At 38.2% G+C, this 144,179-nt stretch overlaps 1 protein-coding gene across 4 annotated transcripts; it reads left to right on the top strand.

Annotated features, from left to right (window-relative positions):
* Nucleotides 1-50,580: 50,580 nt before the first annotated feature.
* Cep120 (centrosomal protein 120) lies at nucleotides 50,581-120,937 on the top strand. Of its 4 annotated transcripts, none has more exons than XM_090340082.1 (21): nucleotides 50,581-50,722; nucleotides 50,957-51,032; nucleotides 53,516-53,672; nucleotides 56,050-56,164; nucleotides 59,073-59,214; nucleotides 67,008-67,156; nucleotides 69,141-69,338; nucleotides 72,785-73,012; nucleotides 74,084-74,300; nucleotides 75,602-75,779; nucleotides 79,066-79,215; nucleotides 80,263-80,445; nucleotides 83,771-83,870; nucleotides 83,951-84,103; nucleotides 84,580-84,669; nucleotides 90,558-90,650; nucleotides 91,576-91,737; nucleotides 95,087-95,209; nucleotides 105,076-105,174; nucleotides 107,863-107,927; nucleotides 116,588-116,660. In XM_090340082.1, exons 2-20 carry the CDS (start codon nucleotides 50,984-50,986, stop codon nucleotides 107,884-107,886), a joined length of 2,610 nt encoding a protein of 869 aa, XP_090196208.1. In that variant the 5' UTR covers nucleotides 50,581-50,722; nucleotides 50,957-50,983; the 3' UTR covers nucleotides 107,887-107,927; nucleotides 116,588-116,660. The 4 variants fall into 4 exon arrangements, with proteins under 4 accessions (XP_090196208.1, XP_090196207.1, XP_090196206.1 ...); XM_090340081.1 differs by lacking the exon at nucleotides 107,863-107,927 and adding an exon at nucleotides 119,201-120,937 and having other exon boundaries at nucleotides 50,583-50,722; nucleotides 83,972-84,103; nucleotides 116,588-116,733; XM_090340080.1 differs by lacking the exon at nucleotides 107,863-107,927 and adding an exon at nucleotides 119,201-120,937 and having other exon boundaries at nucleotides 50,583-50,722; nucleotides 116,588-116,733.
* Nucleotides 120,938-144,179: the final 23,242 nt, after the last annotated feature.

Below are 144,179 nucleotides of genomic sequence, written 5' to 3'. Positions count from 1 at the left end.
CAATCTCTAGCAGTAAACCAGAGAGGGATACGTCAATTATGATGGGAAGGTACTGCCAAAAAATCAAAGAAAAGCTTAGGAATCCTGCCAGGTGCTGGGAGACAGGAAAGAACACAATAGTAGAAGGGTCAGGGGAAAAGCTTTTAGCATAGAGTTCACAGAAGATAGCACAGTTATGTGACCAGTCCAGCAAATGGAAAGAGGTGGTCACATCAGACCAAGTCTATAAGGTGCAAGCCTATTGATTTCAGCCCAGGAAGCAGCTACCAGAAATCTGAATTATTAGAGTCATGCAGGCTGGGGCCCATATCTGCAGGACAGCAGAGTAGCTGAGACCCTGACCTCAGCACTGAGGAATACCCTGCATCGCCCTTTCTAGGTCCCTGGGCAACTTTGCTACATGAAGAAAAGTGATCTACTCTGCTTCATCAAGTTACCTGAGTATTCTCTATAATTTTATTTTTGCCATTGCTAGGTTTGAACTGAGGGCCTGAGCACAGTCCTATGTTTTTCTCAAGGCTAGCACTCTACCCCTTGAGCCACAGCACCACCTCTGTGTTTTGTTTTGTTTTCCCCCTGCGTATGGGGTACCAAGGAATTGAACTGGAGGCTTCATGCATGCTAGGCAAGCACTCTACCACTAAGCTAGATCTCCCCACACCCCCATCTCCCCTGTACTTACACATTAAGCAATTTATTTGCCTCTTACATGTTTGGGAAGTTAGAAAATGTGGTATGACTCAGGCTAGAGCTACTGTTGTTGGTTTGCATGGTTGAAAAAGGCTTTCTGGCTTTACAAAGTTCTCAAGGAAAAGATCAATATTCCTATGAGTAATGCAGTTTACATCATTGCAAAATTTCATTAAATAACAAGAAAAGAGAAAGAGAACCATTTTGTTAGGAACAAATGAGTGCTAGTTTTTAAATGTTTGTAAACAAAATATTCCAAACAGAATGCAGTAATGCCTTTGCACACATACTGTCATACCTAAAACCAATTTATTTTCTATAACATTTAGAACATATAACATTTCCATAACATTTAGAACTTATACATTCTAAAACAATTGACACTTTTCTAGCTCTCAGTTCATAAGAATGTTCACTTTCAAAACATTTAGATTTGTTTTTTATATTTTTATTTTTTTATTGTCTGGATAATATATAGAGGGGTTACAGTTACATTTGTCAGGTAGTAGGTACATTACTTCTCACACATTGATACTCCTCATGATTTTGTCCCCATTTCCCTCCCCCCCACCCTCCCAATCATCTTGTTTTCCTCCCTTCCCTTCCTTATTTCAAATAAACAAATAAATGTGTATACAATATACCAGGTAACATAGTCAGATACAGTAACAATATGTGAATAACCAAAGGACAAAAAAGAGAAGAGAAATAACATAGTACATTAAGAATAACAATCACACATTATATGGCTCTTGTTTCCATATCCTGGAGGTCCTTTCATTTAGCCTCATCCTATATGGCCTTATGTATCTAGGTTTTGAGCTATTATAATCCTCTGCTAGCAGAGTCCAAGTTTTGTACTAATTATTACAAATGAGGGAAACCATTGAGCCTATGCTCTTTTGTGTCTGGCTTACTCCATTTAATATTTTTTCCAAGTCTTTCCATTTCCCTAGGAATGGGGCCATGTCATTCTTTCTGATGGCAGCATAGAACACCATTGTGTATACATTTATACTCTTAAAAATTATCTTAGCTGTGAGCTGGTAGCTCACACGTGTAATCCTAGCTACTCAGGATGCTGAGATCTGAGGATTGCGATACAAAGCCACCTGGAGTACAAAAGTCCTTGACTCTTATCTCTAATTAAGCACCAGAAAACTAGAAGTGGCCCTGTAGCTCAAAGTGGTAGAACAATAGCCTTGAGCTGAAGAGCTCAGGGATAACACACAGGTCCAGAATTCAAGCCTCATGACCACCACCACCAACAAAAAAGTGTGTGTGTGTGTGTGTGTGTGTGTGTGTGTGTGCATGTGTGTGCGCGTGTTGTGTTTGTGTGTGTGTGTTTAAGTAATTGCACAAAGTGGTCTTAATTTATCATGTCAGTTTGTGAATACAATCCATCTTGATTAAAGTCATTCTTTTCATCATTTTCTGTCCCCATCCCACTGGCCCCGTCCCACTTTGACATAAGTACATTGAGTATTATGACTGTCCACCTCTCCTCTCTCCTTCCATTTATTCTACTCCCCTTGGCCTCACCCTTCCCCCAACACGCATTCCAGCTTTCTAGTAGTCAGTTTGTTAGAACATAAGTTCGTTGTCCAAAGTAGTTATACCATTGCTACTTCCCAAACATTTAATTGTTGGCAGACTGCAAATAATTAGGTTGTTTTTTTTGTTTTGTTTTGTTTTTCCAGTCCTGGGACTTGACCTCAGGGCCTGAGCACTGTCCTTAGACTTTCTCAAGGCAAGAGCTCTTCCGCTTAAGCCACAGCACCATTTCTGGCTTTATCTATGTATGTGGTACTGAGGAGTCAAATCCGGATCTTTGTGCATGCTAGGCAAGCTCTCGACTCCTAGTCCAAACTCCTGGCCCCCTTAGGCTTTCTTAAATAATTCTTTTAAATACATGTTCTCATTAAGTTTATCTAATGGTTAGCTAAAAGTAACATATATACCAAAAAAAAGGATTTAAAAAATTGTTTTATTGGATTCCATGCCATGTAAAGGACTTATTTCTGAATTCATGCAAATAACAAAAGATAATGATTCTTTTTTCATAATCGTAAGACTAACATTTTGCTCAGTCAGTTAATACTACTAGCAGTGAACCACTAGCATTCACGGATCTGCTTGAATCCGTGATTGGCTGACTACTGACTTTATTTACATTTTCATTAGGGCCTTTAATATTTATTTCCATAGAACTCAAGCATAATGAGAAGTGCTTCCTATCACCTGTCCATCCTGCTTTCCTTCTCTGAGAGACAATTACTCTTACTTGTTTGGATTCTAGACAGATATTCAATACATATGTGTTTATACTGCACACAAATGGTAACATGCTACACACTCTATTCTATATTTTGTTATTTGGGGAATTTTTCCATACCAGCACATATTAGCCTAATGCATTTTAATTCAAGCTTGATTAATGAATGTTTATAAACCCACCATTTGCTTAAATAATGCACTATTGTATTCATCCAAATAGGCGAGGTGGTTTTGCAAAAGCAAATCACTCACAGATCTCAGTGATTTAATTTCTTCCTTTCAAAATGTCTGTGGAGGCTCTGGGCAACAGTCCAGGGCAAATGCCGGCCATGTGTCTCTTCTGTGGTTGTGAGTAGGGCCATCATGCCCTAGCTGTGCCACCTGGAGCAAGCAAGCAGTATCCTGAGAGACACTGAGACACTGGGCCGCTGAGGGAGAGCTTTACCACACATGAAGACCACGTTGATGCCGTCCAAATGACGCAGGCGCACATGCCCGCGCCCATGCGCTTCCACATCCCCGCTTCCCTGCCTCCCCACCACCCATCCCTCATTTCTTACAGCTCATTCAAGAGAATGAGTATTACTTTTTTCTTTAAGTTGTGCTTGACATAAAACAACACTGCTGTAGTCAGAGATTAAAGTTCAGTGCGGGAGTTTACATGTGACACATGACCTCTGCAACTGAGAACCCCTGTTTTATTTAGGCCAGAGACCAGATATGGAGAACAAGCAGTTTGTTGCAAGTAAGTGATATTAAACATCTGAGATTAGGCTATGAAGACACGTAAATCCCAGTGCTAAGACAAGCTGAGTGCCTTGAGAATTATTAATTTTCACAAGCTTCTTTTCTATAACTCTGTGATTTGTAGTAGTATCTTCACATAGGATTACTGTGAAATTAGAGAAAGAATTTTTTAAGCATTTAATACAATGTCTACAATTGCTGGGATTTCTCTGAGAAATTTAAGAAGCAATAAAAGGTCAAACAGTAATGCACCAGCCTTCAGTAAAAAAGAAAGCAAAAGCACAAGGCCCTAGGTTCAAGCTCCAGTACTGACAGGGTAAAAAAAAAAAAAAAAAAAAAAAAAAAAAAAAAAAAAGGAGAAAAGGGAGGAAGAGGAGGAGGAGGAGGAGGAGGAAGAGGAGGAAGAGGAAGAGGAGCAAGAGGAGGAGGAGGAAGAGAAGAAAGAGCAGGAGAGAAAGGGACTAAAATGGGATGGAAAGGGGGAAGTAATTGGAGAGGAGAGGAGGAGGAAAAGGGGGAGAAAGAAGAAGAAAAAATAAGGTGAAGAAATAGACCTGAGAGAAATGAAGTATCAAACTAGAAAGTGGGAAGGGTATAGAAAGAATGATTTGCAGAGTGAGACCATCTCAGGTGGTAACAAGGTCTAGGGGATTGTCATGGAGCAAGAGACTGAGGTTGATGGAAGGAAAAGCTAACTGAGGCAAAAACAGTGTGAATGAACATGTGGTCGCCCATGTGGATAGGAATAAAGAGTAAGACTGTGGGGTAAAAAGGGCCAAATTTCAATACATTAAATAGGCTTGTCATGCTAATCAGCATTCCTGGACTATATTTAGCTTCTAGATACCTAACATTTACCATCACAGCTTATAAGAGTTGGTTTGTATAAATGAAATAACAGCTAACTAACTCAGAAAAGAAATGTTGCAATCCCATGGACTGTTCAAGTCTGCAAAAGCAGCGCATTCCTTCCCTTTAGGAAATGTGCGTGGGAAAGCACATTACAATCAGAAGCTATTTTGTGAGCGTGGAATGAGAGAAAGGGTAGTGATGGCTAAGGGGAAGAGGGAATATTGTAAAGTTTAAATGTCTGTGACATCATCCTGAAGTAATTTGATTTATCAGCCTCTGAAATGAAGTCTGGGGCCTCAAGATTAGCCTTAGGGTTCAAACATCGCCTCCCCTCAGCTCATACTCCTTTAAACTACATTTAAGCTACATTTCCCCTTAAACTCGTCTCTCTTTTCCTTTCCTTTCTTTTCTTTTCCTTTCCCTTTTTTTTCTTACTGGTCCTTTCTTTTGTGCCAGTACAGGAGCTTGAAATCAGTGATCTCTCTTAGCTTTTTTTTTTTTTTTACTTGTCAGTTGTGGAGCTTGAACTCTGGACCTCAATGCTGTCCCTGAGCTTTTCAGCTCAAGGCTAGCACTCTACCACTTGAGCCGCAGCTCTACTTCTGGTTTTCTGGGCATTAACTGGAGATAAGAGTCTCATGAACTTTCATGACCTGGCTGGCTTTGAACAGCAATCTTCAGATCTCAGCCTCCTGAGTAGCTAGGATTACACATGTGAGCCACTGGCACCTGGCTCCTTTAGCTTTTTTACTCAAGGTTAGGGCTCTACTCTTTTCTGCCCAGGCTGGCTTTGAACCAATGTGCTCAGAGCTTAGGTTCCTAAGTAGCTAGGATTGTATTTGTAAACCACCAGGGCCTGGCTCTCCCTTTTTTCTAGATATTTACTCTCACTACTCAACTTTAATTGATGCGTTTTTAAATGGAAAATAGTAAAAGAGCTTAATAAACATTTAGTTACAATACAGCCAAGAAACTATCCTAATTTGGTGAGGTATTTGCCATGGACTAAACATTTGAATTCCTTCTCACCCCCCAAATTCTTACATTGAAGCCCCAAATCCCAATGTAATGACATTGGAGGTAAGGCTTGGGACATTCATCTAGGTGTGTCATGATGGGGAAGCCTTTGTAAAAGAGAGAGGGAGAGAGGGAGAGAAACTATGTGAGGACAGTCAGCTGGATGACCACAGGAGGACATTACTAAAAAGAGACCCTCCAACAAGAGCCTAACCATTCTGATCTCAGACTTTCCATCTCAGAAACGAGTTTGTTTGTTAAGCCATGCAACTGTGGCATTTTTATGACAGTCCAAACTAAGCATTTTCCCAGCATTATTCTTTGCTGTCAGTTAGAGTAGTTTGTAGAGCTCAGTGTTTGCCAATTATGTTAGTAACTATTGTTTTACTTTTATAATTGCTATTATTGTTGCCATTACTATAAACATCACATTTGGAATGTCTCTGGAAATGTCTTGTGAATCACTGTTCACTCACTGTGACAAAAATACCTGAGGAAAATAACTTAAAGGAAGAGAGGCTCATTTTGACTCATAGGCTCAGAAGATGCAGCCGGACGTCCCGTGGCTGCACTGCCAACTGGATTCAAATGAGGCAGATCTTCCCGGGAGAAGGACGTGAAAGGAACTGGGAATCATTGATATCCTTCCAGAGCATGCCCCTGTGACATCTTCCTTCCAGCCTGGCCCTTCCTTCCTGAAGTTTCAACTACTTCCTCGTTATGTCTCCAGCTTCATCCATTGGTGATGTCAGCACTCTTGTGATCCGATCACCTTCTGAAAGCTTTAACTCTGAATACTGTTGCCCTGGGTACCAAGCCACAGCTAAACTAGAACAATGTTTTAAACTCAGGCCTCCCTGTTAACCATATAGTTACTCACTCTTTAACTTATTCTTCACCGTTCATTTCAGGTAATCTTCCAAGCAATGACATTTCCAAGGGCTTGTTACATTCTGAGGTCCCAAGAATCCGCATCTAAGGTAAGACTAACTTAGATTTAAGTCCTGAAAAATCTTTCTGCCTTGGGCCAAGATCCATTCTAAAGAAAACTTGTCCTAATTCTTAACTTTGTGAGGAAGCTGCACTAAGTTTTATTTGGATATCTATTCAAATTTCAAGATTTGTTTTAACATGCTGTGTCGTACTATGAATAACTTATGCAGATGGAAGTTAATATCGATCTATATTATCACAAATCATTTAGCTTTGGGTTCTTCAACTTAAAAGTAACTATTACCTTAAAAGAACAGCATGTATCAATGACCAATAAGTAGAAAATGCAAAGAAAATTAAAAACAAGCAAAAATAAGCTGCCCTTGTTCCCATGTTTGATCATTTGACACTTGATTATATATCCTTGTTCCCATGTTTAATCATTTGACATTTGATTACATATTCTTGTTCCCATGTTTAATCATTTGACACTTGATTACATATCCTTGCAATATTTTTGACTCTAGGTGCATTCCTTCAGACTTTTATTATGTGTGAATAAATGCTTTTTTACATATGCAATCATACATGTCATAAATATTATTTGATTGTGTGTGTGTGTGTGTGTGTGTACCAGTCTTGGGGTTTGAAGTCAGGGCCTAGGAACTGCCCCTAAGCTTTTTGGTCCAAGCTAGCACTCCACTTCTGGCATGTTGGTGGCTAAATGGAGATAAGAGACTCCTACACTTTCTTGCCCAAGCTGGCTTAAAACCACTATCCTTAGACTTCTGTCTCCTGAGTAGTTAGGAATACAAATGGGAATGACTCACTGAGACTGGACTGACAGTTTGTTAAACCTGTATTGTGGATGTCATTCTAAAGGGAGATAATAGATAGACACTTCCATTTTTTAGATCTCTGTGTAATTTCTTGTGTACTTCAGCATACTTTATTTAAGACTCAAATAATGGACATGTAGATTCCTTTCAGGGTAAAGTAACTTTACCCTGAAATCATCATGCCTGTTCTTTTTCTTTTTTTCCATATATTTTTATTGTAATTAATAGAAGGGTTACATTATATTCACCAGATAGAAAGTGCATTACTTCACAAACATTGATACCCTATCTCAGGTCATGGTCCCCATATCACTCCCCTCCTTCCTCGCCCTGCTCATCTTGATTTCCCCCCTTCCTATCCAATTTCAAATAACCAATTAAGCATATATAAAATATATCAGATAACAAGGTGAAATACTGTAACAATATGAGATAACCAAGGGACAGCAAAAGAGATGAGAGATAACATAGTACATTAAGGACAACAATCACTCCTTATATGGCTTTTGTTTCTATATCCTGGGGGTCCTTTCATTTAGCGTCATACTATATGGCCTTATGTATCTAGGTGTTGCTCTACTGTAAATCTCTGCTAGGAGAACCCAAAGTTTCTACTGATTAATGAGGGAAACCATTGAGCCTGTGTTCCTTTGAGTCTGGCTTACTTCACTTAATATGATTTTTTCTAAGTCCTTCCATTTCCTTACAAATGGGGCGATGTAGTTCTTTCTGACAGTAGCATAGAATTTCATGGTGTATAAATACCACATCTTGTTGATCCACTCATCAACTGCAGGGCATCTGGGTTGGTTCCATATCTTTGCTATGGTAAATAGTGCTGCAATGAACATTGTTGTGCTAGTGGATTTAGTATGTCCTTGTTTCTGGATGGTTGGGTAAATGCCAAGGAGTGGAATTGCTGGGTCATAGGGGAGCTCTATGTTTAGTCCTTTGAAGAACTGCCATACTGCTTTCCATAGTGGTTGAGTATATGTGTTGCCAAAGCGAGCACTGCCTGTTCTTTTTCTATGATTCATTCTTTGAGACAAAGTCCTAAAGATATGATATACATCAAGGAAATACTTAGTAGCAGGTCCTCAGAAGTTTTCAAATTCACTCAGATTGATAGTACTGATTTTCCCATCTTCATCAACACTGAATATCATTTGTCTCTTCTTACTGCTAAGAGACAAATGCAAGTAAGTTTGGACTTGATCTTGAATGCGCATGCCTTGTGTTTCTGGAAACCCTTGAGAAAAAAAATAAGCCATACTAATGGAGATAACTTGGTACCATGTGGCTCTTTCTCAGTTCTTCCACTTTGTTCATTTCTCTATGGCTCCTGATCCTTGTTCCCTCAATGGCGGGGGAGGGAGGTGATACCATCTCTGAGCCAAACCAGAGTGCTAGTATTTATTTCGAAATTTAACAGCACTTACTCTCACCCAGCTAGGTTTCAAAACTTAGCCTGATTGCCTATCACAAAATAAAATAGACTCTTAACCTTGAAGTGTCTCTTGTATCTGGGTCTCCTCTATCAGTATAGCTTGAGGATGGCTTTATTTTTCTCAGCTTCAGGGCTTAGTTTATACACTGCCTTTTCCTTAGTTCTCTACTAGGCCTCTCCTGCTGTCATTTATTCTATCTGTCCTATTCCCTCTTGCTACTGGAAGGGATCATTTTTAGGTATGCATATATGTTACCACAGTGTATACTTCAATCATCACTTTCTCTGCATCTTTCTTTCCTCCACTCTTGACCTCTCTACAGTATTAAAACTCAGTATGTCCCAAGAAAGATCAGTCTCCACGACCTCATCCTCTAATCATTTAATCATCTCTTTTTATTATGCACAAAATTCCTCATTAGTTTCTGTAATCAATCATGTAGATAAGACTTATATTCAGTTCAGTGTGACACCCCTATTAAAATGGGGGGAAATTGTTTAACATTTCTAGACCTATATGGTTGTTAAGTTCTCCACAGTGCTAACTCAACACAGCAAACTAAGATACTTTTCCAAAGTTGGCAGCACAATATCTTTTCTTCTCTTCTTTATAGCTAAATTGAAAGCATTAGCATACTGTCCTTAGGATCTATTTCCTTTCTCACATTAACTCCAAACAGTTTCTGCTCCATCATTTCTGCCTGCATCCCCCCCAATCTTTTTTTTTTTGCCAGTCCAGGGGCTTGAACTCAGGGTCTAAGCACTCTCCTTGGGCTTTCTCAAGACTAGTGCTCTACCATTTGAGCCATAGCACCACTTCTGGCCTTTTCTATGTACGAGGTACTGAGGAATCAAACCCGGGTCTTCATGCATGTTAAGCAAGCACTCTTCCACTAGGCCAAACTCCCAGCCCCAAGTTTTGATTTTTTTTTTTAAAAAACCAATCATTACCTCACTATGCAGGAGGCTGAAGTATGTGGATTGTAGTTTGAAGTCAACCCAAGCAGGAAAGTTCATGAGACTCTTATCTACAACTAACCACTGAAAAGCTGGAAGTAGAGCTGTGGCTCAAGTGGTAGAACCCTAGCTTTGAGCAAAAAAAAACCTTAGTGCCCAGGCCCTAAGTTTTAAACCCCAAATGGGCACCAAAACCAATCATTATTTCATTACAAAATATCTGTGTTTAGACACCCAAATCCTCACAATTAATTCAACTATTTAACTGTTCTCCTGACTCACAACCCAATTCTCCTTCCTATAGTTGTGACTTGCTCCTATCTGTGTTCCTACACATGCATGTCTTTCCTTGAACAACTCCTGTTTGTTTTATTTATAATAGACTTACTTTAAAAATTAGGTCAGTGACTTCTGTCAAATAATTTTATTTTATCTCATTTTCATCATCGCACTCATCACAAAATAATTACTATAGTTTATTTGAGGGATGTGTTCTCCACCAACTGTATGAAGAATGTAAGGCTAAGGCCAGGAGGCAGGATTCCTGGCCCTGGCCTTGAATCCAGAAGAGAGACTTACCTTTCAGTAGAAAAACTAAAGACTGAGAATGTGGCTCCACAGTAGAGCTCTTACCTAGTATCCATGGGCCTTGGGCTTGATTTCCAGCACCAATAAGCAAAAATACAGTTGAGCTCCCCCAGTGGCTCACGTGTGTAATCCTAGCTACTAAGGAAGCTGAGATTTGAGGAATTCTTGATCAAATCCAATCTGGGCATAAAAATAAATGACACTCTTACCACCAATTAACCAGGAAAAGGCAGTAGAGGAAGTAGAGGTCTGGCTTAAGTGGTCGAATGCCATCCTTTAGCAGCCAAGTGAAAGAGAATCTGAGACCCTGAAATCAAGCCCCAGTGCAGAGAGAGAGAGAGAGAGAGAGAGAGAGAGAGAGAGAGAGAGAGAGAGAGAGAGAGAGAGAGAGAGAGAGAGAGAGAGAGAGAGGAAATAGGCATGAGTATCTACATCCTTACCCACATTCCTGCCCATTGTTCATCTTTTGTGCTTTGAGCAAGGCAGAAACAGATTGAGAATTTCTCTTTCCAGTTTTTATCCAAATTCTAAATTAATTCCTTTACCCATTTCCTCTTAATGTGGGTTAGTTCGTGGACCCAGAGCCAAAATGGCTGGAAGTTTCAGTATTTCCTTTGTATTCCTAGCAACAGGCACACTGCCTGGCAGAGAGCAGGCAGGCCCTCAGTAACTGTTAAGAGTATTCGAGTAAGATGAAAGAAGGAAAGATTGGATGCTGATATAAATGTGTAGGATTTAAGATAACAAAATGAGAAAACATTCTTTCTGGTTACTTTCTTTTCAATAAGGGAGGCAATGAGAAAGTCTCCTGGGATGGACTATACCTTTGAAGGAGGAAGAAGAGAGGATGGTGGATAATCTTGGTTGCCAACTTGACTAGATGGCGAGATGCCTAAAAAACTGGTAAAGCACGCTCTGTTGGTGTGTCTGTGTGGGCATTTCCAGAGAAGATTGGTTTGTGTGTCCGCAAATTAATGAAGCAAGACTCATTCAGAATGTGGGTAGCACCATCCAGTAAGCTATCACACAGATGGAAAGAAAAAGCCAAATGAAGGAAACCTCACTGTGGGCATGCTCAGTCTTTCCTGGCACATTCCTTGCCACTGTTGTCACCTGTGGGCTTCAGACTCCAGATTCTTCAGCCTTTGAATGGGGCCTTGAAACCAGCACCTTTCAGAGGGTTTCAGGAGTCCAGCCTCAGACTAGAGTTGTGTCACTGGCCTCTGCTGTATTACAACTTCGAGCCTTGTGGACTAAGCAGCTTCTTTCTCCCAGTTCTTCAGGTTACAGGTTATCGTTGTGCAGTTTACATGTGACCATTTAAGCCAACCTAATAACTACATGTGCTTGTACCTACATAAATATAGTTACATAATATAACTATATATATTCTGTTCCTCTGGAGAATTATGAGTAATTCTGATTTTGGAAATAATGAGTAATATTTTGGAATAGCCATGGTCAAGAATTGGAGAATAGGCTAAGTAACATAAATACCTCTGTAGGTCAGATGAAGTTTAAGTTTGACACTCATAAGTGTATGGTAACATGAATCTGTATAATAGAGGCATTCAGGGTGAGTAATAAATATTCCAGGAGGTAGGACAGAAGAGCCCTTGAACAAAAGGAATTTCGAGTTTTAGGAAGATGATATGTAAGTTCTATATTATAGTAACTAATCTATATAACTTTTCCATTGATTTATATAGCATATGTCAGTTATGTTCACCTCTTTAAGTCCCCTTTTAGCTTTTATAATCTCTTTCTTTTCTTTTTCTTCTCCTTATCTTCCACAGATGAGAGAAAACATGTAACACTTGTTGTGGTAGTTCTGGCAATAATTGTGTGTGTGTGTGTGTGTGTGTGTGTGTGTGTGTGTGTGTGTGTGTGTGTGTAACAGTCATGGGATCTGAACTCAGGGTTTGTGCACTATCCCTGAACTTTTGTGCTCAAGGCTAGCCCTATACTACAGCTCCACCTGTGGCTTTTTTAGGTAGTTAAAGAGTCTCATGGACATTCTTGCTTAGGTTGGCATAGAGCCATGATCCTCAGATCTCTGTCTCCTGAGTTGCAAGGATTATAGGCTTGAGCCACTGGCGTCTGGTTAGCAATAAAATTTTTATTAGCATTTTTCCCACATTAAAACGTGCCTATTACAATGATGCATTAGATTTAAATTTTCTTCAGAAACTCCCTTTCCTCTGAGTAGGCTAACTAATTTGTTTTGCTCTAATTCTCACCATCATTCAAAAGAAAATTAGAAGCCAGGTGCTGGTGGCTGTTTCTGTAATTCTTCTTACCCAGGAAAGATAGAGTTTTTGAGGAGCATTCAGGAAGAAAAGTATTCTAGGTTCCATAGACAATGAACTACCTAAAATTTTCCATATAAGTTAAATGTTTTCTGCCATATATCCACACTTTTCTCTATTGATTATGTTTTGGTTTGCAACATGCACTGTGTTGTGAATATCTTTTCTTGATGATTTATTAAGTACAGTCTTTGAAGCAGAAATGGAATAAAATTTCAATAATAGTCTCACCAGAGAGACGCTTTTAGATTAGGCAGGAAATGGATTATTATTTGAAATGCATGCTGCATATACTCTGTAGTACTGTTTGGGGAAGCAAAACTCTATGTAAAATGTGTAATATATATATATATATATATAGATAGATAGATAGATAGATATACCCCAAAACCCCATAAATGCATAAAAAATAGCCATCTGTCCATGGTGAATATTTACTGACTGCTTACTAGGAGCCAGCCACTGCTGGAGGCACTGTGGCTATGACTCTACATGAAGCAAAGAGATTCCACTTCTTAAGCAATGCACCCTCCAGGAAGAAAGCAGGCACTAAAGGAATATTTGAGGCATGATTACTATTCAAGGGAAATAGCTTGTGCTGTGGGGATGTTACACAGGTGATTTATAAATGCTGCTGTCCAAACTGTTAATAGAGGTTATTTCTGGAAAACCAGAAAGATTGTGATTTTTTTTGTCAGTTCTGGACAATGAACTCAGGGCCTGAGCACTGTCCTTGGACTTTCTCAAGGCTAGAAGTCTACCACTTGTGCCACAGCACCACTTCTGGCTTTTTCTATGTATGTGGACTGAGGAATTGAACCCGAGTGTTCATGTATGCTAGGCAAGCTCTCTGAGCCCCTACAAATGATATATTTTTTTTTACTGCTTTTCCCCCTCTATTCTTTATGTTTTCCATATTTTCTGTTAGGAGTAAAATGTGTGTGTGTGTGTGTGTGTGTGTGTGTGTGTGTGTGAGAGAGAGAGAGAGAGAGAGAGAGAGAGAGAGAGAGAGAGAGAGAGAGAGAGAGAGAGAGAGAGAAAGGGGGAGTGAAATCTTGCTTTACCGGCTATCTAGGTATCCTTTACCCAACAAGCTGATAATGTATTTTAACAACATTCCTATTGCTATACGCACCCAATTTTCTTTGAGTGGGAAAGAAACCCCACAAAATATTATGGTTCTGCTTCATCTCTAGCAATTTTAACAAACAAATTTAGGATTTGAAAGTTTATTTGAAAACAAAATTTAAACTAAGAACAATCATGCGGGGCTGGACAAAGATCTCAGTTCGGTGCTAAAATGCATGCTGAGCATGTGTGAGTCTCTGAGTTCAATCCCTTGGACAAAAAAATAGAAAAAATGCAAAATGAAGTTATATCATTTCTTAGATTACTGAGGAAAGTTAGTATCTCAAAGAGATACCTACATCTTATGTTCACTGTCATATTATTCATTATAACCAACATATAGAAATAACCTCAGTTCTTATCAGTAGATGAAAGTATATTTATACGCATATAAATATACATTCACATATCCACACAAATAGAATAGTATTCAGCCATTAAAAGGAGTAAATTTAGCTATTGTCAAAAACACGGGATGAACTTACTAAATGAAATAAGCTATGCACAGAGAGACAAATATTCTATGATCTAATTTTTTTTAAATAAGGACAATTTTTTTTTGTCAGTCACGGGGCTTGAACTCTGGGCCTGGCCGGTATCCCTGAGCTCTTCAGCTCAAGGCTAATGCTCTACCTCTTGAGCCACAGCACCACTACCTCTACCATCTCATTTATCTACAGAATCTAAAATAGTTAATTCATCAGGTGCCAGTGGCCTACACCTGTAGGCTTAAAAGGCTGGAATTTACAGTAGAAGGCTGAGATCCATGAACTTTGAATCAAACATAGTTTGGGAAGGAAAATCCATGAGAGTCTTACCTCCAAATAACTACCCAGAAGCTACAAGTAGGCTTGTGACTCAAGTGGTAGAATACAAGCAAGCCTTGCATGACAAAGGCACTCAGGCCCTGAATTCAAGTCCTACTACTAGCATGTAGATACACACACAACACACACAAGGCCACCGCTTAGAAGCAGAAAATAGAATGGTGCAATGCACACGGGGATGAAGAATCATAATTAATTACATTTATAACAAAACAAAAGTACTCAACATTCAAATGTGAACTATGACGTAGGACTGTGTAGACTCTTTGTTTAAAATACATTTGCCACACAGCCAGACACGAAGAGTATGAATTCTGAATAGAATTGCTCTAATGATAGCAATAGTAATATGCTAAATACAAGGTACAAACTACAAATCATGGTGATTCCACATTTTCCAAATGAAAGTGAATTATCTCTTGCTTCTGCCCAGTAACTGGTACATTATGTCAACTAGTTGAATTTTTTTTTTGCCAGTCCTGGGGCATGAACTCAGGGACGGAGCACTGTCCTTGAGTTTTCTCAAGGCTAGAGCTCTACAACTGAAGCCACAGCACCACTTCTAGCTTTTTCCATATATGTGGTACCCTGGAATCGAAGCCAGATCTTTGCGCATGTTAGGCAAGCACTAACACTAGGTCAAACTCCCACCCCAAACATTTTAACTTTAAAAGAAATACTTAGTTGGGTGTGGTGGCTCACACCTATAATCCTAGCTAATCAGGAGGCTGAGATCGAGGTGAGATCTGAGGATGAGATTCAAAGCCAGCCCAGGCACTAAAGGCTATGAGACTCTTATATCCAATTAACCACTAGAGAGACCAGAAGTGGTGCTGTGGCTCCAGGGCTAGGGTGGTAGCCTTGAGCTGAAGAGCTCAGGCCCAAGCCTAGAGTCCAAGCCCCACGACCAACTAACTAACTAAATAAAATATATATATAAAGAAGGAAATACTTAGAAAGAAATGCATGCCATTATACAACCCATTTGAGCTTCCTTACAGCCAAATGTCAGACTTAAGTACACTGAATCAAAGCACTACTATCCTCAGACAGTAGTAGACAGCTTCTAGAAGTATGGCCTCTCGAAAGAGATCCATAATGAATGAGGATAAGGCAGGACAGCAAGTGTTAATGTTGAAAATCGTATGACAGAGACTATGGCAGGGTTATGGTCCTGGCAATTAGCTAATGTCAGTGATCGTCTTAAGAAACACTCTGCAGGACAGCTAATAAATCATAGCCAGACATCATTAATAATCCATGACAGACAAAAAAACGGAGTGAAAGGGAAAGGCAAGAACACTCAGTAACAAGATACACAGCAAAGCATGAAATGTCTTATAATTAGAATTTTTCTAACGCCAAAAGGCTTTGTAGTGAATAGTTCAACAGATAACTATAGGTTTCGTAAGTATATTGTTGAGATGTAAGTTTTTCATTTGCTCCATTTCATTTAAACTCTGTGGGTACATGTTAAACTCTGTGGGTACATTTGGACAGTTATTTAAAGATAATTTTAAAAATAACATCTGAATAAGACATGGAAAAAAAAAAGAAAGAAAAGAAACCAAAATAAATGGATGAGCCTGGAGCTAGTAGCTCACACCTACAATCCTAGCTATTCAGGAGGCTGATATCTGAGGATCAAAGTTAGAAGCCAGCATGAACAGGAAAGTTTGTGAGACTCATATTTTTAATTAACCACCAAAGAGCTGGAATAGAGCTGTGCTTCAAGCAGTAGAGTGCTAGACTTGAACAACAACAACAAAAAAGCTCAAGAAGAGGCTAGGCCCTGAGTGTAGGCCTCAGGACTGGCACAAAAAAAAAGGAAGGAAGGAAGGAAGGAAGGGGGAAAAGAGAGAAAGAAACAAAGTTAAGGAAGGAAAGAAGGAAGGAAGGAAAGAAGGAAGAAAAGAAGAAAGAGGAAGAAGGGAAAACAAGAACTAGTGCTTTTAAAGGCATATGTGCCTTTGGGAAGATATAATTCAGTTAAATTTTTACTGTCTACCTACCTCTAAGGCTACTACAATTTTTTTCAAAGAAAGGTAGCTACTATATTTTCACTGCGCCCTGTTGAAAATTCGGAACCAGACAAATTTCTCTGGTAACAGTAATTTTAGGTTATCCATATATAAAGCATTGTACACTCTTCCAATATCCATTTACTATTTCCAGACAATGTTATAATCCTTGTGTTATCAGTGGTGCCAAAGTTCATAGTGAGAAGTATATCATGCTAATTTGTAGCTATGAAACTGACTATTACAATATGAAGTGGCAAGTGGAATGCTAAGGAAAAGGGGAGATGGTTTGTCATGGTGATAACCTAGGTGTTCAGGAAATTCTTCCTGTAGGAAGTGACATGTAATAAGATGGGAAATGTTTGTAGGAGTGATCCAGGCAAAAATGGAGGGTAGAGACCATTATTCAAGCAGAGTGATATCAGGTGGAAAATAAAAGAACAGCTCATCTGGCGAATATAACTGCAACCCCTCTATACACTACAATAAAAAAATAAAATAAAAAAACAGCTCATCTCCAATGACTGTAGATTTTGAGTGAGGATAAATAAATCTGAGTGGAGACCTAGTTAACCACAAAGGAAGGGCAAGGGAGAGGCAGGTGACTTAGGAAGGGATGAGTATGTACTGTTTTAGGGCAATTATGGTGATGGAGGGAAGATCAGATGGACATGTTGAACACTAGTTAGCAGTATTAAATAATGGTTACAGGGTTGGAGGCATGACTCTACAAGCCAATAAGGAAAAGTATCAGGTACACTTGAGTCCCTCTATTGGACCTAAAAAAAGGATGGTTTTGTATAGCTTTTGAAGGGGCCAAAAAGAAGTTGAATGGAGAATTGATAATATTTTGTGTTGACACGTCATGTAAAGATTCAAGAAGTATTTGTTGGAAAACATACAGAACAAATTCAACTAAGTTTGCTTCCCTTTGCAGGCTGATTTGGGAGGGGAAATTTCACCTCTATTTTACTGCATGAATTTCTGTGTGTGTGTGTGTGTGTGTGTGTGTGTGTGTGTGTGTGTGTGTGTGTGTGTGTGTGTGTGTGTGTGTGTCCGGGCCTGGGTGATGTCCTTAAGTTCTTTATGCTGAAGACTACTCTACCATTTTGAGCCACAGCCTCACTTTCAGTTCTTTGTGGTTGACTGGAGATAAGAGTCTCACAGAATTTTCCTGCCTGGTCTGGCTTTGAACTGCAATCCTCAGTTCTCAGCCTTCTGAGTAGTTAGGCTTACAGGCCTGCACCACCAGTGCCTGGCTGCACAGAATTTTTAATATTGATGTGGTACAGATTGTTCTCATCAAGCCACCCTAATACAGGAAAGAGAAATTATTTTTGTGAATTTTTATTATTAAAAATATAAAAAACAGAAAAGCTTAAATTGTCTAATAACCAGCGAAAACTGTTCAATGAATCTACCACATTGTCAGTAACTTGTGAGTGTCACCATTTGAAAGTTACAGCTGCTAAAATTATACATCTGTAATCCTAGAACTCAAGAAGCTGTGCGACAGGAAGATCATCAGTTCTAAGCCACCCTGGATTACAGAACAGGTTCGAAGCTGCCTGAAACACGTAAAGATTTTGTTAAAAACAAAAAATTAAAAGTTCCAGTTATCACAATTTCCCCTAAGCATTTTATCAGCAATTTTAACAATAAGAGTGATAGTATATAAAATAAGAGTAAGAATATTTACATATAAACCATAATAATATTATTGTTCCTATGAAATATAGCAATATTTCATCTAACATAATCAGCTCTTTGAATTTCTCCAATGATCTCCAAAACACCATTTGTAATTTTCTTTCAAACAAGAATACAATTAAAGCTCAGGGATTTTCTTAAGTCTCTAGAAATGAGAGTTTTTTGTGTAAAGAATAAGAGTGATCACTGGATCGGTGGAAGAGACGTACTGAGCTCCTGCCAAGATTCATGTACTGGCAGTGCAGGAGACAGTCCTCTATCAGAAATTGATCCTAAGTAAGCTTTAGGACAACAGAGAACTCAGGCAGAGGGGAAAAACAGGCAGAATACCTGTGCGAGAAGAGAGCGTGCAGCTCCGCCGAGGAGTGGCCGGGAGACAAAGGCTCTTCTGAATCAGAGCAGAGACAGCGCTGCCTCTACAGCACAGACCCGCCGGCTGCAGACAGAGCCACACAGAGCTTGCGCGAGCCCAGAGCCACACCCGGCCATGCATGGACCTGCCAGCTTCACGGAATCGGAGGACCCAGCAATTAGTGAGGTAGCTCTGAGAAGTTTCCACTTCTGCTCTGAGAACAGCATTGGGAGGGAGCCCCTCCCCCACCAGCTGAGAGCAGCACCTTTTTTTTTTTTTTTTTTTTTTTTTTGCCAGTCCTGGGCTTGAGCTCAGGGTCTGAGCACTGTCCTTGCTCTGCCACTGGAGCCTCAGCACCACTTCCGGCTTTTTTCTATGTATGTGGTACCGAGGAATCGAACCCGGGTCTTCATGCGTGCTAGGCAAGCACTTTAACCACTAGGCCAAACTCCCGGCCCGAGCAGCACCTTCTTGACTGCTGGCAATGACCTAGGCCAAAGCAATTGGAGCCTGAGAGGTGTTGCTGACAGCGCCATCTAACTGGCAAAAGATTTCCCAGAGATCCCTTAGCCAGAAATCTGGCCCCAGCTCTGCTGAAGTCCATCCCCCCTGCGCCACCCGCAGACCTGGTAAACAAAGCCGCCCGCGGATCTTTCAGCTTTGTTTAACCAAACAAGCAATCTCATCCGAAAAACCGCAAAGCCAAATCACAAGAGAGAAAGACTTTGTGAAGTGTTTAGATCCCGAATTTAGTGGAGACACAACTTTGCTAGCCTCTCCCCCCACCAAAAAAAAAAAAAAAAATGAAGAATACCCTTTTTTAATCTTTTTTTTTACCCCATTTCATTTGCATTTTTAAATGTTCTTATTTTTCTCTTTGCCATTTAACCTGTACCTTTTTTTCTAATGAGATGATTCATTCATTTTTTTTCTTTTTTTCTTTTTTTCTCCTCTCTTTTCCCGCAATCCTGCTGTCACTGTGGTCGTTCCTAGAAAGACAGTGACAGCTCTGGGTACAGTTTGAACAAATACGATATCCATATTGGTACAGTAACCTGCGTTTTAAACTCCGGGTTCTCAACCCTAGTATCTCTTGGGTAAGAACTCAGGACAGTGAGGAATCTCCCCCCAACTTTTTTCTTTTCTTTTTGTTTTTGTTTTCGTTTTGTGTGTGTATGTGTGTGCGTATATGTGTATGTGTGTGTTCTGTTTTCTTTTATTTTGTTGCTGTTTTGTTTCTTTTTTATTTTTTTTCTTTTCTTTCTTAAATTGGTATCATTGAAATCGCCTATATCAACCTCTCTCTTTTCTCTATATATTCTTCTTATTACTCTTCTTATTTTGATAAGTTTTATCTAAGTTCATCTAAACTTTCTACACAAATACTCTACCTGTCTATCACCTTAGGTCAGTTATCCTTCCACGATACCCTTTCTTCATTACTACAATATTCTTTTTTTTGTTTGTTTTTTTGTTTTTGTTTTTGCCAGTCCTGGGCTTGAGCTCAGGGCCTGAGCACTGTCCTTGGACTTTCTCAAGGCTAGAGCTCTACCACTTGAGCCTCAGCACCACTTCCAGCTTTTTTCTATGTATGTGGTACCGAGGAATCGAACCCGGGTCTTCATGCATGCTAGGCAAGCACTTTAACCACTAGGCCAAACTCCCGGCCCTACTATAATATTCTTATACTCCTGTATTATTCTTTTCCTACCTCCCTTGTCATCTTTCATATTATTTTTCTATCTCTGGTACTCTGTTCATCCTTCAGCTCTTTTAATGCATGGATCTACATTTGATGGTTGTTGAGCAATGCTGTGTATCTAGGTGTTCAATTATACTCTAGATCCAGAGGGACTTAAATACAATAGAGATTTGATTGAGGGGCTTATTGTTTTGGTCATAAACTGGTCATCTGTGATTGTATTAGATTCGTATGTAAGTGTACAAAAAGAGAGAGTGTTATTAACAATCTAAAAGAGCTAATATCTATTGTCAGCCAACTAAAAAGGTCTAGGTTGGTTATATCTGAAAAATTATAATCTTGTTTAGTATTAATCTTGCTCCCATCCTCAAATGGGCAGAACAAGACACTCAAGAAAAATGTCAAATCAAGGAATACTATCTCCCACCCAACATAAACAGGCAATGGAGCAGTCAGTGGCAAATCTAGAGGAGAGCCTTCCAAGTGCTATACAAATGCAATTGATAAACATCATTAATAAAAAATGTGAAAACATAAAGAAAGAGATAAGGGAGGAAGCCACAGCTAAACAAGAGGAAACCACAAACAAAGTGATATGTGAAAAAGGGTAAGTCATAAAGGAGGCCATAATAAAGGTTTTTGAAAGAAAAATGGACGAATTCATAGAATCCACAAACAAAAAGGTGACTGAACTCCAACAAATGTCCAAAGAGAATAAAGCTGCTGAGCTGACCACTCAAATGGAAATCAAGGAGGTAAAGAAATCCATATATGATCTAAAAGAAGAGATGCAAGGCATCAAAAATGAGCAATTAGAAGCAAGGGAGATGAAGAATAAAATAGATAGCTTTGATAGCAGGTTAGACAATGCAGAAGAGAGAATTTCCGGGGTTGAAGATAATTTAGTTGTTATAGAAAAAAGAACAGAATATGAGTCAATTCAAATCTAGGAAATATGAGAAAATGCTACAGGAGGCCCAAGATACAATTAGGAAGCCTAATTTAAGGCTAACTGGTAATGAGGAGGGTCTAGAAAAAAAGGTCAATGGTATTGGAAATATACTTCAGGGAATCATCTCAGAGAACTTCCCAAATATCCAGAAGGGCAGGCCCATCCAGATACAAGAAGCTTTTAGAACCCCAAACAGACCTGACAAGAAAAGGACATCCCACCACCACATTATAATCCGAACTGAATCAATAGAGGACAAAGATAGGATCCTAAAAGCAGTCAGGGAGAAGAGAACAATCACCTATAAAGGCAAACCAATCAGAATAACCCCAGGTTTCTCAGCAGAGACCATGCAAGCAAGAAGAGATTGGAACGATATATACCATGCCCTGAAGTCAAATAACTACCAGCCAAGAATACTGTACTCAGCTAGGCTCTCATTCATAACTGAAGGAACAATAAAAACATTCCATTCCAAGGAAAAGCTTCAACATTATGTAGCAACAAAACCAACACTATAGAAAATTCTCAAAGATGTTCTACACATGGAAAACCAACACAAATGTAATACAGAGAAAGACATGGCACCTAAAACTCATAACACAAAACTATCAAGACACAGGCCCTAATGAAAGCTTGTAAAAATGGCAGGAACTAATAAATATTTCTCAATCCTGATTCTCAATATCAGTGGACTTAACTCTCCAATTAAATGGCATAGTCTGTCTAGTTGGATCAAAAAGCAAGATCCATCGTTCTGCTGTCTTCAAGAGACACATCTTACACAAAAAAACAAATACCTTTTGAAAATGAGAGATTGGAATAAACTCAAGCTAACGGCCCCCATAAACAGGCTGGGGTTGCCATCCTCATATCAGATAAAATAGATTTCAAACTAAACTTAGTGAGAAAAGACACAGAAGGTTACTACATACTACTAAAGGGATATTTCCTCCAGGAAGACATAATCATCCTAAATATCTACACACCAAATCCCGGAGCTCCGAACTTCATCAAGCAAATTTTACTTTCACTGAAACCATACATAGATTGAAAAACAGTGATTGCTGGTGACTTTAACACACCACTCTCACCTTTGGACAGATCAACAAGGAAAAAACTCAACAGAGAAACCTTAGAATTGAACAACTATATAGACCAACTAGATCTAACAGACATCTGCAGATTATTCCACCCAGCAACAACACAATATACGTTTTTCTCAGCAGCACATGGAACATTTTCCAAAATAGACCACATTTAAGCCATAAAACATACCTGGACAGATTCAGAAACACTGAAATTATTCCCTGCACTCTCTCAGACCACAAGGGCATCAAATTGGAAATGAACACACAACTCCACCAACGAAAACCCTGTAACTCATGGAGATTGAACAACACATTGTTGAATCACCAATGGGTCATCGAAGAGATCAGAACAGAAATCCAACAGTTTATGAAATTTAACAAAAAGGAGCACACAAAATACCAGCTCCTTTGGGACACAGCAAAGGCAGTACTCAGAGGAAAATTTATAGCTCTGAGTGCCTACAATAACAAATTGGAAAAATTGCAAACTAAAATTTAATGTGTCACCTTAACCTCCTGGAAAAAGAGCAACAAACCAAGCCTAATCCCACTAGAAGGAAGCAAATTATTAAAATCAAAGCAGAATTAAATGAATTGGAATCCAAAAAATCTATAGGAAGAATCAACAAAACAAGGAGTTGGTTCTTTGAAAGAATTAACAAAATTCACAAACCCTTAGCAAATGTTACCAAAAAAAGAAGGGAGCATACCGAAATAAACAAAATCACAGACGAAAATGGTAATATCACGACAGAAATGACCAAGATCCAGAGTGTCATGAGGGAATACTTCTCAAACCTTTATGCCAACAAATTTGAGAATCTAGAAGAAATGGACGAATTCCTAGCCAATATTAACATACCCACACTGAACCAAGAAGAACTAAGCCAACTCAACAGGCCTATTTCAAGCTCTGAAATAGAAGTGGCAATAAGAGACCTTCCACCTAAGAAAAGCCCAGGGCCAGATGGATTCACAGCTGAATTCTATAAGGTCTTCAAAGCAGAGCTCACACCAATACTCCTCAAGAACTTCAACGAAATTGAAAGTGAAGGTTCTTTACCAAACTCATTCTATGACGCCAGTATAACCTTCATCCCTAAACTAGACAGAGATTCATCAAAGAAAGAGAACTATAGACCTATTTCTTTGATGAACATCGATGCAAAACTTCTCAACAAAATACTGGCTAACTGTCTACAACAACTCATCAAAAAAAATTATACACTATGATCAAACAGGATTCATCACAGGGAGGCAAAGCTGGTTCAACATACGCAAATCAATTAATATAATTCAACACATCAACAGGAGCAAGGACAAAAATCACATGATTGTCTCAATAGACGCGGAAAAGGCATTTGACAAGATCCAACACCCCTTTATGTTAAAAGCTCTGGAGAAATTAGGAATCCATGGAACATTCCTTAATATAATAAAGGCTGTGTATGACAAACCCACAGCTAGTATTATACTTAATGGTGAAAAGCTAAAGCCATTCCCTCTAAAATCAGGAACGAGGCAAGGATGCCCTCTCTCCACTCCTCTTTAACATAGTATTAGAATTCCTAGCCATAAAGGGGATCCAAATAGGGAAAGAGGAAGTAAAACTTTCCCTCTTTGCAGAGGACATGATCCTGTATTTAAAGAATCCTATAGACTCTACTCGAAAGCTCCTTGAGCTGATTCAAAACTTTGGAAGGGTAGCAGGGTATAACATTAACCTCAAAGATCAACTGCCTTCCTCTATGCCAACAGTGAGAGGAATGAGGCAACAATCAGGAAAGCAACTCCTTTCGCCATAGCCTCAAAGAAAATAAAGTACCTAGGAATTACCTTAACTAAGAATGTAAAGGACCTTCTTGATGAAAACTTTAAAACACTTCAAAAGGGAAATTAAAGCAGAACTGAGGAAGTAAAAAAAACTCCATGCTCCTGGATTTGAAGAATCAATATCGTGAAAATGACAATCTTGCCAAGGGCTATCTACAAATTCAACGCAATACCCATCAATATCCCAATGGCATTCTTTAAAGAAATAGAAGAGGCAATCCAAACTTTCATATGGAATAATAAAAGACCCCATATAGCAAAAACACTTCGTAGCAGAAAGAACAGCACAGGAGGAATTTCAATACCAAACTTTAAACTCTATTACAGAGCAATAATTATCAAAACAGCTTGGTACTGGCACAAGAACAGGCCTGAAGACCAATGGAATAGAACTGAGGACCCAGATATTAACCCACAGACCTATGACCACCTAATCTTTGACAAGGGAGCCAAAAAAATAGAATGGAAGAAAGACAGCCTCTTCAACAAGTGGTGCTGGCAGAACTGGTTAAGCACATGCAGAAAACTAAAGCTGGATCCTTCTTTGTCACCTTGCACTAGAATTAACTCCAAATGGATCAAAGACCTGGAGGTAAAAGCTGACACACTGAAAACTTTACAAGAAGGAATAGGAGATACACTAGGCCTCCTTGGCACAGGTTGAAACTTTCTTAATAAGGACCAAGAATCACAACAAATCAGAGAAAGGCTGGATAAGTGGGACTGCATTAAACTGCAGAGCTTTTGTTTGGCAAAGGACATAGCTAGTAAATTAATTAGGAAGCCTACAGAGTGGGAGAAGATCTTCACCAACCATACAACAGACAAAGGCCTCATATCTAAAATAGATCATGTAACCCTTCTATTAATTACAAGAAAAAAATATATGAAAAAAAAAGAATGAGTGATCAACCATACCACAAAGGCCTCATGTCTAAAATATATCACCAGCTCAAAAAATTGAATCACTCCAAAACTATTCTCCAAAGAAACAACCATCCCATTAAAAGATGGGCCAGAGACTTAGAGTCTTCTCTGAAAAAGAAATAAGAATGGCCTATAGACACATGAAGAAATGCTCAACATCTCTGGCCATAAAAGAAATGCAAATCAAAACAAATCTAAGATTCCACCTCACTCCAGTTAGAATGGCCATGATCAAGAAATCTAGTAACAGATGCTGGAGGGGTTAAGGCCAGGAGGGATCACTACTACACTGTTGGTGGCAGTGCAAACTCATTTAACCACTATGGAAAGCAGTATGGCAGTTCCTCAAAAGGCTAAACATAGACCTCCCCTATGACCCAACAATTCCACTACTAGGCATTTGTCCAATTGTCCAGAAACAAGGACATTCTAAATCCACTAGCACAGCAACGTTCATTGCAGCACTATTTACCATAGTAAAGATATGGAACTAACCCAGATACCCCTCAGTTGATGAGTGGATCAACAAGATGTGGTATTTGTACACAATGGAATTCTATGCTGCCATCAGAAAGAATGACATCACCCCATCTGTAAGGAAATGGAAAGACTTGGAAAAGATCATATTAAGTGAAGTAAGCCAGACTCAGAGGAACATAGGCTCAATGGTTTCCCTCATTTGTCATAGTCAGTAGAAACCTTGGGCTCTCCTAGAAGAGATTTGCAATAGAACAAAACCTAGATACATAAGACCATACAGTATGATGCTAAATGAAAGGACCCGCAGCATATAGAAACAAAAGCTATATAGTGAGTGATTGTTATCCTTAATGTACTATGTTATCTCTCATCTCTTTTGCTGTCTCTTGGTTATCCTATATTGTTACAGTATTTCACCTTGTTATCTGATATATTGGATATATGTGTTTTTGGTTATTTGAAATCGGATAGGGAAGGAGGGAAAACAAGATGAGGGGTCGGGGGGAGGAGAGGGAAATGGGGACCAAGACATGAGAAAGGGTAACAATGTTTGTGAAGTAATGCACCTTCTATCTGGTGAATATAATGTAACCCTTCTATCAATTACAATTACAATAAAAATATATGAAAAAAGAATAAGAGTATTCAGCCTTAAAATATGAAGGATCAGTTAATATTTAGCAAGCAAGTTTGAAGAAGTAAGATGATTTTCTGATTAAAAATGCTTTCTCTTGAGCCAATTCATAAACATACAAGTATGTTGTATTTCTTCTTTTATTTATTATTTTTATTATTTTATTTTTTATTGTCAAGGTGAGGTACACAGGGGTTACAGTTAAGTAGGTAATGATTATATTTATTTGTTTTGTTTGTTTGTTTGTTTTTGTCAGTCCTGGGACTTGAACTTGGGGCCTGGGAGCTGTCCCTGAGCTCTTCAGCTCAAGGCTACCACCCTACCACTTTAGCCACAGCACTACTTCTTGATTACATTTATTTTTGAACAGTGTTACTCCACTCACTCATTTTCTCCTTCTCCCCCTCCAACACCCCTTCTCTCCTGCTTTGTCAAGTTCATTTCCAACATAGTGTCTAGTAAGTATTACTGTTGCATTGCTTCATCCTTTGTCCTACTGTTTCTGTGATTACATTTCCCTTTCACTATCAGATCAACTTGTATACAAGACAAATGGTGCAGAAATCAATACTGCTGAGTCCTAGGTCGAAGGTTTACTCTCCACATGGCTTTCCACAGTATACTCCATGCTGTAACTTATTATTTGATAAAGGATTGACCTTTATCACGACAGGAACTAGGTAGGTGTATATAAATGGTGAGGTGAGTGGTCTGGAGTTTGGCCTAGTGGAAGAGTGCTTGCCTAGTTTACAGGAAGCCTTGGGTTGGATTTCTTGATACCACATACACAGAAAAGAAAAAAAAAATGAGAAGTAGTGCTGTGGCTCAAGTGGCAGAACACTGGCCTTGAGCAAAATTGTGCTCAAGAACAGTGCCTAGGCCCTAAGTTAAATTTGATATACCTTGAGATACTCTTCTGTTGGTACATTTTTGTGAGCAAGTGGCCTTTAGCATACATAGGCTTACACCAGGGAGTGCTCTGCATGGCACTTTTGTTAGCATCTGTGGCTGGAGAGGGGTAAGCTGAGATAAATGTCAAATGAAACTGGAAGTCTGGTTCTTCCATTCTATCTGCCAACCACCCAAGTGCAGAAGCTGTTAAATATAATATCTGAGCTAAGCATTGATGGCTAATAGTTTGTCCTTTCACTTTCCTTTCTCTCTCCCTGTCCTACATCTTTAATGGCCATGCAGAAAGAATTTGACAGTGATGGATAGCCTCATAACATCATGGTGAAGTGGGTGGGTCTGTTTCTAGATGCACAAGACTGAAAACTGATAACCTTTCACCCCTTTGCATATATTCAAATGTCATGTGGTATCTTACTGGGTAATGATCAAATTTGCTCAGTTCTGTCATTTTCAGGAGGTTCAGTGAATATTGGTTTATTTACTCTTCTTCCTAGCATAGGAATTAGATTATGAAACTTGCGTTTCAGATGCCTTTCTTCTATATACCCATAGATTTTTGCTTCTAATGAGAAAGAAAAGATCAAACATGCCATTCACTTTCTCTAAATAACTGATGTATCTTTTTGAGGGTTTTAGGGGGTTGTTCCTAAAATTAAATGCTTGAGTTTATATACTTTGTATAAAATTTCAATTTAATTTTATTGTAAAGGTGTTATACAGAGGGGTTACAGTGACATAAATAAGGTAATGAGTTACATTTCTTCTGAACATTGTTACTCCCCTCCCTCATTTTCTCACACTTTCCCTCCAACCTAATTTGCCTTTCCTTTAGGTTGTAAAGTTCATGTCCAACATAGTGTCTTGTGAGTATTGCCGCTGCAGTGGTTCACTTTTTGTCCTTTGTCTTACCATTTTGTTATTCCCCTTCTCTTCCCCAGATCAGCTAAACATATATACAACACAGAGACACAGAGTACCAAAAAAAAAAAAAAAAGAGTGATAACAGGAGATAAACCAAAGGAAAAAAATGAAAGCGAAAATAAATATCTTCACATAGTATTTTTTCCTTTATATATATATATATATATTTTTTTTTTTTGCCAGTCCTGGGCTTCAGCTCAGGGCCTGAGCACTGCCCTTGGACTTTCTCAAGGTTAGAGCTCTACCACTTGAGCCTCAGCACCACTTCTGGCTTTTTTCTATGTATGTGGCACCGAGGAATCGAACCCGGGTCTTCGTGCATGCTAGGCAAGCACTTTAACCACTAGGCCAAACTCCCGGCCCCCCTTTTTTATATATTTTTATTGTAATTAATAAAGGGGTTACATGATATTTGCCATATAGAAGGTGCATTAATTCACACATTGATACCCTTTCACATGTCTTGGTACCCTTTACCCTCCCCCCACAACCCCCCCGTCTTGGTTTTCCCCCCTTCCCTATCAAATTTCAAATAACCAAATACAAATAAATTCAATATATCAGATAACAAAGTGAGGTACTGTAACAATATGAGATACTCAAGGGACAGCAAAGGAGATGAGAGATAACATAGTACATTAAGGACAACAATCATTTGTTATATGGCTTTTGTTTCAATATCCTGGAGGTCCTTTCAATTAGCTTCATACTATATGGCCTTATCACATAATATTTTTAAAAGTTTCCATATCTTGGAGTTCATTTTGTTTAGCATCATTTTATATAGTCATATGTATGTAGTTATTCAGCTATCTCAATTCTCTGCTAGGAAAATCCTAGACGTATACTAACGTAGCACTTAAAGAAGGAGAGATCTGAGTGAGGCAAGAAGCTTCAGCAAAGGGGAGATGGCAATATTGTGATCTCCCACAAAGCACTGCTTAAAAGCTCTCCCACTTCTTATATTACCACAGTAGGATATCAAGCTCCCAATGAATCCTTTAAAAATGAAACACACCTGCTGGGTACCAGTGGCTCTGGTCTATAATCCTAGCTACTTAGGAAGATGAGATCTGAAGATGTAGGTTTGAACCAGCTCAAGTAGGATGTGACATTGTTTTCTCCAATGAACTTCCACAAAGTTGGAAGTAGGGCTGTGGCTCAAGGGTAGAGTATTAGCCTTGAGCAAATAAACAAATCTCAAAAACCTCAGCATCTGTGCCCAGGCCGTGAGTTCAAGCCCCATGTTCCAAAAACTAAAATGTGGGGATAATAAAACACACCCAAACCATACCAACTGAATTCTTTTTTTTTTTTTTTGGTCATAGGACATGAACTCTGAGCCTGGACATTATCCCTGAGCTCTTCAGCTCAAGACAACTGGCCTACCCTTTGGGCCACAACGCCACCTCTGGTTTTCTGGTGGTTAATTGAAGATAAGAGTCTCATGGACTTTTTAGTGTCCTGACTGCCTTTGAACTGCAATCCTTAGATCTCAGCCTCCTGAATAGCTAGACATGCAGGCGTGAGCCACAGCATCCAGTTTGAACTAATTTTTATGAGCATTTTTTTCTTTTAAACTTATTAATAGGAACCGAGAGTTTGGTCTAGTGGCAGAGTGCTTGCCTAGCATGTGTGAACACCTGGATTTGATTCCTTGGTACCACAGTCATAGAAAAAGCTGAAAGTGCTACTGTGGCTCCAGTAGTAGAGCTCTGGCCTTGAGAAAGCCCAAGGACAGTGATCAGGCCCTAAGTTCAGGCCCCAGGATTGGCAAAAAAAAAAAAAAAAAAAGAATAAAAAGAATAGCATTGGGAGAGGGGAGAAGAATTTTTTAAAAATGTATTAACAGCATATTCTATGTATTTATACATAAGTGTACACAGTTGATGTGCTGAGTAGCTTCAGGACCAAGTTATTATTAATGCTTGAGAAAACATTGTCATTTTTGATTACAATTTGTAGGAACCTGTTGGGATTAGCTGTCTAATTCTGTTTTGGGTGTTTCTGTTGTAAAAAATACTTAAACTGGCTAGGAGTTTGGCCTAGTGGTAGAGTGCTTGCCTAGCATGCACGAAGACCTGGGTTCAACTCCTCGGTACCACATACATAGAAAAAAGAAGTGGAAGTGGTGCTGAGGCTCAAGTGGTAGAGCTCTAGCCTTGAGAAAGTCCAAGGACAGTCCTGAGCTCTAGCCCAGGACTGGCAAAAAAAAAAATACTTAAACTCCTTGACCGCCTGTGTGTGGTGTTTTCCTGGTGAACAGAACCACCTGTGTGTGCTGCTCTCCTTTAAAGCTCAGCCCTACAGAAGGTTGGGGCTGCTCTCTACCAGCCTGAAGGTTGAGCATAGCCTCTGCGCTGCTATTGAACTGACTTCTAGCTCTGTTAACAGAGTACTGGTGACTCTCTTGTTGGGGGGAGTGGGGGTTTCCAGGATCCTAAAATGGCTGGGGATATTACACAGTTGGTTCAGAGATTAAACTCACCAAGTGGAAATACTATGAGATGAGCTATCACCAGAATTTTCTATCCTTTAGGATATTTTAGCCAACTGAAATCACAAATAACTCAGCAGTATGGTCACTGTCAAAAGGTTCTGTGTAGGGAACTCTGAATCTGAGCTGGCAAAAGTTTGAGGGGTTGGAACACTGCCTTTGACAGTACTCAGAATGCTGAGACTTGGCCATGGAAAAGAGACAGGAGAGAGTTAGGAAGCTGAAATGCTGCCCCCTTCCCTTGAGTTTGAAGGGCTGAGAGCTGGATCTTGAACGCTAGAGAAAATAGAATACAGGTTTCAGTTATGCCTGGGGGGCTGTCTCCCCCAGGCAGTTATTCACACAAAGTTGGTTTTGTCTCTATGATTCTAATAAGAGCACAGATGCCTTGTTTTCTGGTAACCATCCCTGTAGTAAACCTAATAAATAAACTTGCTTCTGGGAACTCAGGGTTCAGATGTCAGTGAACACTGAAGCCCCTGGTCTCCACTGACTCTGTCTTTTCTCATTTCTTTGGTTCCAGAATCCCTTCATGCTATTCCAGGAGGTGTGTAGCTGCACTTCTCAGTGCAACAGGAATTTCCAGCCACCAGTATGCGGTACATTGACGGGAAAGTTTAGAGAGAGTTTTAGAGCTGTTCTTCAGATAATTGTGTACAACCTTCTACCAACTGTACTTCTTTGGAAACTGCAGTAATCACAGATGTAAATATTTGTGCATACAAACATTATCCGTCCAGAATACCCCGCAGAAAAATTAGTTGGCATTCTTCACTGTTAGTGGAGCATCATTTTCTCCCAGCTTTCCAACCCTAAAGCTTTCTGCATATTCATTTCCCTTCTAAGCTGGGCACTGGAATCTCCATGACTATAATCCTAGCCACTCAGCAAACTGAGACCTTGAGGATTGCGGGTTCAAAGCCATCCCAGGCACAAAAGTCCAGCATATTTTTATCTTCAGTTAACTACCAAAAAGTCAGAAGTCAAGCTGTAGTTCAAATGCCAGGGTTCCAGCCTTAAGCAAAAAAACCCAAACAACAACAACAACAACAAAAAAACCCTAAGGGACTGTGCTCAAGCCCTGAGTTCAAATCCTAGTACCAGCACCAATACAACAAAACAAAAATTGAAACTAACCCAAACCCTTCTTGTTATTCTGAATCTCAAAGAAAAAAAAATCTTTCTAGGTAATATTAACTTAATTGGTCACCTCAATTGATAGAGCATTGAAATAAGAAGTTTGCTCATAATTGCTGTCATGAAAATCTGCCACTTTTTTTTTTGCCAGTCCTGGGGCTTGAATTCAGGGCTTGGGTACTGTCCTTGGACACCTTTTGCTCAAGGCTAGCACTCTGCCACTTGAGCCACAGCACCACTTCCGGCTTTTTCTGGGTGTGCGGTACCAAGGAATTTAACCCAGGGCTTCATGGATGCTAGGCGATTACTCTGACACTAGGCCCCACTCCTGGCCCAAGATCTGCCCTTTTGATGGTACGGTGTTTGAGGCAGTTTGTTCCCTTGTGATGGTTTAACAATGCTGTGCATATTCTAGGCTTTTCCTATGCTTAGTCACATAAGCTCTGCTTTGCTTAGAGGATCCATATTCTGATAACACTATAGGAATGTATCATCACAAACTTTAAGAGGACACTCTCACCATTATTGCTCAAAATGGAATATCTGTAGCCTTGTTCAGTCCTCGACCGAGATGGGGGTAAGAATTGAGTACTTTCATGAGTCCGTTTGCAAAAGGCTTTCTCAGGCTGAGTGTCTATGGCTCATGCCTGTAATTCCTAGCTACCCAGGAAGCTGAGACCTGAGGAGCACTGTTCAAAGCTAGCCTAGGCAGAAAAATCCAGAAGACTCTTATCTTTAATTAACCTCTCATCCTTCCACAGAGCCTGGGATGACAGATGTGCACGTCTGTACCCAAATGTGGTTTGAAAAGGGATCATACATATGTGAATTGTGATTCTCTTCATTTCAGCCTCCCAAGAAACTGGAATCACGAGCATGTGGCACTAGCACTTGGATATTCTTTCCTAAATTTTGAATGACTCTCCAGAAGCAAGTATTGGCTTTGTGTTTGTTCTGTTCTTTTTTTTTTTTTTTTTTTTTTTTTCAGTCATGGGGCTTGAACGCTGGGCCTGGTTGCTGTCTGTGAGCTCTTCAGCTCAAGGCTAGTGTGCTACCACTTCCAATTTTCTGGTGATTAATCGAATATAAGACTCTCACAGACTTTTGTGCCCAGGCTGGCTTGGAACGATGATCCTCAGATCTCATCTTCCTGAGTAGCTAGGATTATAATCATGAGATACAGGCACCCAGATTGTCTTTGTTCTACTACTTTTTTTTTTTGCCAGTCCTGGAGCTTGAACTCAAGGCCTGAGCACTGTCCTTGGACTTTCTCAAGGCTAAAGCGCTACCACTTGAGCCATAGCACCACTTTTGGCTTCTTCTATGTATGTGATACAGAGAATCAAACCTGGGTCTTCATGCACGCTAGGAAAGCGCTCTACCACTAGGCCAACCTCCTGGCCCTGTCTTTGTTCTTATGCTCTGTTACTCCATTAAAAAGTATGTGATGGGCCGGGAGTTTGGCCTAGTGGTAGAGTGCTTGCCTAGCATGCACAAAGACCCAGGTTCGATTCCTCGGTACCACATAAATAGAAAAAAGCCAGAAGTGGTGCTGAGGCTCAAGTGGTAGAGCTCTAGCCTTGAGAAAATCCAAGGACAGTGCTCAGGCCCTAAGCTGAAGCCCAGGACTGGCACCAAAAAAAAAAAAAAACAAAAAAAAAAAAAAACAACAACAACAACAAAAAAACAAAAAGTATGTGATAAATAAAAAGCAACCAATCAGTGCTACAGTATAATTACCAAGGTAAATATGGGGATAAAATGGATAGAATTTTCACCAAGTAAAAAATGTCAGTTCTGAAATAATCCTAAACAGAAAGAAAAATTGGATTTTTAGCTTAATTACTGTATCCAATCTTGTCAGTTCTGGTTTAATGTGCTTAGGCATACATAAATTCACTTAGGGTACTAGAGCCCCTTTTAGTTAAAATAGGATTGTTTGGCCATATATATACCCTCAAGCATTAATGAAAACTGTTTAGTTCATGCCTGCAGCTAAGTTGTTTACCAAAGGAGTTCGGTCCAGAATTCAGATATGTGATTTAAGTCACTTCAGGACAGTGAAATCTCTGTTCAGTGCCATAGGGTAATGAAGAATAAGTCTGAGCAGTGGGATGGTGGGATGGGGCGGGGCGGGGCGGGGGAGAACCATATTCTGTGGCCAACTAACTGAGTCATCTCTGCTAATCAAGGCAGACACCATGCTAGGGGTGGGATCACATTTATAATCCTAGCTAATCAGCCAGTGAGATCTTAGGATTGCTGTTCAAAGTCAGCCTCGGCAGAAAAGTCCATAAGACTCTTCTCTCTAATCACCAAAAAGCTAGAAGTGACGCTGTGGCTCAAATGGTAGGAGACTAGTTTTGAGCAGAAAGAGCTAAGGGACAGCTTCTAGACCCTGGGTTCATGCGCCAATCTGGACAACAACAAAAAAGAAAAGAAGAAAAGAAAAGAAAGGAAGGAAGGAAGGAAGGAAGGAAGGAAGGAAGGAAGGAAGGAAGGAAGGAAGGAAGAAAAAGAAAAGAAAAAAAGAAGGAAAGCCAAAATGATGGGGAAAAAGCTGAAACTAAAGGTGGACCCCAAACACTGCTTGTTTATCCCTAGCATAAAGCAACATCAGGGTCTTTGAACAAATTCTAAGATAGCATCACAAGGGAAGCAAATGCAAAACATTTTGCATTCAGATTTTCTTTTTGGCTGCTATTGTTGCGTTGTTTTTCCTATCTGGCAGGAACCAAGAGCTACCAGTGGAACAGGCAACCCTTAATACATCTTCATTCAATGATACCTAAAACATCTCTGAGTTAGGAGCCAGTGACTCACACGTATAGTCATAGATATTCAAGAGGCTAAAATTTGAAGGTCGAGGTTCTAAGCTATCATAGGGAAGAAAGGTCATAAGACTCTCAACCTCAATTAGCCAGCAAAAGCTGGAAGAGGAGCTGAGGTCCACGTGGTAGAATGCAAGCCTTGAGCAAAAAAGCTCACGGACAGTGACCAGGCCCTGAGTTCAAATCCTAGGACTTACGTACAAAAAATTAAAATCTCCACTCTAAGGTTCTGGAAAGCTCCCACTCAAATACTGAATGTTCCTGTGAAAGGAGACAAAGCTGGCCCCAAGCCAGAATTTGTTCTCATGATCACACCAAACTCTGCCCTCAAAATAATGAGCTTCTGAAGAAGCTAAAATGAATTTTATTCTAGCCTTAGAGTAAGCAGCCTGCTTATAATAAAGGGGTTACAAGTTGACGTTAAGAGTGTTCCATTCTTTGCAAATCTAATATCCACATACAGTGAATCTGCCATGAACAATTACAGTCGCAAAAATTAGAAATGATTGTGATAATTTTCCTTTAGAGTTTAGCCAGATGAGACATGGAATTTTTTTCAAGGTTACCTGCTGTATTTTATAAAGACAATCCCATTTTCAGTCTCTGTAAAATTCCAGATCCTTTTAAAAAAATTAAACAAGATAAAGTTATTATTTCTTTATCTCATTGAAAAAGATGGAGCAACATAATGTTCTAATTAGCATAAACAGACAATGGAAATTTTTCTCTCCTATTACAGTCGCAGATCTCTGATAGAAGACATTGTCTGATACAAGTTATCAAGTAAGGAGCATTTTGCAGTACAGAATAAACAAAGGCATAGAAAGCAGAAGGGAAAAGAAAATCACACCTACCACAGCAATAATGAAATCATATAGCATTTTACTAACTTTTAAAAATTTCCAAGACTTAGGAGTAAGTCTGGAGAAGTTGGTTGATTTGCTGAGATAAAATTAGAATCAACACTCCAAATATTCAGAAATAAAACAGAAACCAAACAATCATTATGAAATGTTGCCATAATAGAAACAACAGAATTATCAAGGGAAAGAATTAGTATTTGAAAGAGCATTCATTGAAATCCTACCCAGCCTTAATTTTGTTTATTTCTTAAAATTCAATTCCCAGCCAGGCTTTAGAAGCTCATGCCTATAATCCTAGCCATTCACAAGGCTGAGATATGAGGATTCTGGTTTGAAGCCAGCCCGGGCAGAAAAGTAAGCTTCAATCCAAGTAAGCAGAAGTTTCTGGGAAGAACTTAATATTTATGGCTATTTCCTCTGTACATTCAGCTATTCATTAGTGTCTTTTCAGCAAGTGTACATTGACTGAGTCAAAGCATATATTCCCCAGACTATGAAAAACTGTTGGCAGGTTCTAAATATATCTACTGAAAATAACACCAGAGGTAATTCTGGATGCAAGGAAAGGTATTAATTTTCTTCTTCTACCTTTTTAGTCAGTGAGGATAGATTTTAATCCTTTTCCATCCTCTTTAAAACCATCTCCATGCAGAGAAACAGATGGTCAACCAGACCTTACACACCTGCTTAACTGGTTACTCTCAGAGCTGAAAACACAAAGACTCCCAGAGATTTACTAAAAATACTATACAATTGTAACACATATGCTCCCCTTCAGACTGGGAAGAACTGAAGTGTTTTCCAGTTTTTAAAGGTTTTATTTTTGTCATTAATAAAAGTTATTTTACTTCTTATTAAGGCAGATCAACTTTTTTGTCTTAATAGTAAAAGCAAAACATGCTCATTTAAAAAACTACCCCAAATTTCACCCCAAATTGACAATCACTATAAAGATTTTGGGCACCATACTTCCAGACATCTTTCAACATATAGATTCATAGAATTAAGGCAATACTATCTACATTTTATTGCACTCTCAAATGGATGTCACGCTCTCTCTCTCTCTCTCTATTACCTGGTTACACACACACACACACACACACACACACACACACACACGTTTATTACATATAATTTGGGGCTTTAGTTTTGATTTTGTTTTTTTGCTAGTGTTGGGGCTTAAACTCAGGGCCAATGCACTGTCCTTGGGCTTTTTCCTCAAGGCTAACACTCTGCCACTTGAGCTACAGTACAACTTCCGGCTTTTCTACGTATGCGGTACTGAGGAATTGAACCTGGATATTTGTGCATGCTTGGCAAGCACTCTACCACTAGACCAAACTCCGGCCTACTCTGTGAGATTCTTATCTCTGATTAACCATGAAAAAGCCAGATGTGGAGCTGTGATTCAAGTGGTAGAGCACTAGACCCGCAAAAAAATAAAGCTCAGGGGCAGTGCTCAGGCTCTGAGCTTAAATCCCAGTACCAGCATAAACTACACACACACACACACACACACACACACACACACACACACACACTACAACATTTATAACAGCTTGATTCCTATTTGATTTTAATAATGTGATCATTATTAAAAATCAAGAGGGATCATATTAATAATCTATATTTTTAATAAAATGGAAAGAGAAGTAATAAGAGAACCAATGGCATATAATCTGCTTTTGACTCAACAGCCTACTTGCTGTAAATCAAACAGATTTGGTTTTCTATTTATCTTAGAGCCAGTTACAGTTACAAGGACCTTAAACTTAACTATGTTAGCTTCTTGAATCTGTATACTTAGAAGTAGTCACTATTAAATACATTTTATAGAGGGGAAAACTGAGGCTTAAGAAGGTAAGTACCTTCCCATGGTCACAGGGCTAGCGAGTGGAAGGCTTGAGCTGAGATTTTGTTGTAGTTTCATTTTAGTTTCTCTACATTATTAAAGAAAATTGGGGCAGGGGTGGTACTAGAGTTTGACTTTAAGGCCTCATATTCTTGCTTGGTTTTTTTGCTCAAGGCTGGTGTTCTACCACTTGACTTATATGCCCAATTCTGGATTTTTTTAATGGTTAATTAGAGATAAGAGTTTCACAAACTGTTCTACTTAGCCTGCCTTTGAACTGAGATACTGAGACCTCAGCCTTCCAAGTAGCTAGGATTGCAGGTATGAGCTGTCATTAACTGCCTAGCTGTTTATACATGTAAGAACTTGAACTGCCTGGCTGTCATACCATTTCTAGTAGGAACCTTAAAAACCTTTATTACACCTAAGAACCCAACAGCAATGGTTGCTACATAACCTCTGGATCCCAGGACTTCCATAATATTTCAGGAAACAGGAAACAAACTGAGCAATTATACAAAATCTGTTTCTTTTAAATTTTGTTCCAATCAGGAGCTACATTCATTTGCTAGAGATGCCATAACAAAGAAGAACCACAGCCTGTATGGCTGAAATGACAGGAACTCATTTCCTCATAGTTTTAGGAGGCTACACATCCATGCTTCCAGCATCAGCAAGACAGGTTTCTGCTGAGACCTCTTATCTTGGTTTTCAGAATGTGTCAAATCCCAGCATCTTCAAATACCACTCTTTCCATATGTATCTGTGTCTTCGTTTCTTTTTAAACACTGGTCATACTGAATTTGTAATTAGTATATTGATTTCATTCTCTTCAAAGTCCCTTTTTCCAGGTAGTTAGAATCTGTAGTACTGACAGTAAAGTCTTCAACACAAGAATTTTGGAGTTGCAATCTAGCACACCACAAGAGAGTTCGTAAAATGTAAGCACCTAGCCTGACCTACAGTTCAACTGTAGTGCAGACGCAATTCCCCCAAACCTGAGTCATTCTTAAGGTTTGTCTAGAGCAACACTGGAGGCTACACCCTCTGTTTCCACACAAGGCAGCTCCTTTTCATCCAGCGTTTGCTGTAAGAGATGTGTACCACTAGACAGGATATTAGGTGATATAAATAACACTGAATCACATAGTGAAAGTGATTTAATTTCCTTGCAGCTCTTAGGAGGAAGTCCTTGAACAGATGGGCTTGGTTTGTCACTAATGCTTTTAACATTTGATAATTCTTCCTTAGCCACTCTATTAATTTTTTTCTTATTTTAAATAGGCCTCAGGTTCAAGAGTCTTTGGCAAGCAATATCCATTAGCCTTAATTAATTCTTTTTTGTTATTCCATATATTTTCATGACTTCCTAAAGTGATGTTTTACTCCTGTATGTGCTAAGTGATGCTGTTTGCCAAATGAAATAATAGTATGCTCTGCAATTCAACATAAAGTATTTATGTTACAAAAATTGAATCAGTAATAAAGGACCGTATTAATGGTAGCACAGGTGATAGGCACATAGGGGGGTTTATGGGGAATCTGAATGTTAGAAACATCACTGGTAGTTCCCATGTGTAATTTCAGCTACTCAGAAGGCTGAGATTCAGGGTGATTATAGTTCAAAGCCAGCTCAGGGGGAAAGTCTGTAAGACTCTTTATCTCCAACTAACCACCAAGAAGCGGGATTGGAGGTGTTTATCCTGCCATAGAGTGCTAGCCCTAAGGGGGAAAAGGTAAGGGACAGGGCCCAGGTCTTAAGTTCAAGACCCAGTGCCAGTACAAATGAAAATCATTGTTCTACCCTTTAGACAAACTGCTTTATTGCCAAGCTGTCTGCTTCTAAGAGAAATATTCTTCTAGCTACTCCCCAAGCCACCACTCTCAATGTTTTATGATCATTTGTTTTATGATCATCTTCTCAGGGTAAGCTGACTTCTACATGGAGGCCTATGAAGAAACACAACAGGGCAGAACTGCCTTTGACTTTAATTCTCCTGAAAGTTGTCCCATCACATATCTAAACATTGTTTACCCATGATGAGGTAGGGGTTCACTCTATGGATCCTTCCCCTTTTATGTCAGTGTCATTCCTAGTATTAATTGAGCTCTCAATAGTAACAGAGCAGTTAACAAAGTTTAGTGAAGATACATGTAGAGAGTAATGCTTTTTACTTAGGAAATGCCATATCTGACTCATAATTCTTTCCCATTTTTGTTCCATCATCACATGTTTGTTTTACTATTGGCGTTTCTTTTCTTCCTTCCTTATAGGACTTAATGCAGTGCCAATTTCAGGACTTGGGTAGCACCATTAGAAAACTATTATTCTGTTTGTGTTGGATAGTTTTATAAAATGATTTATCTGAAAGACTGACCTGTTTCTCAAGTTTGCTTAAATAAACTATTTGTATACTTGCATAAGGGCCTTAGAAGATAGGGAAATGCTCATGGTAATTTTAGTTAAGAAAGCAATTTATGAAACAGCATTTCTGGTAAAAGCACTAATTTTTAGAGGCATTATGTACATATGTGTTGACTCATAAAAAATTAGAAAACTGTGCCCCATAATATCCTTTAGGTAGAGACTAGGTAGGGTTTGTAGATTTTATTCTTTGTTTTCTTTTGTTATTTTTTAAGTGATTGTACAAAGGCGTTTCAGTTCGATATGTCAGTTTGTGAATATAGTGAACCTTGATTAATGTAGCCCTTGTAGGTTTCAATTTTTCTTTTTAGGCTTCTCTATGCATTCTTACATTTCAACATGTAATTTGTACTTTAAATTTGAAAAACGTAATTAAATTATATATTAGTTATTAATTATATTATATAGCATATATTAATATAACAATATTATATAATATATTGTCATATATTGATAAATTAAGGTTAGTATAATTACATTACATATAATTATATATAATTCTACCATCAAGAATGGTGGGGAATGTTTTTGAGAAGTTTCTATTCTTTTCTGCTGAGAAAAACAAAGCAGTGCTTCAGCCCTGAACCATTCTCTACTAAGGGAAATCATCTGAGGTGTGGCCTAGGGCCAGCAAAACACTTTTGGCTTGTTGTTCCCCTTACTTAGGGTTAGGATAGTTAGTGTGGTGGTAAAGTGATTACAAAACAATAACTTTTATCATGGGATTTGTGCAAAGCTAATCATTATAAAGAGGCTGATGTCGGATGAAATTTCAGTCACCAGTTACATCATTGTATTCCTTTGTAGCCACTCATTTAGGTCCTTCACAGAGAATGTATTGGGTCCTTCACAGAGAATTGTTCTATGACAATGATTCTCAGTGTGTGTGTGTGTGTGTGTGTGTGTGTGTGTGCACACGCGTACGCGTGCGTGCCTGGACACTGTAGTTTAGCTGTTTCACTTGAGGCTACTGTTCTCCACTCAGTGTTCTACAGATCAACTTTTGGCTTTTGGGTGGGTTATTGGACATAAAAGTCTAAGGGAGTGGCAGGGGTGGCTCACATCTGTAATCCTCAGGAGGCTGAGATCTAAGGATCCAGGTTCAAAGCCAGCCCCAGCACATCTCCAATTAATCACTAGAAAATGTGAAGTGAGGCTGAGGTTCAAGGGGTAGTGTGGTAGCCCTGAGCTGAAGAGCTCAGGGATAGCACCCAGGCCCAGAGATCAAGCCCCATGACTAAAAAATAGTCTAAGGGGTTTTGCTACGTGGGCTGGCTTTGAACCAGTATCCTGTCAGATCTTGAGCCTCTGGAGTAGCTAGATTACTGGTATGAGCCACTCGTGCCTGACTGTCAACCCTTTCAATCCCAAACCATCTAAGAATCACTGATTTCCATGGGACAAGATACTAAGCCTCACATAAGTATTAATCCAAACAAGGTGCAGAAATCCAATTGAGTAAAAATAACCTCAAAGATTTCTGACACTCCTATTCTTTTATAACTTTGTCATTTGCTGAATATTTAGGTGAACATTTTCAGGTCATGCTCATTAAAAAAGCCTTATTGTTCTGCTAAACATAATTGATGCTGCCAAGTCTTCGTTCTCTCTTCTCATCGTACAATTATGTCTTCTTGTCTCCACCACCTATACCTGGTGGTTAAAGGGTATTTTCAACCCCTTACCTTAATGACTGATTTAGGAAGAGCCTAGGCAAGTCACTGGGGATTCTCCTGGCTACAGGGTTAGTTAAGAAATAAGCAGAAGGGTGAGAGTGGGGCAGTGAGCTCCTAGAAAAGATGAGCTCTCTCTGGCAGCCATGCTGCCATGAAACCAGGGTTGTTCCAGTCTCAAGTCACTGACAAAGGTCACTTGTGAATGAAGCAAGTCAGAGAGGAGAAGGCCCTAGTGAGGGATTTGTAGGGAATGAACCTATCCCCAAACTTTTCTACAATAACCACAGTCACACACTTCATGATTTTGTAAATCAGTTGTGGTAAACTTTTCCTTTTTTTTGTGGTTATCAGTATTCTAATAGTGGCACAATATGTCTAATATTGGAGTATTCTTCAAAGTACAGGTGTACTATCCTACCACCCCATGAGTTTTGTGTGAACTCAATATCATACAGGTTGGAATAAAGAGGGAAAGTGAAATTGCATTAGTCTATAAGTATTGATTTAAGTTAATTGCTTTAAATTGCATGTTAAATATTAATTCTAAAAGTTTCCATTAAATACAATATAATAATATGGTTAGGTTATGAGAAATTAAGGCTTTTAGCAATCATAAAATGTCAATGATCTTAAACTTCAATAATAGGATTTGTGCTTAAACTATATTTTACCTGCAATGTCCTGGGGATCGAATCTTAAAATATCAATGCTGATAAGAAATGATTAAAATACATTTATCTGTGAATAATTTATAGAGCACACATCATCAAGGTAAAGAATTACATAGAAGAGAGAGTTCAGTAACTCTTATAGTACTACTAGAAAATAATCTTTGTGTTTTATTAAAACTGAATCACTCATTTCTTTAAATTTATTGTGTTACTTAAAATAACATTAAATTTATAAAAGTAGAAGCACAGAAAGAAATATAATGTAGAGTTCTTCTTTAAGGTGTGGAATTATTCCTCTTTATTTTATATTCAATTTTATAACTTGTGCGTCCAGGAAATCAGAACCTTCAGGGTACAGAGAAATGGGAAGTGATAAAAAGGACATGTAATCCTGTTATTATTTTCTAGAGGACATGTGGCTGTATTGAACGCTCATGTTTTTATTTATGACTACTTTGGTATCAAAATAATTGTGGAACACCTGCATTACATTTTGATAGACATTCTTCTGCCCTTCAGGCATGCTTATTTGAAGTTTCTACTTTCTCTCCATTAAACTCAGCAATATTCATTTTGCATACTTGAAGCCATAGGCATTTTGGTATCCATTTTCCATTATTTACTTATATTTCATTTGCTGGATTTATACATTCTTACATATTATAGTAGCATGTGGCTGCAGGGGAAATAAAGTAGTTAAACTCACTGAATATTGATCTTTTAGCGCTAAATTGGTTTTTGTTTTGTTGATACAAGAAAGTAGGGGAAAAAAAAGAATACAACTACCAAAAGAGAAAGCATTTAAATTTATTGGAAAAAATGCACTAAACTAACACTATGGGTTTTAGGATTTTTTTTTTGTCAGCTGTGGGACTTGAACTCTGGGACTGGGTGTTGTCCCTGAGCTCTTCAGCTCAAGGTTACCTCTCCACCTCTTGAGCCACAGTGCCACTTCTGGTTTTCTGATGGTTAACTGAGATAAGAGTCTTACAGACTGCAGTGCTGGGGTTGGCTTTGAACCTTGATCCTCAGATCTCAGCCTCCTGAGTAGCTAGGATTATAGGTGTGAGCTACCTCGCCTGGCAGCACTACATTTAAAAATTTTTTTTATTGTAAAGGTGATGTACAGAAGGATTACAGCTACATAAGTAAGGAAATGAGTACAGTTCTTGTCACTGTTACCTGTTCTCTTCTGCTATCTTTCCTCCCAGTTCTCTTCAAATTTCATTTCCAACATAGTGTCTTGTGTGCCTCACTGCTGCATCAGTTCACCTTTTGTCCTTTATCTCACCATTCTGTGATTGCTATAAATTTTTATAGAGAGAGGTTTATGGTTGAGATTTCAGATTAGATGTCAGGATCTGATAAGGCTAATGATATGAACAATCTCTAGGCCGACTGTAGGCTTTACTACCAAAAATGTAAAAGATTTAATCCAATGAGACTTTGTTCTAGGGAGAAGAACCTTTGAACAGAAACATCAGTGAGTGAAATTTTGACTGAAAAATTCTATGGCTATGTTACCTATGAAAATACTCATAGTTTATTTCTTTAACAATAAATGAAAGCAGGAAAATTGTATGGAACAATTTCATCTTATTTGGTTTTAGAGTAAACTATTCTTGATTTAAATGGATTTCAAGTTAATGAATACACTAACCAGCTATGAAATTCTACCTTTTCATATCAAATTGATAGCATTAGGGACCTATACTCATGAGAACCTGGCTGAGCAAGTAGAAAACTAATTGATCTGGGCAGAATATATCAAGGGAAAAGGCAAAAAAAAGAAACCTGACTACTCATGTAAAATGAGTGCTCCCTAAGCTCCACTCGTAGAAGTGCTAAGCTGACTGTTTGGATGGGATGATAACTGAGTCTGTTGAGATGCATTTATTAGAACTATTCAATACTTTTTTTTAAGTGAAAGCGATCTCAAGCCTTGGAAAATCTTCACAGTGTTCATTAAACATAGATGCTTACTTTAAGAAAAAAATCAGCAGTGAGCACTACTTCAGATAGATATATGATAAATGTGTTCAATTCCCTTGTGGAAGTTCAGAGGTAAAATTTTCAAGATTGACAGCTATCTGGATTTTGGTCTTTGAAATCTGAAGAAACTCTTGGGAATCCTATGGAGCCTGAGTCTAAATTGGTTTAGCTAAGAAGAAAGTCCTTGAAACTTCTAATTTTTACACTCAAAGAACTGAAGTACAAAAAGGTTGTCAAAAAGTAGGAAACTAGTATTCAAATATAGAGAAATGATACCATGACACTTTATTTTGAATGTTCTAAGACATATTTACAAGTTTGATAAATATGCTATACAATAGAGAATGATACTTAAATATATCATGCCAAGTCTAGAGTCCATTTATAAACTAGAATATAATATTTCTTTCTTCAGTCAACAAATGTATTAATGACTACTGTATGCCAGATGCTTTTGTAGGCCTTGGGGACAAGAAAAGAAGGTCCTGTCTCATGGGATTTAATATTAACAGATTATGTTTCACTGGTAACTGTGCTAACAACATAACCTATTAACTTCAACAAAGACTCAGGACTCCTGGTATCTAAACAGTGCTAAAATTTCCAGCAGAAAAATAACAAAAAAGTAATAAAATATTGCTTCAACTTTGCCTTGTTGAATAGAGGGCACATTTGGTGTGTTCATATTCCTTGATAGAAATAAGAGAAACAGACATGTTAATAAATATTGCCTGCATGGAAGATTAACTTATACTATCCACATTTGGGTGTTTTTTTTGCCATTCTGGGACTTGAACTCAAGACATGGGCACTGTATCTGAGCTTTTGTACTGAAGGTTAGTTCTCTACTACTTGAACCACAGCATCATTCCTGACTTTTTTTGGTAATTAATTGCAGATTAGAGCCTCATAGACTTTCCTTCCCTGGACTGGCTTTGAATCATGTTCCTCAGATCTCAGCCTCCTGAGCAGCTAGGATTATAGGCATGAGCCACTGGCATCTGGCAATAACCATATCTGAATACAATGTAAATGCTGCAGAAATATACATTATTAGAGGAAGCTGAAAATAGATACTTCTTACCAAATACATCTCCTGTAAGTTTTGCAGAGGTATAGATCATAATATGACACACATCTTAAACATCTATAGAGTAAACTAACTTATTATCATATTCAACAATTATGAAGACCTCTCAGTTAAGCATCCAATGAAGTACATGTGGAAAAACTGTAATAACCAAGCAGACCTTCTTAAGAACTTCATTCACTATATTGGTATCACAGTGATGGGAGTATATAATGAAGAAAATGAAATATGTAATGAAGTATATAATGAATACAATTACTTTCTGGAAGTGGGCCACTGCTTCCTCTTAGACATGCTATTTCCCCAGTCAAAAGCTATTCCAAAAAGTTTTTAAATGTGAATCGGGGTTAAGAATATAGGTTATAGCTGGGTGCTGGTGGCTCACGAGGCCTGTAATCCTAGCTACTCAGAAGGGTGAGATCTGAGGATCACAGTTCCAAGGCAAGCCAGGCAGAAAAGTCCATGAGATTCATATCTCCAATTAACCAGCAAAACACTGCTAGTATAACTGTGGTTCAAATGGTAAAGTGCTAGCCTTGAGCAGAAAAAAAAACCCCTAAGAGACAGCACCCAGGTCAAATTTAAACCCAAATAGAAGTGCATGTGTGCAATATGTATTAATTAGTTGATGTAACAACTGAACTTGTGTTACATACAAGTATGAAACGTATCATTTTTTATTTACTTGCTGCTCTCATGATACACAGCATTTCTCTTTCTGATCCCTTATTGACAGGTTGGTCAGAGGTCACACTTATCACTCTGTGGTGAAAGTTTAAAGTCTAGATTAAATGGTGGAGTGTTTGCCTAACAAGGTCCTGAGTTCAAAACTCTTTACTAACAAATACATAGATAAATGTTAAGCTCAATGTACATTCATAATTCCACATAAATCTAATTGAAATAACATATCTCTCCCATTCCACTGTCCTAGAACTTTCCAAAAAGCAGTTATTCAACACATATGCTAACTTCATTAGTCCTGGCAACACTCCTGAAATATAATTAAACTTTAATAAAATTTAAGGGGACTACAATGCATGATATTTCCTGGATAAGACCCAGAAGTTACTGAGAAGAAGAGAAATATTGAAATACAGAACAATATAGAAATACTACAAAGAAAATTGTTTCTCCAAAATGTAAATTCCTGCAAAAGAAAGGTTTGCCAGGCATTAGTGCTTCACACCTATAATACTTGCTCTACCCAGAAGGTATTGCAATCTGAGGATTGCAGTTTGAAGCCAGCCCATGCAAGAAAGCCTGCAATGAGGCTGGAAGTGAAGTTGTAACTCAAGTGGTAGAATGCTAACTTTGGGCACAAAAGCTCAGAGACAGCAACCAGGCCCTGACTCCCTACTCCAGGACTGACAGAAAAAGAAAAAAAAGAAAAGAAAAAAAAGACAATCAGAAAAGCTTTCTGCAGAAATTAATACAAATAAAAGGATAACTGATATATTACTAATTAGCTTGACAAACTAATGAATTTGCATGCTTATCTGCTTATTGTGCAACTAATCTTACATTGCCTACAAGTACTATAAACCTTTACGTGTTTTCAAACAGTAATTTGTGCTTTTATAATAAAAATTATCCTCATGAACTTAAGCTAAAATGTGGCGATTTATGCTAGAACTGAAGTCACTGTCATTTAATATAACAAGAAAAAATTAAATTATAGATCTAGATGGTGATGGAATTGTAATTCCACTTCATAGAGGAAATTTCATGTAATTAATTTTAGTTCACCATGAAAACCATGTGGATGACTTTGGGTAGCTCTAATGAGATAATTTTAGGAATAATACTGTTTGTAAGGGAAATTTAGGATAAAGAGAGGTATGTTTAAATTTTACAATATGGGAAAATGCTCAGTTAACTGCATGTGTATTTCTCAGGTTTGAACCTAGGGCCTTGCACATGCTAGGCAAACATTCTACCATCTTAGGTAAGTTTAATAATATGGCAGATATTTTATGAGGTGATTATTCACTGGCACACAATAATGGATTATAATCTAGACTTTAAGCCTTGCTAGATACACTAAAGGAAAATAAGACTCATTGACAGGCAGCTTCTGCTTCTTTTTTAGCTACTAATCAAGATGTGATAGTAGTCATATATAAAAAACAGTGATTTAAACAACATTTACTACATTTAAGCTCTGCAGTTAGAAATTACATACATTATTATTCTATAGCTGAAACTGAGTTGCCAAGAGATAAAGTGACTTTCTAAGGTCACCTAGCATGTAAATGGCAAAGCTAAACCATGATCTCCTGAGGTGATTTTCCTCTGGGGGACTTTTGTTCTATTGCTTGGGCCTCCCTTTGTCTAGAATTTAGTGCTAAGCATTCTCTCCCTTCCTTCTCCGGGCTTGTACTCTAGGCCTGGGCACTGTCTCTGAGCTCTTCAGCTCAAGGATAGTGCTCTACCACTTGAACCACAGCGCCACTTCCAGTTTTCTGGTGGTTATTGGAGGTAAATGTCCTATGGACTTTTGTGCCCAGACTGGCTTTGAACCACATTTCTTCAGATCTCAGCCTCCTGAGTAGCTAGGATTACAGGTATGAGCCATTCATACTTAGCTGCTAAATATGCTTTTGCACTACTTTCCTTTTGGCTACTCTTATTTAAGTTTTGTCAAAGATCTATTAGATCTTTGCACAGACAGCATAATCAATGACAATAATGGCATGTGCCAACAAAATCTAGACTGTGATAAACAGAAATACAAGGTGGGTTTCTTCAATAAAGATTTTCAAAGGTACTTTTGTGGTGGGGTCCAGAGATTGGTGGGCTATGAGACCACTCATACATAGCCAAACTTATTTCTACACTGGTCACATTAGCCAAGTTATGGAATCAGCCTATCAAAATAGGAATGGATAAGGAAAATATACATACACACACGGAGATTTATCCATGGACAAAATTGAGATGTTAAAAGTTTGAGCAAGAGAAGGACTGACACAAAAGAACTACACCCCAAGGTCGGGATCTCGGTGTGCAGCCTTGAGTAACAAGTGAGGGGTTTTATTCTCCCAAAATGGGGGGGTCATGCATCAAATGGAATCTTTCCAACTCTTCTATATTATGTAAGCTAAAGATGCAGAAGCAGAATACAGAAGCAAAATATCTGGTTGTCAGCAAGAATGTAGGTGCCAAGCTCACTTCTCAAAACTGGCTGCCCACAAACTATATCCAGTACGGGATTTTTAGGGGCTGCCACAAGTCTGTCTAGTGGTTTCTTGCTATGGCGTCCCAGCATCATCACTACTCCTCCCATGGCTCTCCAGTACTAGCATGGCTCCTTTCATGCTGAATGTCTTATTTCACTTTTTTTAAAAAAGAATTTATTAACGTTGATATTTACATCATATTTTAAATGACAAGTTTAACATACAAGTGTTCAAGGAGGGAATCTCTATTTACAATCACTGGGACTTAGTATTTAGAACTTAATCACAATTAGGCTAAGGGTTTGTATATCATAGAAACATTAATTTATGAAATAAAACATGTCTATAGAGTCATAGGTTTTTATGTGTATATAGTTATGTTTATATTTCCATTACCATGTCCAGAGCTTTGGGTATGCAGTTATTGAGTCCTCGCTCTTGTACTCTTTGGATTTAATAGCCACTCTTATTTCACTTTTTAAAGTTTAACCCCAGTGCCAGTGGCTCACACCAGGAACCTTAGCTATTCAGGAGTCTTAATTTTGAGGATTTTGATTAAAAACCAGCCTGGGCAAAAAGGAAAGTCTGTAAAACTTATCTGCAATTAATCAGCAAAAAGTTGGAAGGGGAAGTGTGGCTCAAATGATAGAGCACCAGCCAGAAGCAAAAAAGCTAAGATATGATGCTCTGGTCCTGAGTTCAAGACTCAGTACAAACACACACACACACACACACACACACACACACACACACACACACACACACACACACACAGACTTTCAAAGGGAGCTGGATGTGGTGGCTCACGCCTGTAATTCTAGTTACTGAGGAGGCTGACATCTGAGGATCGCAGTTCAAAGCCAGCCCGGGCACTAAAAAGTCCGCGAGCCTTTTATCTCCAAGCAATCACCAGAAAACTGGATTGCTTGCTGTGGCTCAAGGGACAAGGCAGTAACCTTGAGCTGAAAAGCTCAGGGGGATAACACCCAGGCTCAGAGGGAAAAGGATAAATACATAAATATTACAATAAATGATAGGACACTCCAATGCATTGTAAATTGGGACTTGTTTGGATGAATTGAACAAACTGAAAAACAATATTTGGCAGAGACGTTTGCATGGTGTTGTGGTTAAATATGTAATGTTTTAGGATTGTTAAAAGTCGGCCTCTGAAGAGTACTTAACAAGAGAGATGAATTGATGGGTTAGGGATTGCATTCAATGCTACGCAATGGCTGAAACTGTCGAGTCTGAATTCTGAGTACTGGAGGTGGACTCCGTTATCTTACCTATTAATAAGAATGTCTGGCACTGTTTGGTGACGCACTCAAAGCGATCACTTTAATTTCATTTTGGGTTTCTCATTTGTAGAAAGACTCTGGAAGGTCCTACGAGGATTTGGGAAGTCATCTCTTTGGATCTCCAAGTCTTCCTCCTGGCTTTGCCCCCCACCCCTTCTGCTGGGCACGAAGAGTAGGGAGAATAGTAAGGAGACCGCAGAACGAGGCCCAGCGATGTGTTACTTGTCCTCAGATCAACCTGTAGGTCGACGGGACAAGACACCAGCGGCGTCAAGACTCACGCACTACCACCTTTTTCAAGGTAGTTCTACTGTCGAGGCAGAATTATTTCAACATTCAATGCTAAAAAGCAGCACTCGGGCGTGAGGGTTCAGGCGGTGGATTCCGCCCGGCCCCCGGGGTCAGAGGCCCCGCCCCGGGCCCCGCCCACCGCCCACGTGACCCCGCCCACCGGACGCTGGTTTTGTTTTCAGGGGAATTTCGCAAGCCCCGGCTACTGTCGGAGCGCTTACGTCAGCGCCGACACTTCACAGTATTGCCGCTGCTTATTAAAAAAAAAAAGAAGACACCGCGAGGACAGTTTAGGGAGACTGGACTTCACACCTAAGCCAGTTTGCGTGCGTCACGGTGTTAAAGGCTGCCGACACGGGCGCCTGGATGCTGACCCGCTCGAAGCCAGACTTCCTCTAGATTTCTCAGAACGCGGCGAGAAGAAACTGCGGGACACGAGCTCGAGCTGGTGGAAGCGTTCTACGACAGCAGCCGGAAGGCTTTACGGCAGCAGTGCGCTTGCGCAGAACTCTCTTCCCGCCCCGCCTGCCGTTCCCCGTCCGGCTGGCAGGGGGCGCGGTGGGGCGGCGCGCTACTCTTTCCCTAGGGCTCTGGAGGGCAGGAGGCGACGCGGGCTGCGGGCGCTCTATCCCCGCCGGCTCTGCACTCTATGGCTTTCCTTCCTCCAGCCTCCCCCGGGCCCCGGGCCCGCGGCCTCGGTTGCTAGGCGAAAGCGCGGCGCGCCGGCGGCCCGGGGCGTTTGAAAAGTGGCCCAGCAGACGGCACAAGGTCCGGCGGCGGCGGGCTTGTCCCTGACGGCCGCGGGGCCGGGTCGGGACGCGCAGCGTCTTCCGCCTACAGTCACGGCCGGACGCGGGTCGGGGCTGGCGGGCCGGGACCGGGACCCTGGGCGCCGTGACCCGGGGCGGAGCGGGGCCGCGCGACGGGGGCGGCGGGCGGCCGGCGGCCGGCGGCCGGCGCCCCGGGCCTCCCGCCACTCACCCGCGCCTCTCTCCCTCGCAGACCCGCCTCCGGCCGCCCGCCGCGACCATGGTCTCCAAGTCCGATCAGCTGCTCATCGTCGTGTCCATCCTGGAAGGTGAGCAGCGCGGCGCCGGCGCTGCGGCCGCGTCCCCGCCGTGGAGCCGGCTGGGCTCGGCGAGGCCCCGCCGCCCTCGCTCCCGGGGCCGGGTGGACCCAGGCCCCGCCGCCCTCGCTCCCGGGGCCGGGTGGACCCAGGCCCCGCCGCCCTCGCTCCCGGGGCCCGGTGGACCCAGGCCCCGCCGCCCTCGCTCCCGGGGCCCGGTGGACCCAGGCCCCGCCGCCCTCGCTCCCGGGGCCGGGTGGACCCAGGCCCCGCCGCCCTCGCTCCCGGGGCCCGGTGGACCCAGGCCCCGCCGCCCTCGCTCCCGGGGCCCGGTGGACCCAGGCCCCGCCGCCCTCGCTCCCGTGGTGCCCCACGGCGGGCGTGAGTTGTAGGGCGCTGCGAGTGTGGCCCGGGAGGTGACTTGTTTGGATCCTTTAGATGATTAGGGAGGCAAATATTTAGAAACATCCTTCAAGATAAGAAAAAAAAAAGCATCTGATCAGTATATAATAAGAACCTTGAAAGCCAAGTGGTTCAGAATTAATAGTCTAAGAAATAGGTTGATTGTAGATAGTCCTAAGTAGGAGAGTTGGTTACATAACTCAGGAAGAAGCTGGAGTTAGGGATGTCAGTTAGCTTGTTGCCACAACATACCTAACGCTGATATGTGGTTCTTCCTCCAAACTATTCCTCCTCTTGTGTTTGTTTTGTCACTCATTACAGCCACATAGTTGCCACAAGCCAAGAACCTGGAGTTCTTAGGAACTTGACTCCTTTTCCATTTTTATCCTACACATGGCCAAGTGTTGATTTCATTTTCTAAACAATAATAGGGAGCCCTTATAAACTTTTGAATGGACTGATTTTCGTTGCGAGTACCTTGATTAGAGGCATTTGTTATCCACTAACCTATTATAGTGATCTTTCAGTAGTATGTTCCTAAGTGTTTTCTTCCTTCCTAGAAACATCTACCATCCCCTACAATCTGGAAATAACCATTATTTTACTAAATCTTGTGCTCTTCAGATTTTTCTGTGCCTTAAAGGGTAATGACTACACTCCTTAAATAGCAGATATGACCCTTTATGGTAGAACTCTTTCCTACCTTGTCAGTTCCATATACCCAGCTTTTCTGATATATTGACTGCTTGTAATTTCCTGTCTTAAGTTCTGGAAATACTTCTTATTCAAAAGAAATAGAATTCCTAGCAGGGTGTGGTGGCTCACATTTGTAATCCCAGCTATTAGGAGGCTGAGATCTGCGGATCATGATTCAAAGCCAGCTCAGGCACTAAAAAGTCCTTGCAGCTCTTATCTCCAATTAATCACCAGAAAACTGGAAGTGGTGCAGTGCTTAAGGGGTAGGGTGGTAGCTTTGAGCTGAAGAGCTCAGGGACAGTGCCAGGCTCAGAGTTCAAGCCCCACTACTGACGGACAAAAAAAAAAAAAATAGAATTCCTACTAAAAAAGTAACATTTAAACTGTGAACCTAATCTCAGGGAAGGGGATATGGTTTCTTTTGGTCTTAATATGTTCCTTGCTTTTGGGTTGAGTTCTTTTGCTAATGCCTTTCCTCTGTTCTTGCACATATTGTGGTCATTGGTATAATAGTCTTGACTGAAAATGTAAGTTCTTTCACTTATAGCATTCACTTTCATATATGAAATTTATAGGAGAATCTTCTGATCTTGTAGAGCAGTCACAGACAAGGTTCAGAGAGAGGCCCTTGGATACTGGGCTATGTATATGTTGTCACTCATAGTTGAGTGTTTACTCTCAAGTGAGAGCCTCAGGATGATACCCACAAATTTGCAATCCAGTCTTTCTGACCAACTTAATCCCTGACCAAGTAGCTTAAGCTAGAGTAGCAATAGAATTCATTCCTTAATAGTGTTTAAAAATTTCTCATCCTGATCCCTTCACCAGACTTAGTTTTTTATTTTTATTTATTTTATTGTATATGTGCTGATACTTGGCTTGAACTCAGTGCCTGGGCACTGTCCTTTAGGTTTCACAGGCTTCCGATTATTCAGATGCACCTTAATGTTTGAGAAATGCTGATATATAACAGCTTTCAATTTGATTAAGAATTCTTAATTATCAAGTAGATGTGTGATAGGTACCTTAAACAATGTATGGTTGACACCACTGTTAATCTACATCAGTTTTTAAAACATGTTTGTTGGGCACCAGTGGCTCATGTAGCTAACTGTTCACTATGCTGAGATTTGAGGATTGCAGTTTGAGGCCAGCCTGAGGAGAAAGGCTCTAATACGCAATTAACCACCAAAAAGCTGGAAGTAGAACTGGGGCTAAAGTGGTAGAGTACCAATCTTGAGCAAAAAAGATCAGGGACAGTGCTTAATTCTGAGTTCAAGCTCCAGTACTGGCATACATGCACACACCCACACACAAAGCATGCTAAGCCCGCTAAATGATTAGCCTGCTTGGTTTTTGTACATTTCCAGTTAATCTACATACTGTTGTTTCTTCAGGTCGCCACTTCCCCAAACGTCCAAAGCACATGCTCATAGTCGAGGCGAAGTTCGATGGAGAGCAGTTGGCTACTGATCCTGTGGAGCATACTGACCAGCCAGAATTTGCTACTGAGTTAGCCTGGGAAATCGATAGGAAAGTTCTTCATCAGCACAGGTGACTGCTATCTGCAATTCAGGTTTCCATCTTTCTTAGTCTCTTTTTCAGGCTCCACAAATACATTTTATAACTCACTAGGTTATAATAATCTTCGTAGTTTTTACTGTGCTAGAAATTGTGATATATCACCACAAATACATTTTATAACTCACTAGGTTATTATAATCTTTGTAGTTTTTACTGTGCTAGAAATTGTGATATATCACCACAAATACATTTTATAACTCACTAGGTTATAATAATCTTCGTAGTTTTTTACTGTGCTAGAAATTGTGATATATCATGTTTAATAGTAACTTATTTGAATACCAGATCAACCTATAAAGTTAGTCTTATTGTATCTTTAGTTTTATAGATGAGAAAATTGAGTCTAAGAAATTAAGTTATTTGCTCTATCAGTTGAATAGTGGTAAACCCAGCTCCAGGTCCTGAGCCTCAGCTTTTAACTACTACATCAAATTTAGCTGATTTAAAAAAATTTTTTTTCTTTCCTTTTTTTTTTTTTTTTTTTGAGGTGGGTTGGAGTGGGGCTTAGGTGTGACCCAAGTATATATTCAAGAAATACCTGATGACTTCTTCCAAATATTTGTTGGAATTCAGTGTAATTTTTGTTGATTTATTTATCATATATTTGGCTTGCCAAGAAAATGCAAAAGTAGTAAAAAGTTGGGTAAAAGTATATAAGGGATCCCTTCTAATTAATTTTATATTGATTTTAGAGTATCTGGTATCTAAAATGAACTTAAAGTTATAGCATGAATTCTGTAGCCAGAACAGCAATATATTTGTATTAAATGATTTCTGCCAGGGAAATCATTTCAAAACTGACTCTTTCTTAGTATTAAATGAACTCTGAGTAGGAAGTTAAGAGAAGAAAATTAAAGAAAAATTTATTTTGGTGGCTAGATCAGTCCATGAATTTGTTTAAAGGAATACTAAATTTTTATAGAGTATCAGAATGGTGCAAGTCATTTTTCATGGTTCTGTAATGCCTCCTCAAATGGGATTCTTGTATGAGGTGTCACAGCCATATCTATAGTTGTTCTTGTAGTTGTGTTAGTACCAGAGGATACCACTAGGGCTTTTATAGGCTGAAAAAGTAATATAGACAAGGTTATAAGTGATGATTTTGTGCTAGATAAACATAATGATGAAATCAGTTTAGCTTAGTAATGAACTGGCATAGGGTTTCTTTTTTTTTTTTTTTTTGCCGGTCCTGGGCTTGAGCTCAGGGCCTGAGCACTGTCCTTGGACTTTCTCAAGGCTAGAGCTCTACCACTTGAGCCTCAGCACCACTTCTGGCTTTTTGCTATGTATGTGGGGTACCGAGGAATTGAACCCGGGTCTTCATGCATGCTAGGCAAGCACTTTAACCACTAGGCCAAACTCCTGGCCCCTGGCATAGGGTTTCTAAACTGAAAAAAGATCCCATGCTATACTAATCAGTAACATGATTATAGAACATTGTTGTTTATGGGGTACATTGAATTATTCATTTAAAATTTAATCTTTGCAGGATTTAACTTTCAAGTTGACTTTTTTCATAGTTTTACAAAACTATGAGCATATATTTGTAGTTTTATATCTGATGGTGTGGTATAAGAAAGATTATTGAAAATCTTAAGAATTTATAATTTTTGACTATCAAAAGGCTCTATATTATGTAAGATTAAGAAAAATGATTCTTACTTGATAACTTTTTTGGTCATAGAGCTTAAACTCAGGGTCTTGGGTGGTGCTATCCCTGAGCTCTTTTACTCTCCAGTGTTCTACCACCTTTAGCCACAGCTCCACTCTGGTTTTCTGGTATCTAATTGAAGATAGGAGTCTCATGGACTTTCATGCTGGGATTGGCTTTGAATCCTTATATCCATGAGCCACTAATGCCTGGCCTAAAATTTCAATCTTTTTTGGGGGGGTGGGAGGATCATTGTAGTATAGAGGCAAGTATATTTTAATAGTTCTTTCTAGTTGAAGAGGTCATTTTTGTGTGTCTCTGTGTGTGTGCTAGTCTTAGTACTTGAACAGAGGGCCTGGGCATTGTCCTTGAGCTTTTTTTGCTCAAAGCTGATGTTCTACCACTTGAGCCACAGCCCTACTTCTGGTTTTTTGGTGGTCATTGGAGGTAAGAGTCTCAGGTGTCCAAGCTGGCCTAGATTATGATTCTTCTCAGCCTTGTGAGTAGCTAGGATTACAGGCATGAGCCATTGGTGCCTGGACTAAAAATGTCTTTCTTAAAATAACATAAAGTAGATGTAGCTTACGTATTTATAATTAAACTTTATTATTTGAGTAATAATGCCATTTTTCAAGATTAATATTGAATGTTTAATATTGAGAAAAAATCTTATTTATCTTGTATATTGTTTTGCAGGTTACAGCGTACTCCAATCAAACTCCAGTGCTTCGCCTTGCATCCTTCATCTTCAGCCAAAGAAATCATAGGTTACATTGTTCTGGACTTAAGAACGGCTCAAGAGACAAAGCAGGTATTTCACTGTCTGATTCCTTTCGGTAAACACCAGATTAGTGAAAAGAAGGTAAAATACTAGACCTGAAGCAGATTGGCTCTAATGTTTTAGTTATTAATTTGATTTAGAAAAATTAACCTTTTCAGAGTTGGGCCACATGTGGCTCATGTCTGTAATTCAAGCTACTCAGGAGGCTGAGGTCTGAGGTTCAAGGTTCAAAGCCGAGACTCTTATCTCCGGTGAACCTCTAAAAAATGAGAACTGGGGCTTGTCTCAAGGGTAGGGCGGTAGCCTTTAGCTGAAGAACTCAGGGACAGTGCTCAGGCCCAGGGGTAGTGTGGTAGCCTGGAGCTGAAGAACTCAGGGACAATGCCCAGGCCAAGTTCAAGCCCCATGACCCACAGGAAAAAAAAAAAAAAATCAGTCTTTTTAATTATTCCTTTGAACTCTTTCTCAAAGGAATTTGTCTCTGTCCCAACCTATGTCCAAGTAGCTTATAAGCTTGAGTTTAACATCAAATCCTGAGCTTCAAATCCTGAACTTTTCTTTAAAATTCTTGAAAATGTTCCGTGCTGTAGAAAAATAGTCATCCCTCTTTTGTGTGACAGAAGTTTTTCCTGATGTTTGGCTTCCCTTTTTTCACAGTTCTCCATTCTAGCTAGGATTTTTCCTCTTTGTCTACTAAATGCAGTGCTATTACACTAGCCTCAACCTAAACCTCCAGGTTTTTACTTTCCTGCCTTGTCACCTTCTCACTGGTTTTCCTTGCTTCCTGTTCCTTATAGCTGCTTTTAGGGAAACAGCTATAGGTTATGTAACGATAAGTGTGTTTCAATTACATTGTTCTTAGTGCTTTAGAGCAATAACTCATTCAAGGCCAGACTTGGTGGTACACATCTTTAATCCCAGCAATTGAATGGCTGACTCAGAATTTCTAGTTCCAGGCTATCCTGGGCTGTAACAGTAAGATCTTGTCTCAACAAATGTTTCTGTTTAAGAAACTCCTCAATTTAAAAACCAAACAAAACTACAAAACTCTCTACAACAGCCCTCAGTTTCAATATCTGAATTACCCCTATGACGTTGCTGTTAATTTGTTTACATTACAAATGAGGAAAATGAATTCTGAGAGGTTAAATAACTTGCCCTGGGAGTCACTGAAATATACTCAGTGTTATATAAACAGTATCTTAAGCTTCCTGAGGGAAGAATCAGGTTCCTGATACTGCTTAGGGATTTTGTATTATTGACCATGCTTTTTGTGTGTGGCTTTTTTTTTTTTTTGGCCAGTCCTGGGGCTTGAACTCAGGGCCTGACTACTGTCCTTGGACTTTCTCAAGGCTAGAGCTCTGTCACTTGAGCTATAGCACCACTTCCAGCTTTTTCTATATATGTGATACTGAGAAATCAAACCCAGGTCTTCATGCATACTAGGCAAGCACTCAACATTTTGAAGTTGATAGCAGTGACACTTACTATTGAAAACCAATCCATCCTGTCCAAATTCAGAATCATTGAAAATGATCTCAAATTTTGAACTGCCTTAAAAAAGCCTCATTTACCCCATTCTTAGGTATTCATATTCTCTTTGCATTGTCTTGCCAAAAAATTCTTTAGAAGAGGGTAACCCAGGATAGCAGTCACTCCTCTTCCCATTATCTAGGTTTTTGGGACAGTTTATCCTTTTACTTATGATCCAAGTAAAATTACATGTTTTATGAAACCCAAATATGATATTACTTACCTTCTCTTATTTGGGCAGCAGGCATAGTTACTGAATGGTAAGAAATACATCATAAATCCTGTGAGGCTTATTAGTAAACTTAAAAATATGTCATTTCAGCAGTAAACTATATTATGCATTTTTATCTTGGAATACTAGGTTGTAGATTTTAAAATCTGGTTATTTCTGTTTTCTTTATCAAATGTTACTTGCATAAGGACAACAGTTCTTTATTTTAATGAGTGTAAGGACCAGTTGCTGTGTCCTCACAATAAACTCTGCTTCCCCATGTTGAAAAGGTTCTCTGCTGAGCATGGGTCACTATTGCAGTCATGGACGGATTGTCCTGGGTTGTGAGAATTCCAGCTGATCTGGGTAGGAGAGTTTCTGAAGTTGATGCAGTAAGGGTTACTCAAATTTATGATACTTCATTCAGTGTCAAGCTTTTGTTTAATATTGGTAAAGTAATGGTTCATAATCAGCAATTGTATTACTGGACCTTTAACACTGGTTTTTTTTTTTATTAGCAGTAAGATTTTGTTTTACTTATTTGATGTCAGTAGTGTAAAGCAGAAATGTGGCAGGAAGAAAAACTATACAAAGCATAAAATAGTAGGAGTTAGGAAAATAGAAAGCGGGTGGTTTTTTTATATAAAGAATCATGTGAGAAATGCAGGGACAAAGAATGAAAAAAAGTGCAGCAATGTACCTCACTGGACACTGTTGAAAATGAACTGTGCAACTTGTAGATGGGTAATGGGAGGGGAAAACTGGGAGAGAGCAAGGGAAGGGGTGATGTCTAAAAAGAAATATACTCTACCTGACTTATGTAACTATATATCACTTTTATAATAACAATTTAAAAATTTAAGAAAAAAGATCATGTGAGAAGAAATAGAAGGCTGTAAAGGTAGAAAGGAATACATATTTTGGCCTTCCCTTTAATAGTTTACCTGTTGAAGCATAAGAATGGGCACTATGAAGACAGCCTAAATTTCTAAGTTATTTTCCCAAAGGGAAATTCAGTTTGATGGCTTCTAAAGTGGGATTGATTCCTTTCTGATGAAATGTGAGAGCGATAAGAAGGAAGACTTCTGGCAGTTTATTTAGAACCTTAAAGAACATTTGCAGTAGTTTTTTTCTTCTTCTTCTTCATCTTTTACCTGTTTAGGTTTTTTCCTGTTGTGTTGTTTTTGTTTTTAGGCACCAAAATGGTACCAGTTGCTGAGTAATAAATACACCAAGTTCAAGTCTGAAATACAGATAAGCATCACTTTGGAAACAGATACAAAAGCACCAATGGATAGTTTTAAAGCAAAGGGGGCCCCCCCTCGAGATGGAAAAGGTTTGTGCATCATCTCTAAAGACATTCTCTGAGACCTTCATCTATGGACTAGAAGGTTAGGAGGGGACAGAACAAGGAGACTGTGTGGGTGGGGTAGCTTCTTTTTTTTTAATCTGGTATAACCTAGGACAAAGAATTTTGTATTTTTGAAAACTGCCACTTAGCTTTGCTGTCACTACCATATAGGGAGGGTGTGGGTGAAAAATTATAGAGTACAGGGAGTTGCACATAGGACAACCTCATCCATCATCATCCTCCCAAACCCAGAGTGTTGCAACTGAGGAAATGTCCTAGATACTTCTTTGCCACTAGAAGTCCTTAGTTTATACTCTGTGGTATAACTTTACTATTTAACCCTCTCTCCTCACCAAGATTCCATGTTCTTGAATTCACATGTGGGAAATTTCATTTGAAAGTCATGTTTTAATGGTATTCAGAGTTTGGATGATACAGATGGATCTTGCTAAAAGTATTTATTAGTTACAGCAGTGTTTTTTTTAATGTACTACATTATCTAGTTTACTTTTTTATAAATTGGCTTTAACTTGGGGGGGGGTGTCATTATTACTTTTCTACACGTGTTCAGTCTCATCCCCTTTGTCACTCTCGCTTCCCCACTTCTAAAAAGTTTCAACAGCTTTTATTGATCTGTTTTCATGGTTGCAAATAGTCTATTTCAGCTGTATTTGACTGGTACCTGCTTTGTGACAATATATTTCCCTTTCTTTACCATTTTACCCCTTATTAGTCAACAGTTTTCATATTATATAGTACAAATTTGTTCACCACCCACCTTTTTTTTGTCAAGTCTTTTTACGTACAGATTTTCTGTGGCTAGTTATGTTATGACTTAGGAAATAAACTGTTACTCAGATTCTGAAAGTGATTGTAAATAGCTGCTAATTTCTTAGATTTTGTTGAAGTTCACCAGTAAACCCATCTGGACTTGCTTTCTGTTTTGGGAGATTATTAATTATTGGTTTAGTTTCTCTCATACATCAGTCCATGGTGTCATAGGATTAATAGTCTTATGAAGTAATTTATGTTTCTGTGTATTTTGGTAGCTATTTCTTTCAAGGCATTGATTCAGTTTTATGATCATAAACCTCTTCAGTAGTACCCCTTTTATTTTTTTCTAAACTATGGGATCCCTAGTGATAGCTCTTCTTTCAGTTCTGATATTAATAATGTATACTCTTTTTCTTATTTAGCATGGCTAGAGGCTAATTTTATCTTTTGTTTTTGTTGGTTTCTTTCATTAATTTCCTGTTTTCAGTTTGATTGTTCTCTAATTTTTTTTTTTGGTGGGGGGGGTGGATCATGGGGCTTGCACTCTAGGTCCCTGAGCTCTTCAGCTCAAGGTTACTGCCCTACCCCTGGAACCACAGTCCCACTTCCCATTATCTAGTGATTAATTGGAGATAAGAGTCTCATGTTCTTTAGTACCAGTTGGCTTTGAACTGCGATCCTCAGATTTCAGCCTTCTGAGTAGCTAGGATTACAGGTGTGAACCACTGTGCCCAGCATCTTAATTTTTTAAAAAACTCTTCTAAGTTAATAACCTTCTTAGTTTTTTAAGGTAAAAACTTAGAGGGCTTATTAAAAAATTATTTCTGTGTGTGCGTGTGTGGCGTGCGCACCAATTACTGAGATTTGAATTCAGAGCCTGTGTTCTTGCTTCGCTGTTTCACTCAGGTACTTAATGTTCTACCGCTTGAGCTACACCTCTACATCTGGCTTTTTACCGGCTAATTGGAGATGTCTGCATGGTTTGACTTTGAATCATGATCCTTAGCTCATCCTCCTGTGTAAATAGGATTACAAGACTGAGCCACCAATGTATGGCTCAGATGACTGATTTTAGATCTTTTCTTATATATGTATTTAACCAATGCTTTAAAAGCCTCTAAGCTTGGTTTTCTTTGCATCACACACATTTGAATGAACTCTGCTTTAATTTTCATTTAATTAAAATAATTTTAATCCTTTTGAGATTTGATTTTTATTTGCAATTGTGTTTTCCAGCTCTCTTTTCTTCTAGTTTTTTTTCCAGTATTTATTTTCCCTTTGCTTTCCAGATTTGGAGGTTTTTGTTGTCCTGCCTGTCTTGAAGGTCAGAGATTTTTCCTCAGCAATACCTAGGCTACTGAATACCTTTACAGTATTTTGGATCTCTGTTTCTCTTTTCTGCTTACTTTATCTTCATATTTTGTGTATTATTTATACTTTTCCATTAAAGCCTTGCCATATTAATCATCATTTTTAAAAGTTTGCTAGATGGAGTAGCACTTGCCTCAAGAGACCGAAGCAGGAGGATTGTACGCTGAAGGCCAATCTGGGCTATGTAGTGAATTCAAGGGTAGCCTGAGAAACTTAGTAAAATCTTGTCCCCAACAAACAAATAAATAGTCCTTGTCAGCCTTATATTTGAATATAGTTCCTCTGCTTGTTTAGTCTTTTCATTTGGTCATGAATTGCATTTTTTGTTGTTGTTTGAAACCATACTAGATAAAAGGAACTTTTGTAAGTAGGTTGTTGGTAATAATAGTACTGAGATGTAGGGAAGGGAAACAATTGTAGTTTTTTTTTGTTTGTTTGTTTTTTTTTTGCCAGTCCTGGGCTTGAGCTCAGGGCCTGAGCGCTGTCCTTGGACTTTCTCAAGGCTAGAGCTCTACCACTTGAGCCTCAGCACCACTTCCAGCTTTTTTGTATGTATGTGGTACCAAGGAATCGAACCCGGGTCTTCGCGCATGCTAGGCAAGCACTCTACCACTAGGCCAAACTCCCAGCCCCACAATTGTAGTCTTGTAGTGGAGTCTCTTTTTTTCTGAGCCTGTACCTGTGGGATCCGAACTTGACCATTCCTTCTCAGTTTTAACCCTCTGTAGGGAGGAGAATATGATGTCTCAAGAAACTGAAGTTAGGTATTTCTCTGTCGGTAGGTCAGGATCTAATGAGTTAGGGATTTCTTTATCTATGAGGGCAGGGTTCTTCAAGAAAATAGAGATGCAAATAGTTGAAACAGATCAAGAAAAAAAAATGGTACTCTGATCTTGAATGGTGTGCCTAGATTTAATATTTGTTATATGTTTGTATGGTAACCTAAGAAAAATTTTAGTTCAGTGAATTTATAGTTATCCCAAAAGTTTAATTCTGAACTAGAAATCGCCTTTTGGTTAAGGTGATAGAAATAATAGTTCAATTTGCAATAACCCTTTCTCTTTCACCTTTTTAACTAGTGCTTCTTGATTTCCTCATGGGCTTTTCCCAACCTTAGTACATTAAAAGACATTTCTTTTCATTCTGTGCATACTCATCCTATGAGAAAAATATCTGCTCCTCAGGTGTCAGTCATATTCGTCTCTCTTGCTTATCATCTTACCCAGACCTTCGAAACCAGATGTCATTTGATGCCCAAAACTGGTCATTGGAGTAGTTCACAGGCATTATTAACTTGGTTCTGCCAAAATGCCATAAGTTATAAGTACTGAAACTAGGGTAAGAACCTAAAAATCAAATTCTAGTGTCTATATTCTTTTTCTCAGTGGAAAAAATTTTGACAGGTTCCTTTACTATAAACAAACTTACATAGAAATTGAAAGTAAAGAGAATATTTTTTCAGAACCATTTGGGAAAAATTTGCTTCCTATCTAAATATTTGATTGTTTATTATAACACAATAGAACTTTGATTATGCCTATCAAGATTGGGAAATTTGTGTTGATATATTAATGAAAAATGAATGTTTCTATAGTTCCATTCTGAAACAACTTGTAATATCCTATGCAAGTGCTTAGAATAAGGTAGTACTAATTTATGCTAATTTAATGTGAACTAGATTTACAGCCTTGTCATAATCTTTCAATTTTGAAGTTTATGGGTCTGTTGCTTTCTAGAATGTCCTGTGACAGATTTGTCCGTTTTGAGGTTTAGGTTTGACATGCCTAACCTAATCATAGAAGTGATAGTGGTACCAGGTTCTTTCTATGACCTGTCTGGCACACAGTGCAGTGTGTTCCCTTATTGATAAAACTCCCTTAGATGTCTTGGTTAATATGGTGTTATCAGTGCTCTCAACTGTATCTTACCTCTTTACTTATGTGAAAGTCTTTCATGATACAGAATTGGGAAAAGATTATGAAAAACTTTTATTTATTATTTTTAAATTATTCATTGGGCAAATGGTTTTATAGTTTTAATGTAATATTTTAAAATCTTTGTTTTTCTTTCATTTTCCCAGATTTGGGTAGCTCTTTCAGTCTGTTTCTGTGTCCATAATTCTGTTTTACTATGTCTATAATTCAACTTTTTAATATTTTCTGGCAAAGGAAAATTCTGTTGTTTTACTTTTACTTGCCTTATCTCACAAACAATCCTACTTTCTTTTAGTAAAGAATTCTTAGAAGTCAAGATCCAGCCAAGTTAGATTCACCAACTGCTGTTGGAGTATCAGACTCTTCTAGTAGACAAAGGGAATATGTGCCTGTCTGCATACATATACACATTTATATTTGTGTTTATATATACATTTGCATATAAACGTACTGGTAGTGCATTTTCTGCTACTGTAAGAGAATATATACTGTATAATTTATAAATAATAAGTTTATTCCTTAGTTCTAGAGTCTGGGAAGTCTAAGCTCAAGGCACTGGTTTCATTTAATTAATATATCCTCCTATGTTGGAGGGTTACAGGGAGAAAAGCTCCTTTGACAAATCCTTTTGTAGGGGCTTCTAACTCCATTTACAAAGGAGGGAGACCTCCTCACCTAAGTACTTCCTAAAGACTCTACTACTGATATTACTTATCACTCGACCACTAAGTTTCAACTCTGAAATTGGGAGGGAATCACATTAAAACTAGGCCAGGAGTTTGGCCTAGTGGTAGAGTGCTTGCCTAGCATGCATTAAGACCTGGGTTTGATTCCTTGGTACCATGTACATAGAAAAAAGCTGGAAGTGGTACTGAGGCTCAACTGGTAGAGCTCTAGCCTTGAGAAAACCCAAGGCCCAAGGACAGTGCTCAGGCCTTGAGGTCACGCCCAACACTGGCAAGAAAAACAAAACAAAACAAACTTTGGATTCCAGTCCTTAAGATTTGTTGCTGGTTTCCTGGCAAGGAGAACCGTAGCATAACCATTATTTTAGTTTCTATTCTCTGCTAGCCTTATATAATGGCTGTCTTTATGAAAGTGGTTAATGTATGAGATTACAACACTAAACTTTTTTTTTCCTTTTCAATATATTTTTATTGTAATTAATAGAAGGGTTACATTATATTCACCATATAGAAGGTGCATTACTTCACAAACATTGATACCCTTTCTCATGTCATGGTCCTCTCCATGTTCCTCCCCTCCATCTCCCCCGCTCCCCCTCACTTGATTTCCCCCTTCCCTATCCAATTTCAAATAACCAATTAAGCATATATAAAATATATCAGATAACGAGGTAAAATATTATAACAATATGAGATAACCAAGGGGCAGCAAAAGAGATGAGAGTACTTTAAGGACAGTAATCACTCCTTATGTGGCTTTTTTTTCTATATCCTAGAGGTCCCATGGCCATATGTATCTAGATTTTGTTCTATCGTGAATCTCTGCTAGTAGAGCCCAAGGTTTCTACTGATTATGACAAATGAGGGAAACCATTGAGCCTATGTTCCTTTGAGTCTGGCTTACTTCACTTAATATGATTTCTTCTAGGTCTTTCCATTTCCTTACAAATGGGGTGATGTCATTCTTTCTGACAGCAGCATAGAATTTCATTGTGTATAAATACTACATCTTGTTGATCCACTCATCAACTGAGGGGCATCTGGGTTGGTTCCATATCTTGGCTATGGTAAATAGTGCTGCAGTGAACATCATTGTGCTAGTGGATTTAGTATGTCCTTGTTTCTGGATGGTTGGGTAAATGCCAAGTAGTGGAATTGCTGGGTCATAGGGGAGCTCTATGTTTAGTCTTTTGAGGAACTGCCATACTGCTTTCCATAGTGGTTGAACGAATTTACACTCCCACCAAAAGTGTAGTAGTGATCCCTCCTGATCGCATCCCCTCTAGCATCTGTTGTTACTAGATTTCTTCATCCTGGCCATTCTTTGTAACTTTTTTTTTTTTTTTTTTTGGCCAGTCCTGGCCTTGAGCTCAGGGCCTAAGCACTGTCCTTGGACTTTCTCAAGGCTAGAGCTCTACCACTTGAGCCTCAGCACCACTTCCGGCTTTTTTCTATGTATGTGGTACCAAGGAATCGAACCTGAGTCTTCGTGCATGCTAGGCAAGCACTTTAACCACTAGGCCAAACTCCTGGCCCCCATCCTGGCCATTCTAACTGGAGTGAGGTGGAATCTTAAAGTTGTTTTGATTTGCATTTCTTTTATGACCAGAAGTGTCAAGCATTTCCTAATGTGTCTATAGGCCATTTTTATTTCTTCTTCAGAGAAGACTCTCTTTAAGTCTTTGGCCCATCTTATAATGGGATGGTTGTTTCTTTGGAGATTAGTTTTGGAGTGATTCAATTTTTTGAGCTTACAACACTAAACTCTTTGCTTTCAGTATTTAATTTAATTTTCCCAGCAAATACATAGAAATTACAGAAGGAAAACAATGGAACAAAAGGAGATTGTGCAGTTTTCTGATAAAGGTAGTAAATAACTACAGTTGGCACTTTGGTCTCTGTAATTTAAGTATCTATGCTCTTAATGAATATACTATTTTCATCCAGTGCTGCAATGAGCATCTTTTGAGGATTAGAAATGAGGATTGTTTATAGGGTATGAATATGTGAAATTTTGATGAACACTGATGCATTACCAGTTGTTTGTACTAGTGAATATCAGTTGAGAAAATGTCTGCTTTCCTCTTATTTCCCGTAATGCTGATTATTATCTGTTAGTGTAGTTGTGTGTATGCATGTCCTTTAAAAAATCAATTTGAAAACTCCTATGTCTATTTAGTCTTTTCATATTGTTACCTATTGGGCTTTACTGATCTCAAAATTATTTAATGGTTTTCTCTTACTCTTACAATAACTATTATCCAAATGTTTCAGCAGAGCATGTAATAATATCCTGTCTATATACCTTAGTCCTCACTGTGATTCAGCACACCATACCTCTTCCCATTCCTGTGCCATGTGCATCTATGTCTTCATGTGTGTTGTTCTTATATTTTATTTTAGAACAAGCTTTTTGCTCTCCTAGTTCCTGTTTGGTACTCTTGGACTGATCTAGTTTTTAATCCCCAGCTTAGATTCACTAGGAAACCTTTGCTAGATTTTTTTTTTTTGTATGTGGTTTATTAAAGTGTTAGTTTTGACTGGAGGCCTCAAGTGCTAGACTTATTGCTCAGCTGGCCCTTAATCATGCCTTAGCATGGCTTTTTTTTTTGGAGATGGAGCCAGATTTTCTGCTGAGTGTCTTCAAACTCCAGTCCTCCAGACATCAGGCTACTGACATAGGATTACAGATCTTAGCCACAGGTGCTTGGCTAGACTGTTCTTTGTATATGGAAAAACAAAATTAAATGAGTTTTATTTAGAGTGCATATAAGAAATTAAAGAAAACCTTTTGATATATTAGCTCTATGCATGAAAATTTTCAAGGAAATTGACAGTTATAATCAGCTTTTATAACTTATAGTGGTGCATGCTTATACTACCAATCAATTCTTGTAAGATCGTGTGTTCCAGTCTAGGCTGGGTTAGCAAAATTGAATGAAATAAAAAATAAAATCTTATAGTGATTTATAGCAAACTGCAGTCTAATTTAATTGTATTTTTGCCTGTGAAGTTCTTCCTAGCTTGTCTGGATTTGACCCGAAGGACATTGTAGCAGTGCTGAATGAGGAAGGAGGTTACCACCAGATTGGGCCAGCAGAGTCCTGCACCGACTCCTTCATTATGTCCGTGACCATAGCTTTTGCCACCCAGTTGGAGCAGGTGAGAGACACTAGTGATGAGTGAGATTAGTGATTCATGAAGAACATGAAAAACACTGGATATCTATCTTAAATTTTATCCTTTAGATAGTAAATATATTTGTATGTGTACAGTTTAAAATTTGAGATAAGAATGTGCTCATAACATTTTTACTTTGTGACAAGAATGGATTTCACTATCTTGATCAAAACAGATTTTGTGATTTGTGAGAAATTGGGAGAATGTTGCCATTGTTATGCGCAAATTTTTGAAAACTGATAGAGGAAATTTTTCTGTTTGCTTCTTGGGTAATGTACATTTTGGAGAAATTAGCAATGCCAAGAACAGTTTTTTTCTCAGTAATACTTAATGCCTATTAGGTCTGAGATTATATTTTGCTTTGCTTATAAACTAAGAAGTTAACGCACTCTATCACGAATGTGGCAGAAGATTGGAGAGTTTAGGTCCAGATCAAAGGATTCCATTATTCCCAGCACAGTGAGCAACCTGGACATGGGTGTATTTTCTCAGGTTCTTTTTACCTTGAGTTCCATGTGAGTTACACAGAAAGGCAAACAAGGAGAACCATGTGGGAGAATGTATCATTTTCATTGTAAGCAGTAAGCAGTCCTAGCTTTTTTTTTTTTCAGGAAGACATATTAACTTCTTAAGATTAACAACTACAGGAATAGCTCCGAGAATTGGCCTGGGTAAAAGAATAGTCAAGGCTTCGTATTCCTGACAGACTCAGCAAGGATGGCTGGTCATGATGCTCTGTCTTTTCCCAGCCGTGGTACAGGACAGCATTAACTGTGGTCCTTTCGTCCTTAAAGAGTAGTCCACTTTTCTTGACTTTTTGTTGGGTGATAGCATCTAAAATAAATTCACATTTTAAAAAATAGAGGCTGTGATGTGCATGTGTGTGTGAGTGAGGGGCTTGAACTCAAGGTCTGGGATCTGTCCCTTACCTTTTTTGCTTAAGGCTGGCACTCTACCACTTGAGCCACACTTCTGCTTCTGGCTTTTTGGAGATTTTCACAGCCTTTCTTACTTAGGCTAGCTTTGAACCAAGATCCTCTCAGATCCTCTCGCATCTCAGGTGCCTGAGTAACTAGGATTACAAATGTAAGCCACTAATTTCTGGCTTATGAGTAAAGTTTTTATTAGACTTGGCTTTCTTGCATCTATTCACCTCCTGCCCGGTGCCCCAGTTGCCATTTCACAGGTAAAACATGCACTTGGTGACCACATTTTTATGTCACTTTGAAGATCTTTAAATTTTTCCTTTCAAAATTATCAGGTTAGACTTTTTAAAATAAAAATTTGACTTTGTTAAACTAAGTTTATGCCCACTACAAGAAGGGCTTTTTTTCCCCCCCTAGTCCAGGGTCTGGGCACTGTCTTTTGGTTTTCTCAGGTAAATGCTCTACCCACTTGAGCCACAGTACCGCTTCCAACTTTCTGTGTATGTGGTATTGAAGAATCCAACCCAGGCTTCATGCATGCTAGGCAGGCATTCTACCAGCTAGGCTACACTTCCAGCCCTATCTTGCTGATAATAATTCATAGGTTTCTAAGGTTTTTTTTTTGTTTTTTGTTTTTGTTTTTTTGCCAGTCCTGGGGTTTGAATGCATGGCCTGAGCTGTCTTTGGGCTTTCTGAAGACTAGAGTTCTACCACTTGAGGCACAGCACCACTTCCAGTGTTTTTCTATGTATGTGGTACCAAGGAATTGGACCCGGGTCTTCATGCATGCTAGGCAAATACTCTACTAGGCCACATTCCTGGCCTGATTTCATTTTTTTAAATAAATCTTAGACATATACCCTGGATATTTTATACTAAATAACCTGAGTTAAGAGTCTCTTTAACTATTATTTATGAAATTCAGCCTTTAGTTAGTAAAGGCTAGTCATTTAATAGAGATTTATAAATCCTCTTGGAGTGCAACTGACATATTCAGTGATTAATAGAGTAATATTTATTTTTTTTCTTTACATGTTTAGCTAATTCCGTGTACCATGAAACTTCCAGAAAGACAACCTGAATTTTTCTTTTACTATACTTTACTGGGAAATGATGTTACAAATGAGCCCTTTAATGATTTGATCAATCCAAACTTTGAGCCCGAGAGGGCATCTGTTCATATCCGCAGCAGTGTAGAAATGCTTCGTGTTTACCTGGCACTTCACTCTAAACTACAGGTAAGTACTATGCCAGGTTTTTGCTTTGTTTGAATTTGTTGGATTGGTTTTTGCTACTATGTTAATTTTTTTTTTTTAAGGTACTGGCTAAGTCATTACAGTTACTTCAGAATTTTAGAAAACACTTCACTAACCCAGTTATTGAAAAAAGAGGTATACTCTCTACTTATAATTCATTTATTTTTTGCCAGTCCTCATGGCCTGAGCACTGTCTTTGAGCTTTCCCGAGGCTAGCGCTCTACCCCTCGAGCCACAGCATGACTTCTGGCTTTTTTGGTGTATGAATACTGAGGAATCAAACCTGGGGATTCAAACTCTACCCTGACACCACAATCCTGGCCCCCACTTATTAGAATATTATAGTAAGAAATTTTACCAGAACCTAGAACTGGTCATACTTTATATTTCAGAATTTAGAGATATTGCTATAGGACATGCTTTTACATTTCAGAATTTAGTTTGTTGTTAAAATTAGAGATAATGGCAACTTTCTTTAGAAATGGTAGATTTTAATCTACCATTGAATATATTTTAAACATTCTTTTGTTTGTTTTGGCAAACTAGGGTTTGAATGTACTCTGCCACTTGAGCCATGCCTTCCAACCTGTTTTTGTTTAGTGCTTCTTCTCATCTCCTCCAAATGCAGTCTAATGATGCGTAGACCTTATTCAAGCAAATGGTTATCTAATCCTGTGCCACTTCACTTTTACTACTCCACTTGTTTGATCAAAAGTAACCATTATAGGAGGGGGTGGGGGGGAGAGAAAATGGGAGAAAACCATGGAAAGGTGTAACAATGTTCATGAAGTAATATACTCACTATCTTATGAAGGTAACTGTAACCCCTCTGTACAGCACCCTGACAATAAAATAAAAAAAAATTAAAAAGTAACCATCCTAAAGACAAAGAGTAGCTGTATGTGTGCACATGTGTACACATATGCTTCCCGGCCTCTTCTGCAGCTTGAACCTCTGGGCCTGGGTGCTGTCCCGTACGTTTTTCACTCATGGTTGATGCTCTACCACTTGAACCATAACTTTACTTTGGTTAATTGGATATGAGAGTCTCATGGACTTTGCTGCTTGGGCTAGCTTCAGATCTCAGCCCTTCTGAGTAAATGAGATTACAGGTGTGAGTTTACTAGCATTTGGCTTAAAGTTAACTTTTATATAGAATCCTATTTAAAACATGTTTACAGGGTGAGAATGAGCACCTGTCTCCGGATTGGGAGGCAGAAATGTGGAGAATCATGTTGTAGATCACCCTGGGCAAAAAGTAAAAACCTACAGCAATACTAACCAGTGTGCAAAGGCGCTGGAAATATAGGTCTATTATCATGAGGCCCTGAATTTAATCTCCAGTACTGTCAAATTAGGACTCAAGTTATATGGAGTAGTGGACTTAATCCTAGCTTATAATTCTATCCACGTAGCATTCGCAGGATCACCTCAACGCCAGCCTGAGTATGCACAGTGAGACTCCTTTTTCTTTTTCTTTTTTCTTTTTTGGCCAGTCCTGGGGCTTAAACTCAGAGCCTGAGCACTGCCCTTGGGCTTTTTCAGGGCTGGAGCTCTACCACTTGAGCCACAGCACCACACTCTGGCTTTTTCTATGTATGTGGTACCAAAGAATTGAACTCCTGGCCTAGTGTAGTAACGTACTTAACAGTGGTCTATGGCTATTAACTCAGTTATGGGGAAACTGAGATAATGAGGTTTATGGTTCCATGCCAGCTCAGAGAGCAAGAATCCTGAAGACTCCATCTTGGTGGAAGAAACTGAGCAAGGTATTCCATATCTCTCATCCCAGCTAAGGTGGTGTATTGCTGTCTAGGAATGGTCTGGGCAAAAAACCGACTCTTTCTTAGAATAATTAGTACATAAAAGGGCTGCAGGTGTGGCTTATTGATAGCACTTCAGCTTGGCAGGAACAAGGTTTAAACGCCTGGACTGCATTAAAAAAATTAAATTAAGTTCTTAGTAGGGCCTGTTATCATGTTTCAACTTCTTTTTCTCCAATATACTATTTTCCAAGGCTTCCACATAGTCTGGGAAAAGAATAATCACATGATAAATTTCCATTTCTTCCTTTCTTAGTGCAATTTTCAATATGTTGAGCTTTTGCATAGCCATCATTGACAAACAGTACTTGTCAACCCAGAAGTACTCTTTTTTGTCATTCAGTCCTTGACTTTACAAAGAAGACAAGAATCAAGATGTTTTATGAATGAAGAAGACAAAATTATTTGAGGTTTTAAGGTTCCAAATTGGGCTTCTCTACTTACTTATTTTTTTAGAATCATGTTTGAATTAATATCAAGATGGAACTAGAAGCTAGACACTGGGGACGGGAGTTTGGCCTAATGGTAGAGTGCTTGCCTAGCATGCACGAAGACCTAGGTTCAATTCCTAGGTACCACATACATAGAGAAAAGCTGGAAGGGTGCTATGACTCAAGTGGTAGAACACTAGCCTTGAGAAAGCCCAAGGACGGTGCTCGGTGCTCAATCCCTGAGCTCAAGCCATGGGACTAGTCAAAAAAAAAAAAAAAAATAGAAGCTGGACACTGGTGGTTGAACACTTGTAATCCTATCTACTCTCGAGTCTGGAACCTGAAGGACTAGGGTTCTAAGCCAGCCCAGGGAGAAAAGTTTGAGACTACATATGGAAACTTCAGTGAATCAGCAAAAAGACTGGCTGATACATGACTCAAAAAAAGTGTCACATGTGAGCATGCAGACTAAGCACAAGGTCTTGAGTTTAAAAAAAATAGGAAAACCACTTAAGGTATTTTTCTATTTAAATTCATAAACTTTTTTTTTTTTTGATCTGTCCTAGGGCTTTGATCAGGACCTAGACTTCTTTTGTTTAAGGCTAGCACTTTACCACTTGAGCCACAGCTCCATTTTCAATTTATTTTTTATTTTTCTTTCTTATATTTTTTATTGTAATTAATAGAAGGGTTACATTATATTTACCAGATAGAAGGTGCAGTACTTCACAAACATTGATATCCATCTTCTACTTATATAGTACCAAGGAATTGAACCCAGGGCTTAATGCATGCTAGGCAAGCATTCTATCACGAAGCCACTTCCCACATCCCTTATCAGACACTCATTTCCAATTAAGCAATTTGCCTATGTAAAGTAGCATAGTGAAATATTAAAAATAATCATAATTCATTGAGGAGACGGAAATATGGCAATATCTATGTACACCTCATTGAACAAACATGAAAAAAGAGGTGAGATCTGTGAGTTAACTATTAATTTATGTTTTACCACCAGTTTAAACAATCATGCATTAGAATTCATCACTGTGTTCAGGTCAGGCTATACTCTGTGTTCCTCAGCGACTTGTTTTATAACTTGTATTAAGTTTATAGTATTTAGAAAGGAAGATAAAATAAAATGTCTCACTTTGATTTTTCCCTTTTGTTTTAGATCCATCTCTGTTGTGGAGACCAGTCTCTGGGCAGTACAGAAATACCCTTAAGTGGATTGCTAAGAAAGGGCAGCACAGAAATCAACCAGCACCCTGTCACTATTGAGGGTGCTTTTACCCTTGATCCACCAAATCGAGCTAAACAAAAGCTCGCACCTATTCCTCTGGAGCTGGCCCCAACTGTGGGAGTGTCTGTGGCCCTGCAGAGAGAGGGCATCGAGTCCCAGGTAAGTAATGACTCTGTTTCCATCTTCCAAGCTTGTCTAGTATTTCATTGCCAGAGAACCTCATGAGTTACCTGGCATAACAGTGTATTCATCATTCTTAACTAGTAGCCTACATTATATAATCTCTTTTCTGAATAAACAAAAGTTCAGAGGCATCTGCTGTATGGTTTGTAAGTGACTGTGTGCTCATAGCCTGTTTAGCTTTGGGACCATCTTCTTATGTAGTAGAAATTGTTTCCTTCCACTCCCAGCTTATACTTTTTACTCTAATAGGCGTAAAATCATTTGGTATTTGATAGGACAGATATATAATGTTTTCCTCAGCTGCCTATGGCCAGTCTCCCTATAATGGTCATTTGGTGGCCGGTAGTGATAGCCATTGGCTGTCAAAAAGCTTCCCCGCCTCCCCAAGGAAATGATCGAGGCAGCACTCTTAAACCTAATTTTAGAGAACCTGCAGTGGCGGTATCATTTTGATTTTGAGACACACCCAGCTAAAATAAATCTCTCAGTCCATTAGTATTTATAGCCCCCATAATCTTAGGCAGATTTTACCACAGAGACGGGCATTTATTTGAATGTGTACTTATTTTCATTGTATCTCGGCAGAATCAATTTTATTAGCATCATTTTGCAAAGAGTCCATCTATAGCTAAGTTGTAAATTAAAGATAAAAAAGCTGAAAAAATACATATAGTTTTATAGGGTAGTGAGTAAAGCAAGAAACACTCCTACTAGACATCTGTTTTATTCTGTGTAGGGTGTAGGCCTTCATTATGCTCTTAACTATTCCCAGGGTCGCATGAACCTGACTTTTCTCATATATCCCTTCTTACCCATTAGGATGCATTTTGGTACTCTGCTCTTGGATGTATGTCCTTCCTGTTCATCTTCCTTTTTCTGGTCCTAGATGCTATAAGGAAATTTGCAATTTATGAAGAAAAGTAGACTAGCAATATCCAAACTGGGAAAGGAAGCTTGTATTTAAAAAAAAAAAACAACGCCAAGTTTTTGCTTAATTATGAAGGAAAATATTTTGCAAATTATATATTATTTAAAAATTGTTTTTAGTCTTTAATTGAATTAAAGACCCAGAATGGACATGAGCCTGAGCATTCAAGCAAGACAGTTTTAACCCCCATAAAGGAGAGGACACTTGCTGGGCCAAAGTCACCAAGTGTGTCCCCTGCTCCAGCTCACAACCAGACACCTCCAACCAAAGATGACGCGACAGAAAGTGAGGTGGAAAGCCTACAGTATGATAAGGATCCAAAACCAAATCCCAGGGGTAAGATGTTCTTTTCATACATCTTTTTTTATTTTTTTGGTCAGTCGTGGGGCTTGAACCCAGGGACTGAGCACTGTCCTTGGGCTTTCTCGAGGCTAGAGCTTTACTACTTAAGCCATAGCACCACTTCTGGCTTTTTTCTATGTGGTACCAAGGAATCGAACCCAGGTCTTTGTGCATGCTAGGCAAGCACTCTACCGCTAGGCCAAACTCCTGGCCCTTCACATATATTTTATATGTTGGATTTGTGGTCCTCTAATAAGTGGCTATGAGGACTTATTTGGGTTTTAAGTAAAAATGTTAGATTATGAGCCAAAAATATGTGACAGTGTAAGAAATTTCAGTTTAAGAAACGTTATTCTTTCAAATAGATTTATTTATTGTTTTGATGGTGCTAGAGAATTGATCTTAGGACTTGTGCTGGCTAGGCAGTCACTCTACTACCTCAGCCATGCCTCCCAGACTCTTTCGCTTTATTTTTGGGAGTCTACTAGGATGACAGATATGTGTACCACTAGATTTAGCTGTTGTTTGGTTTGGTGGGTCTCACTAACTTTTTACCTGTGCTGGCCTTGACTTTGACTTCCATTTTCCTGTTCTCTCTGGCACATGTTGCTAGATATCAGGCATGAACCACTATCGCCAGCTCATATATATATTTAAACTAGTAAACTCTTGAATAAAATAAGTTATCTGGGATTTTAAAGAACTATTAATTGCTTTATCTTGTGAAGTTGTAATTATTTTTGGTTGTACAGGATCCAAAAATATACATCTCTGGTTTTGTAAGGTTTTTTCATCCATTGCCTAAAAGCCTACAGCTGTATAGAAAGTACGATGGATTAGGAATTTGAAGTTTGGAGTGCAAGGTTTACTTGAGTAGCTGTTTAACTTAGGCTTCTCATTAAGCTGTACAGGCCTATTCAGTTCTGACTCTTTTGGAGTTATTTGTTCTGAAAATAATTACAGCTGGGTTAAAAAGTGATGTTGCTGTATCTGTAGTATGGCCTTGGATAGCTAGGCTAGGTTCAAACCTGCAGTCGTCTTCAGTCTTCCTGCCTAAGCCCCTTGGGTTTTGGGATTATCAGCACACATGGGCATATACCTTTCAGATCTAAAATTCAGATTCTAAAATTAAAATTAGTTTGAGGTAAGCCATTTTAAAGATGCTCATGTCTGTAGTCATAACTTGACAAAAATAAAATCTCGTGCTCCAAGAAAAATGAGATAGCTTTAAATTGTCTGAATTGTTTGTTTGCTTGTTGGTGATAGTTTAAAATTTTTTTGTGTTCATTTTTCAGGCACTAGTTCTTCTGTACTTGCTTCACTGGCCCAGCCAGCGGCTCCATCGAATGTTTCGGAAACAGTTTCACGACAGAAGATTGCTGTTCCAGCAACATCACATCATTTTTGCTTTTCCATAGACTTGAGGAGTATCCATGGCTTGGATATTGGCTATCCCGTCAACTGTATATTAAGGTGGGATTTGATGTTGTTTGAGGAGAAAAGCCTTTCTCTGCCTTGGGAAGTTACAGAGTAATATCACCAAAGAATTAAGACCTTTTTTTTTTTAAAGCTTTTGTTTAACCTGTGGCATGGAAAGGAAATAAAGCAATATCCTAATGGCTTTGAACTTAACGTGGCATTGGTGATATGAAAGGTACCAGTCTTACCTATTCTGGTATAATAGTCATAGATATTTGTAATCATTTATTGATGTTGACATTTAAAATGTAGTGGCTCTTGAACTTTAGAAGGTTTTTGTTATAGTTGTTTTCTGGGAAGAAATGCTCAAGTCAAAATAATGATTTTTCCATAAAACTATTACAGTGGAGGCTTACTTTTCTTATATATACATTTCATAGTTGCAAATCAGATAACCATCTTAGTGAACTACATAGGACATCACATTTTGTACATACTTTCAGCTAAATGACTTTACACAATAGCTTGTTGTAATAATGTTACATTGTCATAGTTTTTGACTGAGATGTAAATTAAGTGTAACACAATAACATTTGCAATCTTCATCGTTTCTTTCTCATAAATTTCTTAGATTCATGGATTAGCATTTGAGATAAAGTGTTTATTTCGGGAGGAAATCTAAGTACCATTGACTCATGCCTATAGTCCTAGCTACTCAGGAGACTGTGATCTCAATTTGAAGCCAGTCTAGGCAGGAAAGTTCATGAGATTCTTATCTTTAACCACCAGAAAACTAGAAATGGCACTATGGCTTAAGTTGTAGAGTGCAGGACTTGAGCTGAAAAAGCTCAGGCGCAGCACTCAAGCCATGAGTTCCAGCCTAAGACCAGCAAGAGACAGACAGAGAGAAAGACAGAGACAGAGAGAGAAATCTTTTTGTCATCTCAAAATGCTAACATAGAGTTTCAGCAGCTAGCCACTACTTCCTGTCTTTTTGAGGCATACCTGCTTTCAAGTCTGTAATTTTTGACTTGAACCTGATTTTTGCAGTATCTAATCTTTTCTAAAATATTTCCAGTTCTTTCATACTTTGTTATAAATAGTGGACCTCACACTGAACATGACTACAAGTATTTGCAGAATTGAAAAAATTCTTTCCAGTTCAGATTCAGTTTTGCATTTATTTTAAATGCTAAAAATCTTTCCAGTTTTTTTAATCTGGAGATTCAAGACAGAAAAAAGGTTTTCTCTCATGGATGTAGCTTTTCCCAAAGGGTTTGTTTTCTCAGTTTTAGAACTAGAATTGCTACTTATTGCCCACTTTGGAGGGTTTTGTTTTGTCTTTTATGCCCTTTTACCCGAGATCTCTGTGCAGCCATCACTGCTATTGGAGAAATTAGATACATGCGAGGAAGTCTTAACCAAGTCTATGCAGAAAGTACTCCCAGTTCCTTGTGTCTTCTGCTTGCCTTGCTGGGGGTCGGGAGGCATGTGTTTAATCACTGAATGTCTATGTGATGCCTATTACTATATATAAGCCACCCACAACTCAGCTTTCAGGGATGACAGATTCATAAACAAGTTAATATATGAAGAGAACTGTAGTTCACTTGATTAAGAAAGGCGAATTGTATTCTTAGGAAATAATACATAGTTATTATCCACTGAACATTGCATGGAACTACTTTCCTGTTCCCATTGTCAAGCAATAGGAACTGAAATTCAAGTACACTAACTCCCTCTGAGTGAGATAGCTTGATGTCAATGGAATTGTGAACATATAGTAATAGAATTGGTAAATAGTATAGGAATTTTTAGGTTAACACAAATTCTTTTTGTAGGACAACAATTTTTACTAGTAGGATTTAAATTCTGGTTTTATATATGAATAACATGATATGGTATGTAATTTAAGCAAACATTATGTATTAATTTGATTTTTTATTATCAGTACTGAGAATTAAATTCAAGTACTTTACTAGTTGAGTCATACTTCTAAATCCATTTGGGGGCAGGCTTGTCTGCCTGCCCTCCTCCCCTCCCCTCCCCTCCCCTCCCCTCCCCCTCTTCCTTCCTCCCTCTTGCTTTTGCACTCTCGCTTTTGCTCTCCCTTTCCTTTGATTTTTCAGATGCAGTCTGGCACTAATGTTGACCAGGCTAGCCTCAAACCATGATTACAGGCATGTACATACCACACTCAGCTATATTTGGCTTTAAATACAGTTAGCTTAGCAGTAGTTAAGCATTCTTCATTTGGTCTGCTATGGTTTTAAGTAACAAAAAGAAGAAATAACGTGATAGTACTCACTACTCATCTTCTACACATTTGAATTACTTATATCCTGATTCTCTATTCAGAGACAAATCATTGTGAATTCTTTTACATTCACTAATAAATATCAGGACCTTCTTGTCTAAAGGAAAGTAGATTTAGAAATGAAATTCAGGAGGTTGGGATGCAACTCAGCGGGAAAGTGCTTGCCAACAAGTACAAAGTCCTGGGTTCAATCCCCAGTTCCAAAAAAGGAAAAGAAAAAAAATATAGTTTAAAAAAGAAATTAAATTTAGCAAGCCCACTACCTTCCTTCCTGTTCTGTATCCCCCTCCCCTGCTTTGGAAGTACTAGAGTTTGAACTCAGGGCCTTATGCAGAAAAAGGCAGATGCTCTCCATACCCCAGCCCTTTTTCCCCTTCAGTTATGTTTCAGATAGGGTGTTGCACCTAGGACCCTGGCTTGCTTACTTACAGCATGCTTGGATGACAAGTAGGTACCACCACTCCTGGCTTTTTGAAATATGAAGTTGATGTCTCACTAATTTTTTTGCCTGGGCTATCCTCAGAACATGACCCTCCTAATCTCCATTTCTTGAGTAGCCAGGATTATCTTTGTGAGGCACCTGCCTGTCTAGCCTTTCATGAGCATGTAATACATGGCAGAAACTGCTTACTTAAGATGAAAAAAGATGTGCACTGACAAGCAACTTAGATTGCAACTCAGTGTTCCTATTATTTGTCCTTTAAAACTTTTTATGTGCGGGCCAGGAGTTTGGCCTAGTGGTAGAGTGTTTGCCTAGCATACATGAAGTCCCAAGTTCAATTCCTCAGTACCACATACATAGAAAAAAGTTAGAAGTGGTGCTGAGGCTTAAGTGGTAGAGCTCTAGCCTTGAGAAAAATTCAAGGACAGTGCTCAGACCCTGTGCTCAAGCCCCACAACTGGCCAAAAAACGAAAAAAAATTTATTTGCTTATAATCTTCATATTACACCTTTAAAATTTTTAAATCCAAACTTCAAGTCTCCTCTATGGTGTTAGAACACTTTCTCTTTCTTCCATTCTAGGTACTCCTACCCCTTCTTTGGAAGTGCAGCCCCTATCATGACTAATCCCCCTGTGGAAGTGCGGAAGAACATGGAAGTTTTTCTTCCCCAGTCTTACTGTGCGTTTGATTTTGCAACTGTGCCACATCAGCTACAGGACACCTTCTTACGGTACTGTCTAAGTCAGGTGGATTTTTTGTTGTTGTTTTCTTTGGTCAACACTTGAAAATGTGGTATCATACTTAAATCCATAGCACTTTATACATTTGAGAATCAAATTTATTGGCACTGTAACTGACATTGTCACTTCTGCCACATGTTTATAGGCTTGTTATAAAGTCTGTTTTCTAATTTCTGTGGTTAATGAGGAAGCTTTGAGTAGTGGTGTTCTTTAAGAAGATAAAAAAATATTTAGCTTTGATTGAGTCATTCAGTTGACTGTAGTATGTTATATAATTGGGGTTTTTTTTTCCCTTCTGTTGATCCTGGGACTTGCACTCAGGACCTGAGTACTGTTCCTATGCCTCCTTGTGCTCAAGGCTAGTGCTCTACCACTTCAGTCACAGTGCCACTTCTGGCATTTTCTGAGTAGCTTATTGGAGATAGAGTTGCACAGACTTTTCTGCCCCAGCTGGCTTTGAACCACAATCATCAGATCTCAGTCTCCTGAATAGCTAGCATTATTGGTATGGAGTTTTCTACTTCTTTTCACGTATAAAACTTGTGGTTACTAGAAAACTGGAGGTGACACTGTTGCTCAAGGTGTAGGGTGGTAGCCTTGAGGTGAAGAGCTCAGTGACAGTGCCCAGACCTACCGGGGTGGGGGGTGGGGGAGGGAGGAATCTATTCATTTGAAATAGATTTTCAAAGAAAGATGAGACCTGTAAAACATCTTTTACTTTTGTAAAATATAATAATTCAAAATAATACAATTTTAGAGGGAAAATGGAGTCAAGTCACAAATTTTATAGCCATTGTGGGAATAATAACAATATTTCAGTGCTTTTCTTTATTGCTTAAAAGCAGTATAGAAACAAGGCCAGTTTTTCCTGTTGATGGCCTGTGAAATGGAGCCTTTAACAGTTGTGTTAAGTGATTTTCCAGGTAAAAACAAGTATGACAGAAGTATTTCTACTTTAGGGTATTCCAAGATTATAGTTGAGAAAAGCCTCCAGTTGAGGACTAGCAGATTAGAACATGTGTTTCTCTTTTCTTTAGGATTCCCCTGCTGGTTGAATTGTGGCATAAGGATAAAATGAGTAAAGACTTACTCCTGGGTATTGCAAGAATCCAACTTTCTAACATCTTATCTTCAGAAAAAACTCGCTTTTTAGGCTCAAATGGTGAACAGTGCTGGCGCCAAACATACAGTGAGAGTGTTCCTGTTATAGCAGCACAGGGGTAATGTATCTTCTGCATGGTTTTTACTTTGCCTTTATTTTTACAAGCATTCTGATTAACAAACTGCAGCCTTATTGTTTCTTTTCCTTTTTTTGGTTGATTAGGTTTTGGGGTTTATTTTTTTTTTAAATCTTTGGGGTATGTATTCTAAATGCATGTTAAAAAAACATACTAGTGGGCTGGGAATTTGGCCTAGTGGTAGTGTGCTTGCCTAGCATGCATGAAGACCCGGGTTTGATTCCTCGGTACCACATACATAGAAAAAAGAGCTGAAAGTGGTGCTGAGGCTCAAGTGGTAGAGCTCTAGCCTTGAGAAAGTTCAAGGACAGTGCTCAGGCCCTGAGCTTAAGTCCAGGACTGGCAACAAAAACCAAACCAAACCAAAACAATAACAAAAAAAACATACTAGTATAGTATAGTATTTATATTTAGCATGCATTTTTCCTGCCTTCTCTTTAGGTGGATAATTATTTGTTATATCGGTTTTGGTGATACTGGAGAATTGGACTTGGTTTCTACTTGCTAGACAGGCAATCTACCACTCCCTTAGCTCTTTTATGCTTTTTCCATTTTTCAGGTAGAGTCTTTTAAAAGGCTGGATTTATAGTGTAGTTCTACATTATTTTCTATCGTGAATGCTATCTCTATTTCTATTTGACAAACTATTTTACCTTCTGACTCATATCTGAAGTCTGAGAATATTACGTTTGTCAGGATTCAGAAGTAGTTTTTAAAATAAGTTAAGGGCCAGTGTTGTAATGCAGTTGTAAAGCAATTTGTAACATTTAAAAAGTCCTGAGTTTCACCCCTCAGACCATAAAATAAAAAGGTTTTGTTTTGTTTTCCTACCTAACTTCACTGCCACTGTGAAAACCGTGGCTTTTCATATTCTAAGCAGCATGTTTGTTAAAGTATTTTTCTTAAATTAAAATAGCAACTTAAATTCAGTTTAATAGTCTGTTCCATTTACCTTATCTTTAAAACATAGTGAGAATACAGGAGTGAATTGGGCTCAGCAAAATTCTGAGATCTACAGTTTTTTTGAAGCTTCTTAACCTATTTTTTCCCATCCAAAGCCATGTGAGGAGACTAGAAGATTTTTTCACTTGGCATATATAGGAATAAGTGTCCTGGAGAACCAGATGTTTGATTAACTAGGAGTTTGCTTTGATACTCTCACAGGAAACTCGTAACAATCATGTCTTTTCTGAAAACATGAGTAGAAGAGAATCCATTTGTTTAGCATTGAAGCTATTTTAGTGCTGTCAGTATTAGGACTTGTTTGTCTTGTCTTGCTTTGTAGACAAAGAAGTTGTCTTTTTTTTTTTGGCGGGTCCTAGGGCTTGAACTCAGGGCCCTGGGTGCTGTCCTTGTTCCCCTTTGTGCTCAAGGCTAGCACTCTGCCCCTTGAGCTACAGCACCATTTCTACTACTTCAGCCACAGTGCTACTTTTGGATTCTTCTGAATAGTTTATTGGAGATAAATGTCTCATGCCCTTTTCTGCCTGGGTTGGCTTCAAATCACGATTCTCTGATCTCACATCTCAACCTCCTGTAGCTTGGCCTGGCAGGAAGTCTTTCTAAGTAAAAACTTCAGACATGCTCAGGAATTTCTCTCCAATATAGTAGTTCTTTACTTACTTTTGTAATTTCTTCTGCTATTTCCAAGAACAGGAAAACATGAGTGAATTGAGAGTACTGACTGTATAGCTGCATAGGTTACAGTCTTGTTTAACAGGAACATTTGATTTAGGCAAAAATAGTTTGAATTTCCCAAGATTTAAACTTCTTTTTTTTTTTTTTTTTTTTGTCAGTCCAAGGAGCTTGAACTCAGGGCCTGAGCACTGTCCTTGGACACTTAGGGTCAAGGGTAGTGTTCTGCCACTTGAGCCACAATACCACTTTCAGCTTTTTTTGTGTATGTGGTACTGAGGAATTGAACCTAGGGCTTCATGCATGCTAGGCGGGCACTCTACCATTAGGTCACACTCCAGCCTTTCTTTTAATATTTTTTTGTTTTTATTATCTAATGATAAATACATGCATTTTTAATGATACAAAGAAGTGCTTATTTTGGATGATTATGTAATTATCTTACTTGTAAGAATTATCCTAGACAATGTCTGTTTGCTCATTGTAGGAAAAGTAGGCAAATAAATTCAGAATAACTAGAATAATCAAGGGGTTTGTGATAATGTATATGGCTGGCCACTGTGCCTCACACATATTGTCTTAGCTACCTCGGATGCTGATATCAGAAGACGGGTTGAAGGTAGACTGATTTAAAAGTTTTCCGTACCCTATGTCCTCCCAACTATATGGGAGACTGAGATTGAGAAGATTTCCTTAGAGGCTCACCCACATAGAAAATTTGCAAGGCTTCTGCTCAACAGAAAAAGTTAGGTGTAGTGGCACATTTAAGCTACAGTAGGAAGCGTAGTCCATGATGGCCTCCCGCTCCCCAAAAGTGAGACTCTACATTCTTTTTAGAGCAAACAGCTGGAGTCATGGCTCAAACAGTAGAGTACCCGCCTAGCAAGTATGAAGACCTGAGTTTAAATGCTACTCCCACTTTAGGAAAAAAAAAAACAACAATAAGGAGCATGTATATGAGAGGTCTTGAAGCCTAAAGGCTGTTGAGTCTCAGCAGCAAAGGAGTAAGGTGGGCCTAGTGGTAGTCTGCTTACCAAGCATGCACAAATCCTTGGATTTGATTCCTCAATACTACAATATACAGAAAAGGCTGGAAGGGGTGCTGTGGCTCAAATGGTAGTACTCTAGCCTTGAGAAAGCCCAAGGACAGTGCCCAGGCCCTGAGTTCAAGCCCCAAGACTGGCCAAAAAAAGTGTAAGATATAAATTATGTTGCCTGCTCCTGAGCATTACAGTATAGTATGGAGAAGCAAAAGGAAAAAGTGACATAGAAGTGTTTCTATGGCTTTTAGTATGATGCTAAATGAAAGGACCTCCAGGATATTGAAACAAAAGCCATATAATGAGTGATTGTTGTCCTTAATGTACTATGTTATCGCTCATCTCTTTTGCTGTCCCTTGGTTATCTCATATTGTTGCAGTATTTCACCTTGTTATCTGATATATTGTATATATGCTTGATTGGTTTTTTGAAATTTAATAGGAAAGGGGGGGAAAACAACATGAGCGGGTGGAGGGTGGGAAATGGGGAGAAAGGGTATCAATGTATGTGAAATAATACACCTATCTGGTGAATATAATGTAACCCTTCTATTAATTACAACAAAAATATATGGGGGAAAAAAGAAGTGTTTCTATGGCTTTTAAGATTCTTTTTGGGTTTTTTTTTGTAGGGCAAATAACAGGATAGTAGACCTTTCTTACACAGTGACTCTAGAAGATTATGGACTAGTAAAAATGCGTGAGATTTTTGTGTCTGAGTCATCATCTCAGGTAAATAATGGAGAGTCTTACCACATTCCTTAGAAAGGACTTAATATGAGTGTGATTAGGTTTTGTTATTCTTATGGTAGGGTCTGTCTGCTCTACAACAGAAGACACCCCCTCTTCCTCCAGCACCTTGTCCTTCAGAGATTCAGCTGGAGCCTCGTGAAACCTTAGAATATAAAGCAGCACTAGAGCTTGAAATGTGGAAGGAGATGCAAGAAGACATTTTTGAAAATCAGGTTACTTAAAAAGTCTGTTTTTGTATACTTGGTGTGCTTTTCCTTTTCTCTTCATACTCTTATCCACATTCTTATCTACTTTGTTCAAAAGTCAGCAATGCCTTCCTGTAAAAAACTGAGAATAAAAACATTTGAAATGGGACAATTTGGTAGGTACCACTCGTAAGACTTGCCCTAGTTTGTCAAACTTAATAGTAATGTTACCCTTTAATATCAGATTCTTGGACTATTCATTTGGAACATATGGACTAACTAAAGGAGAGGATTAGAAAACAACTACTTCATTATCTTCTGCTTATATGGATATTTCTTACCTCAAGCAATTTCTATTTTTACAAAAAAAATCTAGTAAAAATTTCCTGTAAAACCTATTAGTATTAAATTTATTAACTGAATAGAGCTCACTTGTTGATTTGAAATATTTGGAGTTTCTTGAGCAAATCTTTCTTCCCCCCCCCCCCCCCACCCCTTGGTAGCTGAAGCAGAAAGAATTGGCTCATATGCAAGCTCTTGCGGAGGAGTGGAAAAAAAGAGACCGGGAAAGAGAATCACTAGTAAAGAAAAAGGTGAGAATTTGTGGAAACAAGGGAGGAAGGGAAGAATTCTAATGGTAATATGCATATGCTTTAAAGAAAACCTTTGGAGATGATTAGGAGGGGATGGGGAAGAGAAACAGGACAAAAACATGAGAAGGGATATCAATGTATGAGAACTAATGCACCTACTACCTGACGAATGTAACTGTAACCCCTCTATACATTATTCCAACAATAAAAACAAAACAAAGCAAAACCTTTGGAAGGAATAGTCTATAATGGGTTGTAATGACAGGGAGGTGAGGTAGCTGGATGTGTCAGATACCACTGTGCTTTTTGCTTTCTAGATTTTGAAATATGCAGATGTCTTATATAGGACTTTAAAAACAAAGAATAATGCCTCTTTTATAAACAAAATAGTACATTTTTTAAATATATGTGACAGTAAATGAATAAAAAGCACATGGGTTTTTTTAAGCTGTTTTTAAGAATTCATAGTCATGAATAGTCAGGGTTTTTAAAAACCAATTTTTAAAAGGATACTTTTATGCCTTTTGTTGGTAGAACAGCAGTACCCTTTATGATCCTACTCTTGTGCTTATAGAATATTTATAATTTCACTCTTTGTTTTTTATATTCTAAAACACAGCAGCCATCTCCTTACAGAGGGCACCAAGGAAGTCCTTTCCTGTTAGGCATCCACCTATCCCACACTTCCTTTTGCTTTAAACTGGTTGGGTCCTGTTTACCAAGGGGCTGGCTGTAGTTCTAACTGCTGGATCTCTATTCTCTGGGAACCTCATCCATACTCTTCTGGTGTGAACCTGACTGCCATGACTGATATGATAACTCCTTGAACTCATGGTTTTTTCTCAGTTAGCAAGCCCAGCCTTAGAAAAGGAAAGCAGGAAGGGAACTCAGAAGCAACAAAGCTGGTGGGACCAAATGATTTTACCACATCAGCTAACACAGTGAAAAAAAAACAAACCCAAAAAATAAATCTGTTCACATTATATAGAGATCCACTTCAGAGAGAGATGCTCTGGTAGGAGGATAGGAGGAGACCCGACCAGAGGTGCTCTGAATCCTAGGTATGTTTCAGGTGAAGTTCCAGCCAGTTGATGTGCAGAGTACTTTGGCTGGTGGTTCCATCTAAGACCTGTTAAAATAAGCGATGCAGCTTTTGAACTCTGAGAATATGCCCTCAAGATGGCAGGAAGGACAAAGAAAGATGAGCCGAATGTTGACAAGGCTTGCACTTCTGAAAACAAGCAAACATTGTCACTGGAGTCAAATCTGAAGTGTATTCAACAGCCCTATGAAGCTGTGCTTCCTGGTTTAGCACATACCAGGAGAGGACTAAGGAGCAAATGGATAGTGCTCAAGCTGATACAATTAAATAGCAGATGTTAAGTCCCTTCTTTTTGTGCAACATTTGTCTTAGACTTTTTTTCAAATTTCATAATTAAGAATTCCAAAGCAAGTTCTAAGTGGGCTTTAGTAAATACTATATTCTGGCTTACACAAGCTGCAGATGTAGCACAATGATGCACCTTTAGTGATGCCACACTGGTGGTCCACAAACTTAATACATGTGCTGCTAGATGTGGACTCTGTTCTGGTGGAAACAGCAAGGTAAAGAGCCATTGTTGGGTCCCTAAAAGGTGCCCATGACCTTCCACCTCTAATCAGCCTGTCACAACAGCGCAGTTATCCTCTAACAGACCAGCTTAACCACAGGTGTGCTACTACGACTCTACAGCAGTTTTAAAATGATCATCTGAGGAACTATCCTGGAGGCAGAGATGGGAGTTTAGCCCAGACAAAGGGAAAGTATATCAGTCAATCAGTAAGCAGAGCCTGGTGGCAGGTGCTTCTCATCTTAGGTACACAGGAGTCTTGTGTGTAGGATTGTGGTCTGACAAGACTTCAAAGACTTTGTGCAAAAAAGTAGTTGTAGCAAAAAGGAGATAAGTCTCAAGTGGTAGAATGCCTGCTTAGCAATCATAAAGCCCTAAATTTAAACACTAGTACCTCTTTCCTCTCCCCAAGAAGGATTAATATGAGACTGTCTGATCATATTCCACAAAATTTTTAGTATTTACTGAATAAAGGAACCCTAGGACTTAAGATGTAGCTCAGTTATTAGAGAACTTGCCAAGCATGCGCAAGCAAGTAAGTTTGAACCAAAGGAATAAAAAGTGGAAGGAACAGAAGGATTAGTTTAATATGAGTGTTATACTAAGTATTCAGAACTTGTGTATTGCATATTAATGGAATTCAATGTTTTTCAGGTTCTACTTAGCCTGTAAGATAAGTAAGTTTATCCTTGAACCACTTGTTCTATGATACGATATCTTTTTAGTTTTGAGATTTTCAAAATTCAACTAATGATTGAATTTGGAAAATTACCTAGTTAGACAGTGACATCCAACTTATGATATAACTGAACATAATTATGCAAGAAATAATTCTCAAGTAATGAGGAAAAAAAATCAAGTACTGATTTTTGGTTTGTTACCATTTTAGTAGTAATGTTTTTTTTTCCCCCCTGTTGGGAATTTGTTCTATTTCAATTTCCTTCATTCCAGCTTGAAGTCATGAACTCTGAGCTATTAGTAACTCTAGTCGGAATATAGATGGTGATGACTGCCTAATAAGTATTTGAACTATTTATTAGAATAAGTTACGTTGGAAAGATAGCTTTGAATTTAGCATTTTCTTTCAAACAGTGCATTTTGAGACTATTTCATTTACCTTAAGATTCCTTATTTTGAAAGAATATCAGCTAGAATGTGTTAACAAGCCACTGTAAAATCAAGTCAATAGGAGGAAACAAATAGTTTTTCCATAGTATGATGAGATTTTTAAAGTTAAAAACTCTGAGAATCATAGTATTTTTATGTCCATAATGTTTGAACAGTTTCTGATATTTTTATTAAACTGAAGGTTGTTGAACACATGTATAACTTCTTTAGTACTTGGAAAGTGTACCTGAAGGAATGTGGGTATGCCTGATTTCTTTGTCTTTCATGAGACTGTCCCTCAGACAGCTCTCTCACCCATGAGCCCTCCTTCCCACCCCCTTAAAGGAGGACATGAGTCCTACATAAGAGATTATGAGGAATCATTCATAGGTAAGGATACAAGTACCACGTACTGAAATTCAGCAGTTACCTTCAGTGGTTTTAATGGGCTTTTCACACAAGCAAACTAAGTTTTATTTCAATGCAGGACTATCACATTTAGAAATGGTATATATTTGATGTTAGGAAGAAGAGAGGACAAAGTGTATTCAAACAGTAAGGTGGGACAGGTTGACAGGCCAGGATCTGAATGATTTTCATGGGTGAATTATTTCAGCATTATACTCAATAGACACTGTTTTGAAAATTAACTAGACAACTTGTAGTGGAAAGAAAAACTGGGAGAAAGCAAGGGAAGAGATGACACTGTTGAAAAAGAAATGTATTTATTATCTGATGTGTGTAATTGTAACCCCTCTGTACATCATCTTTACAATAAAAATAAATATTAAAAATAAAATAAACTAAAAATAATCGGTTAAATAAGGCTTTTCCAACCAGTGTTTCCAAGAGAATGAAGTCATTATGTCTTAATATGCCAATTCTTGGTAAATAATTGACTTTTTCATGTGTATCTAGACTGGTAGATGTATCTAGACTGGTAGAGTCATGTGCCATCTCAATACAGACAGTTGATTTTTCTGTGCTCATCTCATTGAAAAAGATGGACATTCGAGAAACACTGTTTAAAAAGAATATTTTAATTTTAAAAAATTGATCCTTATTTTAGAATAGTCATTCTGATAGAAGAGTAGCTAGAACCAAGAAAAGTGAAATTAGAAGTCAGGGAAACTTGGAATATAATACTTACAAATGAAATGAAGGCTGTGTGTGAACATAGGGTTATGGAGAAGAGGGGCTTATGCCTTGAGGGACCTCAGTGCTGCCCTGTAGTCATGGTGTATCTATGGTCTATTCACTGTCTGACTCTCAACAATAGTGAATCCACACAGGTTGTCTATTCACAAGTGATCCTTCTTCACCTTTGCCCCGTATGAGCTTTTTAAAAACTGAATTCGACTTTTCTTTCCTGAGTGTATTCTCCTAGTATTCCACTTGATCTAACCTCTGCATTTTTTGGCTTCTTCCTGGAACCAGGAATCTTGACTATATGCTTTTTGTCTCCATATACTAACTCCTTTGGTGATCACCATTCACTTGGCATTTATATAAATCAAATCACCCACCTTATAAACACCTCTTTCCATGTCCATATTCTGCTTCTGGACTCTGTACTTGGCTATTTTAGTTCTATTCTGTTTAAATGTGCTCCTTTTGATTTTTCCATCTTATATAATACAGCCTTTTACTTAGTTGCTCAGTGTACCAGCTTATTCACCCTTAATTCTCTTCCATGGTATTTCCAGGCTCCTGTATCTAAGTTTTAAAAATATAAGCTTTTAAAATATAAGACAGAATAATGTACTCCTCTGTTCAAAATTTATCATACTTCATCTAGAATAAAATGGGGAACTCTTACTAGTGTGTGCAAGGCCTTGCATATTCTATGCCCATCATTCTGAGCTCCCGGTTGTGCTTCAGATGTGCTGAGCCACCTCTCTCCTGAAGATGTCTGAAACATTATCTTCTGAAAGTACATTTTGGTTTCTGCGTAGAATAATCTCAGTGAGGCCTACTCAGACTACCATATCCAAAATAATGCTCCCCCTTGTCCCTGGCACTTAACTGTTTGCTTACTCTGTTCTGATTCTTCATAGCATTGATTGCTATTAAGTATGCACTTGTGGCTTGGCATGGTGGATCACCTTTGTAATCCTGGCTATGTGGGAAATTGAGATTGGGAGAATCATGTTTCCAGACCAACAAAGGAAAAGATCATGAGACTCCCCATCTTAACTAAAAGTTAACTTTAAAAGTTAGGTTAGATAAAGTGCATCTGCTATGTGAGAAGTGTAGCCCAGGCCATCTAGAGGGGAAAAAAAAAAGCTTTTTCTGTGTATTCAAACCTAGGTCTTTGTGCATGTTAGGCAAGCACTCTACCACTAGGCCAAACTCCTAGTCTGGACATCATAGTTTCTTAAAGAATTTAGTAAAACTAACTTAGATTCTTGATTTTAAAGAATGTGGGAATAATTATGTGAACAGTGAAATATGTTTTTATCTTGGAGAAGAAAAAGGACTAGGGGAGATAGTTGGCTATTACCAGATTCATATATGGGAAGATACATTTTCTCTGTCCATGTATAAAAATAGGATTAAATGGACAGTAGGCTTCTGAGAAGCATCAAACCAGTCATTTATTGGTAGTAGCAAAGGGATTGGGATGCGCCCTGAGACTAGATAATGACAAAAGCAAAAAAAAAAAAAAAATTGGTTTGGAAAGTTCTAAATTAAAAAAACAAAAACAAACAAACAAAAAAGAGTCCTGCAAGGCTGTGTGGGTAAATTTATTTTACTGAATAGTACTTTGATCCTTAAAATTGGGCTTATATGTACTCACTTTCTCACTTTCTCATCTCTATGAGACCAAGCATTTGCTCTGTTACTGGAATGAAGTAAAAGATAAAATCTGAAGTAACAGGAGAATTGATTTGCAACTGGCTGTCCAATCTAGTAATCAATTAATTCCAAAATGTGTGATTAAAAATACCAAAAGATTTATGTCTACCAGCATCTTTTTGAGAAAGATGGCTACCACTAAAGACCTTCAGCTACATTGCATCACGGTTTTCATTCCTTAGAAGAAATTTCTGCGTATACTTTGAATTGAGGCATGTACTTCGACTCTTTCCAATTCTTAGGTCCTATTTAAATAATATAATGTATATTTTGAATATGAGAAGTAAATAATTTTTCTTTCCTATGTTTTAGGTGGCTGAATATAACATTCTAGAGGGAAAACTTCAAAAAACCCTAATTGAATTAGAAAAACGAGAGCAACAGCTGGCCAGTGCAGAATCTGAGGTATTCCTTTCACCTATTATAGCTTTATTTTATTGTCTAAACATTATATTTGTACATAATACATTTTTTGTATATAATACATTTCATGGAAATTGTTTTTAAGACATGGTAGGGAAAACTGATATTCACTAGGTAAAGCATATTCATTAGAAAGTTGGGAATGGGCCAGGTGCTAGTGTAGCACACATACAATCCTAGCTCCTCAGGAAGTTGAGATCTGTGAATCATGGTTCAAAGCCAGCACAGACAGGAAAAGACCATGAGACCCTTATCTCCAGTTGACCACTGGAAACCCAGAAGACTTTATCCAAATGGAAATTTACAGTGAAGTTTATACAGGTTGTGTATGGATTTTTTGCCCCAGTCCTGGGGCTTGAACTCAAGGCCTGGGCACTGTCCCTCAGCTGCTGTTGCTCAAAGCTAGCACTACCTGAGCCACAGCACCACTTTCAGCTTTTCTGTTTATATGGTATCAAGGAGTTGTACCCATTGCTTCATGTATGCTAGGCAAATACTCTATCGCTAAGCCACATTCCCATCCCCTAGACTGTTTTTTTTAAAACATTGTTGTGTATTAGTATTAAGTGATCAAAATTTTTAAATCATTATATTTTTTTATTACCTTTAGTTTACAAAGGCATTTCACTCTAACAGATCAGTTTATAACTACAGTGCATCTTGGTCAATTTCAGGTCTTCTAAGCCAACCCTCAAATTGCAAGGATTCATTTTCACCTGTGTACATTGGATATAACGACTATTCTCCCACCCTTCCTTTTTCCATTCGTCTCATTGTATGTTTAAACACTGACTCTAATAACTAAAAAGTATTCTGAACATTTTACTGACAGCAGTGGTGATCAGCTGTTTCATAGTGTGGCACAGCTAGTGATAGGTCAGCATCTTAAGGATGTTTTTGTTTTAAGCTTCAAAGGGAGAAAAAAGAATTGCAATCAGAACGTGAGCGGAACCTTCAAGAACTTCAGGACTCCATCCGTAGAGCCAAGGAAGACTGTGTTCACCAAGTGGAGCTGGAGAGGTTGAAGACCCGGCAGGTAGAAGAGGATAAACACCGACTTCAGCAACAGGTGCTCCAAACATTGATAAAATTCCATGAGATAGACCATTAATCATGTGCATTGTACTAGATTCACTAGATTCAAATTTACTTCTTGTTGGATCTTGTTTTCCAAAGTAAAGCTTGGGATACTTTTTTTAACTCTTATAACTATGTGAAATGGCCCTATATTTCAAGTGACTACAGTTTAAAATCTTTTCCTGATAATTTTTCTTTTAGCAAACATAGATATTCTTGAGGCACTGTATCAGATTCAGTTAAGAAGCAATTATTATATACACAAGTTCCTTACCTAGATTGCTTTCCATCCCAGAGCTCCATCTAGCCAGTTGTTTAGAGAAGCCATCAGTGACTGAGTAAAATGGAAGTTTTCTATTTCTTCACTTGTTAAAATTTACCGTCCATCCTGCTGTCCTTGTTTTTTCTTTGTTCTTATAGTCTATGCAATTGTGCTTTTATCCCTAAACCTCCTGGCCATGGTGTAGGCTCTTTCATGTAGTCTTTCTTTATCTGTTTATTAAATGTTGAAATTACTCCAAAGTCTGGTGGTATTGTTTTATTTTCCCTGAGACGAGGTCTTGCTGTATAGCCCAGGCTGGTTTTGAACTCATGACTCCCCTCCTTTGGCATCTCAAGTTTTTGCAGTTACAGGCATGTACTAACACAGTGGCTTTCAAGACTTACTGTACTAAAATTCATGTCCATAACTTCAGAGAATCTGTACATCTGCTACTGTTACATACATACACACACACACACACGCACACATATATATTTAAGACCTTTCCTCTACATTCTTGTCCCATGAATTAGATTGCCTTTCTGATATCTTTACTTAGATCTCTTCAAAGCATTTTAATCCGATTTGGTCTTCCCATCTGTACCTTGTCTTCCTTCCATAAGTGTTTTAACATTGCAAGAAATTTTACACAAAGATCAAGTCCTATAAACATATAGAAAATAAATTTATAGCAATAAAATTATTTTGATTTCTGATTTCTCCACAATATTTCATTTTGAGAAACAAAGCTTCTACAACCAAAGATTCCATTCATTCATATTTGGAAACAGCATAAAGATAAATCAGAAAATATAGAACTAACATGGATTTAAAAAAAAACCAACCATGAAAGTGAGAAATGATCATGAATATTAAATACAGTTAAACTAAAATTATTAAAACCATTATACAAATGTAAAAGCATTTACCATAGTTAATTATTAATATTAAAACAATGCTACTTACAAATCTATGATTTTTATTCCTAAACTGGACAAGTCAAGGTGTATACACAAAAATATTCATAGTATTGTTTATAGAACTGAAATGCCTTCTTAGGGCCTCATGCCTGTAATACTAGCTACTTGGGGAGCTGAGATCTAAGGGTCATGGTTTGAAGCTAGCTCAGGTAAGAAAGTTTGTGAAACCCTTATCCGCAGTTAACCACAGGACAGCTCACTCCCTTCCCCCCTAAAAAGAAACCCTAAAATGCCCAAACTAACTTGAATATTTGAGAAAAATATAAATTATATCAATATATTAGAACATATTATTTTTAACTGTAGATCTATACATGTAAAAATAGAAGTGTATGAGAGCATAACATGCATGCATGCATATATAAATATACACACATACACACATACATCATCCTGAGCATTAACAGTATGGCTTTTTGTTTTTTGTTTGTCTGTTGGTTTTTTTATTGATTCTAGGTTGAACTAACATCCTTGTGCTTGCAAGGCTGGTGTTCTGTTTGAGCCACACAGCCTTACTGGAAAAATACAACAAAGCCACATAAAAAACATTCAGAAAATGCCTGTGAATTTCTTCACAACTTTTCTGTGTGCATAGTATATTTTGAAATCTAGTTTTTCTCAAATATTAACTTTAAATTTAACTATCACCTTTTTGAAAAATAAGATCAGGTAAAAAACAAAACCAAAACTCTAAAAATAGATGCTGTAAATACTAACAAAAATGAGAACGCGCTAGATCCAAATCTACATTTCTTCTTATCAGGTACAAATCCTAGTACTGCCAAAGTAAATAATCATAATAAACAAATTGATTTTTAGAATTATGGTTTTTATTGCCTTGTGGTAGTTGTACAAAGGAGTTACCATTCACTATGTTAGTTTGTGAGTTCATTAGTTTTTAGCTGAAGCATTACTTATCTCAAGAACTCTTTTGAACTCTGCTCCCAAAGTCTACATTTACTTCCTGTTAAATGTTCTCATGGACTATTACTTTCCTATTATCTTTTAATTTTAAAATGATATATCAATTTTTAATTTTAGCATGAATTTAATCAATGTCATAGTGTTTGCTTCATAATAATTCTTGTGGTTTAATAGTTATATATGTCTGGAGCCGAGCCTAATTTTCAGCAGTGATAAAGCCTTAGATATTTGCAGAAAAAAATAGTTAAAGCTATGAAAAATTAAGCTTATCTTTCCTTTAAAATACTACTCTAGATTAGATATATCTGATGAGTGCCTTCAATGTCTTCAATACCTTCTGTCACTGAACAACAGCAAACATAGCAACTTAGGGTCAGTGACAGTAACTTTATTTCTGTGGTTATAGATATAAATTTGATTATTGCTATGGGATTCTCATTTAAGATGTGAAGATCTTAAGCAGTTGATCACCAGTAGTGCTGGTGTAATATTAGGTTTATTACTTTTTTTGTTGTTTAAAACAGAAAAGAGTGGCGCTTGAGAATGGTTTCAACTTTAGATGTTAAAAGAATTAAACTTTGGTTATATGGAAATAGAAAATAGCTCATTACTTAAACAAGTTAGGTCATATTAATTAGAAATTTTTAAATCTTACATGTCAGGAGAGAGATGATTTTTCTGTCATAGATAGTCATATTACAATATGACTTGGGAAAGTGTCTTTAACCATTTTTGCATTTAATAAAAATAGAACTCTCAGATCTGAAAAAAAAAATATTTATGGCAGTCTTCCCCCACCCCAGTCTGTCTGTCTTTTCCTCTTTATTCATCCTTCCTTTTTAAATTTATGAAGTGTTAAGTGCTTTCATTAGAGCCTGATTTTAAGAACAAGAGTATCTCAATTATGTTTTTGCTCATTTAGGCAAAGCTTGTTGAAAGTGCTTCACTATTTAGCTCTTTGACTTTACATTTTTATCCTATTTTTTAAAAAATCATGATTAGTTGATTCATTGAATTTTTAGTTACGATATTCATTTTATTCATTTTAAATTACATATCTTCAAAAATTTCTAATGTGAACATGCTTTAGAATTTTAAAAAAAAGATTGAATTGAATTCCAAATAATAGCCATATGATTATTTTTAAATGGCTGTAAATACTGTTTTAAATACAGCTTAATGATGCTGAAAATAAGTATAAGATCTTGGAAAAGGAGTTCCAACAGTTCAAGGATCAACAAAACAGCAAACCAGAAATACGTCTCCAGTCTGAAATAAGTCTTCTCACTTTGGAAAAGGTACCGTGTTTTTTGTTTTTGTTTTTTTTTTTTTTTTTGGTAGCTTTAGATAGTTGTGATGATCACTTTGTAAGATCAATAAGTGTGCAAGTGTACAGTATAATAATAATGTTTCACTGTAATTTTCTTTATATCAGTAGTATATCAGGATTTAAGGTACATGGTATTGTGAATATTTGAATTTGTTGGGTTATGTCAGTTCCAGCTTATATTAATTACTTCATTTGCTTGCAAACAGATCTAACTAGGCATTTACAGAACTATCAGTTTCAAAACAGGATCTAGGAAGCAGGAAACAGCAACGTCCTGTGAATCTGTCGTAGGGTGACTCTGTGGGGTACCTCTGATACTGCATGCCACTGAGTCCTGGATCCTTTGATTCTAGGACATACTACTGAACTGTCAGATTTTTGGTTACACTTTACTATATTCTATGTATCGTTCCTGTAGATTTGATTCAAAACACAAACCAGCCCTGTAGCTTTTTAGCTGAGAAGAAAGAATGTTGATCTCATTTTGTTTTTTGTGGTTCTGTGTAAAGTCCTGCCTTTCAGTTTGTATTGGGATTCCACCACAAACATAATATTCAGGGCTAGGCATTATAAAATATATGCCTCTGTCTGGCAAATGTAACTGTGACCCCTCTATATATTCCAAAAAAAAAAAGTTGGGTAAAAAAGAAAAAATATGATGTCCATTATGCATCCTTAGCCTGAACAAATATATTGAGATCTAAGAGAAGAGTGGGAGGTGTATCTAGGGAGCGCCTGCAAAGACACAGAAATAGTGGTCTAGAGTATGTAGAATGTACAAGATAAGGTTTAAAATGCAGGCCTTTAAAGTCATGACAAGGATTCATTGTCTTCCCTGTGCTTCTGTGTCTTTTAACAGGGCTAATATGGTTGATGAAATAATTAGATGCATTAATAGTTCTGAAATGCTTGGTACAGAACCTAGGATACTGATTTACAATTGGCTTTTTTTGGTCCATAGTAGGGCTTGAACTCAGGGCCCGTGTACTGTCCCTGAGTTCTTTCACTCAAGGTTAGTGCTCTACCACTTTTTGAAGCATAGTGCCACTTCAGAATTTTTGGTGAATTGGAGATAAGAGTTGCACTCTGCAGGCCTGCCTGGCATTGAACCAATCATCCTTAGAACCTCAGCCTCCTGAGTAGGTAGGATTACAGGTATGAGCCACTAGCACTTGGCCTACTTTGATCTGTTTATTTAAAAGAATCCAATTTCCTTGAATGCCTTAAGGGACTGCTTTTGGACCTTTGTATTTTTTTGATTAGTTGTGGGACTTGAAATCTGGGCCTGGGAGCTGTCCCTGAGGTCTTCTGCTCAAGGCTACTGCTCTACCATATTGAGCCACAGCAACACTTCCTGTTTTATGGTGGTAAATTGGAGATAATCTCACAGACTTTGAACCTCAATCCTCAGACCTTAGCTTCCTGAGTAGCTAGGATTACAGGCATGAGTCACCAGCCCCCAATATTTTGGACTTTTTATACTTAGGAAAAAGATAATTTAGTGATAAAATTTTTATTAAAAGTATTAAAGATACCTACACTATTGATAATTACCATTTTTTAAAAATTAGAAATATGTTTTAGCATACTTATTCTACCAAAATAGTATATGGTCAACAGGAAAAAAATTATTACAAAATAATAACTTTCTAAAACCAAGAATTGTGAAAATAACAGTGTTTAACCTTTTTTTAAATTTATTTTTTTATTTTTTGCCAGTCCTGGGACTTGAGCTCAGGGCATGTCCTTGGTCTTTCTCAAGGTTAGAGGTCTACCACTTGAGCCACAGCACTATTTCGTGCTTTTTCTATGTATTTGGTACCGAGGAATTGAACCTGGGTATTCCTGCATGCTAGATTCTAGAAGGCCAAACTCCAGGCCCAGGCTAAACCCTGCTCCCCACACTTTAAAAAAAAATATTTTATTGTCGGGGTAACATATAGAGGGGTTATTGTTACATTTGTGTAGTGGGTATATTACTTATTGAACATTGATACCCCTTCTCATGTTTTTGTCCCATTTTCTCTCCTCCCAATCATCTTGCAGTCATCTTGTTTTTCCCCTTCCCTATTTCAAATAAATAAACGTATATACAATACACCAAGTAACAAAGTCAGATACAGTAACAACATGAGATAAATCATAAGGGGAAAAGAAATAACTTCATATAGTACATTAAGAACAACAATCATAAAGATAAAACTATTGTTTCCATATCCTAGAGTTCATTTTGCTTAATCTCATCCTATATGACCATGTGTACAAAGCTTTTGAGCTATTGTGATGCTCTGCTAGGAGAATCCTAGATGTGTACTAATTATTACAAATGAGGGAAGCCATGGAGCCTATGTCCCTTTGGATCTGGCTTACTTCACTTAATATGATTTTTTCCAAGTCTTGACATTTTCTTACGAATGGGGCGATGTCGTTCTTTCTGGTGGCAGCATAGAATTCCATTGTGTATAAGTACCACATCTTCTTGATCCATTCATACTGAGGGGCATATGGGTTGGTTCCTTATGTTAGCTTATAGTAAATAGTGCTGCAGTGAACATGGTTGTGCTAGTAGCTTTAGTATGCCCTGTGTCTGGACATTTGGGTAACTGCCCAGAAGTGGGATTGCTGTGTCATATGGGAGCTCTATGTTTAGTCTTTTGAGGAATTCCCATATTGCTTTCCAGAGTGGTTAAACAAGTTATACTCCCATTAATACTATAGTAGTGATCCCTTCTGGCCACATCCCTGCAAGCATCTATTGTTATTAGGTTTCTTGACAGTGGACATTCTAACTGGAGTGAGGTGGAATCTCAAAGTTAATTTCATATGCATTTCTTTTATGTCCAGAGAGGTTGAGCATGTCTATTGGCTATTCTTATTTCCTCTTCTGAAAAGTATCTCTTTAAGTCTTTAGCCCACCTTTTAATGGGGTAGTTGTTTTTTTGAGGATATGTTTTTGAGAGATTAAATTTTTTGAGCTATAGGTATATTTTAGATATTAGGCCCTTGTCTGCTGTATGGCTAGTCAATGAATATGTTCTCCCACTCTGTGGGCTTTCTATTTAACTTGCTATCTATGTCCTTTGCCATAAAGAAGCTTTGCAGTTTACTGCAGTCCCATTTGTCCAAACTTCCAGTTTGTTGTGTTTCTGGGCCTTTATTAATAAAGTTTCGACCTGTGCCAAAGAGTCCTAGTGTGCCAAAGAGTCCTAGTGTATCTCCTATTCCTTCCTGTAAAGTTTTCAGGGCATCTGCTTTTAACTCAAGGTTTTTGATCCATTTGGAATTAATCCTGGTGCAGGGTGACATAGAAGGTCCCAACTTTTATTTTTCTGCAGGTGCTAAACCATTTCTGCTGAAGAGGCTGTCTTTCTTCCATTCTGATTTTTTGGCTCCCTTATCAAAGATTAGGTGGTCATAGGTCTGTGGGTTGCTTCCTCAATTTCCTTAAAGAATGACAGTGAGGTAATGCATTAAGTTTGTGGATAGCCCTTGGCAGGGTTGCCATTTTCACAATATTAATTCTTACAATCCAGGAGCATGGGATGTTTTTCTGCTTCTTTAGTTCTGTTTTAATTTCCTTTTTCAGGCTTTTAAAATTTTCAGCATAAAGGTCCTTTACTTCCTTAGTTAAATTCCTAAGTATTTAAATTTTTTTTGAGGCTATTGCAAAAGGAGTTGCTTTCCTGATTTCTGCTTTGTTTTTCTTATTGTTGGCATACAGGAAAGAAAGCCATTGATTTGTGAGGGTTAATTTTATACCCTGCCGCTTTGCTAAAGTTTTGAATCAGCTCAAGTAGCTTGCGAATGGAGTCTGTAGCATTCTTTTAAATACAGAATTGTGCCATCTGCAAGGAGAAAAGTTTTACTTCATCTTTCCCTATTTGATCCCCTTTATGTCTGCTTTGAAGGCCTTATAGAATTCAATTATGACTCCATCAGGCCCTGGGCTTTCCTTGGATGGAAGATCTCTTCTTGCTATTTCTATTTCATTACTTGAAATGGGTATGTTTAGTTGGTTTAAATCTTCTTGGTTTAGATTGGCTATGTCAATATTTCCTGGAAATTTGTCCATCTCTTCTAGATTCTCAAATTTGTTGGCATAAAGGTTTGAAAAGTATTCTCTTATGATGTTCTGAATCTTGGTAATTTCTGTTGTGATAGTTCCATTCTCCTCCATGATTTTGTTTATTTGGGTGTGCTCCCTTTTTTTGGTCAGATTTGCTAAGGGTCTGTCAATTTTGTTAATTTTTTTCAAAGAACCAACTCCTGGTTTTGTTGATCTTTCTGTGGGTTTTTTTGGTACTCAATTCATTTATTTTTAATAATTTGTTTTCTACTGCATTTGGGTTTGGTTTGTTGCTCTTCTTCCAGGAGCTTAAGGTACATCATTAAATTGTTGGCTTGAAATTTTTCCAATTTGTTAATGTAGGCACTCAGAGCTATAAATTTTCCTCGGAGTACTGCCTTTGCTGTGTCCCAAAGGAGCTGGTATTTTGTGTGCTCCTTTTTGTTAAATACCATAGACGGTTAAATTTCTGTTTTGATCTCTTCAATGACCCACTGGTGAGTCAATAATGTGTTGTTCAATCTCCAGAGGTTACAGGATTTTCTATGTTGGCGTTTGGTTTTGAATTTCAGTTTTATGCCATTGTGGTCTGAGAGAATGCAGGGGAAAAGTTCAGTGTTTCTGAATTTGCACAGATTTCCTTTATGCCCTAAAATGTAATCTGTTTTAGAAAATGTTCATGCGCTGCTGAAAAGAAAGTATATTCCAGTGTTGCTGGGTAGAATACCCTGCAGATGTCTGTTAGGTCTAGTTGGTCTTTGCAGTTGTTCAATTCTGAGGTTTCTCTGTTTAGTTTTTGCTTTGTTGATCTATCCAGAGGTGAAAGTGTTGTGTTAAAGTCACCAGCAGTCACTGTTTGTAGATCTATGTGTGTTTTTAGTGTAAGTAAAGTTTGTTGAAGTTGGGTGCTCCAGCATTTGGAGTGTAGATATTTAGAATGGTTATATCCTCCTGAAGGAGAAATCCCTTTAGCAGTATGTAATAACCTTCTTTGTCTCTTCTCACTAATGTTAGTTTGAAGTCTGTTTAACCTTTTTGCACTTAACTGCAGTATGCGGGTGATAAAAGACACTTACCTGCTTTTATAATCTGCTGTTCTTGTACACATCCTGTAACCTTTGGGAAAATCCACTTTATACTGAAAAATGAATTAAAGAGGAGAAGACAAAGAATGTTTTAGGATTCTTAAGAAAAATATTTTGACCTCCCTGAACTTTGAGGTTAAACCCAAGAGTTAGTGATTAGCACCAAATGTTTCAAACTAAATTCAGTCACCTCCCATGAAAATGGTTATATGTATAGTGTAATGAGCTTCATAAATGTTTCTGAGCCTGTCATTTACCAGAGTGGTTTTGGGCCTTCTTTCTGATTGTTAAAAGTTTGGAAATATTCATGATTTCTTAGTTTTTTGCCATCTGTATATTTCCTTATAAATGAGTTTGAGTCAAGGTAGACATTTCCCATTCCTATTCTGATAACAACACATATAAATAAAAAGAATTTCTGAACTTATAAATAGTATCTACCAAGAATGTTTGAAGTATTCATTAGACAGCCCTCATCATTTAAATAGGTATCAAAATATTTTCATTTTACCTTGGGGAAATTCAAACACAGGTATAAAAATTAGAAAAGTTTTAACAGTGCTATTAACTTCAGAGAGAACTGGTTAGTTAAATATTGCTTCAGTATTCGAGTTAATTTATCAGCATGTAAAGGGCCTCGTAAAATTTTCTGAAGACTTCTCAGCTTTCTTGAAAAGTCTTTGTAAATCTTTTTAAAGCCAGAAGAGGGCAGAGTTTTATTTCTTAAAAATCAATAGCTAGAAGTGGGGGGAGAAGAGAGAGAAATGTATCTGATTAGCCTTAAAGTTCTTATTATGTCAAATTGAGAGCTCTTTAAAAAAAATATTCTTTTTGGTAGAAAGGGTGAAAAATTCTATTAACATTAAGATACATTTTAATAAGTAATCTTGATTCATTCTATCAGAAATGAATAATAGTTTTATGACTTTTACCTAGGAAATGCTTTTTACTTAGTTTTAGAATAATTGGCACTTTAAAAAAATATGCAAAGCATATAATTTGGAGGACATACATAGTAGAAAATGGAAAGTTGTTTTTTTGTTTTCTGAGACTAGAATTCAAAGTCTTGATCTGATGTTTTTGCCCAGTGGCTGATGCTCTATTGAGCCATACCTGTAGCCCCAAAGATTTTTAATCTAGCTAATTTATGTAGAGTATTTAAGAATATTTGGTATCTGTGTGTGCCCACTCTCAGGGAAAATGGGAAGGAGAGGAGAAAAGAGAATAAAAGAGTACTATCGAACCTGGGCCTTTGTAGCTTGTGCCTGTAATCCTATTGACTCAGGAGGCTGAAATCAGGATTGAAGTTGAAAGCCAGCCCAGGCAACAAAGCCCATGAGATTCTTACCTTCAGTTAACCACTACAAAGGTGAATGTGGAAATGTGGCTTAAGTAGAGTGTGAGCCTTGATTGAAAAACTTAAGAGAGTGAAAAACTTAAGAGCACCCAGGCTCTTTAAGTTCAAGCCTTAGTATTCACACCCCCCCCCCAAAAAAATGGGAGGATGCCTTGATTTTAAATAGTTTGTTATGAAGTTAAAGAAATGTCTCAACGGTAAGTAACAGTGAATACTCATATACCAAAGATTACGAAAAGAACCTCTGACATTCTCAAATTTTGGTGTTCAGTACTAGAAGATTTAAGAGAGCCTCATGTAGACATAGAATTCAAGCTTTAAGATATATAAGCAGAGAAGGGAAAAAGTTGGCAGGCCCGGAGTAACTTGGGAGAAGAGCATAGGAAGATAGTGAATTTCTTCTTCAGGAATACGAAAAAAGTAGGTTGGGCGGGTAGTATGGAAATTATGCTTCTATAGGAAGTGAGCACCTTGAATCCTATAATCAAAGGGGTAAGCATAATACTGTAGGCGAAGAAGAGTGGATCTTTTAGGAAGGAGTGAATTGGTATCGAGTTGGCAGGATTTGTGGACAAATTAGAAGCTGGGAGACAAGATCCTCAATATGGATTGAGACCAGCCTGGGCTAAAGAAGTGGCAGTAAGAATATAATATAACAAACTTGAAAATATTTCAAGGAAGAGGTAGGTCATTTCTGTGACAGACCAAATGTAGAAATAGGTTAGAAACAAAAGCAATGCCATACCTCTAGTAGAAAGCTTGCTATCAAGGGTAGAGAAAAATCTATGTTTTTAGTGCCCAGTGGTCTGTGAATGACTCTAGGTCCTTAGCAGTTGTCCTTGCAGGAGTGTATAATTTGCCTAAAGTAAGTTACTTCGGTCCTGGACCAATGAACCCTTAAATAAAACTGCTGGCACAGTGTGGTATTTTCACACCTGTGGTTTTTGCTCTTGGGAGGCTCAGTCAGGAGGATCATATGTTTGAAGCAAATCTGGGTGACATGGCAAGAATCTGTCTCAGGAAGCTGAAAAGGGAAAGAAAACAAGTGTAAAAGCTTTCAACACTCTCAAATCTAGTTCATATTAAGGCCTCTTAACTCAAGGTCTTCGAATATCCTGAAATTATATCATGGTGTTGGTTATGTGAATTTTCCTGGGAATTGAACTCATATTTCTTTCCTTTTCTTTTTTTTTTTTTTTTTTTTGTCAGTCCTGGGTCTTGAACTTAGGGCTTAGGGCCTCAGTGCTGTCCTTGGGTTTTCTCAAGGCTAGTACTTTACCACTTGAGCCACAGCATCACTTCTGGCCTTTTCTGTGTATGTGGTACCAATGAATCGAACCCAGAGCTTCGGGCATGCTGAGCAAGCATTCTACCACTAGGCCACGCTCTGGACCTCATATTTCTTTAATACCATAAAAAAGTGGTAAAATGGCTGATCACCGGTTGGTGGCTTGTTTCTGTAATCATAGCTACTCAGAAGGCTGAGATCTGAGGATCAAAGCCAGACCAGTCAGGAAAGTCCACGAGACTCTTATCTCCAATTCATCACAGAAAAAGCCAGAATTATGCTGTGGCTCAGTGTAGAGTGCTATCCTTGAGCAAAAGGAACTCAGGGACAGTGCCCAGGCCCAGAGTTCAAGGCCCAAGACTGGTCAAAACAAAATGATAAAATTTGTTAGGTGAATAATATTTGGATATTAGATTTGCTAGATAGATTTTTGTTACATAAAATAATTGTACCCACAAACTCTCAGCTTAATTTTAATTATGTTCTAATGTGCCAATGATTGTATATAGAGGTTCCCTTCTTGAATACTTGTTTGTTAAACATGACATTTGAAATACGATGTAAAAATTAATGTTAATTATTTAATAAAAAATAATTGTATGTAAAAGTTTATTTGTATTTAAATTAATGGAAACTACTACAAAATATGAATTCTTTTAGTATATGTGGCAGGTTTATTCAGGTTTATTCAGTAAAGCTGATTCATTAGTCCTTTCTTTTAGGCCCATCCAGGGTATATTAGAACTTGTCAAGTACACATGGACAAACTATTCTTTATCCCACAGCTATACAAAATATGTTCTATTCTTCTGAGGTATAGCCTGTAGTTAAATTATTGTGTAATATATGTAAGTCTTTGGAGATAAGTGGAGAAGATTATCTCCAATAATCCCAGCAATATTATTCTACTTAAAATGCTTGAGTCAGGTTGTGAAATGTCAACACATCTAAATCCAAGCACTAGAGATTTATAAAGCAGAAAAGATCTTGCCTCCATTTAGTCATGTATTACTACAAACAGTGTTCTGGACTTTTGTGAAGGAAGTTTGGCAGTCTGGTTTTTCTTTTATTTTCATATGAATTTTCTGAAGTTGGAATTTTTATAGTGTCTTCACTTTTGTTTTCCTATCCAACATTGGGAGTCATATGTATGGGAAAAAGTAGACTTGATATAAAAAGATTTTTTGACCAGTTCAGAGCAACAGTGTTTTACTGTAATTCAAGCAGATTATTCTATTATCACTTAATGGTAAAACTGTCTGTTGGCTCCATGAATTTGTTTGGTACTTGGTTTGAAACACTGAGTGAGAACATTCCAAAGCATAGCCAAGTTGGCTTCAGTTCATGTACAACAGAATGCCTGCTGCAAGTATAAATAACCATATTTTTAATTGAATCGCTTTGTTTTCCTTTATAGATTTGAAAAAATAGAAAGTAAAAATTAAATGTGTGCTTTTATGGAACATTATTTTTCTTACTCTTGGGTTTAAATTCTTGAAATAATTTTGACTTTGTACTCTTTGTAAGTGGCTTTTTGATTAAAAAACACATTTGACTGATTCCAATGTTCAATAGTTTTGCTAAAATATAGTTATTAAAGCTATCTCAGGTATCTTTATTATAAAACAAAATTTCACATAATGAGAAAACTTTAAAAGGAAAATTTGGTTTCCAAGGTACAAAGTGCTAGCTAAATTGGAATGCTAACAGTTTGGCTGCTTTTGTAAAAAGTAAATGTATTTTTCATTCCATGTAATATACATATGTGAGTACATTTATAGTTAACTGTCTGGAGCTTAAGACTAATTCGACTCTTTTTAGTGTAGGCTGCAAGGCAATAAAAATAAGACTATATTTTAAACAAGAAAATGTTCATGTGCCATAATATTTATAGTAAATTATATAACAGTTTTAGATGATGTCGTATGTTACACTATATAAACTCTTTTCTTAAGCCAGACTCTTTGTATATATTATCTTTCAGTGATTGTACACACTGGTATAGTGTTTCACTTGATACGATTTTAATCACTGTTAGGTTGAACTTGAAAGAAAGTTGGAATCTGCAACTAAGTCTAAACTCCATTATAAGCAGCAGTGGGGACGAGCTTTGAAAGAACTTGCCAGACTTAAACAGGTATGTGGTTTATGGCTTATTCTTTCTCTGTCTTTTTCCCTGTTTCTTTACAAGTTTTCCTGTCTGGCAACATATTTTATGTTCACATATTTGCCTTTCAATCTCCACTGCTATTTTTTTAACTTAAGGGCCTTTTTTCTTTTTTTTTTTTTTTAATGTGTTGCGTACAGGATTCTCCTTTTGTTTTGTAATTAAAAGCTAAAAACTTTAGCTCTTCGTATTTTTAATTAATTGCCAGTTATCTTTTAGAGTAATTTCTTTTACTTCTACTTATAAACAAGTACTTCTTTCCTCCTTAGTATTAATCTTTCCATTGGCAGTGCTGGGGAGGAGGGCAACATCTTTTCCAAGTCACAAACATTCTAAAACCTTATTCCTGGGAAGACAATTCAATTAAGAAATTATTCAACAGTTTGTTCCATGGCGTGTATTTACTGAGACTTGGTGCTTTTTTTTTAAAGCCTTCCTGCTAGTAGATAACAACTACTGTTAGTTTCAGGCAGTTAATCTTAACTTTAAGTATAATTTCTTCATATAATTAAATCAAAGAAAACATGAGCAAGTTGTTTTCTTGACCTAAAACTTTTTAGGAACTAGTAATGATTTGCTTTTTAAAAATTTGCTTTTTCTTATTATGTGAGCTGTATTCTGAATATTTGGTACATGGTGAATTTGGGATCTGAGTTTTTCTTAATTTGTCTGTAGTATTATCAAATAATATTGACTGTCTTTGGGTGATGCTTACCACCTTTGCAAAGGACTGCCAGACTGTATACAACTAGAACATATATGCTGTTGTGGATTGTAGATGAGTTGAGATTGTAAGTATTGCAAATGATGACAAGGTAGATAGCCAGTTACTATAAAATAGTATTATACACAGTGAAGATACAGGTTGTATATCTCTTATCCAAAATGCTTGGGACCAAAAGTATTTTGCATTTCATATTTTTTCAGATTTTGGAATACTTACATATCATGAGGTATTTTGGAAATGGGACCTGATATAAACAAAACACTATTTGTTTCGTATACATTTTTATCAAATGGCAGATGAGTTTTGGTTTTGGCCTTTTATATGTCTGTGTGCTCCTACTCAGGCAAGAAAGAAAGGAGGCGTATACTACCTGTGACTTTGTATTAGCACTGATAGTTTGGGGCTTGGATTTTTGAATGAGGGTGTGAAGTGTGTGTAGACTGAAAATGGGCATCCTGTATTAAAGACGCTACACTACGGATACAGATAGAAGGAAGATATAAGACTTGCCCACAGGAGTTTGGAATTTGGTACTAAATAAGACACAATACTAATATTTACTGCCCTGAAAAATATGCCATAGAGATTACTCAAGAAGGAAAAGTACATGGGACTTAGAAAAGGCAGCATAGATGAAGAGGAATTTGAGATAGCCTTCTAGAGATGAGTAGTCAGGATTTTAATGGTGGAATTAGTTATGCTTAGGGAAGTGGTGGGAGAAATACAAACATAGTGAATAGCATGTTCATCACAGAAGTATAGTCTGTTCTTATAAAGTACAGGAGATCGTATTTTAGAGGTCAGTTCGGGAACTTAAGTGGTAGCCATGGGAATACACCAAGAACGTTCTTGTCAAAGATAATGCCAAGGGCTCAAACTGTAGCATCTGGAAAGAGTGTTGACTGCTGGAAATATAGTTGTTAAGAAGCCAGTTGGAGTATAGGAAAGAGATAAGATTGAAAATGTAAACATTTAAATTTTTACATTAATTCTGCAGGGAGTAAGATATGCATCTGTTGAGAAAGAGATGAGGAGTCCTTTGCAGAAGTGGTTTTTAGGTGCTCAGTCATAAATAAGCCCTTCAGATGTTTTCATTTAATCCTAATAAGCATTCCCATTTCATAAATTAAGGAACCTGAGACTTGAAGTTAAGTTGCATGTGATCACAAAAGTGGTAAACAATAGAGATAAAATTGCAGTCTTTAACCAGAATTCACACTGCATCTCTTTTGTGATTTTATTATTTTGGTCCAAAGAAACTATGGAGTGAAAGAATTTCAAGGAGATAAAAACAAGAAAAACCAGTGTATTGAATGAAAAGTAGTTGAGTCAGTGAGGCAAGTGCCATTGTCGATCCTGTCTGACCAGTGATCATGAAAGGGAAAGTGACTGAGGTAGAGAAGCTAATTCAACATCATGATGCCAAAATATTTAGGTTGCAGTCATGTTCGTTTGTAGATATTGTAGATTACTCTCTTTTTAAAGTTGGTTGTAGATGTGTGTTGCACATGCTCAAATGTGCACTTGCATGTGCAGGTGTTGGTCCTGAGGCTTGAACTCAGGTCCTCAGTATTGTCCCTGAGCTCATTTCCTCAGTAGTAACTCTCTACCACTTGAGCCACTGCTCCACACGTGACTTTTGGTGGTTAATTGGAAATGATTCTTGCAAATGTTTCTGCACAGGCTGGCTTTGAACCACCGTCCTCAGATCTTAGCCTCTTGAGTAACTAGGATTATAGGCATGAGCCACTGATGCTCAGCAGAGGTAGTTTTAAAATATGGGCCCAAGTGTTCTAAATGGCATTGCCCAAGTTCATCATTCGTGTTCTTGCTAAACTGAAATGTTGAGGTCATGCCTTAGAAGGATATTGAATGTAAAATAGACTCATCCTTCTTAACTTATTCATCCTCTTTTGTTTGCTGTCTTCTAGATTCTTTCATTCATCTACTTTTAATTTATTCTTTCTACTATCAAGCCCATTAAAACTTTGACAAGGTAATTTTCACCTGCCTTCTTTCTCTTGGTTTACGAAAGAAAACTGTTAAAACCTGGTGGTTCTCAAAACTCAGACTCCATGAAAGGAAATGAAAGTAACTGTTCTGTGTTGGTGCAGGGTTGTTTGTTGTTCTCTCATTGAGGACCTTTTTTATTCCTCATCCCACAAACGTTATGCTTTAGAAGCAATACTGTAAACAGATTTTAAGGTCACTGGGAATCATTGATGTTTTGCAGACCACACTGGGATGCAATAATTTCATAAGAAAGGTAATAAACCTTGGGATCACTACAGTGAGTGAATTATACTCTGCCACTAGCTGTTTTTTTGAAGATTAAAATTAATAACTTCACCAAATCACTACATTTTATCTGTGTGAAAACTGCTTCAAATTTTGCCTTAAAATTCTTTTTATTAAAAGCACATTTTATTGTGTTTGGATGTAAAACTGGAATTGTCTCTCTGCTTTTGTTCAGAGAATTGTTTGTGGAACTTCTTGTTTAAATTGGATTAGTACCATGTTAATTTTACATTGCCTCTGGTGAATAGCCACGGGGCTATAATCTCTGCCAGTAATTTGTCACATCAAAACCCTCTGGAGGGCCATACAAAACATTTGTATAGTACGGATTAGACAGAGAAAGCCATATCTGAGATTGTTAATAAATGTTAATGACAAAACCCAGCTGCTAAAGCTTGGAAATAAGATCTAATGCTTAGTAGCCATTGCCAAAAGAATGTCTAAACAGAGATTTCCATTACTCAAAGGTGACCAAGTAAGTCAATTTGTGAATTAAAAAATCATAACCTTCTAATTATTTAGAAGAAAATTTAACTTCTGATTCACAACCATAAAAGTCGGTTTCCCAGTTTAGTTTTGTGAAGGTGTTCTTTTATAATCAAGATGAATCATTAAGAGTAACATAAAGTGATTCCTAACTTAGAAAACAAGGAAATGATACCCTCATATTCTGGAATTGGTGTCTTGAGACAACACTAATAGTTCTACTTGTTAGATATACCTTGTGGATAATTTAGTTGCTTCTTATTCATAATTTGAAAATACACTAGAAATATTTTTAAATGTAAATACTTAAAATAAAATTGATCCACAAATATTTGACTATCTGTTAATCCTTAAGTTGTAGATGATCACATATATATAATACCTAAAAACATTTAACACTTTAGAATGTAGTTTTATATAACCGGAGTAAAAGCTGCTACTTTTCTAAAATGCATGAATCATTGTTATAAAATATAAATCTGTTATAGAAAACATAACATTTTTACTATGTCAAATATATTAAAGCTAGATTTGTTTGTTCCCAGGACAGGAAACAGAACTAAGATTCTAGGTGGGATGTAGGTCTCTTACCATATTTGTGCACAGTAGATCTGTTTAAAACTAAGCTGATATATTTAGTTAAAACAACACAGACTTCATCGGCTGACATCAGCACTATCTTGTCCAGCCTCCTGCTTATCCACTCAGGGTAATTAATTTGATTAATTTATAAGTAATTTAGCCAAGGATGGGATGTAAATCTTTGTTTAAGAAAACAGTTGGAGGTCCAAGTCTTGGTTAAAAACTGTGTCTTGAAACCATCCAGGCCCTCCTACTGACTTGTCAGCTCTGGGTTATTTTCAGAAAACTTTACTTGAGTTCCTTAGTTTAGTTCTAAGTTTTCCCACAGACTCACATGGTATGTGTGAGTGGGAGAGTACGTAGGGGCCACTTTTTAGCCGCTGTTTAGTCTAGTGTATGTATGTTTACATCTTTTCTCTGGATTTATAGACCGCCAAGGCAAAATAAAGATTATACTCACTTGATTGAGGAGACTTTAACCCAGAGCACCTGGCAGTAGAATTTCTTTCACTAACCTCTAATTTTTGTATATGTGTGTGATTATTGTTAATATCCCATGCTTGATCTAAAATTCAAGGAATTTAAACGAATTTCATTACATGTCTTAATATATAAATGTTTCCAGTTTTATAAAGTCGCCTAAAGCTAAATAAGCAATTGATATAAAGCCATACTTTAGCTTACTACAAAATACAAATTGTGTTGTTCTGTACAACACTGAAAATAAAAATCTTCAATATTCTGTGCTCTTCTCAGCCAAAGATAATAATCTGATAAATTTTTGTCTACACATTTTTTCTTCTTTTTAAATAATTACTTTGTCACTGAAAAACGCATTCCAAAGAGATGATTCTTACACTTTTCTCGTTGACCTTCTGGTTTAAGAAGTGTAGTGGTTTGGAACTATGAACGCTTTGGAACTATGTGGCTTTCTCAGCTGCCTCTTCTCCCCTCTTTCCAAGGGTAACAACTGTCCTGAGTTGTATTAATTTATCATGGATCTGCTTTTCCCTTTATAACTTTCTTTTATAAGACATCTTTATAAACAGCACTGCTTAGTTTTTATGATTTTAAATCTTTCTGTACATTGAATCATTCTCTACAAATACACTACAGTTACACAGTTTTGTTGCTTTTGTTTGTGGTACAAGGGATGGCACTCAAGGCTTCTGGTTTGCCACCATTTTAGCTAGGGGATATATTTTCCCCTAGCTTTTCTTATAATAAAACAACACTATTTCTGAATGTTTTAGAGGTGGAGTTTCTGGTACTAGCAAATACCTTTTCTTTCTTCATTAAATATTGCCTAATTTTTTCCTAACATGGCTATATGAGTTTCGAGTGGTATTGCATAACTGTTTCTGTCCTTCACATCATTGACAACATTTGTCTGTTACTAGATGTCTTAACATTTTCATTTTGATCACTTCGTGACTTCAGTTTTCATTCAGCTTGTAACTAATGAAGTTGAGCATGTCTTCATGTTTATTGGACACTTACCCATTGCCTTTAAAGGAGCAAAGATAAATAAGACTGTCAGATAACTTCATGAAAGCAAAGAAGTTCATGAAATAGACTAGCATCCTTAAGGTACTGAAACAAAACAAAACAAACAAAAGAATCAACAACCCTGAAACCAAAATTCTCTGAAAATATTCTAGCAGAAGTCAAAAGAATTTATCATGGCAAAGCTGAGGGGATTTTTATAGATAAAAGTGTTGATGCATAAGAGAATAGAGGTTAATGAAATAATGAAAAGGAATAGTACAAAAATATGAAGAAAAAGAGTTAAAATGTATAAAATATTTATTTTCTGTAGTATTGTATTTAGTATCTGCTAAATGAGGAATGCATATTTAGAAGAAGGATAAAAGAATACTGTAAGAGAATGGAAAATTGTCATAAAATGGATAATGTAAGATAAATGCAAAAGTAGATGATGGGGTAGAAAATAGTAATGGGAAAAAGAAGAAAATAGTAATGGAAAGATTTAATATCCTTTAAATCATCGAATGCTTTAAATATGAATAAATTTGATGTTTCTATTAAACACAAATATTAAATAAAAAGCTGAATTAGAAACTGAAAGCCCATGAGCTAGGAATGTGGCTTAGTGGTAGAGTGCTTACCTAGCAAGCATGAAGCCCTTGGTTTGATTCCTCAGTACCATATAATCAGAAAAATCCAGAAGTGGTTCTGTGGTTCAGTTGGTAGAGTGCAAGCCTTGAGGAAAAGCTCAGATACAGTACCCAGACCCTGAGTTCAAGCCCTAGGACTGGCAGAAAGAGAGAGAGAGATGGGGGAGGAGGGAGGGAAGAGGGTTGGCCCAACAGTATGCTGCTTATGTGACTGGCATGTTTATATAAGGATGCACACTGGTTCGGTGCTGAAATAGGGAAATATATATGTTCTATTAATAGTAATGAAAAGCTGATCTAGCCAGTAGTAGTAGCACAGGCCCATAATCCCAGCAACATGGGAGGCAGAGTTAGTAGGACTATGGTTTTAGGCCAGCTAAGGCAAAAGCTCAAAGCACTAAATGAAAAACACATTTAAAGCAAAAGGGCTTGAGGCCCTGAACTCAATCCCCAGTACTTCTAAATAGAGAAGAGAGAGCTTAGAAAAGAAAAGACAATTTTCACAGTTGCAGTGGGCAGAATAACAATTCTACATCAAGCAAAAACCAGTAAAATGAATGGATTCTTAGTAATGATGAAAAATTTGGCCATAGCGCTCTCCTGAAAACTATCAATAGAAAATTAAAGATACTGTGTTACAACAACTCAACTCGGGGTGGGAGTTTGGCCTAGTGGTAGAGGGCTTGCCTAGCATGCACAAAGACCAGGGTTCAATTCCTTGTTACCACATACATAGAAAAAGCGAGAACTGGTGTTGTGGCTCAAGTAGTAAAGCGCTAGCCTTGAGGAAAGCCCAATGACAGTGGTCAGGCCCTGAGTTCAAGCCCCAGGATTGGCAAAAAACAAAACAAAACCAAAAAACCCAATTCACTAGTGGTATATCTAGAAAACTTCATTGAAAAAGTCCAGAAGAGCTATTAGTTTCTAGTGTATAAGGAACATTTAGTCAAATTGCTCATATTAAGTATTAGCATAATAATTCTTAATACATTTCACAAGATTATAATTCAGAATGTTTTCTGATCATAAAGAAATCTAAACTAGAAATTAATTATAATATTCCCAAGGATTGGATATTACTTAGCATGCTGCCAATAATGGAAAAATTAATACCACAGTGAAATTAGAAAATATTTTTAGCCGAGAAATGATGAAAGCACTTGATATCAGTTATGCTAGGGGAAGGAAATTTATAACTACAGTTGCAATGAAAAAATAATCAAAAATTTTAAATCCTGTAAATATTTAAAACCCAGTGTTAACTGGGTGCTAGTGGCGCATACCTATAATCCTCAATAGGCTGAGACATGAGGACTGCAGTTCCCAGCCAGCCCAGGCAGAAAAGGCCATGAGACTCTTACCTCTACTAAATGACTCAGAAAAGGCTGCAAGTGGCTTTGTGGCTCAAATGGTAGAATTGCTAGCCTTCAACACAAAGAGGCTCAGGGGCAGTGCCCAGGTAAGCCCTGAGTTCAAGCCCCGGGAGCAGGGCTTGGAGGTGGTGGTAGAGATCTCAGTTTATAAGATAATGAAATAAAGAAGAAAATAAAATTAATGAAATGGAGGAAAGTGTACAATAAAAACCAACAAAGTTGTTTCTTTGAGAGGATCCATCTTTTTCATCTTCTTTACAAGAGTATTTCAAGGGGCTAAGAGTTTAGCTTAGTGATAGAGTGCTTGCCTAGCATGCACAAAGCCCTGGGTTTGATTCCTTGGTACCATAAGCACAGAAAAAGCCAGAAGTGGTTCTGTGGCTCAAGTGGTATAGAGCTTACCTTGAGAAAGCTCAAGGACAGTGCCCAGCCTCTTGAGTTCAAGCTCCAGGACTAGCAAAAAAAGAAAAAAGAAAAGTGCTTCAAGGACACGAAGAGGCACTGACCACTAGTGCTACTAATATTATTATTATTAAAGAAAATAAGAGAAGTCGTAATGAAAAAGTTACATAACAAGGAAAATCCAGTTTTCAAATGGCTTTACATTTGAATTTTAGTAAACATTTTAGGAAGAAGTAATGCTAATTGTATATAGATTTTTCAGGAAATAGAATTTTTTTCCTATTTTTTGAACAAAATAAATGATCCTACATAAAACTTTGATCCTGAAATCTGACAATGATGGAACAAAGAAAAAGCTAATTAGGGGGCCAGGAACATGGCCTAGCTGTAGAGTGCTTACCTACCATGCTTGAAGCCCTTGTTTGATTCCTAGGTACCACATAATCAGAAAAGGCAAGATGTAGTACTGTGGCTCAAGTGGTAGAGCATTAGCCTTGAGAAAGCCCAAGGACAGTGCTCAGACCAAGTTCAAGCCCCAGGACTAGACAAAAGAAAAAAGTATTTATTTTGGGTTTCTTTTGGCAGTGGGGCTTCAACTTTGGGCCTGGGTGATGTCCCTGAGCTCTTCAGCTCAAGGCTATCACTCTACCACTTGAGCCATAACACCGCTTCCTTTAGCTAAAGGATATAAAACTTATAGGCACTATCCCTGCTTATTATTAATGCAGGTTTTGCTACATTAAAACAATACAGGAAGAAATACATCCAATGGATGTAGAAGTATTAACATGGTAGGCAAGTGAAACTCTAGGCTTCCTTCACACTGATCCTCCAGTATCTACCTTTCAAACAGCTGGAACTACACAGTTAGCTACTACCTTTCTGGCTGTTTAGAGTTTTATTAGGGTAGATCCTAATATATTATTCATAAAAGTAGGTGTGTAATTTATCTAAATGAGGGAGCTTTAAGAGGGTACCATTTATTAAAAAAAAATTAAAAGTGGAGTAGGTAAAACAAGTTCTTAAGTGAAGAGCTCCATACAAAATGAGATTGATGGGGAAATCTGGACTATATTAATATTATGGGCTTCTATTGAATAAAAAGAAAAGCATGATAGGAAGAGGAAGTGTTTCAATAATAAAAAGGTGTTTGCCCAGGTATTTACTTGTGAACAGTAATTGGTATGATTACTTTGTAGGCTATTTGGCAGTATTTACTAATTTGGAAATTCCTATACTTTCTGTCACAGCCATTTGAATCTTAGAGGTGTAGCCTATCAAGATGTGGATGGACACATAACAGACGTCATGCATAGCAATCTTCACATCAGTGTTAATTTATACTATAAAAATTGGAAACTAGGACCAGGAGTTTGGCCTAGCATGCACGAAGACCTGGGTTTGATTCCTCTATCCCACACACATAGAAAAAGCCCAAAGTGGTAACTGTGGTTCAAATGGTAGAGCTCTAGCCTTGAGAAAGCCCAAGGACAGTGCTCAGGCTCTGAGCTCTAGCCCCAAGAGTGGCAGAAAATTAGAAACTAGAATTAGCATTGGAGTTAATAGATTGTATGTTCATATAATGGAATGTCATCTAATACTCTGAGTAATCAACTGCACAAAACAATACAAATGAGTGGGGCATAGTGGCTCACGCCTGTAATCCTAGCTACTCAGGAGGCTGAGATCTGAGGATCAAGGTTCAAAGCCAGCCCGGGCACAAAGGGACCTGAGACTCATCTCCAATTAACTGCTTAGAAAACTGAAAGTGGAGCTTAGCTCAAGGGTAGGGGAGTACCCTTGAGCTGAAGAGCTCAGGGACAACACCCAGGCTGAGTTCATGCTCCATGACCCACAAAAAAAAAAGAACAATACAAATGAATCTTGAAGTCAGTGTTAAGTGAAAGAAGTCCAACACAAAGCATTAAATGCCACACGATCCTAAATAAGAGCTCAGAGCAGTCAAAACTTGCCTGTGACATTAGATTCTCGTAATACTGTCTTTGGGAAAATGTAAGTGGCTGGGAGAGAAGTCAAAGGGACTCTGGGATTTTGATCATCTGCTCAGTGGGTGGTAATGATGAGTAGTTCACTTTATAGACATCTAGCAAAATGTATACTTCCGATTTGGTATTCGCGATTTTTTTTGTTTTAATTCATTGAATCAATTTACATTTTAAAAATATATAACACCTATCTATATGTTGACTCAGCTCTCACTTTGAGCTTCTGTTTTTGTTGTTTGCTTTTGCCAGTCCTGGGGCTTGAAATCAGGGCCTGGGCACTATCCTTGGGCTTTCTCAAGGCTAGAGCTCTACCACTTGAGCCACAGCACCACATTCAGTTTTTTCTGTGTATGTGATACCAAAGAATCTAACCAGGGCTTTGTGCATGCTAGGCAAGTATTCTTCCTCTAGGCCACCTTCCCGGCCCCTTGAGGTTCTTTTCTAAAGAAAGAAAACCATTGTCTCTAAAGAAATGTGTAGGGTTCATGAGCTATGTGTTGAGATAGGCTCTTTCAGCAATAGATACTAATTAAAGAAACTATAGAATAACTATTTTTTTGTCTAGTGTTACATAATTATGTTTAAGAATTTTATCTGCTCTTCTGGAAGAACTGTTCATTTCTTTTTTAAATATAATTTTACTGTCAAGGTGATGTACAGGAGAGTTAGTTACATACGCAAGTTAATAAGTACATTTCTTGTCAGACACATTTCTTTTAACCCCCTCCCTCCCACCTCTTCCCCCGCCCCAAGTAGTAAAGTTCATTTCCAACATATTGTCTCATGAACATCGCTGTTTCATTGGTTTGCTGTTTGTCCTTTGTTCATTTATTTTAAATGTATGCAAAGGTGTGGTATTTGACTCTTGTTTTCTTTTTAAAGAACATAGATTTTTAAAAATGTTTCTTATTGTTAAGGAATTACCATTTCATAGGTCAGGTAATAAGTATATTTCTCTTTGGGCAGTTATCACTCCTTCATACCCTTTTTTTTATGCGCCTGAAAATTTTTATATCTTAACATGATCATTTCTTATATGCTGCTTTCTTTCTTTTTTTTCCTATTGTTTGTAAGTTATTTTAAATAGTTGTACAAAGGGTTTCAATTCAACACGTATGTAGAGCTGCTCTCTGGCTTTCATTTTGTTATCCCATGACATTTAGTTAACCTGGGTCATCAATTGGGTTATGAATGATTATAATAGCAAAAGGAAATTTAAATCCTATTCAGAGAAAACTTGGGATTACTAGATTACTTGTGACTCAGTTGGCATTTCGTGTCTATATCAAGTGGGAGTATAACCACAAGTCATCCTACTGTGAAATATATATACACTTCTCACCTGTGTCTGGCTCTGTTGTTTCTTACAAGAGAGAGCAAGAGAGTCAGATGGCTCGCCTTAAAAAACAGCAAGAAGAGTTGGACCAGATGCGACTGCGTTACCTTGCTGCAGAGGAAAAAGATACAGTGAAAACTGAGCAACAAGAATTGTTGGATATAAGAAATGAGTTGAACAGGTATAATCCTTAAATGAAACTTTTTTTTCCTTTTTTCATAAAGCAGAAATTCTAACCTTTTCATTAGGCCTTTCCTCATTAGGAAAACTAGAGCTTTAGATTTCAAGTAGGTCATATATAAAGTACATGGAGACACTAATAAACTTAGCTTTCATAGTATCAACAAATTTGATAGGCAAAAATACCATCTGCATTTACTTTATCAAAATAGTGCTTAGTACACAGCCTTTTTTTGTTGTTTGGTTCAGTGCTGAGTATTCACGATGTAGCTCAGGCTAGTCCAAACACCTCACTGTCCTTCTGCCTCTGTCTCCCATCTGCTGAGATTCCCAGTGGACCACCAAACCAGCTGAGAAGGAACTGTTTAACAGAGCTACAGGTTCCTAGTGGCAGAAAGCGTGTGAGTGGAATCTAGGCCCAGCAATTTTCAACCATGTTTGCAAAGCTTCCTCTTGTATTTTATGAGTATCTTCAACTCTCAGATTCCAAAATTCTGTTGTGAATATTTTACTAAATACTTTGGTAAGTATGACCAGTTGTGGGAAATGTGTCTTTCCTTTGTGTGTAAACAGATGATAAAAAATAGGAATGGTTAGACTTACTCCTAGTTTGGCACTGTGTGTGTCATTGGTTTGTCTCCTTAGTAACTGTAAGAACTATGATGGAGAGCTAGTGCTAGTAGTCTGTAATTCTACTTAGAAGGCTGAGATCCAGGAGATCACAGTTTGAAGTCAGCCTGAGCAGAAAAGTGTGTTAGACTCCATCTCCAGTATAACCAAAGAGCCAGACTGGAGGTATGACTCCAGTGGTAAGAGTGCCACTAAGCAAGCCAAGAGCTGTGAGACCTTGAGTTCAAATCCCAATGCTAATAAAAAAAAAAACAAAAAAACAAAAAAAACAAGAAGCCAGTGACTCAAACCTTTTCAATACTAACTACTCAGGAGACTGAGAGTTGAGGATCTCAATTCAAATGCAGACTGGGCAGAAAAGGTTTGGAGACTCTTATCATCAGTCTGGCCAGAAAAAAGAATAAAAAGGTAGACTGAAGGTATGTCTAAAGAGATAGGGTGCCAACCAGGAGCAAAAACACTGAGAATTCAAGGTCTTGAGCTCAAGACCAAAAATTAAATAATAAGGCACACAAAACAACTATTCAGAAATGTCTACTCTACTTTCACCTATGCACGTGTACTGCTCAAATTTAGGGAAAATTTGCCTCTATTAGCCAATTAATTTCCCATTGGGTCTCAACATGTAGTGCTTCCAGTAGTTGGGCTCTCTTTCTAGTGTCCTTGAATTGCATTCTTTAGCTTTCCTTCTCTTCATGGTTCAGAGAACCAGCATAGGAAGCCTGCAGTTTGTATGGCAGATGTATGTGTGTTTGTATAGTAATTGCACTTACCATGCACACTTTGGAACCAAGTCTTCCTCCCACTCCCATATACTTTGTGAACATTCACAATGGACTTGTTCTCATTGCTTTGCTGCTCTGAAGACCATCTCAGAGCAGGGCCTTACACCAGTGGTAAGACACAAGTTAATCTATTTTGTAATCAGTTTCTTGATAACTGTTAGCACTAATTTTAATTGTACATCCTAAACTGTAATGTAGTCCATATCCAAGATTTACTCTTGCTTAGTCAGTATACTAAGTATTACTATTACCCTCCATTTTCAAGGCACTATAATTAACATAGTCTGTTGAAATACCCAACTCACAAAGCACCTGATTTTTTTTTGTTTGCCCCTTGAAGCAGGTATTTATGATTTTAGATTTTTACTTTCTGTAAGTAGATATTAGCTCCTTTGTAATGTGGATTTCTCATGATTGGCTATACTACTCCCAGAACTCTTCAGAATAAGTAGTTAACGAATGAATTTAAAGGAAAAAATTATTCAAATGAAGATTTAATTACGACTTAAAGTAACAAGGTAATGAAGTGATGGTATGTCTAATAACGTGTGCTAAGAAGGTATTTACAAGGCAAGCAGGGCATTCACTACGTGCATTATGTACACAGTGTCACTGACTTTTCAGATTATGTACATACTTTCATTTTAACTGAAAAAGAAATGAAATGTTACCGATTTTGGTTTTCTGGAGAAAATTGAAGTCTTCTATCAATTCTAAAATGTCTGAAGATTTTTTAAGCTATTTTTGTTTTGGTTCAGGCAGTCTTTACATAGCTGAGACTAGTCTCTGTCCTCTCACCTCAGCCTCCCCAAGTGCTAAGGTTAAAGCATGTATCACCACACCTAGTTGTTTTCATGTATTCTGAAACTAGAAAAGCTTGTTTTTTAAACTGATTTTAGTAAATTTTAGGACTCTGGCTAGTCAAGTGATACATTGATTTTTGGTTTTTTTTGAAAATATTACTAAAACTTTACCAATGAATCTTCTTAAAAGTGCTGGTCAAACTAAAACTGTATTTGTTGCTTGCTTGAGTGGCACTTGTTGACTTTTCAGATTAAGGCAGCAAGAACAGAAACAGAACCAGGACTCCAGCGAGGTTGCAAGTGGGAGAATGGCCGGTCCCCGTGGCCCGGTGCTGGAGGAAGGTTTGGACGATTACCTGACTCGTCTAATAGAAGAAAGGGATACTCTGATGAGGACGGGTGTGTACAATCATGAGGACCGAATCATAAGTGAACTTGACCGACAGATCAGAGAAGTATTGACTAAAAACAGTGCCAGTAATTAATAACATTTGGAAAATCTCTACAGAGACTGTAGGTCTAAAATTTCATTTTAATATTGTCAGAAGTAGAGAAAATAGATATTTTTAAATGATTCAGTTTTTATAAGGTGGACTTTATACATTACTGTATAGTATTTATTTGATTTCATTTACTTTATGCTACCTCTCCCATGCTGGTTTTGTTTGTGATTGCATTTTATATACTCATTTAAAATGACTTAACAGTGTTTCTCAGTTTAGGTAGCTAACTTTCAAAACAGCTTTTCACTAAATTTATTGTAGAAGAAATGGTCTCAGTCATTTCCAGTTGTAGAGTTTTTTTTTATGTTGAGCCAAGAGTATGTGTTGCACTTTAAAGATGCTGGGTCTCATTCCATTTGATTGTAGATACCATAAAAACTGAGGCCAGCTATTAATGTAGCTGTTTTTGTGTTTTTTTAACTCAATTTTGTGTGACCTGTCTTTTCTTTAACTTATATTATTTACAAATGACAGTGGCAGTGTCCATGCTGGGAAGCCATATAACAGACTGGGTGGCAAATTCATAGTTTAAGTGCAGCTAATTTACGCTTAAGAGCTTTTGAATTGTCAGATTTTCAGTGTACTCGGTAATCTTCTCTGTCATTCTCCTGCTCAAGATTGCAGTGTTTGCTTTTATTTGATTCTAGACTTTTCTTTTCCAGTAAGAGAATACTAACTGTTAGGCCTTCTGTAGTAGACTACGGAAGCAGACACACAAAGGCTTTAGCAGAAAAAAAAAAAACAAAGTGAAACTGAACTGTTTTTTTTCTTTTTTTTTAACTACGTCTAATATTAATGAGTCTTTTGAAGCACATAGGATTACGTCCTTGGATTTCACAGTGCCACATCTGTGTGGAGTTCACAGCTCCTTCCATCGTGTTCTGCCGAGCTGGGGTTTGTTTTCAGCAGTACATTGCATACTTTACACAGCACTGAAAGAGGTTACTAGTGAATTCTCAGATTACTTAAGTCTGTACTTTAGGAAGTATTACTGCTATCTACCACTGACTTTAATAAAAGCAGAATAGATTATCTGGTAATGCTAAATTAATTTTCTATTACTCCAACAAAGTATATTTATTTGGGAATCTAAAGCCCTATCCTATTGTATATGTTTTTTCCCCTTTATTAACAAAGTTTAGTTTTCTAAAAATACAATAACAGAAGTTATTGAATGAGAGGATAATGAATCAGTTAATCATAGCAGGAATTTGAAATATGAATTATGGTTCGATACTTTCTCTCGTTGATTTTGTGCTAAATGAATGGAACAAAAGTGTTCTTTTTGTTGGACTCTGATGCCTATAATGTTCCAAACACTAGAGGGGGCCTTAGATTTAAAGAAACAGAAAGGACTTTTCTAAAATATTTGTGTGGTTTATTGTACCTTCTGGAAAGCTGTCTCTGTCTGTTGTAACTTAACAAATAAAATCATAATTGTATGCATACTTCAGTTTGTAGTCTTATTTTTGTTCACAAATAAAGTGGACAAAGTATTTGGCTCTTCCTTTTCAAGTCACTGTATTTTTGTTTATCTCATGCTTACATGTATAAAAGGTTTGTAAAAACTGAGTGTGAAATTTTAGCAATCTTATATAGTCCTCCAGCAACAGCCATACCATAAGTGGCCTTTTATGTATTTATGCTGATTGCTTTGCCAAGTTGTTATATGATGCCAGCACATTAACAAGTCTAACCACACTGCATGAGTGTATGAATACTACATGTAATAGGAGACCTTTTATCACCTATTTTAAGATGAAATAAAATTTACCCTTTCAATTTCATAAAGTGCAGTTTCCACATCTAAGGCTGGCATGCATGGCGTGAGAGGTGGGTCTGCTGAGTCTACCTAACACTACGTCCACAGAAATACAGAGTTCCTTTATAAGGATAGCCCCATTGTTTCTATCTGAATGGAGTTCTGGCTACTTCAAGCAAATGTAGGCATTGGAGTGTGATTTAAGGGTACTGTGACCTCTGCCCAGAGTGAATGGGAGGCAGCCAATCAGAGACGATTTTCTCCTCCACATAGTGTTCAGAGTCCAGACATCTCCCCACCTTGCCCTCAGTATGGCCACTTCACAACAGCCTGCCCTGGTTGGTGGAAGTCTGAAGGGAGGGTCCTCTGGTCCACTGATGTAATTGATACAGCTTTTCTTTTCCTTTTTCTTTCTTTCTTTTTCTTTGTCCGTTGTGGGCGCTGTCCCTGAGCCCTTCAGCTCAAGGCTAGTGCTCTACCCCTTGAGCCTCGTCCCACTTCTGGTTTTCTGGTGGTTAATTGGAGGTAAGAGTCTCACAGACTTTTTTTTGTGCCTGGACTGGCTTTGAACCACGATCCTCAGATCTCAGCCTCCTGAGTAGCTAGAATTATAGGCGTGAGCCACTGCACCTGGCTTGATAGACCATTTATCCCTGTAAATTTGCCCATATTAAAAATCCCAGGTGGGCCGGTAGTTTGGCCTAGTGGTTGAAGTGCTTGCCTAGCATGCATGAAGACCTGGGTTCGATTCCTTGGTACCACATACATAGAAAAAAGCCGGAAGTGGTGCTGAGGCTCAAGTGGTAGAGCACTAGCCTTGAGAAAGTCAAGGACAGTGCTCAGGCCCTGAGCTCAAGCCGAGGACTGGCAAAAAAATAAATAAATAAAAATAAAAAAAAATCCCAGGTTTCTTGATATATAAGGCCATATAGTATGAAGCTAATTGAAAGGACCTCCAGGATACTGAAACAAAAGCCATATAATGAATGATTGTTGTCCTTAATGTACTGTGTTATCTTTCATCTCCTTTGCTGTCTCTTGGGTATCTCATATTGTTACAGTATCTCACTTTGTTATCTGATATATTGAATTTATTTGTATTTGGTTAATGGAAATTTGATAGGGAAGGGGGGAAAACCAAGATGGGGGGGTGGTGGGTGGGGGGGAGGGTGATGGGTACCAAGACATATGAAAGGGTATCAATGTATGTGAATTAATGCACCTTCTGTCTGGCAAATATCATGTAACCCTTTTATTAATTACAATAAAAAATTATAAATTTAAAAAAAATCCCAGGTTTCATAATTAAATTTTAAAGGTATTAAAATGCTGTTTTTTTCTGACAGTTTCTATAGTATGTAACATAGTTTCAGTTAAATAACAAACATCCAGAAGGCCAATGTAGGAGCATAACTTTTATCATAAGAATAGGTTCAACTGTTCTTATGTCTAACATGTCCTAGACAAAATAATCAGTGAAAAGTAGGTAATATTCTTCTGTAATATGTTTGCCCAATCCTGATGTTAAAAAATGGATACAAGGCTTATGTCACACCATTAGTAGCAGTCACATGCTTTTTCGTGTCTTTATTTTCAGAAGCATATTAAGCAGAACATGCGTACATCCTGTGAGGCATAGACCAGATCTGTTTCCTTCTCTACCATAATGGCATGCAGATGGTCCCTTGGCATATATGGGGAGTTGGCTACAGAACATCTAATGATACCAGATCCACAATGTTCAAGTTCTTGAGATAAAATGGTGTCAGTTTTAAAATTAACATAGTCCAACTATGGATGCAAATTTGAGGTTTTTTTCAGGAGATGACTTATTTTCCTAAATGAGATCTTTTTTGTTGTTCATAGTAGGTAATTCTATTGTCCATTGTTGATGCTGTTAACTGATGAAGTGATTTCTGTGGGAAGGTTGAATGGCTTTGAATTATGATCTGAAAATTTAAATCCATCTTTGGTATTTGTTTTGTGATAATTACTGCATTAACCAAGGAGCTTAGGCCTAACTGTCATTTTTCTACCTGTTCTAGATTTGGCCATGTGAGCCTTTTCTAGCCTGTGAGCCTTTGGGTCTCATGACTTATGAAACTAAGAATGTATTGGTCTGAATAGCATTGTATTTTCTTTAGAAATGTTTTTACAGATGTAGACCTTTTGGGCATGAAGTTCAAGTGGAAACTTAGATGTTTAGCATTCAGATTGAACAGGGTTGAGATCTGTTCAGGAAGATTATAGATAAAAAATTTACTGATTCATTAATGTACAGCTTTTCAAAAAATTTAATTTTATAATTAAGGTTGGAAGAATGTTAAATCTATCATTCAGAATGGAAGAAACCTAAAATAGGACACATTTGTAATTTCTCTTAGAAACACTTGACCCACAATATGTAGACTACCCTCCACAAAAGTATAATCTCGTTCTACTAGGTCAATTAGGGATTTATGCATTCAAAAATATATCTATGGGCCAGGAGTGTAGCCTAGTGGCAGAGTGCTTGCCTGCCATGCACAAAGCCTGGGTTCGATTTGATATCAGATACACAGAAAAGGCTGGAAGTGGTGCTGTAGCTCAAGTGGTAGAGCACTAGCCTTCAGAAAGTTCAAGGACAATGCCCAGGACTGGCATGCATATATGTATATATATGCACATACACATAGATCCATATTATGTATCTATATGTGGGTATTACTGCATACATTGCAGTGTATAAATTATGTTCTTTTATGATACCTTAGAGATTTACATTCATTTTTGTTTACTAGTAAGTTGTGAAAGTAGTCAGGCATCAGTAGCTCACACGTTTAATCTTAGCCCCTCAGGAGCCTGAGATCTGAGAATGCCAGCCCAGGTAGGGAAGTCTATGTGATTCTTTTTTTTTTCATATATTTTTTATTGTAATTAATGGAAGGGTTACATGATATTTGCCAGATAGAAGGTGCATTACTTCACATACATTGATACCCTTTCTCATGTCTTGGTCCCCATTTCCCTCACCCTCACCCCACTCCTCATCTTGTTTTCCCCCGTTCCCTATCCAATTTCAGATAACCAAATACAAATATAACTGATAAATCAGGTAAAGTGAGAAACTGTAACAATATGAGATAACCAAGGGACAGCAAAAGAGATGAAAGATAACATAGTAAATTAAGGACAACAATCATTCATTACATGGCTTTTGTTTCTATATCCTAGAGGTCCTTTCATTTAGCGTCATATCATATGGCCTTATGTATCAAGGTTTTGCTCTATTACAAATCTCTGCTAGGAGAGCCCAAGGTTTCTACTGATTATGACAAATGAGGGAAACCATTGAGCCTAAGTTCCTTTGAGTCTTAATATGATTTTTTCTAAGTCTTTCCATTTCCTTACGAATAGGGCGATGTCGTTCTTTCTGACAGCAGCATAGAATTCCATTGTGTACAAATACCACATCTTGTTGATCCATTCATCGACTGAGGGACATTGAGGTTGGTTCCATATCTTTCTATGGTAAATAGTGCTGCAATGAACATTGTTGTGCTGGTGGATTTAGTATGCCCTGTTTCTTGATCCTGGCCATTCTAACTGGAGTGAGGTGGAATCTTAGAGTTGTTTTGATTTGCATTTCTTTTATGACCAGAGATGTTGAGCATTTCTTCATGTGTCTATAGGCCATTTTTGTTTCTTCTTCAGGGAAGACTCTCTTTAAGTCTTTGGCCCATCTTTTAATGGGATGGTTGTTATTTGGAGATTAGTTTTGGATTGAATCAATTTTTTGAGCTGTTGATATATTTTAGATATGAGGCTTTTGTTGTATGGTTGGTGAAGATCTTCTCCCACTCTGTAGGCTTCCTAATTAGTTTACTAGCTATGTGTATTGCCATACAAAAGCTCTGCAGTTTAATGCAGTCCCACTTATCCAGCCTTTCTCTGATTTGAAAGGATCTCTAGGATATAGAAACATAAACCATATAATGAATGATTGTTGTTCTTAAGGTACTATGTTATCTCTCATATCTTTTGCTGTCCCTTGGTTATCTCATATTGTTACAGTATCTCACTTTGTTACCTGATATATCTGTATATATTTGTATTTGGTTATTTGAAATTGGATAGGGAACAGGGGAAATCAAGATGAGGGGTAGGGGTGGGAGGGAGGGAAATGGGGACCAAGACATGTGAAAGGGTGTCAATGTATGGGAATTAATGCACCTTCTATCTGGTGAATATAAAGTAACCCTTCTATTAATTACAATAAAAATATATGGAAAAAAACTGTGCCCACAATTGGTGTGCCCTCTGAGATCAAGGACCATCACCCCTTCCCATGGGGAGTCATCCTGCAGGGCTCAGAAGAAAACAGACAGCCAGGTTGAATGTGGATCAAGAGAAAGAAGGCCATGTAGTATGAAGCTAATTGAAAGGACCTCCAGGATATTGAAACAAAAGCCATATAACGAATGATTGTTGTCCTTAATGTACTATGTTATCTCTCATCTCTCTTGCTGTCCCTTGGGTATCTCATATTGTTATAGTTATCTGATATATTTGTTATCTGATATATTGGATTTATTTGTATTTGGTTATTTGAAATTGGATAGGGAAGGGGGGAAAAACCAAGACGGGGCGGGGGGAAGGTAATGGGGACCAAGACATGTGAAAGGGTATCAATGTATGTGAATTAATGCACCCTGTATCTGGCAAATATCATGTGACCCTTTTATTAATTACAATAAAAATATTTTAAAAAAGATAAAATAAAAAACCTTTTTGTAATCAAAAGTAAGGAATCAATGAAATAGTATGTGCACATTTTTCCTTCTTATGCTTTGCCTAATGTCAGTTGTAGAATAGACAAAAAGTTTCAATTCCAGCATTATTATTACAATCTCTTATGCATGTTACTCATTTATGTCAAAAAGAGACATCACATCCAGTAAGAGTATTGGATACGAAATTTGATATCATAACTGTGACCAGAGAAGAAAGTTTGGGCATATACTCTATCAGATTAGAGGCTCGTCATATGGAAACTGCTGAAGTAGAGTTTAAGACACACTGACCAGTGCTCCTGGAAGTGCTTGGCTATCATCAAAACTATCTTTTTTGTTTTGCTTTTTGTTTTTTTTTATTGTAATGTATAGAGGATTTGCAATCATAATAATGAAAAATAGAGTTTGTGATTCATGACAAAAGTTGTTGGAGGAGCAAGAAATAGTTTTGTTGTGTGTATGTGTGTGTGTATGTGTGCACGCCAGTTCTGGGGCTGTAACTTAGGGCTGCTGTGCAATCCCTTTTTTGCTCAAGGATAGTGCTCTACCACTTTAACCATAGCTCTTCTGGCTTTTGGGGGGGGGCACATTCCTGGCTTAAACTCAGGACCTGAGCACTGTCCTTGGGCTTTCTCAAGGCTAGCACGCTACCACTTGAGCCCTAGCACCACTTCCAGCTTTTTCTATGTATATGGTACCAAAGAATAAAACCCTCATCTTCGTGCATGCTAGGCAAGAACTCTACCATTAGGCCACACTCTTAGCCTTCTTGTGGCTTTTTAGTGGTTAATTGGGATAATCTTTTGGGGTTGATTTCACATGGTGGCTTCAAACTATTGTCCTCAGAGCTCAACCTCCTAAGTAGCTAGGGTTACAGGTGTGAACCACTAGCAAATAGAGGGTTTTTAAAAAATAATAATTGAAGTTAATTTCCAACTGTAAAAAAAATATAGCATATATCTATATCTATAAAATAGAATGAGGAGGTATTCAAAACATCATTACAGAAATCCAGTAACTACAAAGAAAGGCAAAAGGGAAGAGCTAAGAAAGAAAGAAAAAAATAATTAGTTCTTTCTTGACAGTAATTATTTTAAAGCCCCTAATTTAAAAAAAAAAAAAAGACTAGTGGGGCAGTAAAGTGGCTGTTGAGCACTTCCAACCATGCACAAAGCCTAGGTTTAATTCCTATCACTACTTTAAAATAAGACAAAAGGGGCCGGGAGTTTGGCCTAGTGGTAGAGTGCTTGCCTAGCATGCACTAAGACCTGGTTTGATTCCTTGGTACCACATAAAAAAAAAAAAAAAAAAAGCCAGAAGTAGTGCTATGGCTCAAGCTTTGAGTTCTAGCTTTGAGAAAAACCCAAGGACAGTGTTTAGGCCCTGAGCGCAAGCCCAGGACTGGCAAAATAAATAATAAATAAGACAAAAGCATGTTCCCAGCTTCCTAATTTTCTAGAAAATAAGGAATCAGAAAAAGACCCATATCTACAAAAGGGAAGATTTATATAATTAAAGCATGAGCAAAATAAAAATAAGGCAATGAAAAATATGTGAAAGAAGTTTGTTTTTTGAGAAGATTGACAAAATAGTCGATCCTTAGCCAGATTGTCTAAGGAAAGACAGCTAACCTAACCAAAATCAGAAATGAAAGTGAAGATACTAATAGTGCTTTTACAGATACAGAGAGAATTATAACTACTATAGACCATTTTATGCCCAAATGTTGGTTAACATCGGATGAAATGGATCAAGTCCTAAAAACACACAGATTACCAAGACTGAGTCATGAATAGAAAAATCTAAAAAGATCTACTAGTAAAGAGGCTCAACCAGTAATGAAAAACATCCCTCCAAAGAAAAACCCCAAGTGCCAGATGGCTTCACTTGTGAATCGTAGAAAGTATTGTTTTTTTCAAGTGAACTGTAATTCTCTTGAAACGTAATAATTGAACATGGAAAACTTTCAAATGCATTTCATGAGACAGCACTAAGCTAATCCCAAAGTCAGGAAAAGCCACTGTCAGAAAACTATAAATGACGAATACGTATGTATGCACATGTCCTAAGTTTAATTCAACAGCACACTGGAAAAATTACACAAGACCGAGTGGGATTGGTTCCTGGAATCCAGAGATGAATCACCATGCAAACAAAAAAATCAACAAACAAAAGCAATCATTAATGAGTAAACAAACCCTGCAAAATGATCTCAATTGATACAGAATAAAAGCATTACTCCAAATTGAACGCCATTTTTATGATTTAAACCCAACCAAAACATAAAAGATCTCCAAATGAAAACTAAAGGAATCTGAAGAAGAAACTAATAAAGTCTGTTGTCATGGATGGAAAGAATATTGTTAAGCTGTCAATGCTACTAAAAGTAATGGACAATTTCAGTTCAGTACACATCAAAACAAAACTTTTCTTGAGAGCGTACCTCTCAAGAAAATTCTGTTACACGGGGCCGGGAGAAAGGCCTAGTGGTAAAGTGCTTCCCTAGTATGTACAAAGCCCTGAGTTCGACTCCTTGGTACCACATACACAGAAAACGCTGGAAGAGGTGGCTCAAGTGGTAGAGCGCTAGCCTTGAGAAAACCCCTGGACAGTGTCCAGGACCTGAGTTCAAGTCCCAGGACTGGAAAAAAAATTTATGTGATATTTCAAAGATCTTCTAGTACCTTTGTACTGCCATAATAAAACAACTAAGGCTGAATAATAAACCTATCGCAGCTCTGGGAAGTAAGTCCAAAGTCAGGGCTCTGTTAGATTGGTGTCCAGAGCAGTGAAAGCAGCTCTCTGCTCCCAAGATGGCTCACTGTTGCTGCCCTCAGACATAACCACCATTGTGATCTCACATGACAGAAAAGATGAAGACACAAGCATGCTCTTTCCAACTCTGATCATAATCATTCATTTAACAATCTCCCCAAGACTACCCCTTTGTTGCTGTGGGGACAGGCTCAGTGTAAGCTTTCAGGAGATAAAATTCAAACCATAGAAAGCTATGAGCAGCTAAAATAATCCCAAGGAAAGTAAAAGAACTTATAATTCTGATGTCAAAACTTACTGTAAAGCCACAGTAATTTTTTAAAAAGTGTGGTATAAAGTCAGACATAGATAGAGACCAATGGAAGTGAGTGCAGAGCCCAGCAATAAACTTCAATAAGGTTTATTTGGTTTCACTAAGACCATTCAATGCAAAAAGACTTATCCTTTCCACAAAGGATGCTGAGAAAACTGGACATCTACATGGAAAAGAAAGAGTGTGGACCCGTATCTAACACCATCCACATACATGCGTCCACATCCACCATACATGCATCCACTGGGCACTGCTGGCTCACACCTGTACTCCTAGCTACTTTAGGACGCTGAGATCTGAAGATGGGTAGTACAAAGTCAACATGATCTGCAAAATGTCAGAAGTAGAGACATCGTTTACATGGTAGAGCATCAGAGCATCAGTCTTGAAGCAAACAGCTTAGCAACAGTGCTATGCCCTTAGTTTAAAGCCTTGTCCTAGCACAAAAGAAAAGAGAAGAAGGAGGAGGAGGAATAGAAGGAGAATATGAAAGCATGCATTGCAAATACTTAGGAAAATGGACAGAAAGGACAATGAAAGGGTCATCAGATGGTGTACAACTGTATTTTTATGTCTTAAAAATAGGAAATTAATATTATTAATAATAATAATAAAAAAAAATATTGGGATTGGAGGCGTGGCTCAGGTTGTAGCACACCAGCCAATGAACAACAGCAAGTGTCAGATACCAAGTGTGAGTCCTGGTCTCAGGAAAATAAATAATACTAAAATGTCAAAACTTGTGAAAAAAAAAACTAGTGGTGTTTGGAAGTTTTAAAATATTTTAAGTTATAAATTACAATATTTCATATTAAACAACAAAATCCACCATCAACAAAATGGGTGTCAGACATGCTCAGTTTCTTCACCATCTCCTTGATGTGTTAAGGTGTAGAAATGGCCACAGGTGGTCCTTCGTCTCACTGTCTCTGAACTTGTCAGGTAAGGCCTCATTACAGTCTGTGTTTTCTCATGGGGGTAGCTGTCACAGGATCTTTGTCAGTCCTGATTCTCAGATGGTTGCAAAGTGACAACAGGAAAGAAGAGTCCACAGCTTTAAAATGGACTGTGGGATGTCCATCTTTTCTCCTGCTTTTAGTCAGCAAAAGCAGCTTTTACGTACCTGTTATACTACCATGACAGTACATGTAAAACACGGGTCTTGAATTCAGGGCCAGGGCAACTGTTCCTGAGCTCTTTTGCTAAAGGCTGGCATTCTTTGAGCCACAGAGTCACTTCTGGTTTTCTAGTCCTTAGTTGGAGATACGAATCTCATGGATTTTCCTGCCTGCGCTGGCTTTGAATGGTGATCCTCAGATCTCAGCCTCCTGAGTTGCAAGGATTACCACAGGCATGAGCCACCAGAGCCAGGGTGTCACTCAAAACTTAACCAATCAAGTAATTGCTTTGCTTTGCTTCTCCATTGCCTTATAAAACCCTGCCCCTCTGACCCTTCCAGCTACTTGTGGTGTTGGCAGTGCTACCAGATTATTCATGAATCATTGTTAGCTCAAATCACTCTTCAAAGCTATGAGATGCCTCCCCCTACCCCCTACCCTTGCGGATGGCTCTGAATAGATGATTTTGTCAGTGAAGGATGCTAACGAGGTCCTTAGGCTTCCTGATTTCCATGCAAAAATCATAGGTCCTTGAAATTCCCTCCTGAAAAACATTTCAGGGCAGCTCACAAAAAGGAATCTCACATAATGCAGGTTTTAGCAAGGGTTAAAGTAGGGGACATGAAGGAGGAAAAACATTTCCTGCTGCCCACGCAAGAAATAGGAGATAAGGACACCAAATGGCAGCTGTTGTCTATGGCTATCGTTCTTTCTGAGCTGAGGAGGGAGGGGGAATACTGGTGCTCTTGTTACCTGGCAACAACCCCCACCCATTAAAACAAGGGTTCTGGTTGGCTACCAGGGTGCTGCTTATTATTCTAAAATATGGAGAAGTTTGTGCTCCTACCTGGATAATTTAGGAGTCACAGGCTTCCTTTTCTCAGATATACGTCTCTTCTTACTTTCTCTAAGTATTCACAGGTTTTTGCTATTTCAGAGAGTGCAATTTTAGACAGCTAGCCACCTGCAATCTCTCAGGCCTTGTAACTTAGCATTTTAAATGGAGAATTCTTCATTGCTTTTTCAATTGCTTTCTGGTTTTTAAATGTTGAGTGTGGCCTATGTGTATTTGTTAAAAAAAAATAATAATACAAGCTTCTCATCTTCTCAGCAATATCTATTCTGCCTCACTTTGAAATTAAGTTCATATTTTCAGCCGGGAGCAGTGGCCCATGTCTGTCATCCTAGCTACTTAGGCAGCTGAGAGCTGAGGATGGAGGTTCAAAGCTAGCCCAGGCACTAAAGTCTGTGAGACTCTTATCTCCAATTAACCACCAGAAAACTGGAAGTGGCCCTCTGACTTAAGGGGTTGGGCGGAAGACTAAAGACTGAAGAGCCCGGGGACAATGCCCAGGCCCAGAGTTCAAGTCACACAACCAACCAAAAAAATAAATGAAGAAAGAAAAGAAAGAAAGAAAGAAAAGAAATTAAGGCTATACATTCAAAGATTTTGTCTTTACGTATTCCTTTGGATATTTTCTTAACCTATATTACTGAAATCCTTCAAAATGTTAAGTACTTCCTTCGCCCCTCCCCCTACCCCCCCCTTTTTTTTGCCAGTCCTGGGGCTTGAACTTTGTTCAAGGCTAGTGCTCTGCCGCTGGAGCCACAGTATCACTTCTGGCTTTTTTCTGTGTATGTGGTATGAAGGAATCAAACCCAGGGCTTCATGCATGCTAGGCAAGCACTCTACCACTAGGCTATACTCCCTTTCCTTTTGCATTTTCTATACAGTTCCCTGTGTACAGCCATCTAGGGAGTTGTACAGAACCACAGCTTCCCCTCTGCAGTTGCTGTGAGATAGATTCAGGCTCTTCCTGACCAACAAAATAACAAAAAGAAAAGAAAGGCCTATTGAAGGTCAACCAAGCCATAACTATTCCAATAGAAATAACAGTTGATTCACCAAACATCATGCCACAGGCCAAAATAAATAGCACCAAGGAAAGATTTTTTTTTCTTTTTTCTTTTTTTTTAACTGAAATAAAACCACCTTAGGTGCTGAGCGTCTTTGAAAACATGAAGGAAAGGGAATATTCCCTGAAGGTAAGGATTGATGGATTTAATTTCTTTAAGTCAAGAAATAACATAAATAAAACTAAAATGAAAATAACAAACTAGAGGAAAATATTTGCAACATGTGTGACAGATTGATGTCTTTATTATATAAGTAAATAATAAGCTGTGTGTGCAAGGATGTGTGTGAAAAGATTTTATAATAGTGATAAATTTGACAATTCAGTTTATAAAGTGGGAGAATTTATGGCATGCCCTCCAAAGGTTGTACATCTATTATAAATTAAGTTATAAAAGAATACTTTGAAAATAACATAACATATATGCATGCTCATAAATAAAATGCTTGAATACTTATAAAATGTTCCCATCTAATTAAGTGAAAATTGTAACACAGCATGTTTGAGATTATACAAATTTTAAGTAAGTGTGTGTTGATAAAAACATTGAGGATATAATTAATTCTGAAGGATGTGATTCTTGGTATTTATTTTGGGGGTGTTTGCCAAACTTTCAGTAATGATATGGAGATTTCAACCCACACCCTAATGTGTCTTTCTTTGTCTTTCTTTTGGTTCTGGCCATGGGACTTGAACTCAGAACCTGGTCACTGTCCCTGAGCCCATGGGTAGGGATGGGAGAGGGAAATGGGGAAAAGTAAAGGAATGGGTGCAGTTCAAAAGAAATGTACTCATTATCTCACCTATGAAATGGTAATGCCTTAATAATAGTAATAACAATAAATTATAGGCATAATAGTCAGCGCTAGGACTTGAACTCAGGGCCTTGGGCTTTCTCAAGGCTAGAGCTCTACCACCAGAGCCACAGTACCACTTTCAGCTTTTTTCTACGTATGTGGTACCAAGGAATCGAACCCAGGTCTTCATGCATGCTAGGCAAGCACTCTACCACTAAGCCAAACTCCCAAAATTATATATTTTTAAATACCATTCAACAATAAGAATAAACAATGAGCTCAAAGTATAGACTCAGGAACCAGAAGTACAATAAAAGTGAGACTTCAGCGTTGACCCTGAAAGGTGGGCAGTCACACTATGCAACTATTACAAGCATTCAACCCTAGTGAATGAAGTCCTGCCCCCAACCCCTCATTGGCTGAGTGCACTGTGGGATTCACCTCTCCAGGATATCTTTTGGTTCTTTCCACCACCACCCCTCTTTCTTCTTTTGTGGTGGGAAGGTTTTTCTGGGTATGTGCTGTCTGGCATTTATAGTTTCTATCCTTCTTTTTTTTTTCATTTTATTGAGTTCATTGTCTTGTCTGACAGTTTATTGTTAGTCCTACTTTCTGTTTTCTAGGAGATGATGAACTGAATGTTTCTGTTACATATTTTGTTGTTGGTATTCATTTTTATTTTTTATTTTTTGCCAGTCCTGGGCTTGAACTCAGGGCCTGAGCACCGTCCTTGGAATTTCTCAAGGCTAGAGCTCTACCACTTGAGCCTCAGCACCATTTCTGGCTTTTTTTTTTCTACGTAGGTGATACGGAGGAATCGAACCCGCGTCTTCATGCATGCTAGGCAAGCAGTCTACCACTGGGTCAAACTCCCAGCCTGGTCTTCATTTTTTAAAAGTTATTTTTAAGTAATTGAACAAAGCAGTTTGGTAAACCTACTTGGACAGTTTTCTTAAAAGAAAACCCACATTTTCTTTTTTTACTTTTTAAAAAAATATATCTTTGTTATTAGAAAAGTGACATATAGAGGGATTATAATTACATAAAGAGTATATTTCTTTTTGAATACTGTCACATCTTCCCTCATTTTCTCCCACTTTTTCCCTCCTGACCCTACCTCCCCACAAGTTGTACATTTTAATTTCAACATAGTATCTAGTGAGAATTGCTGCTGCATTTATTCACTCTTTGTCCCTCCATTTCTGCGCTCCTCCTTACCCTCCCCCAAACAGATAAATTTACATGCAAGACAAAAAATACAGAAATAAAAATGAGGACAAAGGATAAAACAAACACCAGCAAATAACAAAACATCTCTTCTTTACATTTCTCAGAGTTCATTTTGATAAACATCACTTAATATGATCCTATGTACATAGCTACTGAACATTTGCGATCCCCTAAAAATTTATATTAAGTGAAGTAAGCCTGCTCCAAAGAAACAAAAGTTGCATGTTTTCCCTCATTTGCAGTAACTAGAATGTGCTTACAAATCTACAAGTAAACACACTGGATGGTAAAAGAGGAAAAATGTTACACTTGAACATGACAGGACTCTAACTATTCACACAGTGAGACCAAGGAAGGATATTCTTAGGAGAGAATTACAAATATTATGTTATATGATCAGATGTCCATACGTATTGCACCTTTGTGTTCTTCTAAAAATATCATCCTTTGAAAACCTCACATTGCTTCTTGACTTTCCCTGATAAGTCTTATTTTGTGACTGTAATATTTCTTTTTGGAGAAACCTGGTCTTTGTACCACTCTGATACTGGGGGCTGGGCCTCTGACAACACCAGTGCTTCAGTCAATCTTTCAAGTCTGTTTGTTCTCATGCAGTAATTATGCCTTGACTCTGACTTTTGAATTATACTTCCATTTTCAATCCAGATAAAAACGTCTTTCTTATAATTACCAGTGTTCCTGCTGGTTTGCATGACCTTCTTATCACTTAAGCCTTGTCCTTTCCATTCACCAGCTGAGTCCATGTGAAATGGTGACAAGGCCTGGTTCAGGAGGTCTGGCATCAGGTTCCCCCTCTCGTCCCTTCCTTCCTCATTGGCCTTGATTCCATTTGGTTTAACCATTCTACACAAATGTGAGAACAAATGTGAAAATTCTTTCCAAGCTTGAGATGAAATAGGGACACTGGATCTAATCGACGCCATCTTGGCCATGTGGTGGATAATGGTAGGGAATTGGGTGTAACTCGTGCCATCTTGTCTTCATGGTGGAGACAGGGTAAGTCCCATCTTCCAGGTGATGGATGTGCCTGAATTCCTAGAGACAGGGGTGAGGACTTGGATGATAGGTTACGGATCTGTCTTGTGCCTTGAACTTGGGAGACTCTCTAGTTCCCATGACCCTGCCTCCTGACTCTGACACTATTTAGGCCCAGACCAGCTCAGTCACCATTTTGCCATGCCTTGTGGAGTGCTGCTCCAGACTTGTCTCCTGGCTCTCCTCTGGTCACCATGACATCCCATTTCAGCTCTCCAATGATTGATCTTTTTTTTTTTTTCCACTTTCTGTTCTCTCCTTCTTTCATGGCTCAGTTTTCTAACAATCTTAAGTGTACTCATGGGGCTGCAGGCCTTTGTGACAGGAGTCTGCCAGCTTTCTAATAAAGACTCCCAATTCGACCTCTGGAAATGTGGCTTCCCAGTTTCTTACAATCAAGTTGCCTTACAACGGGATCAGAAATAGAAACATCACAGTAGCTAACCTGTGAAATACACCTAGGCATTCATCAACAGATGGATGGAAAGAGAAAATACAGCATATTATTCAGCCTTAAAGAAGAAAACAAGTTGGTCTTAATTGATAACTAATATTAACTAATTTGGTACAGAATACAATTTGACATCAATTAATATTAATAATATTGACGAGCTATTACAGTATAGATAGCAATTTAGCATTAATCTAATATTAATTAATAATTAATGAATATTCATCGATTATTAAAACAATTTGACATTAGCCATGAAGAGGAACACACCCATGACCTGGTAGTTCCACTCCAGGTAGACCTGGGAATTTGTAGTATGTGTTTTAGGAGGAACATATGAAAATGCCCACCACAGCACCATCTTAATGTGCTTAGAAGGAATAGAAGAATGCAGCAATGAATGAGCTACAACAGTGCTCCAAGGAAACTGAGGGAAAAAAATACAAAAGCTTAAATAACACACACCCACACACTCACCACTTTTTTGGTGTGATATTAGGGCTCAAACTCAGGACTAGTGAACTGGGCTCTTCACTCAAGGTTGGCACTTCAGAGCTGGGCTTAGTAGTAGAGTGCTTGCCTCACATGCATGAAGCACTGACTTTGATTCCTCAGTAAACAGAAAAAGCCAGAAGTGGTGCTGTGGCTCAAGTGGTAAGGTGCTATCCTTGAGCAAACGAAGCTCAGGGACAGTGCCTAGTCCCTGCATTCAAGCCCTAGACTGTCAAAAAAAAAAGAAGGTTGACTCTTTACCATAGTCTTGTGCCATAGTTTCATTTCAGGTTTTCCTTTTTTGTGTCGGTCTTGGGACTTGAATTCAGGACCTAGACACTGTCCCTGAGTGTTTTTGCTCGGAGCTAGTGCTATACCACCTGAGCCACATCTCCACTTCTGCCTTTATACTTGTTAATTGGAGATCAGAGTTTCACAGATTGTCCTACCTAGGCTGGCTTTGAACCACAGTCCTCAGATATCGGTCTGCTAAGTAACCAGAATTACAGAAGTAAACAACCTGCACCCAGTTGAGCTTTTAAAATAAAATTTTACTGATGAACATGTATAATAAACTTACATATTAGAGCAAGGGAAGAGCAAAGAATTGACAGGATTATTCTGAGGACAACACAATATATATGTGTATATATATATATGTGTTTATATATATATATATATATGTCTGAAATACCATGGTGAAAATAGTAGTGGAATTAATGACACAGTAAAAAAGAAAAGAAAGAAAACTAAGAGACAGGAAAGTCAAACAGGTAGGGAGGGGGCACCATGGGAGAGGAGGGCTAGGAAAGGTGGGGCGTTGGGTTGAATATAGTCAATATAATTCATTTGCATATATGAACTCTGTTGGCATTTTAAGAAGGGAAGTGGATGGAGAAGATTAGTAGAGAGGCTGAGGTTCATATAGTACACATGTGTGCAAATATCACAAGGAAACCCTCCTTTGTACAACTAATGTCTGCTGATAAGCGAACATTTAAAAAGAGGAAATTTTTTAAAGATACTATGGTGGTGAGGGATGAGGAATGGAGAACTCAGGGTGGGAACCAGTTATATTCTTTTATGAAATAGATTCACTGTGTAATTACTCCCTACATGTTACATGTATTTTAAATATCCTTTTGCACCAATTTCATAGTCGAAAAGATTTTTTTTTCCAAAAGAAATACTGACCTGTAACCATCTTTACACAGATTCTATCTAATCTGTGGTTTTGAAGAGAATATTTTCCTATAGGAATCATCTTCTGGCTTTACTATTGGAAAAGAAACAAATAAATCCTCATTATCCCAATAAATACGACAAGCAATCTTCAAAGAGGAATTTCAGGCAGAGGAGGACTGAAAGAATAAAATAACCACCCACCTACTGGAAGCCAAAAGGCTGCCTTGGAAAAAGTACAATTGAGACAGCCTTTAATTCCAGCGATAAGGCTGTAAATTCCCAGTCTAGGCCTGGAGTTTTATGTAAACACTCCCAGAGTCTGAGGGCCACAGAGAGAGAAAAGGGTGGCAGGCCTTGGGCTGTCTTGGCTCTGTGTGTGTGTGTGTGTGTGTGTGTGTGTGTGTGTGTGTGTGTGTGTGTGTGTGCTCACTATCAGCTGTTCAGTCACATACTCCACATCTGTCCAGTGCATCCCTGGTACTGGGCAGAGAGGACAGAGTGAAGGCAACCTTAGTACCGAGATCCCCAGCGTCCAGCCCGGATCCAGAGATCAGCCGTCAATTGCAGTGCTCACACCTACCTGTATGCCATGCATGCCCACTTGGACCTCTCCCTTGGCTAAACTTGTTCTGGGAGCCAGACTGAGCACAGGCATTTCGTACCCCAAACAAAAACAAAGGAAAACAGAAGAGGAAGGAAGGAGGGAAGAAAGGGAAAGGAATAAGGAAAGGTGGCCAAGAAGGGAGGAAGGAAGGAAGGAAAGGAGGAAGCAAGGAAGGAAGGAAAGAAGGGAGGAAGGAAGGAGGGAGGGAGGAAAGGATGGAGAGAGGGACGGAGGGAGGGAGGGAGGAAGGGGAGGAAAAAGAAGGAAGGAGGGAGAGGGAAAGGAGGGAGGGAGGGAGGAAGGGGAGGAAAAAGAAGGAAGGAGGGAGAGGGAAAGGAGGGAGGAAGGAAGAAAGAAAAGCATGCAGGCGGGATTGCATAATGGATACTTATTTTTATGTTAGTGTGAGAGATTAAAGGACATCTTGCAATTAATTTGGTTGCCTTGTGGTCCACTCCTGAGAGGCCATCCCTAAGGAAGGGAAGCAGCAGCTTTGGGAAGAGCTCCTCCCTTCTCCCTAGCCTTCCCAGATCACAGTTGGAATAACAGTTCAATCTGTGATATATATATATATATATGTATATATATTATATATATATATAGTTGTTGTTTGAGGAAAAAAAACAGCTAAATGTTAATGACTGCTTAGCTTTTTATATTAAAATAAAAGATGATTTTGAAACATTTTTCGGTAGTACTAGAATATTTTTGAAATCAACTTTATTGAAGTATGAGCTATATACAACAAAAGTCACTTGTTTTAAGGATTCATGCCGGTTGGTGAGCTTCATTCTTGTAGAATGAAGTTCAGTTCAGCTGTAGAATGCTTCCTCCCTCACCCCCCCCCCACCAAATTCCCTGTGTTCCCTTCCTGCTAGCTGCTCTCTGGCCCCAGACAATCTCTGACCTGCTTTCTGTCACTATTAATTACTTCTGTTGTTTCTAGAATTTCACATAAACAAAATTAACTAATGTATTTTTCACTCAGAGCATCCCACTTTCATTCTGATAAACTTTGATTTTCTGAGATGAGAGGTTTCTCTAGATTCTCATTGCTTAAAAAGGCTCACGCCTGTAATCCTAGTGACACAGCAGGTTGAGATCTGAGGATCACAGTTCAAAACCAGCTCAGGCAGGAAAGTCCATGAGACTCTTATCTCCAATTAATATCACACACACACACACACACACACACACACACACACACACACACACACACACACACACACACACACACAAGCTGTAGTAGAGTGCTAGCCTTGACATAAAAATCTCAAGGATAGTGCCCCGGCCCTGGGTTCAAGCCCTACCAGGACTGGCCCGAAAACAACAAAACATGGGCATGAATTCACCTTGTTTATTGTTTTACCTAGCTTTTAAGTTTAAAGGCAGAAAAAAATCGAAATCAAAATACATATGCAAGCATCTCCCATAGAGCTTTTGTTTTATATATGTATTATATTATTATATGTATTATATATAAATACATATATTGCCAACCATAGGCCTTAAACTTGAACTGGGCTCTGTTCCTGAGCCTCTTTGTGCTCAAGGCCAGTGCTCTACCACTTGAGCCACAGTGCCATATCCAGTTTTTTTCTGAGCAGTTTATTGGAGATAAGAGTCTCGTAGACTTCTTTGCTCAGGCTGGCATTGAACCACAGTCCTCAGACCTCAGCCTCCTGAGTAGCTAGGATTACAGGCGTGAGCTACTGGTGCCTGGTTTCATGGAGCCCAAAAGCATTTTTGTTATACTTCTTGCCTGTGTGCTAACTAGACACACGATCCAAGCTCAGGTCAAGTGCCAAGTGTCAGTTTCTGGGGGAGGCTGACAAAGTCCATTTACAAGATTCAGAAATAGAACGAAAAAGAAAAGTCTGGTGAGTTGTGAAACAGTGAAAAATAAAAAAGCTGCCAATTGGAATTATCTATGCTCATTTCTTCTTTGTCCTGTTCACTGATTGGGGCCTGGAAGGAGGGGGGCTTCTCTCCTAGAGTTGGAATAATACAATGTTCTGCGCTGATTTGCATTTTGCTCAGCTCAGATAGAGGTAAAGTTTGTGTGTGTGTGTGTGTGTGTGTGTGTGTGTGTGTGTGTGTGTGTGTGTGTGTGTGATGGACTGTCTTTCCCAGGCTGCCTGGAGCCCCGGATCCTTAGATCTCAGTTTCCTGAGTAGTTAGGATTACAGGCATGAGTTACTGGCACTGGACTTGAGCTGAAGGTTCATTACTGCAGGCAGTGCCGAAGTCCCTCTCTTCATAAAAATGTGTGCCTGGGTGCAAAGCTTCTTAGAAACTCGGGGATTGACTTGTTCCCCAGCACAGTGTCAACCCATCCCCCTTATCTTCAGGCCGTCCACCGGCTTTGGAGCCTTTCCAAGAGGCTGCAAGTGACGCTATCATAGAACTTCACTCACCATGGTGGAAAATGAGAACCCAGACTGATTTCCTGCCTTCTATTTCCGTGACCTACCATATCTATTTTAATGGCAATTAAACTCTCCTGCCCTCTCTTATCTCTGTTGGCTAATGTATTTAATTCTACTACTCCCAAAGGGAATAATCCCCAATCTGAAGCCTGTACAATATTAAAGACCCACGAATGCTTAATCAGAGCAAATAGAAGATTTAGTTTGTATAAGCTGCAAAAGCTCATGTCTTTTATGTCCAGAGAGCAGGACTGAAAGATGACAATAAATCATCTCAAGAAACAGTGTAATGTAAATGCTGTATGTTTACTTAAAGATTCAGGCAATCATTTCTCTAGAACCCCACCAGCTACAGAAAGGGACTTGCCATATGAAGTCCAGAGGCTCTGGTTGAAGACTGACAAGATGCTAGCTCTTTCTTAGAATCAACCCAGAGGGACCTGAACAGTAAATGAACTTATAATTTATTTCTAACAACTTGTCCTTAAGTAATTGGCCTATGCAGTGTCATATTAATGTTTGTAGATTTATTTATGTATTTTTGTGCTGGTACTTGGGCTTAAATTCAGGGCCTCATCCTTTCACTTAGCTTTTTCACTAAAGGCAGATGCACTACCACTTGAGCCATAGCTCCACTTCCAGCTTTTTGGTGGTTAATGGGAGATAAGAGTCTTGTACTCTTTTCTACCTGAGTTGTCTTTGATCCATAATCCTTAGATCTCAGCCACCTGAGTAACTAGAATTATAGGTGTGAGTCCCCAGCTGGAGATGGTTTGAAAACGAGTAAAAAGCCATGTCTTGTTCTATTTTTATTTTTTGTCTGAGTTAAAATGAAAACTCCAACAAAACAAGTCAGACAAGCTGCAATGTTTAACCTGGCGTAATGACACCCACGTCATGTTTACAACATTCTGCTCACGGTGGATGTGTTGGGGGGGGTCTTCACTGATTTATTTAATGGAGAGAGGAAGATAAGCTTTAGTAGAAAGCTCATTTTTATTATACTGGGTTACTCTTTATGCTTGCACCTTCTCAAAAGTCACAAAAGAGGGAATCATTCAGAAAAAATGTATGCAGTTTATTTGTGCTTAGAATTGATCCTTGGATAGAAAACAGGTAATTCACAAAGGTTGTGAGACTCTTATTTCTAACCACCAGAAAACCAGAAGTCGTTCTATGGCTCAAGGGGTAGAGTTCTAGTCTTGAGCTGATGAGCTCAGGGACAGTGCCCAAGCCCAGAGTTCAAGCCCCATGACCTACCAAAAAAAAGTAACCAGCACAAACAAGGGCTGGAGGCATGACTCAAATGGCAAAGCACCAGCCTACCACCTGTGAAATCCCAAGTCCCATTATCACTATAAACATTACGTTTAAATCACATACATTATTTAGTTGAGACAGTATGTTGTTAATGATAATAATAAGATCATGCACCTGGTATTGTTTTTTTTCAGGTCCTTTAATTTGCATAATTTTTAAATGAAAGTTTCTTTTTTTCTTTTTGGGGCTGATTATGGGGTTTGAAATGAGGGTCTGGGCACTTTCCCTGAGCTTTTTTGCTCAAAGCTAGTGCCACTCGAGCTATACTTTCACGTCTGGCTTTTTGGTGGTTAATTGAAGATCAAAAGTCTCCGGAACTTTCCTGCCCAGGCTGACATTGAATCATGATCCTCATGATTCATAAATCATGATCCTCAGATCTGAGCCTCCTAGGATTACAGGCGTGAGTCCTAAGCACCTTCTAAAAAGGAAAGTACCTTATAAAATTGGTCTGGCATTTATATGTGTATATAAAGCATCAAAAAGGCAAAGCTAGCCGGGAGTGGTGGCTCACGCCTGTAATCCTGTCTACTCAGGAGGCTGAGATCTGAGGATCAAGGTTCAAAGCCAGCCTGGACACAAATGGACCTGAGACTCTGATCTCCAGTTAACCGCTAGAAAACGAGAAGTGAGGCTTGGCTCAAGGGTAGGGTGATAGCCTTGAGCTGAAAAGCTCAGGGACAGCTCTCAGGCTGAGTTCAAGCCCCATGACCCACAAAAAAAAAAAAAGGCAAAGCTACAAGCCTCTGACTTTGAAACCTGTGATGCAGATAGTAAGGTAAAATATAAATATAATGAATATAACCAAGTGCTAGTGGCTTATGCCATAACCCTAGCTTCTCAGGAGGTTGAGACCTGGAAGAATGTGATTCAAGGACAATGCAGACAGAAGAGTCTGTGAGATTTTATCTCTAACCAGACAGTGAAATGCTGGGCAGAAGGTGTGGCTCAAGAGATAAAGTGCCATCCCTGAGCAAGAAAGCTGAGGGAATTAGAAGACATGAGTTCAGACCCAAAGTTGGTAAACAGCAACAACAACAACAAAACTTAATATTTCCCAACTTTTGAGGAGCTTTCATTTTACGTATGAAATAAAGTTCTCTGTGGCAATATTTACTGGAAAAATTCAAAGGAAATCACTTCTCCCAATGGAGAAAGAGGGAGGGAAGGTGGGAGGGGGCAAGGGAGAGACAGAGAGACAGAGAGACAGAGACAGAGAGAGACCGAGAGGGAGAGAGAGAGTGGAGATAGGGAGGGAGGGAGAGAGAGAACTACTTTGCTGGAAGATTGGACGGGGAGGAGGGGAGGTATGTGATGCTGACATGTTCCAAGACCCACATATTTCCCAGGCTTCCTTGAATGTCAGTGCTAGGCTCATTTACGAGGTGCTCTGGGTACTGGCTAAATAAACTGGTTCAGTTCTCACCTCTTAGAGCCAATAAGAAAAAAATTTAATGCATTTTTCAGTTTTTGTTACCACACCCATGTAGATGTGTTAAATAACTTTAATATGCCAACTAAGTGGACCATCTCAAAGTATTTCTTAAAAGTTATTTAAGTGGAAAAATGATAGTGCAATGATGAAATAAGAGTCCAAAATCTTTGAAGCAGATTTACTTTGGCCATATAGCTTGTGGGTCTGTTGAGGCTTTTTTCTTGTTTTCTTTTTTGAACACTATGGTGTATTATACTTTTATTTCATTTTGGGATATTGTTGATATGTAAAAATACCAGTATGGGAGATCAAGAGTTTGACCTAGTGGTAGAGTGCTTGCCTAGCCAGCAGGAAGATCTGGGTTCAATTTCTTGGTACCATATACATAGAAAAAAGCCGGAAAGAGTGCTATGGCTCAAGTGGTAGAGCTCTAGCCTTGAGAAAGCCCAAGGACAGTGCTCAGGCTCTGAGTTCAAGGCCCAGAACTGGCAAAAAAAAATACCAATATGGTGCTGGGAGTTTGGCCTAGTGGTAGAGTGCTTGCCTAGCATGCACCAAGACCTGGGTTCAATTCCTTGGTACTACATACATAGAAAAAAGTCAGAAGTGGTGCTGAGGCTCAAGTGGTAGAGAGCCACCCTTGAGCAATGTAGCTCAGGGACAGTGCCAAGGCCTTGAGTTCAAGACCTACAACTGACAAAACAAAAAAAGTAGAACTGGGCAGTGGCCCACCCCTACACCAGCAATTTAGGAGGTAGAAATACGGAACACCTTAGGTCAGAAGTCAGCCTAGGCAAAAAAAAAAGTTACCAAGATTTCATCTTAACCAATAAGGTTAGGTGTGGCAACGTGCACCTGTAATTCTAGCTATGGGAAAGAAATAAGGCTGCCTAGGAAAAACAACACTAATAAACCCAGGAATCCCTGGGTCATTTTGAATTCCAGTCAGGCTGAATCACAGCAGGTGTTCTGACTTCTAAGGTGACTCAGAGCAGACATGGGGTGTTTATTTTGCAGCTGTATTGCTTAAAAGAAGTTATGACTAGATGTAAGTCAATTATATTCAATAAT

This window comes from Megascapheus bottae, chromosome 10 (assembly GCF_031878675.1).
Source record: "Megascapheus bottae isolate mThoBot1 chromosome 10, mThoBot2.hap1, whole genome shotgun sequence".
Lineage (NCBI taxonomy): Eukaryota > Metazoa > Chordata > Mammalia > Rodentia > Geomyidae > Megascapheus > Megascapheus bottae.
Note: the sequence above shows the minus strand (reverse complement) of the source record. Positions and strands in the feature narration are given on the sequence as shown.

What these genes read in the sequence shown, in the direction of transcription:
- Cep120 (XM_090340080.1), top strand. Translation starts at nt 50,984, where the DNA reads ATGGTCTCCAAGTCCGATCAGCTGCTCATCGTCGTGTCCATCCTGGAA. An exon ending in CACTTCACTCTAAACTACAG is followed by an intron (nt 69,339 to 72,784) that starts GTAAGTACTATG and finishes CTTTTGTTTTAG; the next exon opens with ATCCATCTCTGTTGTGGAGA. An exon ending in CCCGTCAACTGTATATTAAG is followed by an intron (nt 75,780 to 79,065) that starts GTGGGATTTGAT and finishes CTTCCATTCTAG; the next exon opens with GTACTCCTACCCCTTCTTTG.